Raw genomic sequence first — 144,179 nt, 5'->3', positions numbered from 1 at the left:
ATAAATGACATCGTAACAGAATTTCAACGAGGCCCCAACCAATCTGGGCAAACTAGAAAATGAGAGCAAAACCAATCTACTTGCTGTCTGCCCAATGTTGCTCTCATTTTTCACTGACAACGCATCAGATTGATATTCTGCACACCATTCCATATCAAGGGAGCAAATTAGGCATTCTTAAGATCCACTGGGAATTTCATCCTTGAGCCCTTTCTGGGTCTCAGAGGAACTCTTTCATGACAGCTGGTGTGGAGTTTACTAATGGCTCAAATTACATCCCAATACATTCACTGACTCATTAGGCAATGCTTTAGAGAGAACTAGACCCGTTGGGCTCAAACCTCTCCTGCATTGGTGCAGCACCCTCTCCTTCCCCCTCCCTTCTCTCCCCCCCCTCCTCCCCCCTCCCCTCCTCCCCCCCTCCTCCCCCCCTCCCCTCCTCCCCCCCTCCTCCCCTCCTCCCCCCTCCCTCCTCCCCCCTCCTCCCCCCTCCCCCCCTCCTCCCCCCTCCTCCCCCCCTCCCCCCCTCCTCCCCTCCTCCCCTCACTCCCCCACCTCCTCCCCCCCTCCTCCAGCCCCCTCCCCTCCCACCCTTCCCCTCCCCCCACTCCATCCTCCTCAACCTCCTTATCCTCCACCCTCCTCCCCCACCCTCTCTGCTCCCCCCTCCCCTCCTCCCTCCCCTCCTCCTCCAAGGTGTTGCAGAACTCTCGTCGGAGAGAGGCGGAGAACTTCTACAAAGTAGGTATACCTTGAGGAATTTTGCAGTGGAGAAGACGCAAAGTGTGGGAAGGAACTGCAGATGCTGGTTTACACTGAAGATAAACACAAAATGTTGGTGTAACTCAACAGGACCGGCAGCATCTCTAGAAGGAAGGAATGGGTGAAGTTTCAGGTCGAGAGCCTTCTTCAGACTGAGAGTCAGGGATGAGGAAACGAGATATGGAAGGGAGGATGTGGTTTACTCCCCTATTTCTTCCCTCCCAGTTAAAGATTATGGATTCTGAAAAACAGAAAATCCTGGATGTTGTTTATGGATTTGTTGTTTCATTACAGCTTAATTCCCTTGTATACTTCCAGGGAACAAAAATATTGGTTCATTGCCATGTTGATCAATTGTGAGGGTGGAGGGGAGGGGGGAGTGGGGAGAGGGTGGGGGGAGGGGGGTGGAGGCTCCATTTCACGCTTCATTTTATGTGAACGGTCTGTTTTGGTCCCAAACCCTGTCTATTGCTTACTGGTATTTACATTCTCAATAGGTTAGGGTTACACATTAGGGGTAGTTTACAGAAGCCAATGAACTTGCATGTCTTTGGGATGTGGGAGGAAACTGGAGCATCCGGAGGGAACACATGTGGTCACACGGTGAATGTGCAAACTCATACAGATACAACAATAAATACAATAACGAATGGAAAAGAGCAGAATAGTACAAAGATTGTAGTGCAATCTGAAGAGGTGCAAAAATAAAATAAAATACTGAAGTGCAATAATGGAATAACTGAAAGGTTAAGAGGAGCGACACAGTGGTGCAGCGGTAAGAGTTGCTGCCTTTCAACGGCAGAGACTCGGGTTCGGTCCTGACTATGGGTGCAGTCTGTCTGAAGTTGTACATTCTCCCTGTGACTGCATGTATTTTCTAGGTTGCTCTGGTTTCCTCCCAATGACATGCAGGCGAGAAGGTTAATTGGCTTTGATAAGTTGTCCATCGGTGTAGGATAGTGTATGGTTGATCGCTGGTCGGTGTGGACTCAGTGAGCCAAAAGGCCTATTTCCACCCTGTATCTCTAAACTGAACTAAGTATGGGGCAGCACCTCTGGGAAGGGGGGTGTAAAAGAAGTGATTGGGTCAGAAATCTGATAACTGTGAGGGGGATATTATTCTTATGCCTTGACATCTGCACTTTTAAGCTCTTGAAGTGAGCGAAGGGCGGCAGGCATCCTTAACGATGCATCCAGCCTTCCCAATGCAACACACCATTAAAAAATGGACTGGATGAACAGTGATAAGCCTGTGATGATCTGGGCTGTGATTTTTCGTTACAGATGGAGATTCAGGTGGTCAAGTGCAGAGCAGTTGCCATACGAGGCTGAGATTCAACCTGTCAAAATACTTTTTATAGTGCATCTATAGAAGTTAGAGTAACACCTCATAGACATTTCAAATCTTCACAGATGCTCAATAAAGTAAATATGCTGATGCACTTTCGTAGTTACCACAACAGTGTGAAGGGACCAGGTTAGGTTGCTGGTGATATGGACGCTAAGGAACCTGAAGCTGTTGGCCATCTCTACAGCAGCTCTGTTCATAAAAACAAGGTCGTGTTCAGTGCTCCCCCCCCCCCCCCCCCCCCCCCCCATCCTTAGGCCAACAACCAACTTGATCAGTCTTAGTGTCATTAAGGGTTAGGTTGTTGTGCTGACACCATAATGCGACTTTTCTGATCCCTTTCATGTATTCCATCTCAATAGACAATAGACAATAGGTGCAGGAGTAGGCCATTCGGCCCTTCGAGCCAGCACCGCCATTCAATGTGATCATGGCTGATCATTCTCAATCAGTACCCCGTTCCTGCTTTCTCCCCATACCCCCTGACTCCGCTATCCTTAAGAGCTCTATCTAGCTCTCTCTTGAATGCATTCAGAGAATTAGCCTCCACTGCCCTCTGAGGCAGAGAATTCCACAGATTCACAACTCTCTGACTGAAAAAGTTTTTCCTCATCTCTGTTCTAAATGGCCTACCCCTTATTCTTAAACTGTGGCCCCTGGTTCTGGACTCTCCCAACATTGGGAACATGTTTCCTGCCTCTAATGTGTCCAACCCCTTAATAATCTTATATGTTTCGATAAGATCCCCTCTCATCCTTCTAAATTCCAGTGTATACAAGCCTAGTCGCTCCAGTCTTTCAACATATGACAGTCCCGCCATTCCGGGAATTAACCTAGTAAACCTACGCTGCACGCCCTCAATAGCAAGAATATCCTTCCTCAAATTTGGAGACCAAAACTGCACACAGTACTCCAGGTGCGGTCTCACTAGGGCCCTGTACAACTGCAGAAGGACCTCTTTGCTCCTATACTCAACTCCTCTTGTTATGAAGGCCAACATTCCATTGGCTTTCTTCACTGCCTGCTGTACCTGCATGCTTCCTTTCAGTGACTGATGCACTAGGACACCCAGATCACGTTGTACGTCCCCTTTTCCTAACTTGACACCATTCAGATAATAATCTGCCTTCCTATTCAATCTCAATGTTGTTGATGATCCAGCCAACAAGAGTGATATCATCGATGAACTTAAAGATTGAGTTTGCACTGTACTGGGTCATGTGCTCGTGAGTGTACTAGGAGTAGAGCAGGACATTAAGCACGCAGCCCTGAAGCCACGGATGTTGGGGATCAGGATGGACAAGATGTTATGATAAATTCCACTCAGTATTGTGGTGCTGAAGGCTGAGCTGTAGTCAACGAATGGCTGTTCTCATTGTCAAGGTGATCCAGAGCTGAATGTAATGCAAGGGGGATGCACGCCTCCATAGTTTTTTTTTCTGTACGGAAATTAAAAGGAGTCTAGATTGTCCAGAAGACTGGCACAGCTGTGGTCCATTACCAATCATCTAAAGCACTTCATTACAGTCAATGTTGGAGCAAGTGGGGTGTGGGGGGAGAGGGGGGATAGTCATTAAGACAAGTCACTTTATTTTTTGGGCAAACTAGAGTAATAGAGGTTTCCTTGAAGCAGATGGGGACAGTAGACCGAGGAAGTGAGAGGTTAATGATGTTGCCAGTTGATTAGCACACAATTTCAGAACCTGTCCAGAGACTCCATCCAGACTGGCTGCTTTCTGAGAATTTGCCCTCCAAAAAAGCCATTCTGACTTCTGTCATCAAAACATATGGCACAGTGGCAGCGAGTGATGAGGAACGAGCCTTAATGGTACTTTGTTTACCTGTTCAAAACTGGCATAAAAGGCAGTGAGCTTATCCACTGCTTATCAATAATGATTATTGCTGCCAGAGATGGCCCATGCTTTCAGTTTGTAACCCATGATGGCATTCAGGCCCTGTCATAGTCACCGGATTGAATTGACGCATAGCTCGTTTTGGAATTCTCGCTTGGCATCCCTGTTAGCCTTGTGGAGATTGTACTTAAACTTGTTATACAGTATGGTGTCATCTTTTTTTGAAAGCCTTAGATCTGGACTTTAACAGAGAGTGAATCTCCATGTTTATCAAAGGTTTCTGGGATAGGATAGACCCTAATTGTTTTGTTTGGTATGCAGTTGTCAACGCCTTTCTTGATGGAACAGGTGGTGACCGAGATGTACACATGTAAACATGTTCCCTATCCACCGATTCAAGGCAGTCCTCAACAAAACCCAGAGCCTCCTCAGAGCATTGCTTTATTAATCTCATCATTGGTGCATTGCACTTCAATCTTTGTGAAATAGCGGGAGCAGCATCGACAGATGTTCAAACGAGCCAAAAAGGGATCAATCGATAAGTAAACTACCTGATGGTGTACTAATGGTCTAGAACATCAATGACACACTGATGGTATTTGGGACCTACATTTCTGAAGTTTGCTTGATTAAAATAATCGGGGATGATGAATAGGGCATCAGCATTTGTTGTATGAAGAGAGTTGACAACCGAGTATAATTTGCGGCAATAGGTTGGGATGGTATGTTGATTGTCAACAAGATGGGAGAGATGAACTCCCTCAAAAGATAAAAGGGTTGGCTTAACTGATCAGGTTTTCCACGTCAGTGAAGCAGAATTGACCCAAGACCATCACATCTGTGCACCACAAACTATTGACTAAAAAGCAGATGCCTTTGCCCAATCCATTGATAAATGGAGAAACCCGTAGTTTGTATTGCAGGGTCACTTGTGTCAGGGGAGAACCATTTTCAGAGAAACAAACACAGCAGTTTGAAGAAGGGTCTCGACCCAAAACGCCACCCATTCCTTCTCCTGAAATGCTGCCTGACCCGCTGAGTTACTCCAGCATTTTTTGTCTATCTTCGATTTTAACCGGCATCTGCAGTTTTTTTCCTACTGCAGTCCCTGATCTCCCTTTGAAACAGCAGCATTGCTCTGATTTTCGTTTATTTTCAAGTGAGGTGTTGTATTTTGGGAAGTCTAACATAGGCAGGACCTTCCCAGTGAATGGCAGGGCTCTGGAGAGTGTTGTAGAGCAGAGGGATGTAGGAGTGCAGGTGCATGGTTGCTTGAAGGTCGAGTCCCAGGTAGATAAGGTGGTCAAAAAGGCTTTTGGCACATTGGCCTTCATCAGTCAGAGTACTGAGTATAGATGTTGGGAGGTCATGTTGCAGTTGTATAAGACAATGGTGAGACCGCATTTATTATTGTGTTAAGTTTTGGGCACCATGTTATAGGAAAGATATTGTCAAGTTGGAAAGGATACAGAGAAGATTTACGAGGATGTTGCAGGGACTAGAGGATCTGCGCTATAGGGAGAGGTTGAGTCCGCCGGGACTCTATTCCCTGGAGTGCAGGAGAATGAGGGGTGATCTTATAGAGGAGTATAAAATCATGAGAGGAATAGATCAAGTAGATGCACTGGTCTCTTGCCCAGAATAGGTGAATCGAGGACCATAGGATATAGGTTTAAGGTGAAGGGGAAAATATTTAATAGGGATCTGAGGGGTAACCCAGAGTGCTTAAGGAAGTAGCCTCAGAAATAGTGGATGCATTAGTGATAATTTTTCAAAACTCTTTAGATTCTGGAGTAGTTCCTGAGGATTGGAGGGTAGCTAATGTAACCCCACTTTTTAAAAAGGGAGGGAGAGAGAAAACGGGGAATTATAGACCAGTTAGCCTAACATCGGTAGTGGGGAAAAATGCTAGAGTCAGTTATTAAAGGTGTGATAGCATCACATTTGGAAAGTGGTGAAATCATCGGACAAAGTCAGCATGGATTTATGAAAGGCAAATCATGCCTGACGAATCTTATAGAATTTTCTGAGGATGTAACTAGTAGAGTGGATAAGGGAGAACCAGTCGATGTGTTATATCTGGACTTTCAGAAGGCCTTCGACAAGGTCCCACATAGGAGATTGGGGTACAAACTTAAAGCACACGGTATTGGGGGTTCAGTGTTGAGGTGGATAAAGAATTGGTTGGCGGACAGGAAGCAAAGAGTAGGAATAAACGGGTCCTTTTCGGAATGGCATGGCAAGGCTCAGTGCTGGGACCCCAGTTATTTACAATATATATTAATGATTTGGACGAGGGAATTGAATGCAACATCTCTAAGTTTGCGGATGACACGAAGCTGGGTGGCAGTGTTAGCTGCGAGGAGGATGCTAGGAGGCTGCAGAGTGACTTGGATAGATTAGGAGAGTGGGCAAATGCATGGCAGATGCAATATAATGTGGATAAATGTGAAGTTATCCACTTTGGCGGCAAGAACAGGAAAGCAGAGTATTACCTGAATGGTGGCCAATTAGGAAAAGGGGAGATGCAACATGACCTGGGTGTCATGGTGCACCAGTCATTGAAAGCAAGCGTGCAGGTACAGCAGGCAGTGAAGAAAGCGAATGGTATGTTGGCATTCATAGTAAGAGGATTTGAGTATAGGAGCAGGGAGGTTCTGCTGCAGATGTACAGGGCCTTGGTGAGGCCGCACCTGGAGTATTGTGTACAGTTTTGGTCTCCTAATCTGAGGAAAGACATTCTAGCCTTAGAGGGAGTACAGAGAAGGTTCACCAGATTGATCCCTGGGATGGCAGGACTTTCATATGAAGAAAGACTGGATTATTCCCGATGTTGGGGAAGTCTAGAACCAGGGGTCACAGCTTAAGGATAAGGGGGAAGTCTTTTAGGACCGAGATGAGAAAACATTTCTTCACACAGAGAGTGGTGAGTCTGTGGAATTCTCTGCCACAGAAGGTAGTTGAGGCCAGTTCATTGGCTATATTTAAGAGGGAGTTAGATGTGGTCCTTGTGTCAGGGGCTATGGAGAGAAGGCAGGTACAGGTTACTGAGCTGGATGATCAGCCATGATCATATTGAATGACGGTGCAGGCTCGAAGGGCCAAATGGCCTACTCCTGCACCTATTTTCTATGTTTCTATGTAACATTTTCACACAAAGGGTGGTGGGTGTATTGAATAAGCTGCCAGAGGAGTAGTAGTTAAGGCTGGGATTATCCCAACGTTTAAGAAACTGTTAGATAGGTACATGGATAGGAGAGTTTGGAGGGAAAAAGACCAAACACAAGCAGGTGGAACATGTTGACCGGTGGGGTAAGTTGTGCCGAAGGGCCTGTTTCCACACTGTATCGCACGTCATAGTCATAGAGTGATAGTGTGTAAACAGGCCCTTCGGCACAACTTGCCCACACCGGCCAACATGTCCCAGCTACACTAGTCCCACCTGCCCGCGTTTGGCCCATATCCCTCCAAGCTAGAAATTTTAGCTTGGGATATGGAAGGATTGGAGGGATTTGGTCAGCTCGAAATTTGCTGGAGTTTTTCATGACAGGTTGAATAGTGAAATTGAAATTGTCAATTTTGGCTGAGAAAATGAACAATAACGTGTTAATTAGCTTGGGATATGGAATGACGAGAGATTGGAAAGATTTCAGATGCTGAGGGATCTGGATGAACTCGTTCATGATTTGCAAAAGATTAGTATGCAGGTAGTGTGCAAAAATAAGCTAACACATTGAATACAATAAAGGGAGTTTATGCTTTAGTTATAAAGGATATTGTTGACGACACCACATTGGAGAGCTGCGTACAGTATTAGTTTATTTGGTTAAAGGGTATAGATTGGAAGATAACGTACTGCTGCACTCGAGTTGTAGTTGATTGTTTTCATGTATTATATTATCTGATTTGATTGGATAGCATGCAAAACAAAGCTTCTCACTGCACCTCAGTACACATTGACAATAATAAACCTAACTTAAAGATAAACGATTAACAAACTGGAATGGGATTTCTGACTTACGAAGAAAGGTCAGACAAGTTCAGTTTCTACCTACCACTGTTTAGAAGACAAGAGGGTGATTTGATTGCCTAAAAATAAGACCCACGGCAGGGTGAACATATGGTGGATGTTTGGACGATCTAGAACAATAAATTTCTGTTGCACACAAAAGGACTTTTTAAGACTGCGATGAAGCACCTTTTTTTTTATCGAGGTTCTGTCGGAGGAACCTTCTTCCTCAAAGGACAGTGGAGGAAAAGTGAATACAACGGGGGCAAAAATAGTGAGATTATTGACAAACCAGGCTACTGGTGCTAAACAGCAACAAGGAATTAAGGTTAGTGTCACATCAGCGATTATCGCGTTACACGGTAGAACAGGGACCAAGCGGATTCCGTCTGCCGCTCGTTTGTAGGCGGATGATTGATTTAAAGGAAAGCTGCAAGCTGGTGAAAAAACAAAATAATAGGCTGCTGGGGCACGACTCCGCCTCTTTTGTTCTCCGAAAGCAACGCAGCCACTCGTTCACGCCGACGGTGCACGACTGCCCCTGAGACCAGGCACCGCTGCGAAATGCAGCACCAAGGGGGGCACGTCCTCCCTCCCTCCCTCAGACGCGTTGGCGTCATCGCCATCGCGGCCTCACACGCCCGCCCTGCGGAGCTGACGTGCGGAAATCGCGACAGCGCTGCAAAGTGCGCGGCGGAGTTGGTCCGGCGAGGAGGAGGGGGAGAGGGAGAGGGGGGATGAGCGGTGTGGTGTTGCTCGGCGGCGGCGGGCGGACGTGCGAGGCCGCGCGCTCTGGGTGAGTAACGAACCCTGTGACATCGGGCCGCGCACCCTCCCCATTGTGAGTTCATAAAGACCCCTCCCGGCGCCCATTGTCGCCGCGCAGCGAGTCCCGGGGCCACTGCGTTCCATTCGAACGTGTTGGCTCCGGCCGAGAGTTCCTGTCGAGCGCGGTCTGGAGCTCAGCTCCAAACCCCTTGTATCCGAGCGACGGACAGAGTCAGCAACATTGGAGGCTGCCCTCCACCATCACCATCCCCATCCTCTCTCTCTCCCCCCCTCTCCCTCTCCCCCCTCCTCCCCCTCTCCCTTCTCGATTGGTCGGAAGCCTTTCCCTATCCAATACTTTAGTGTCAGCCTCTGATGTTCACATCGCCCTAGTAGGTCTGGCCGATTCGTATGTAGGAACCATTCTCTTGGCCAATCTTCGACCAAAAGGAACCGAGCACGTTACCCGGCTTCGTAAAAACCTATTGGCCGTGGCCCTCAGTTGAAGTACTGCCAGTGTTCTGTTACGATGTTCTTATAGTTCATTTTCGAGCATTAGTTGTCAATTAAAAGTTCCCCAGCGCCCACAGTTGCCTCGGTTACCCGTCCTCCATTCTGCAATTCTGTAGAGATGTTGTTGTTTTAATACAGAGTCACAGCTACATCTGTTTTGGCGATATCAACTTCCTACCAAGTGGTTCAGATCTTTTTATTTTTCCTCAACATGGTTAACAGTATGTTCTCAACATGGTTAACAGTATATTTTCCTCAACATGGTTAACAGTATGCCTGTTCATAGCGGTACTTCAGTTTTGAATTTTTATCCCCCCCAAAAAAATTGGGTTACATCCAAATCACCGGTGTTACCCATTTGATGAAAGATTATCTGCCGCTTTGTCATTCAGTATAATGGTTCCATCAACACATTTCCCCTGTCCATTCGAACAATCAAATGAAGCTGTTCTGTCCATGACCCTCTAATTTACCTCAGTCAACTCCCTCCCATTCTTATCCATACATAAGAAATGCAGCATTTGCCACCACATAAACAGCCTTTGCAGATAAAACATTTGCAGTGTACCTGTTTTTTTTACATTACCATTCTTTGTCCGCTCACCTTTTTGTTATTAAACTCTTGTGCTTTACATCCTCCAAGTTGCATCTAAGCTCCCTCCTTTAACTGCCTCTGAACTTAAGCAAATTTCTTACATTTCAAAATTTTCCCTGCTCCTGAAACAATACTCTTGTTTGTTTCTCCACAGATGCTGCCTGGTCTGCTGAGTGTTTCCAGCACTTTCTGTTTCTATCTGTTCTCGTACTTTTCAGGTTGGTTTATTTAGCCATTGTTTTCGGGGCGTTGGCGAGAGGGAAAAATGTTTAGACGTTCTCCTTCATTTATGGATTTTTCAAGAGACCACAAAATCCTTACTTAAATCTCTCAGCTCTTTGCCCATTAATTTTTGGGTGCTAGAGCATGAGATTTAGTGAATCTAGAACCTGGACATCTGTCTCTGCATCTCTAATGCACCATCAGCCTCTTGCTCGCACTCAATCTGTAGCTCTTCACTTTGGACTTGAAAGTATTCACAGTTGCTGTTAAAAGATTTGTCATGGAAGAGGTTTTGGAAAAAAGATTTGTGAGTGTTGAGATCTTGCTTGCTTTCTGTCATTTAAAATAACAAAAATAGAAATCTAGTATTTGGATAGGTATTAGGAAATTATTAATTGAAAATAGATTTTTTAAAAGATTTGACCAAAATCAGAGGATGACCAGTTACTTGATTGCTTTTGTATGCCCATTTGAGTTAAATATGGCTGAAGGTTCTGATATTTAAACCTTAATCCAGCCCTATTTCCACCTGTTCTTATCAATCCCAGTAAAGAAACTTTACAATTCAAATTTCGAGGCATAGGTTTTTCCGTATATGCACTTTAAGTAGCAAACCACCCATTTTGCATTCTGTCCTTTCCTCGCCCCATCTTTTCTTCCCCCTACCAGTCTTCGACTCCCTTTGCATTGCCTACACTACCACAGTGATCCAAAGATGCTGCTAATGCCGTTGAACTTCTGGACTGAAGTTTATTTGGGTCTGGTGAGTAGGGAATTGGAGATCAGGGAGGCTCACCAGCATGGAAACAATGTAAGGTATCAGGTCTTTTGGTGTTCACATAAGTGTTTAGAACTTAAGAGTTTTGAGATCTATGCAGTATGGAAATAGACCCTTTGGCCCCATTTATCCATGCCGGCGCTCTTGCCATTCCGGTCTCATACATTTTATATGAATTTGGCCCATATATATCCTTCTAAACCTTTCTTATCTATATCTATGCAAATGTCCTTTGAAAGTCTTAATTGTATCAATGTTTTACATCTATTTCGTCATTCCCCCACCCCAAATGAACGTTTGAAGAGCCCTACTATAAGATTTTGATCAGAGGCCTTCCTCCTTTGCTCTGTTGATCTTTTGAATGCCTGTTATAACTTTTTTGAAGGCTGCCCTATTTTCCCCAAATTGAATCAAGGATTATTAATTTGCAGTAACCTGTTCCTTTTCACCGCACCTCATTTGAAATGTGGGGAACGAGTAGTGAAGCCATGTTGCCTTGTGCTGTAATTTATGCACTTGTTGCTGCAGAAGCAATTACACATTTGGCCATGAGACCTTTACTCTGGAAAATGCGAAAGAGACCCAGATAAAGTCAGAAATCCCAAGCGAGGGCCAAAAAAAATCATTTCATACAGGTGTTTTCAGATTCACATTGGTCAGAATATCAGGCCAGAAGACAAGTTTGTAATTTTTAAACAATTGTGATTGGTTGCAAATGTATATTTATTGGAGTTTGATTTGCGAGGGAAGCTTTACTTTAGTTAAAAGGCTTTTTCAAAGTAATTTGTTATTGAATGTGCCTTACTTGCTGGTCTCAAAGAGTAGAATTTCTTGGACCATGGCTTGAATTTTGTTTAAGTTATTAACACAAAATATGTTTCTAAATGTATATAAACAACATGGATCTTTCAATTTCATAACATTTTTAACAAACAATAGTATTTTCGAATCACAGGACATTATCAAGATTAATAAAAAGTTGTTAGTATATGTTTCAGTTCTTTGTGTAGCACGGCTGAGGCAAAACCCTTACGTAATTTACTGATTTTGTAGCTCTGCTTTGGTTTGCTCATTTTTGTTCAGTTTAATTGTAGCTTGTCCTTCTGAAGAGACATATTTATTGCTTTTACAGTAGAAGAAACATGCATGATGTCAAGTTTAATTGTGAATACATTTGAGTGGAGGGGGAAGGAAGCTGTTTCATTGATTTTTCCTTCCAAATTTGAATCGCCTTTATTTAAATTAAACATGGTGGTCCAGGCACCTTGGAATTGTGACGTGTTAATCGTTAAAGTAGTCACCACACACAGAAGCGTCTTACCCTATTTTCATTCAAATATTCTCATCGCTTCAACTTTTGTCTCAATTGATCTTGCTCTTAATTGTCGACATGCACCCATTTATGTAAACTGTCATTTTTGTAAATTGGCGTTCACTCTCATAGAAACATAGAAACATAGAAAATAGGTGCAGGAGTAGGCCATTCGGCCCTTCGAGCCTGCACCGCCATTCAATATGATCATGGCTGATCATCCAACTCAGTATCCCGTACCTGCCTTCTCTCCATACCCCCTGATCCCTTTAGCCACAAGGGCCACATCTAACTCCCTCTTAAATATAGCCAATGAACTGGCCTCAACTACCTTCTGTGGCAGAGAATTCCACAGATTCACCACTCTCTGTGTGAAAAAAACTGTTCTCATCTCGGTCCTAAAAGACTTCCCCCTTATCCTTAAACTGTGACCCCTTGTTCTGGACTTCCCCAACATCGGGAACAATCTTCCTGCATCTAGTCTGTCCAACCCCTTAAGAATTTTGTAAGTTTCTATAAGATCCCCCCTCAATCTTCTAAATTCCAGCGAATACAAGCCGAATCTATCCAATCTTTCTTCATATGAAAGTCCTGTCATCCCAGGAATCAATCTGGTGAACCTTCTCTGTACCTCCCTCTATGGCAAGAATGTCTTTCCTCAGATTAGGAGACCAAAACTGTACGCAATACTCCAGGTGTGGTCTCACCAATGCCCTGTACAACTGCAGCAGAACCTCCCTGCTCCTATACTAAAATCCTCTCGCTATGAATGCCAACATACCATTCGCTTTCATCACTGCCTGCTGCACCTGCATGCCTACTTTCAATGACTGGTGCACCACGGCACCCAGGTCTCGCTGAATCTCCCCTTCTCCTAATCGGCCACCATTCAGATAATAGTCTGCTTTCCTGTTGCCACCAAAGTGGATAACCTCACATTTATCCACATTATACTGCATCTGCCACGCATTTGCCCACTCACCTAACCTATCCAAGTCACGTTGCAGCATCCTCCTCACAGCTAACACTGCCCCCCAGCTTCGTGTCATCCGCAAACTTGGAGATGTTGCATTCAATTTCCTCGTCCAAATCATTAATATATATTGTAAATAGCTGGGGTCCCAGCACTGAGCCTTGCGGTACCCCACTAGTCACTGCCTGCCATTCTGAAAAGGACCCGTTTATTCCTACTCTTTGCTTCCTGTCTGCCAGCCAGTTCTCTATCCACATCAATACTGAACCCACTGTACCGTGTGCTTTAAGTTTGCATACTAATCTCTTATGTGGGACCTTGTCGAAAGCCTTCTGGAAGTCCAGATATAACACATCCACTGGTTCTCCCTTATCCACTCTACTAGTTACATCCTCGAAAAATTCTATAAGATTCGTTAGACATGATTTACCTTTCATAAATCCATGCTGACTTTGTCCAATGATTTCACCACTTTCCAAATGTGCTGCTATCCCATCCTTAATAACTGAATCTAGCATTTTCCCCACTACCGATGTTAGACTAACTGGTCTGTAATTCCCCGTTTTCTCTCCCTCCCTTTTTGAAAAGTGGGGTTACATTAGCTACCCTCCAATCCTCAGGAACTACTCCAGAATCTAAAGAGTTTTGAAAAATTATCACTAATGCATCCACTATTTCTGGGGCTACCTCCTTAAGCACTCTGGGATGCAGTCTATCTGGCCCTGGGGATTTATCGGCCTTTAATCCATTCAATTTACCTAACACCACTTCCCGACTAACCTGGATTTCACTCAGTTCCTCCATCTCATTTGACCCCCGGTCCCCTGCTATTTCCGGCAGATTATTTATGTCTTCCTTAGTGAAGACAGAACCAAAGTAGTTATTCAATTGGTCTGCCATGTCCGTGTTCCCCATGATCAATTCACCTGTTTCTGACTGCAAGGGACCTACATTTGTTTTAACTAATCTTTTTCTCTTCACATATCTATAAAAGCTTTTGCAGTCAGTTTTAATGTTCCCTGCCAGTTTTCTTTCATAATCTATTTTCCTTTTCCTAATTAAGCCCTTTGTCCTCCTCTGCTGGACTCTGAATTTCTCCCAGTCCTCTGGTAGGCTGCTTTTTCTTGCTAATTTGTACGCTTCATCTTTTGTTTTGATACTATCCCTAATCTCCCTTGTTAGCCACGGATGCACTACCTTCCCTGATTTATTCTTTTGCCAAACTGGGATGAACAATTGTTGTAGTTCATCCACCATGCGATCTTTAAATGCCTTCCATTGCATATCCACCGTCAACCCTTTAAGAATCAATTGCCAGTCTATCTTGCCCAATTCACGCCTCATGCCCTCAAAGTTACCTTTCTTTAAGTTCAGAACCATTGTTTCTGAATTAACTAAGTCACTCTCCATCCTAATGAAGAACTCAACCATATTATGGTCACTCTTGCCCAAGGGGCCACGCACATCAAGACTGCTAACTAACCCTTCCTCATTACTCAATACCCAGTCTAGAATAGCCTGCTCTCTCGTTGGTTCCTCTACGTGTTGGTTTAGAAAACTATCCCGTATACATTCCAAGAAATCATCTTCCTCAGCACCTCTACCAATTTGATTCACCCAATCTATATGTAGATTGAAGTCACCCATTATAACTGTTTTATCTTTGTTGCACGCATTTCTAATTTCCTGTTTGATACCATCCCCAACTCTACTACTACTGTTAGGTGGCCTGTACACAACTCCCACTAGCGTTTTCTGCCCCTTAGTGTTTCGCAGCTCTACCCATATCGATTCCACATCCAAGCTAATGTCCTTCCTTTCTATTGTGTTAATCTCCTCTCTAACCAGCAACGCTACCCCACCTCCTTTTCCTTTCTGTCTATCCCTCCTGAATATCTCCTTATTCCTTAGCAGGTGAATTGCCACCAGTAACTTGTCCTGCACCATTGTTTCCAATATTTTCTTGGCCCCATCTTGTTGTTAGCAACAAAACCTAAAATACCACTTTTCAGAAGTGGGTCGTTCCACCGCCATGTGCCTTTTGAAAGTCTTAATTGTACCTCCATTCTTCCCAATATCAGGGTTGTTAGATGGCTTCAATTGCATACAGTACTGCATGAGTAAAACGTTTTCTTTGAAGCTTGGCTCCTCTCAACTAGAGAGCCCAAGTTGGGCTCCACCGGCAACTGGAGAGTATTCCTGAAGTACTATATACCTCATTGGACACCTTCGGACTATCTTTGATCAGACTGTACTGGCTTTATCTTGCACTAAACGTTATTCACGTTATTCCCTTTAGCATGTATCTACAATGTGGATGGCCCAATTGTAATCATGTATTGTCTTTCCGCTGACCGGTTAGCATGCAACATAAGCTTTTCACTGTACCTTGCTACACGTAACTATAAACTAAACTTAACTCAATTATGTTATATTCACTATCAATATCAGTAAATTTGAGCCTTCTCCCCGTTAACAGACTTATATTTATTTTCTGAGTAGCTGGCATTTTCTCTGCACAAATTCTGAGATCATATAATTTTCAGCATTAACATTGTACAACACCACCCCTTCTTGGTTTACCCAACAAGACTCTTATCCTTGGTTTCAAAACCTAATTTTCTGCCGTTAAACTTTAGTGCTGCAAAATCCTTGCTGCTCTTATCCTAACTTGCATCCAAGTCCCAATTGCAACTTAAGTGTACTAACCGATATTTCTTTGACCATGCTTATTGAGACTGTACTATATCAAAGTTTGTTAGATTAAGCCTTTGTAAAAAGCTTTGCAATGTTAATGCTATAATTGCAACTTGTTGATGATATCTGCTGAAAATTATGGCTGCCTAGTTTCCCATCGCATGTTGTTTTATAATGTCCTTTTCCATGCTCTTCACTAGTTGCCAAATGCCCTCGCTGCCTCAACAGATTTGGGGATTTTTCCCATTGGTTTCGCCCGGATTCCCTAATTTTTAAACATAGTACGGGCAGCATCAACTCCACTTTCATTTCACTTGCATTCCTTCTTTGAACAACAAACATCCAAACTTTGTTTTCTCCCTGTCAATCTACTTTCCATCCTCTGTAATTGTTTTTAACCAGATGTCTGGATTTTCCCCCTCATAATGTTTCAAGAAACACTACCGGAAAATCCACATGTGCCACAGTACTAACTTCCTTGTATTCAGTGGGTCATTTCTCTCAAAGTCCTGTTTCCATGCTGTATCTTTCGATCAATTCAAACTATAGGTTTGCTTCAATAATACTTTGAGTTAGAATTCAGAGTCAGAATGAACTTCATTCAATTAGTAACTTAAGTCTTGTCACTGCGACTTCTTTTGTAAGGTCATAAAGATGCTGCCAGATGTATCATTTTATATTTGTCATAAATTTCTACAGTGCAGAAATGGGATCCTTGGCAGGCCATACCCATGCTGATATTTTGCCCTTCTACACTAATGTCGATTAACTAGACTAGGTCCCTTTGGTAGGGATTTCAAGATATCAACCACTATGGTTGCAAATTCACGGTTTTATAAGGTTTATTGTAGATAATCCCCTTTTTGAAAAGGTTATGATTGTATTTCTTGGAGTTTTCAAGCAATTCTGTTGATTGTTTTAGAATTTGATTATTGTCTTGCACCTGAAGAAAACCTTGCCGTACAGAATCCTCATGAAATTCCAGAGTTTTAAATTTTAGTTGAGTTTAGAGATACAGCCCTGAAACGGGCCCTTCGACCCACCGAGTCTGCACCGACCATCGATCCCGGCACACTAACACTATCCTACACACTAGGGACAATTGAACATTTATACCACGCCAATTAACCTACAAACCTGTAGTCTTTGGATGTGGGAGGGAACCGAAGATCTCGGAGAAAACCCACGCAGGTCAGGTCAAGCACCCATCGTCCGGATCGAACTTGGGTCTCTGGCGCTGTATGGCAGTAGCTCTACCACTTCGCCACCGTGCCATCCATGATAAAAGTTGGATATTAAAATGTACTCTGAAGGAATGTCTCCAATAATGCCATTATTTCACCCTACCCCCAAAATAAAATAACAACTAAAGCTCAAAAGAAGTTGTGAAGTTTTGTACAGGACTGAATTGTGTGTTTCCTAGACTTCAAATAATAACTATTAAAGATCATAGATTCGAGTCCTTGCACAAAACCATTGGAAGGACTGTTATCTTTTGGTATCTTTTTAACCTCTAGCAATGTCATCTGTTTACATGTAAGAAGACTATTTATTTTAAATATAAATGCCGCGAGAGTGTTGAGGCAAACTAGAAGCTCCATATTGACACGTAGAAAATAGGTGCAGGAGGAGGCTATTCGGCCCTTCGAGCCATCACAGCCATTCATTGTGATCATGGCTGATCATTCACAATCAGTAACCTATGCCTAACTTCTCCCCATATCCCTTGATTCCACTAGCCCCCAGAGCACTATCTAACTCTCTCTTAAATTCATCCAGTAATTTGGCCTCCACTGCCCTCTGTGGCAGAGAATTCCACAAATTCACAACTCTCTGGGTGAAAAAGTTCCTTCTCACCTCAGTTTTAAATGGCCTCCCCTTTATTCTAAGACTGGCCCCTGGTTCTAGACACCCAACATTGGGAACATTTTTCCTGCATCTAGCTTGTCCAGTCCTTTTATAATTTCATATGTCTCTATAAGATCCCCTCTCATCCTTCTAAACTCCAGTGAATACAAGCCTTGTCCTTTCAATCTTTCCTCATATCACAGTCCCGCCATCCCGGGGATCAATCTCGTGAACCTACGCTGCACTGCCTCAATTACAAGGATGTCCTTCATCAAATTAGGAGACCAAAGCTGTACACAATACTCCAGATGTGGTCTTACCAGGGCCCTATACAACTGCAGAAGAACCTCTTTACTCCTATACTGAAATCCCCTCGTTATGAAGGCTAACATGCCATTAGCTTTCTTCACTGCCTGCTGTACCTGCACGCCAACTTTCAGTGACTGGTGTGCAAGGACACCCAGGTCTCGCTGCACTTCCCCCTTACCTAACCTGACACCATTGAGATAATAATCTGCCTCCTTGTTTTTGCCGCCAAACTGGATAACCTCACATTTATCTACATTATATACTGCATCTGCCCACTCACTCAACCTGTCTAGGTCACCGGCAACCTCCTAACATTCTCTTCACAGTTCACACTCCCACCCAGCTTTGTGTCATCTGCAAACTTGCTAGTGTTACTTCTAATTCCTTCATCCAAATCATTAATATATATGGTAAATAGTTGCGGCCCCAACACCGAGCCTTGCGGCACTCCACTCGCCACTGCCTGCCATTCTGAAAAGGACCCATTTACTCCTACTCTTTGCTTCCTGTCTGCCAACCAATTCTCTATCCATGTCAACACCCTACCCCCAATACCATGTGCTCTAACTTTGCTCAACAATCTCCCGTGTGGGACCTTATCAAAGGTTTTCTGAAAGCCCAGATACACTACATCCACTGCCTCCCCTTCTTCCATTTTACTTGTCACATCCTCAAAAAATTCCAGAAGATTAGTCAAGCATTATTTCCCTTTCATAAATCCATGCTGACTTGGACTTATCCTTTTACTGCTATCCAAATGCACTGTTATTACCTCTTTAATAACTGACTCCAGAATCTTCCCCACCACTGATGTCAGGCTAACTGGTCTGTAATTTCCTGTTTTCTCTCTCGATCCTTTCTTGAAAAGTATACTTGTATAACTGATTGGAAAAATATAGAATATTAAAAATTTAGCATTTTTGTATCTACATTGCCATAAGTTACAAATGGGAAGCATTTGGGCATTAAATTTAACTTCCCTTGAAACCGTGTAGATTTCAAAATGCTCTTCCGCAACTAAGTTTTCCTGTGATATGAGAAAAAATGTAGAAACTATGAAAGGTTCTTATGTGTAAAAGGTTCCTTTTATTTCTAAATGACTTCCACCAGACTGCATTTTCATGATAACCTCAGAATCCCATTCCAAAATTCATTTATTTCCTGATTTTTATTATTATTGCACTCCTATAAACTGATTTCTCTTGTTGATAGAATTATATCCATCTAAGTGCCTAATTACAGTTCTGCCCTTCTAATTTCTAACACATAGCATTGAAGATTTCATCATAGGTAGTTGCTTGAACCAAATGTTGTTTTATACCTTCAAATGTTCATTGTGAAATGACCTTGATTTCTTTCTGTAGGAAAATAACTGCAGATGCTGGTTCAAAAAGTATCACAAAATGGTGGATTAACTCAGCAGATCAGGCAGCATCTTGGAGAGAAGGACTGGGTGACATTTCGGGTCGAGACCCTTCTTCAGACTGATGTCAGGGGGGGCGGGACAAAGAAAGATAGGTGGAGACAGGAAGACGGAGAACTGGGAAGGGGGAGGGGAAGAGAGGGACAGAGGAACTATCCAAAGTTATAGAAATCAATGTTCATACCCCTGGGCTGTAAGCTGCCCAAGCAAAATATGAGGTGCTGTTCCTCCAATTTCCGGTCGGCCTCACTATGATACTGGAGAAGGCCCATGACAGAAAGGTCAGACTGGGAGACTTTTGTGATACCTTGATCTCTTTCTAATCACACTATTTCCTGGAAGAAATAGAACCAGATTTCTCTAACCCCTTGTGGTCTGTGCGATTTCATTGAGGAAGTTGTTTGTATTGTTTATCTCTTAACAATGTTGCATTACTGATGCAAAGCCTGTGTTCTTATTTTTAGGATGGCTAGCTGTGGGGATGTTGATCATGCATCAAACATGATTCCAGGCGGAAAGAAGTTAAGTGACTCCTGCTCAAGCACGACACCAACCCTGACTGTACCAGAATGTGCTATCTGCCTTCAGACTTGTGTTCATCCTGTTAAATTGCCATGCAAACATATCTTCTGTTTCCTGTGTGTAAAAGGAGCATCCTGGCAAAGCAGACGGTGTGCTCTTTGTCGACAGGAAATCCCTGAAGAGTTCCTGGACAAGCCAGCTTTGTTGTCCCCGGAAGAACTGAAAGCGGCAAGCCGAGGCAATGGGGAATACGCTTGGTATTACGAAGGCACGAATGGCTGGTGGCAGTACGATGAACGTACAAGCACAGAGCTTGAAGATGCTCATATAAAGGGCAAGAAGACAATTGAAATGTTGATAGCTGGATATTTGTACGTTGCAGACTTGGAGAACATGATTCAGTTCAGACGTAATGAGCACGGCCGCCGTAGGAAAATGAAGCGAGACATATCAGATATTCCCAAGAAGGGAGTAGCAGGTCTCCGGTTAGACTGTGACTCCAACTCATTAACTTCGGAAAGAGAAAACTCTGCAGATGGAGCTGATAGCCTAGCTGGTGGTCGATCTGCATCAGCGTCAACACAGTCCTCCGTTTCCATGATGAGGCCCCCAGTTAGACAGGCAACCTCCCTAGCTGATCAGCCAGTAAGTCCACTAACACCTTCCCCAGATGTCAATGTGTTGCTTGTGAACTCCCTCACTCAGTTGCAGCTCAGTAGCCATGGGATGAGAAGGAATCGCAGAGGAGAGGGGGAAGAGCAGAGCGCAGTTGGAGTGTCGTATGATAATACTGAGTCTGCCACTAGCACTGACACGGAGGATGAGAATGCCAGCCCGCTACAGGATTCTTCAGCCAACACCCTCGGTGGGCAAATACTAATTTCTCCAAACGATGAGCGAGAAGATGAGATAGCAGGAGGCGAGCCTTCTCCAGAAGGAGCATCTAGCGGTGGTATCAGAGCCAGAGAGCAGCATCCTGATGGACAGTGCACTGTAACAGAAGTCTAGACCCTGCTGACTTCATTTCTTAAAAAGAACAAAACAAAATCATAAGAGATTAAGGGTGACTGAGGAATGTAGAATTTCTCGACCGGAATTGCACTCAGATTTAAATTTAAACCAGAACTAAAATTTCATTTACATAATTTTGGCATGACTGCCATTTTTCTTTTGCAATTCATAGGTTTCTTTAATGTCAAAATTGCACGTTATTGTGGTAACATTAATTTTACTTTGTGCTTTAATATTGTGTTGAATTTCAAAATGACTCGCTCCATTTGCATGTGGTGTGTTAAATGTGACATCTGAGTTCATTGCAAACACCAGTTGTGCTGGAGGCCTTTCATTCTCCTTTTTAAAATGTAAAATGCCTCTTGTGAATAAAAGTCATTTTCCTGTAAGAGTCCACTGGTTTTATCGGACAAAGGAATTTGGGGTTTTCTCCCATGTAGCCAACCATGAATTTTCATTTTTGTTTTGTTTGCTTAATTTATTAGTGCATTACTGCAATTCCCTTTCAATATTATTGTAGTTGAGGCTGGTAATAGCTGTACAAGTAACACTATGTACATGTTGACATTCGGTGAAGTGTTAGACACGTAGAAATAGTTGAGTTCAAATTTACATTATTCTGACGACAGTAACAGTCAAATAAAGCTCAAGGGTTTCTTTAAACTTGTCTTCACGTGGTTTTCTGCTTTGTACACATTTTAAAACCAAAACAGCAACTTAATTATGAATTAGCAAAGGACATAGTTAACACACTGCTATAATTTGCATTGATGCCATGTTTTCTCTCTAACTGATCTTTGTTATTTGGTTTTGATGTGGAGGTTATAACCGATTTGTTACAGGATTGGTTTATCCAAAATTAATGTTTTTAATGATATTTTCCTCAGGCTGCACCCCAAGGAAAATAAACCAATGTTGCAGATTTACAGATGGCTTAAGCTCTTGATTTGATATCCACGTATTAAAATTGACAGATTCTATTTCCTACAGTCTGGTAATCTTAGCTGAAGCTAATGAGCATGGTTTTCTTCATTGATCAGAACTTTTTTACTGGAGTTAATCAGTGGCTAAACTGAAAAATATGCTGCAAGGCAGAATTAAGCGCAGAACAATGGGTTTGATGTCAGGCCAATCTCTCGATTCAGTAAGTAGTTGGGTCGGTCGGAAAGATAGGAATTGAATGGGATAGATAAGGTGGATTTGTGGAATCAGAATTAATAGCTTGGCAGTTTCAGAAATAAGGTAAATCCCCTGTGTGTCGAAGCCTACTATATCCATGAATGGTCCCTGTCACCTGTCACCAAATTGTAGTTCCTAACTTTTAATGACAACCAGGAAACAAAAAAACACATTAGTTTAGCATTGCAAATAGGAAAGGTGAGAAATCATTAGGAATGCACTGCATGACACCCAAAGAGATAATATCTAATTGGATTTTTAAGTTGGTTGAATCGGGGACTCGTATCAACATTATCATTGAATTGCAAAATGGTGCTGCACAAGATTCTTCCACAAAACGCAACTCTGAGTGGAAACATTGAGGTATATTGACAAGTGGGCTGGGGGAGATATTGGAGAAATAGTTACAGATGAGAGGTCACCAATTTTGTACTGCGGGGGTTGCTGTGAAGACTTGCTCTTATTCTAGGGTATTGGTAGAAAATTTATGGATGACAGAGATCTGAGGATGATGGGTGATCTTGGCCAAGGCAGGCTATAGATCACCCGGCCACACTAGTTCTGTTATCTCACACTCTCACCCATTTCTTGCGCATTAGTGGCAATTTTTTAAATATAGAAGTGAATTAACCTACAAATGCACATGGCTTTGACATGCGGGAGGAACCAGGGAGAGTGCAAACTCCACACAGACAGTACCCAGGGTTGGAATTGAATCCAGATCTCTGGAGCTGCGAGGCTGTAGTGCTGGTAGAGCCATTAGTGATGTGGCCAATGTAATTAAATAGGGCATGTCAGAGATCAGTTGTGGCTTCGACTGCCTTTTAGAGGTTGAGAAGTAGTGACTTACCTAGGGAGCTATGGACCTGGAATAGGCTGTTATCTGCAGTGAATCCACATTTGCTGAAATTTTTCAAGCAAAATGTGAACCTTTTTTCTGACAAGCAAACATTGCTGCTTACAAAAGCGATAACTTCCTGTGCCAGGGGGGGGCTTGATCACTTCCAGGTGTTTTAAACAAATGTTCTACACTTGTGACATTAACAGATTTTCTCCAGAGATGCTACTGATCTGAGTATTTCCAGTAGTTACCTGTTTTTATCTTTTGCCTAATTTCCTCAGAATATATGGAAATTTGTTTTCCCCTCATTCTTTGTAATTAGGAATCATGGAAAACTTAAATTTGAGCTTAACACTTACACCCTGAACCAGTGCACTTTGCCCAATGTACATTATCTGCAATTATCAATACAGCAACGTTCCAAGACTTCAACAGTACTTAGCTGTATAACCTCTACTAATTAGTGATTTAAAAACAGCAGGATTACAGAAGTGTGACCACCTGCAAGCTCCCTCCCTCCAAGTCTTGCAACATTCCAATTAATGTTCAGGATCAAAATGCTGGAACTTTTTATTGTCATCAGAGAGACTGCACTGGTTCAAGGTAGCAGTTTCTTAGCTAGTTTTATTTTGTTAAGGCTGTGGTGGAAAAGGGCAAGAAATGCTGGCTATCTACATCCACCAAATCGGGGGGGAAAAATGGCCGAAAGGTGATAAAGAAAATAAAATAATTTGCTGTTTGATTTAATGCTGATTTTTAGAGCTGCAGCTGGAAAATATAATGGAGTATAGTGGGGTTGACATTTTTGTATGAAAGAGACAAGTGATTCCTTTTTGACTTCTACAAATGGGAACTGGAGTTGTACTTTTTTTCAGATCTTCATGACTGCAGAGGACCTTTGACTGATTAAATTTGTGCGATATGCCAACTCTGAGACCGAATCCATTCCCTTCCTTTCTCCCTTCCCCCCTCCTTATTCTCTTACACATCCCTGTCAACTCCATCCTGATACTCCTACTACCCACTTACACAATATCCATGTGATTTATGCACTTGAGTTGCACTAATTCTCACACGTTCAGACTCGTGCATATAATTATGTAAATCAGGCAGTGTCCTGGGACTTGAAAAATAAAGATGGCACTGGTTTTGTTCCCAACACGAGTGTACTCGATCCTTACTTCTCCGACTAATATGTGCTGAGTTTACCTTTATCGTAAGAGGGCACAAAACAAAATATGGTGTCAGAAAAGGGATTGAAAAGTTGTGAAACAAAATGATTAGCAAAAATGGTTTCAGGAATTAGTGTTTCAACGCTAAACGACTGGACTAGCTGCATGCAGGTATGCAGGACAGAGTGCACACAAGGCTAAGACAGTGTGTAAATCAGTGCTGTGTGGATCCAGGGACAGATGAGAGAAAACACATCTCTCATGTTTTTGAGAGACAGCTATTTTGTCGTATTTGGAACAACCGAAGGCTGTGTTTTCTTTAAAAGCTGCAGAAGCAGTGTTGAATACAGCAAAAGCTGCAGAAGCAGTGTTGAAAGAGCTGTGTATGGAAAACGGTCTTGAGAAGGCTGTTCGAGATAAGCTGTACTGAAAACGACCAAGGAAGACAAACAAGGGACCTTGGAAATCTCAAATTTAATTATTTGAATTCTAACTTGATAAAATATACTGAAGTACGATTGTTTACCATAGAAACTTGAAGGAGACCCCTAAGATCGCGCAAGCTGTGTGTGGAACAGAAAAAATAAGTGTTCTAGTTTTATAATTTGAGTAATAAGATATTAGTGTATATTACACTAATAGAAGATATTAACGAACATGGCGCAGTCGTCAGGCGTATAGCTGAACATTACAAAAGCTATTGAGAGCGACGGGATACGCTGATATCTCAAAATGGCGCAGACGTGGTTCCACCACCCAACCTAAAGTTCAGAGAGAACAGGGTAGAAGAGTGGAGAATGTTTAAACAAATGTATGAAAACGATGCAATGATAACAGAACTAGATAAGAAGGAGACAGGGTATCAAAAAGCAGTATTCCTGCATACTGTTGGACCGCCGGAAGGACTGCAAATCTTCAATACCCTGACGTTCAAAATGGTAGCAGATGGGAGGGATGTGAAAGTCATCATCGACAAGATGTATGAAAGATTCATTTTCAATAAAAGAGACTAGAAACCAGGTGAAAGCATTGAATTGTACATTGCAGAGCTGAAGGAGCTTGCTAAGACATGAAAATTCTGCAATTGCCTGAAAGACAGCTTCATTCGGGATTGCATCATCCTTGATATTGCAGACCAGTAAACTAGGAAGACACTCTTGCAGAAGAGGAATCAGAAACTGCAGGATACTATGGACATATGCAGATCCTCGGAGGTAACAGCGACAAGAATGCAGATCATCGAAGAAGAACCGACAATACACAGGATGGGACGATATAAACCAAAGGAAAAGAGGGTTGACGGATCCAGTCAAGTGCAAGTTCTGTGCGAGGACGCATAAGCGCAGGAAGGAGGAATGTCCCGTGTATGGGAAGGACTGCAAGAGATGCAGATGACAAAACCACTTCGCCTGCTGCTGCAAGCTGAGGAAGGAGAGCACGCAGAAACGGGATCTGCACTAGGTCGTAGACACCTGACACCGTCCATTTCCAATGCAGCGTCTGAGTTGCATTGAGGTCAATGCAACCGGAACCAATTCCTCCTCAGGCCTATTCGCTGAGATGCAGGTCGGCACAGAAGCCATCAAGTTTCAGATTGACTCTGGTGCCAGTGTTAATGTGATTCCCAAAGATCTTGTCCCCAACAAAGAGGACATTAGACGAGCAAAAATCGTCTTAAAGATGTACAACGGATCCAATCTGCTGGCGGAAGGTAGGACGAAAGTCATACTCCGGAGCAAGATGAACAACAAAAAGTACTGTGTTCACTTCATAGTGGTAGAGGAAGGCTGGCTTACACCACTCCTGATTGGCAAAGCTGCACAAAGACACACCGAGAACTTCAAGAGCATGAATGCTATTAGCGAGGCCGACTCATTAGTCAAGAGCTACAAAGATGTCTTTGACGACGAAAGACCTGGGAGATGCCAGGCAAGGTCAAATTGGTAACGCAGAGGATGTGACATCATCAGTGTTCTGCAAAGCCGGTACCTGTAGCCATGAAAGAGAAGTCAAAAATGGTCTCATGAAGTTGGTCGAGCAGGACATCTTGACTCAAGTCGAAGAACCAACTGAGTGGTGTAGCAGGCTGGTCGTTAGAGAAAAAGGACATCACAGAATTGAGGTTCTGCATAGATCCTAGACCCCTCAAAGTCCTGAAAAGGGAGATCCACACTCCCTAAGCTGTCCAAGGCGAAGGTTTTCTCCAAATTCGATCAGAAGTCAGGATACCTCCACTGTGAACTAGAGGAGGAGACCAGTTTCCTAACAACCATGAACATCCCCTTTGGGAGATATCGCTGGAAGAGATTGCCATTCGGACTGAAGGCGAGTGCAGAAATCTTCCAGAAGAAGCTGCAACAAGCCCTAGAAGGATTAGAGGGAGTGGAATGTGTTGCTGACGACATCATCCTATTCGGAGTAGGAGACATCAGAGAAGATGCAGAAAGAAATCCCGATGCAAGACTGGAAAATCTTCTTCAGCAGAGACAAAGGCATCAAACTGAACCGGAAGAAGTAGGTAGTGAAGACTACTTGTATCACATTTCTAGGACGTAGTGACAGATTGTGGCCTGAAACCGGACACGAAGAAGATCCAAGCTCTCCTAAAGATGCCCAACCCAACAAATCCAACAGAGATCCAAAGATTAAACTACTTGGCAAGATTCCTGCCAATGTTGTCGGACACATTCGAGACTTTGAGAAGATTGACCCGCAAGGATGCAGAATGGAAATGGTCAGCAGAACATGACACGGCAATGTCAAAAATCAAGGAGCTGTTGACAGCAGCACCTATCCTGGCGTACTACACACCAGATGAACAGCTGACCATAAAATGGGATGCAAGCAAGACGGGTCTAGGTGCAACATTCATGTAGAAAGGACAACCGCTGTCCTATGTGAGCCGTGCATCGACGCCAACCGAGCAGAGATATGCTTAGATTGCGAAGGAGGCACTAGCAATAGTGTTTGCCCTCGAGCGCTTTAATCAGTACACCAACGGACAGAGTAATCGTGGAGAGTGACCACAAACCATTGGAGGCCATCGTCAAAAAGCCTCTGCATAGAGCACCAAGACGTCTTCAGGGCATGATGATGAGGATGCTACACTATGACATCGAGATAAAATGGATAAAGGGAAAAGATATGCATTTAGCAGACATGCTCTCCTGACCATACATCCCGGACACCACAGGATCGACCAGATTCACTGATGTCAACATAGTTGAGTCCTTGAGCATGGGAGAGGACAAGGTCAAACGCATCCAAGGCCATACCAGGCAAGACGAAACACTACAGACCGTTAAAGACAGTAATCCAAAATGGACGGCCAGATCACAAATCAGAAACCCCAGAGGCAGCACAACCGTACTTCAACGTCAGAGACGAGTTGAGTTTGCAAGATGACTTAGTCTTCAGAGGAGAGTTGTAATCCCTATCACTCTACGCAAAGAGATGAAGGAGACACTCCACACCTCTCACCTAGGAGTGGAAGGAACCCTCAGACTAGCTAGAGTGTGCATTTTCTGGCCCAGAATGAACTCCGATGTGAAACAGTTCATTTCAACCTGTGAAGCTTGCAGGGCATACGAACAACAGAATCAGAAAGAAACTGATGCCACATGACCTCCCAGATCGACCATGGGAGAAAGTGGGAACCGATATGTTTGAACTTGAGGGAAAGAACTACTTAATCACAGTTGTCTGGGAAATAGACTATTTGACTTGACCAGCAGGACAGTCATTGTCGAACTCAAGAACCACTTCGCAAGATAGGGAATTCCCAGCGCTGTGGTAAGCAACAACGGGAACAGTTCTCATCCAAGGAGTTCGCCAAATTTGCCAGGAAATGGGAATTTGACCACTACACAATTTCTCCAAGACATAGCCAAGCTAATGGAAAGGACGAATTGGCAGTCAAGGCAGCTAAGCGAGTACTGATGAAAACCATTCACTCCAAGACAGATGTCTACTTGGCGATACTGGAACTGCGCAACACCCCACCGCAAGGAGTGAACAGTAGTCCAGCCCAAAGACTAAATGGAAGGAGAACAAGAACGACACTTCCGACCACATCAAACCTCCTCGAACCACGCGGTGCGGAGATACTAACAGAAGAGGGAAAAGATTAAGGATTTGCAAGGAAAACAGTCAGATCTACAACCAGCATGCCAAGGATCATGCCAATCCTGGAAGAAGGTGATGTCGTAAGATTCAAACCCTATAAACTAGGAGCTACTAGATGGCAGAGAGCAACAGTGCAGAAACGACTAGATGAGAGATCATACGAAGTCGAGACAGAGTCAGGACTTCTAATCCAATGTAATTGGGTGGATCTGTAGAAGTTTGGAGAACAAACCCCCACACATAACTCCAGAGAAACCACCAGACATGGAAAAGACTGAGAAACATATGCAACCTCAGCTGACACAGGAAAAAACAAACAACAGGCATCACCGGAAAAAGATGCAACTCATGAAACTCATAATGCTGAGAAAACTAAACAGAAACAAAATGACACAGAAAAATAAACTAGAAGTGATGCACAGAATGTATACACTGAAAAGAAAGACACACCTGAAAGAAACACCACCACAAAGACTAGGGCAGGAAGAGTTGTCAGACCACCAGAGAGATATGGCGAGTATGTCAGGAAGTAAGGAGTTTTGTGATGAAGGATTTTCATGCCTATGAGAAGAAAGCATTAGAACATTATCTTGTGTTAGTGAAACATGTCACAAGTATGGCTAGGGTTGAAATTGGGAAATAAGACAGAGCAGTTGTTATATTCAGTTAAGTTAAACCATTTTACTAGTATGTATTATTATGAAAAGTGTTTAAGTTTATTTTATTTTGGATCGTTGGAAAGGTAAACCCAAAATGTCAAAAAGGAAAGGATGTGACAATATCCATGTAATTTATGCATATGAGCTGTACTCATTCTCACACATGCTCAGACTCGTGCATATAATTATGTAAATCAGGCAGTGTCCTGGGACTTGAAAAATAAAGATGGCACTGGTTTTGTTCCCAACACGAGTGTACTCGAGCCTTACTTATCCGTCTAATATGTGCTAAGTTTCCCTTTATCGTAAGAGGGCATAAAACGAAACACAATAGGTAGTTAATAACCATCAGCTTCACTTTGCTTTTACGTTAAGAGCTCATTTACCCAATTTATCTATCAGTGCATCTTTGACATTGAGTACAAGAGTTGGGACGTTTTGTTACAGCTGTACAAAATGTAACTACACTTGCAGTAATTATGTGCTGTTCTGGTTACTACGTAAATAGGAAGGATGTGATTAAGCTACAAAGGATGTCAAAAGAAAATAGCGCAAGCCAATTACTGGAAGGAAGTTAAATTTGAGGGAAAGAAAAGCAAGCAAATAAATTCCCAGTGACCATATCTTTAAATCTTCTGATTTAGAGTAAGTTTCTATTCCTGTCCAATATTTTCATTTTCCATTTTTAAAAAGGAGTAGTATTTATTCAATAATACATTGTTGATAATGACTTGGAATAGTTTAGGATGTGTGACACTGCAATCTATTATATAGTAGAAAAATCTGACTCAAAAGAGATAACAATGTTTCCTAACAAGTGCAATTTATTTGAAAACTTTCAGCAAGAATAGTTGCATAAATAAAAATCAATCTTATTCACCGCAGTTGACTGTCATTGAGTTTGATCAACATAGATACTGTAAATATAACTTATCTAGATTTTTTTTAAATGCCCATGATCGAATAGTGGAAAAAGTTTGAGAATGGAATGTGGAAACGAGCAGCAGAATAGATTGCTAGCTGGCTTCAGGACAGAAAGCAAAGAGTGAACATGAAGGACAGCTTTTCACAGTCGAAGGAGATGGGTAATGGTGTTCCCTGAGATTAATGCTGGAATCACTATTCACAATTTATATTAATGATTCATACTAGAATTTTTTTTAAATCTACATTTGTCGATGTTTCCAAATTGGAGGTGCGGTCAATACCGAGGATGACTGCAGCAAATTGGAGAAGTGCATTAATAAGTGGACAAATTAAGTTCATCATGGAAAAATTAGATATAGGGAGAATACATTACGTGGCTAACGATGTTTAAGGTGAAAACCACATTTCCAAATAAAGTGAATCCAGAAAAATACTATGGAGGATTGTTACCTACACAGGTTAAGTAGACAAAATAATCCTTAATCATAGCTGGGCACAAGTGGGGTAGAGAACAAAGGGATCTCAGAGTTGCGACTAAGATCAAGTGTTCATCAGTTTTGATGAAAGAATTAAAATAATAAAGAAGCCAGGCTAGACCCGTGTTAAAACTTGGTTAGATCTTGCTGCCAGTTCTGTTGTGTTCTATTCAGTTGTGTACAGTTCTGGTTGCCTTAATATTACACGATTAAAATAGGACTGGAGTGAGGTACATAAAATTACAAAGGGGTATAGAAAGCAAAGAATGCCATATCAGAGATAGATAAAACTAGGAAATAGATATAGGATAAGTGGTAGGAGTTAGAGGGAATGCGAGGGGGATTGTTTTCATAGAGTGATGAGTATCTGGAATACACTGTCCGATAAATTGGTTGAAGCCGAGTCGCTGACAGTATTTAAGGAGTATCGAGATGAGGAATTGAATCGCCTAGCTCTAGAAGGCTGTGGACCAATGCTGGAAGATGGGGTTAATGCACATTGGTCCACACTCGTGAGCATGAACATGGTGGGCTGAAAGGCCCATTTCCATGCTGTATGACTAAGATTCTTAAGCCATACTTGAAAAATTGCTGGAAACACTCAGAATGTCAGGAAAAAGCAGTTAATGTTTCAAATCAATGACAAATTAGTAATTCTGCTGAAAGAATTTTGAAAGCAGTGAAGTTATGCTAAACATGTCCCAAATCTTGGTTCGATCACACTTGGAATATTATATAGTTCTGATCATCATATTAAAACAAAATTGCTCTTGAATTCTATATTTTAAGTGGGTATTCTTATATTAACTGCCTTTTTTTTTCCAAACTTCCCCGCAAGTGGAAATATTTTTTCCATATCTACTGTTATCAGATTTTTACAAAACCTCAACATGTTGGCTTTCCTGATAAGCATATCATAATCAATGGTAAGAAAGACTACATGCAAAAGGAGAGAAAAAGGCACAACACAAGAGCCAGCTGGAACTGCTTGATACAACAGTCATAGTCATACGCCAAAACCTCAGCTTTTCTGCAACCATTTTAAATCAGGCATTATCTGCTTCTGATATAATAAAACAGACAAAGAACTTAGTGTCCTTGGAACAGGCATGTAACAAGTTAGGATCCACAAGGATAATCAAGTTAATCTTGTAGCACTCTTGCAAATCACTTTTTGGGTGTTCAAGTGCTCAGTAGAATCACAGGATGATTGGAGCACATGAATGCAGCACAATATCCTTGTCAGCCAAGTAACTTGAAACAATGTGTGGAGATTGATAATATACATACATCCCAGGACTTTGTTATTTGCGTACAATAATCTTTTACCATTATGATGTCAGGTTAGGAGTCACCATAATCTATTATATTCTGTTGCAGCACTTTCTTGTGGTTTATCTGTGCAGCAACCCTCTACCCAGTTCTACCCTCACTTTACATCTTTCCCTTTGTGCTCACCGCCCCACCCCACCCCAAATTTCTCTATCTATCTCATGAGTGGATGTATTCAGTGTTTCAGCACATGTTGCTCTCTGAAGGAGCAAATCAAAAAGATTCACAGCATTCAGTGAATATATTTTACCTCATTTTCAATCTAAGGTGACCAAATCTTTATCCTATGACTTAAAGGTCTAGATTTTCTAAGTAGAGAAAAGGCTAGCAGCATCCAATAAATCAAGCTCTTATAAGAAAGTAAAGACAAAAGAAAAGATACCATGAACCTTAATTAAAATGAGAAAATGCTTAACATATACAGCCAGGTTTAGATAGATAATCTTTCAACAATGGAGGCACTCCCCAAATCTGCTACAACCTTAATTACACCCTGCCAATCTCAAAGCCAGTCGTAAAACATTCTCTGCTCTTCTGGAAATAAAGTTTTTTTCCTGGGATGCGTGTAATTGAATGCAGTTTAGATATGTAGCTATAGTGTCCTTACATTTTAATTTCAGTAGATGAGCTGTGTTCCAAATCCAAGAGCCAGTTACAGTAAATAACATATCGCAAATGATACCAGTACTAATTTTTTTATTGCTAAAACAGAGATATAAAGAGACTAAGTTCACACAATGGCACAATAACTTACCCAGAAGAAATGTACCAAAGTATAAATGTTCTATGACTACTGTACATTTTAGATTCAGGGATTAAATCAATAACCTACATCCATACAGTGCCTTGTACATCCTCAGGAGACTCAAAAGCATTTTATAAGCATTGATTATTTTAAATTGGAGTGATGGTTTACAGCAAATTTGGATGCTGTTTTTTTTAAACCAGAGTGTAAATAAAGTGTAATTAAAAGTTAAAATGTCATTTACTCTCCTAACCTGTATTAAGTTTGGTTCATTCATTATCTAATCCACCTCCTACTTTAAAAAAACAAGACCTACCACATGTTGCCACTCCAGCAGATTCTTTAGTGCGCACCAGAGGTTCTAAGTACCCCTCCTGGATGGCCATATGTTTTATATCTGTTTGTGTGGCTCAAAGTTAAATGTTACTTGATAATAGTCCTCTGAAGCATCCTGGAATGTTTTACAATATTAAGCACTACATAAATGCTTGTTGATGAGAAATATGGTAAATGTTACATCACAGTTGATAATATAAAATAACAATACACTGAAATCTATCCCTTTTTTTTAGTCAACAGGCAGATTGATATGCTAGCAACAGTTTGATCTGCCTACTTATGCTTAGTTCTTTGAGCCAAAGCTTTCAGATTAGCGGGTGAGCCCCACAAAGTACCAAATATGATCTTTTCATTTTTCAGTGACTCTTCTTGTGACAGTTCTCTCCCTGAAACCACCACATTCTTAATGGCTCTGATAACTTGTGAAGATCCCTTAATGTATTGATTCAGCCAATTCTGAGCTTCTTTAATGGAACTTTCCTCATCCGAGGACACTAAAATTTCATCAACCAGCCCAATATCCATCCCCATTGCAGGTTCCACATGCTGGGCACTGCTCAACAGTTTAAGAGCATTCCGATATCCAATCAGTTTAATCAGCCTGGTTGCTCCACCCCATCCTGGTACCAATCCCATGAGCTTGTGAACAAAGCAGATATCACTTCCTGAAGTCATGAGTCTGTTGAAACAAAAGCACACGAGACATGAGTCAATCGGCTTATGGCAGAGCACCGCAACATACAACTGTTTGGTATCGAGAATTAAAGCAGAAAAAGAACATTTAATGCTACTATTACATTCCTAAACTATTTTCCTGCTGATGAGACAAGATGCTTTTCTACATTAAAAAATAGCTGTAACCCATACATATCAGCAGCCTGCACCATGATACAAAAGCAAACTTTGCAATGAAGCTATTTATTTGACAGAAGTATTATTACGTTTAACACAGCTAATCAACCCATCAGTGCTGATAAATGCAGCAAAACAGTAATGCAATAAAGAAAAGTAACTTTTTATGTGATGTTGATTGAAGGTTAAATGTTCATCAGAGAACCAGGAATAGCTCTCCTGTTCTTTAAAATACCATTGGACTTTTTACATTGATGAAAGTCCAGAGGCAAGCCCACGAGTTTCAAGATGCATGTGAAAGAGTGTGCAGTATTCCCTCAGTAGCACATTGAAGTATCAGCCAAGACTTTGTGGCCATGTCTCTGGCTTGAACCCATAACCATGTGACTCAAACCTGCCACAGCATCAAGCAGAGATGAATCTGCAGTATAAAGAAAGGAATTTAGTACAAATTCCCCCAATCTGAAATATTTCATGGATGGTCAGGGTCGGGCAGAGGACAATGTGATGAAAGTACATGGACAGCATGAATGAATCATTCCACAGAGGTTAAGACTTCTCCCTTTATTTAATTCAGGAATATCTGAAATACTTGAGATATTTTATTACATAGGAGAAATATATTGATAAATACAAGCCCTACTCTGAGTTATGAACAAATTGACAATGTTACAATTACATCAAGTCAAGTCTACTTTATTTGTCACATACACATACACGATGTGCAGTGAAATGAAACCGGCAATGCCTGGGGATTGTGCAAAAAAGAAATTACAATTACAGCATATAAATTAAAATTAACACAGAATTAAAAAATTAGTCCCTTGAGTTATAATAGTTAACAGTCCTGATGGCCTGTGGGAAGAAACTCCGTCTCTTCCTCTCCGTTTTTACAGCATGACAGCGGAGGCGTTTGCCTGACCGTAGCAGCTGGAACAGTCCATTGCTGGGGTGGTAGGGGTCCCTCATAATCTTGCTTGCTCTTGATCTGCACGTCCTGATGTATAGGTCCTGCAGGGGGGCGAGTGTAGTTCCCATGGTGCGTTCTGCCGAACGCACTACTCTCTGCAAGGCCTTCCTGTCCTGGGCAGAGCTGTTCCCAAATCTTGTTCTGGAGTCACCCCTTTACAGAAAGCCATACGAGGTGATAGAGATTTATGAAGATATTGTCTGGATAGAATCATTGGTATTGAGGGGGGAGGCTGGACAGTAGATACTTACTTTAGAACAGGGAAGGTTGAGACTAGATTTACTTAAGGTGCATCAAATGACGAGATCCGGTTTCGCAGCGGTATAGTTGCTGCCTTACAGTGCCAGAGATCCGGGATCGATCTTGACCATGTGTGCTTGTCTATACGGAGTTTGTACATTCTCCCCGTATCCTGTATGGGTTTCCCCAGTGATCTCCGGTTTCCTCCCACACTCCAAAGACGTACAGGTTTGTAGGTTAATTGGCTTGGTATAATTGTAAATTGTCCCTAGTGTGTGTACGATCATGTTTGTGTGTGGGGATCGCTGGTCGGTGCGGACCCGGTGGGCCGAAGGGCCTGTTTCCACACTGTATCTCTAAGCTAGCTAACAGTCAGACCCAGAGTCATAGAGCTACACAGCTAGAAACAAGCCCTTCAGCCCACCTTGTCCATGCCATCCAACTTGGCATTCAGGGCTATGACAATTTGCCTCCATTTGGCCCATAGTATTCTAAATTTTCATACCCATATAAATGTTCAGAAATCTTGTAAAAGTCATAATATCCACTTCCTTAGCTTTGTCTGGCAGCTTGTTCCAAATACAGACTAACCACTCTGTGAAAAAGTTGCCCTTGAGGATCCTGTCAATTCTCTCCCCTCCCACTTTAAGCCGATGCCCTCTAGTGTAATAATTCTCTATCCTAGGAAAAAGATGGAACGTTTTGTGGCGTTCAATTTTGCTTTTCAGTAACTGTATTTACTTAACTATGGTACAAGCATAGACATATTCCCTGCTAGATTTAATTTGATATAAATCAATAAGATTTCTATTCAGTAAACTACTCACTGTTTTGCATGTACAACTGTTCATCTTACTGGCGAGCCTTTCCACTGACTGGTGATACACAACGAAAAAGTTACAAACTAGTGAAATCTTTCACTTGGTCAAGTCTGTTCCATTCTCTGTCATCTCCCTGCCACCAAAAAACACAAACTATCTGGATAATCTAAATTAACTGGAAAATGAAAGTATTTAAAATAAATAATTTTACAAATACTTTTATTGAGCAATGTTAAGATGAATTTTCTATCTAATTCTGCCCAAGTATCTCTTTTTTTTTTAACCATAAAAAATCCTCTGAAAGTAATAATTAGTCAGTGAAGGAAAACAAAAGATTATTTTCCAAGATTACAGTCTAAAACTAGAGGTTGTAGACTCAAGGTGAAAGGGGAAATATTTAAAGGAGATCTGATGGGCATGTTTTTCCACACAGAGGGTGGTGGGTATGCAGAGCAAATTGCCAGAGGATGTAGTAGAGGTGGGGACAATCACAATGTTTAAAAAGCATTTGCACAGGAACACAGGAATAGAGGAATTGCGATTAATAAAGATCGGCATCTTGGTTGACATAGATGATTCGGGACAAAGGACCTGACATGCCATATGACTGGATAGAGACATCAACGTGACATTTTTCTTTATATCTCAAAATGTCAAACACTTTATAATCAATTAGTACTTGTTTTTGTCAATGGGATTTTTGATGACCACTTTAGAGATCAGTCAGAGACTTGGTTTAAAATTTCAGCAAAAGATGAGTTCTGGCTCACTGCAGCATATCATCAGTGCTGCATTGGAGCCTCAGTCAAGTTTTACTTCTGCTCAAATTTCAGGGATACAAATTACATCCATATGACACGGGCAAAAAAACGAATCCTCAAACTGGCACAATTGAACAGTCAGTGCTTCCAAATCAATGTGGATGCATTTGATGCAATTTAGAATGAACAAAAGCAAAATCACTGATTTTTTTGCCTAAAGACCATAGAAAAATAGAAAATAGGTGCAGGGGGAGGCCATTTGAGCCAGCACCGCCATTCATTGTGATCATGGCTGATCATCCACAATCAGTAACCTATGCCTGCCTTCTCCCCATATCCCTTGATTCCGCTAGCCCCTAGAGTATCTAACTCTCTTTTAAATTCATCCAGTTGGCTTCTACTGACTTCTGTGGCAGAGAATTCCACAAATTCACAACTCTCGGATGAATTTTTTTTTTCTCATCTCAGTTTTAAATGGCCTCCCCTTTATTCTTAGACTGTGGCCCCTGGTTCTGGACTCCCCCAACATTGGGAACATTTTTCCTGCATCTAGCTTGTTTAGTCCTTTTATAATTTCTATACGTTTCTAAAACGTTTTACTATGCTAAAGCATATTTTCCTTTCGATCACCAAAATTTCCTCTTTTCTCAATTCTTCTTTTCTTCCTATAATTCTTTAATCCAAAATGTTTATCATAAAGATCTACATAGGAGATTTGTACAATTGCCAAGCAAGGCGGCACCACTTTTTATAGAAAATGTCTGATATTTTAAATTCAAAACATTCTTTCAAATTTGCATCCTTTACCAGATCCAAGTATAAAACAGTCACCAAGAATGGTCTAGTTTGCAGCATGTTATCCGCTGCTTTCCATGTGATGAAAACTAGAAGTCAACACAAATATTTTTCACTTTTCTGACAATGAACAAGACTTTTGACAATGATTCAAAAAAATCTTCCTTAAAATCTGCATTTACAGTAGAATATACATTAAAAATTAACTCTAGTTTATGTTATGTTAAACACATTTGAGCAACATTCTGTTCTCCAAAGTTATTAATGTGGTATGCCACCAAGTTTGAAATAGAATTAGGTTGCTTTACATTAGAATTAGGTTTGCTTTACAGTATTTAAAAACAATTTTTGATAATGACCTGAAATCACATGCTGTAGTAACTTCTGCTCCTCCTCCCAACGCCTTCCCTTGGACTAAAGCAACGCTGATCAGAGGTAGTCTGCACTGGGAATGTTAGAAAGGTTAATAAACTTCTGAACCAGTGTCCAAAATTAACTAAACACAATACAAATACACTTTCCATCGTGCAATAATTTCACTTTACATTCTGCTTAAGATAACAGAATAAATTACTACAGAAATATAAACTTGAAAATCAATTTCAAGTTAATTCACAATTATGCTCGAGAGCCCTACTCTCATCTGGAAATAAAAATCAGGAAGTAAACAGAATCGATACTGTGTTGCATGTGGACCACAGGAGATATAGGCATTTAAATTGGTTGAGGAACCTATGAAAGACAAGTGATTCCGGAATTTAAAAAGAAAGGAATTTCACATTTGAGCTCTGCGTGTACGCATGCACAGAAAATATAATCATGTTAAAACACATGAAACTCAGGAATCAGACAATTTAAAATATTTTAGAACTGAAAACAACTTGTCAACTAAAAACAAGAGCCTTTAGCTCAAGTTGACTTCGCTTAATGCATTTGCTGATAAACAGCAACATCTAGTGATACAATTTAAATTAATACCAACTTTATCTACACTACTTGAACCAAAGTAGGATTTAAAGCTGGCTTGTTTGATTAAAAAGCTTGCAGAATTCCAATTCATCCTACAGTATATATTTAAAACAAAATAGCTACAACGATGGAATATAAAACTCGGAATTCAAATATCAACCAGTCTCCATCAATTGTGTTACTTTGTAATTATATATTTGTACCTCAGTAGCCTTGTCAAGGTGTTCTGCATAAACATGCACATCTTCAATCCATCCTGGAAGGAAAATACAAAAGCGAGAATTTCTAATTGATACTGCAATGAGTTTTGTTATGTCTTCTTGATGTTTAATATCTTTGCTTGCGTTTATTTTTATAATTTCACTAAAATGCCATCAAATTAATACAACTAAAGAGTATGAAATGTGCAGCCATATTTTTAAGGTAAACGTAGGTCAGAAATGTATACCAAAAAATATTTAAATCAAATGTAAACTTTAGTCCATATCCTTTCCGATTCCCTGCATTTGCACGATGTTATGAAAGATTACCAGAGTGCAGAGATGTTATTCAGTCATTGCTAAATATAATGGGTGGGGGGAAGCATATTTGTCATAGAATTGTACGATATAAACTGATTTTATGTATGACATTTGGCTAAAAATCATTTGATAAATATCTTGAAACATTACATTCCCCGGAGTCAAGAAAGAGAGACCAGTAAGTATGGATAGGCTGCACACTCATTGCCTTTACTTTCCTCCCACTCCCATGTAAGTAATTGGGAGTGAACTAATAATGAGTCTTTGAAGGGCCATTCATTCACTTACCTCTGGATTTAACATTGCTTTTACTGCTTTTAGATCAGAGCCAGAACAAAACGTATTGTTTGCACCTCGTAAGATGAGACCTTTTCCATCAGTCCAATGCTCCAGCTCTTCTACCTTCTCCCGGAAATCCAACATCATTGTCCCTTGTAAAAGAAAACAGAGCCTTTTAAGAACAAATTAAAATTGTGCCAAAATCATATCCACTGAGCATTAGGATCATGGAGTCATACAGCACAGAAACATGCCCTTTGATGCGTGCTGACCAAGATTCCCATCTAAGTTAGTCCCATTTGCCCATATTTGACTCGTATCCCCCCAAACTGTTCCTATCAATGTACCTTTTCAAATGTCTTTTAAATGTTGTTATCGTACCTGCCTCTACCACTTCCTCTGACAGTTTGTTCCATATATGTCCACCCTGTGTGAAAAGTTGCCACTCAGTTTCCTATTATGTCTTTCCACTCTCACCGTAAACCGATGCCCTTTTATTCCCGATTCTCAAACCCTAGGCAAAAAAGACTACATTCGCCCCATCTGACCCCACATAATTGTATACACCACTGTAAGATCACCCCTCAGTCTCCAATGTTCCAAGAAATAAAGCCTGCTCAATCACTCACTCTAACCCAACCCCTCGTCCTCGTAGACGAATCATGAATCTTTTCTACACGCTTTCCCCCTTAAAGGCATTTTTCCTATGCCAGGGTGACCAAAACTGAACACAATACTTCAAGTCAGGTTTCACCAATGCCTTGAACAACTGTGACATAATGTCCCACCTTCCATACTCATTGCCCTGACTGATGATTGCCAATAAGTCAGGTCTTCCTCACTAGCCTCTTTACCTGTGACTCCACTTTCAGATAATTATGTTCTTGTACTGCTAGGTCCCTATTATATAACACTCTCCAGAGTCCTACAACTCATTGAGTTGTACACTGACTTGAAGTCCTACCTGGTTTTTACTAAACAGAGCTAGATTAATGCATTCAAAATTTCCAGTCAACTCTACTTCTACCATCCTGAAACTGCCCTTACAATAAGATGACCCAGACTATCAGAAGACAACAGTGTACATGTACATGTAATAGGATGGATCAATCAACATCACAGACCTAATGTTTATTCTTTATTCTGCAATTGTGCCCCAGGTCTTAAACTTCAGCTAGAGGAAATAAGCTTCCCTGTCTAGCCTATTAAATCCTTTAAGAACTTTGTAAGGCTTAATGAGATATTCTCTCATTCTAAATTCGAGAGAGCACAGTCCCAGTCTTCTCAATCTTTCGTCATACAGCAAACCTGCCTTCTCAGTCATGAATCAAGTGAATCTCTACCGCTATCCCCTCTTGGTAACTACATCCTATCTTAAGGGAACCAAAACCATACATAAAACTGTGTGCAATATCATTAAGGGCCTTTACAACTGCAATAAGACTGCTATAACTGCATTAAAACCCTCACAAATATGGCCTAATAAAAATTTGCACACTTGATCACCCGTAAGTTGCCCTTCAGTGACTTGTATCCAAGCAAATTCTGATTTGTATGAATTTCAACAATCTTTCATAGTTTGATAAATGCACTGCTTTTCTGTGCGCATGAATTGGAAGATCCCACATTATATATCAACTACCATGCACTCAGATTGTTCATATTTCTTGACGCTTCTTTACACCCTCTTCCACATTCACAATTCCACAAGGCAACTCACACACTTTTCCAAAATTCATGCTGCCTCTGTTGAATGTTGTTATTCTTTTCAAGGTGTTCTGTTATTACATAGATTGACACTTACATACTTCCCTTTCGAGTTCAGCATTTTCCCCACTACTGACCCACGGTGTATATGTCAGTAGTTCTCTTTCTTTCTTCCCTCCTTTCATCGCTCCCTCTCCCCCTCCTCCCATGATTAAATAGTGAGGTTGAATTTGCTAAACTGCAATCCAGGAACAATTCCAGTATGTGTAGAACTTTGGAAGATGATAACCAGAGTATTCAGGATCTCTGAAGCCAATACCTTTAGAATTATTGGGTGGTAGATCATTGGATCCTTCCGATTTATCATGTTTCAACCTCACCAAGTTTTCTAGTATGTGTTTGGTACATCATTGTACCAAAGAATGCCTCTCCAGCTTGTTTAAATGACTACCGACCGGTGGCCCTCACCTCAGTTGTCATGAAATGCTTCGAGAGGCTAATCAAGAAGCACATCTGTGCCCTCCTTCCTCGCAACATGGACCCACTACAGCTCGCATACCGTCCGAACAGGTTCACGGATGATGCGGTCTCCCAGGTTCTGCACACCGCTCTCTCTCATCTGGACAGCCAGGGGGGCTATGTGAGGATGCTGTTCATTGACTTTAGTTCAGCTTTCAACACAATAGTCCCCAGCAGACTGGCCGAGAAGCTGCTGGAACTGGGGCTTAGCACCCCTCTGTGTGCCTGGGTCCTGGACTTTCTCACCGCCAGGCCCCAAGTGATCAGGATGGGGGAACACACATCTAGCTCCCTCACCCTGAACATAGGATCCCCCCAGGGTTGTTGCGTCCTTAGCCCCCTACTGTACTCCCTGTTCACACACGACTGTGTGGCCAGGTTCAGCTCAAACTCCATCATCAAGTTTGCTGATGACACTGTGGTGATGAGCCGGATCTCCGACAACGATGAGAAAGCCTACCGGGAAGAGGTGGCTGATCTGGCACTCTGGTGTCAGGACAATAGCCTCCTCTTGAATGTCACTAAAACGAAGGAGCTGATTGTGGACTTTAGAAGGGCTCAACATCCAAGGACGTACACGCCACTGGAGATAAATGGGTCTACTGTGGATAGGGTGAGCAGTTTTAAATACTTGGGAGTCCACATCACAGAGGATCTGACATGGGCAACGCACATTGCCGCACTGGTGGGTAAGGCAAAGCAGCGCCTTTACCACCTCAGACAGCTGAGGAAATTCAGAGTGTCTCTGAGGATCCTTCATTGCTTCTACTCTGGGGCTGTATAGAGCATCCTGTCCGGCAACATCACAGTCTGGTTTGGGAACAGCTCTGCCCAGGACAGGATGGCCCTGCAGATAGTAGTGCTTGCGGCAGAACGCACCACACTACACTCGTCCCCCTGCAGGACCTATACATCAGGAGGTGCAGATCCAGAGCAAGCAAGATTATGTGGGACCCCTGCCACCCCAGCAACGGACTGTTCCAGATGCTACGATCAGGCAAACGCCTCCGCTGTCACGCTGTGAAAACAGAGAGGATGAGACGGAGTTTCTTCCCACAGGCCATCAGGAGTTAACTTTTATAACTCCAAGGACTAAATTTTGTCTTCTCTATATTAACTTTATTTATATGCTGTAACTGTAATTCTTTTTTGTGCACAATCCGCAGGCATTGCCACTTTCATTTCACTGCACATCGTGTATGTGTATGTGACAAATAAACTTGACTTGACTTAGCTTTTCAGTTACTCAATCCCACCAGTCCCTTGATTCTCTTAATTTATCTGGTAGGTTTTGTGTATCTTCTTCATTGAAGACAGACACAAACTACTCTGCTTTTATTCTCCTTTACAAAGTCTCCCATCTGTCTCCACTTGCCCCAACAACACTTTTTCTTTTTCCATACCTATAGACGTTCTTAGTTTATTTTATCTTGATTTTCTTCTCTTTACTAATTTATTGGCCCTCCCTTGCCGATGTAAAATGTTCCAAAACTTCAGCCCTACTGCAAATTCTGGCAACTTTATAAGCCTCTTTTAAAAAAAACTATTTGTACTTTCTATTGACAACCATAGATGAATTATTTTACCTTTTGAGCCTTAGTGCCATCGTTAAATTTTCTTGTTGCAACGCAGAATTATTTCTTTAAGTGCCAATCAATGCCCATCCACCATACCTTTCAATGTACTCTGTCCTGATCAACTATTGCTGACTCACTCTCAAAGTTTTCTTTATTTAGATGTATGATCCAAACTATGCTTTGAACTACACTTTCACTTTCACACTCAGTGTAAACTTCTGCCATATTATGGACACATTACCACAGAGGCCTCTTCACAAAAGGATTATTAATCCTTTATGGCAGAAAAGGAGATCCAATACAGTCTTTGGTGACCTGAAATTGAGTAATTCAACATTTATATCATTGGGTTGTAAGCTACCCAAGCGGAATACGAGGTTCGGCTCCTATAGTTTGCGTGTGAACTCAGCCTCACTCTGGCAACGGAGGCACTGAAATGGTTAGCCACGGTAGATCCAGTAGACAAGCGGCCACATCAGTTTCACGGAGGAAGGATCTGCAGATGCTGGTTTAAACCGAAGATAGACACAAAAAACTGGAGTAACTTAGCGGGACAAACAGCATCTCTGGAGAGGAACAGATCAATAGGAACCAGTAATTATTTTCTAAGAAAGAGATGAGGAGCATGTGCTCCATTTCAGAAAATAACAGCATCACACCTGAAAATGCATTCATTCGCTCAGGGTTGTTTATGATCATGGTGGCAATCCCATTTTGGTCTTTCTGTAAATCAATACTTCCACCATGGAGCTGCTCGAGTTTTCCCTTGATATCATCTTCATTCACTCTGTACACAGACGTATATGTGGACAAACTTCTCTGTTGTAGTATTCGGTTTCTCAGGCTGCAAAGCACACACTTGTAGACGCAGAGCATAGCCATTTCCACTCAACACTGAAAATAAGTCAATAATAAGGCCAGGTTTTTTTTGTGATAAAATTAACCCTATTTCCCCCCTTTGCTGTTCCCTATTCAACAAATTGCAGTCTGAAAATCCACCCATTTTACTTAGACTAATTTAGTTTATTGTCACCTGTACCAAAATACAGTGAAAACATTTGTTTTGCTTGCTATCCAGTCAAATAAAAAATTACACATGAATACAATCAAGCTGTCCACAGTGTACAGATAATGGATAAAAGGTACAACATTTAGTGTATTGAAGTGTGATAAAGTCTGATGAAAGAAAGTTCAAAGGTCTCCAATAAGGTAGATAGGATGTCAAGACTCTAGCTGATGAAAGGACCATTCAGTTGCCTGATAACAGTTGGGAAGACACTGTTCCTGAATCTGAAAGTATGAAAGTTTTCAAACATTTGTATCTCCTGCCTGTTAATATTTCAAGATGATTTTTTTTTAAATCTCCAATTAGGAACACCGAGTTATCAAATGTGTTTGATGTTGTACATAAGAGGGAGGGGAGCAGTGAACAAATGGAATGTCAGAAATAGGGTAAAACCCAAGAGACTGAATGATACCAGTGGTGGAATACTGAAGGATTGCTAATTGCAGTTGACTTGTTTGGTGGGGATGTAAACACAAGATGTAAATATTAATGAATAAAGACAGAGAGAAAAAATAAACAATCCTGGAACCATGAGATACAAAACACTGAAAATCTGAAGTAAAATGACTATGCATGAAATACAGTGCCCTCCATAATGTTTGGGACAAAGACCCATCATTTATTTATTTGCCTCTGTACTCCACAATTTGAGATTTTTAATAGGGGGAAATAAAAATCACACCATTACCTAACCATGTTCTCCAGAGATGTCACTGACCCATTGAGTTTCTCCATTACTTTGTCTTTTTTGATGAAACGAGTTTCAGACAAGGGCAGGAAGCAGTACCAACAGTCATCGTGTACCCAAGGAAGAATTAATGGGCTCAAGTCGAACTGAACAAATACATACTAATAAAATAAGTTCCCTATATCCCATCAAACACGACAGGGTTGCTTTAACCTACCAGGGTTCCTATAACATATGTCTTTCACTAGATCTTCAACTTAGAGAAAGTGAGTGGTTTGAAAGGATAAGCTGTTCGATATCAGAACAAGTCAAGTTGGAGGGGAAAGCTGACTGCATCGGAAAGGAAGAACATCCTCATGTGGATGGGTATTGTTTGACTTGATTACAATGTCCTCAAACTAATTATTTTTTTTTAAAATTTTAATGTAGGAAATGAAAAGTGACTAAGAAAAAAACCCTTTTATTCAATAAAGTTATTTTAAAGGTTGCATTTACACCACAACTTTGGCACAATTATTATTCATGCAGAGATATCTTTGGAACACATGGCACATGTATTAAATGTTCCCGGGGGTATTTATTTTATCATTGAATATCTGAATATCAATGCTGAAAGGAGAGTTTTTCTTTAACATTTGTATTGTGCGAATATCCAAAATGTAATTGCTGGGAGTGACACTAAACACTTGCATTATTGCGGAACTCTTGCATATTATTAATACACTATTGCATATTCTTGGCATTGTAATCTAGGCGGACGGGATGCAATATCAAATGTTGCTAGGCCTTGGATCACGTAGTAAACACGGGGAGGTGTTTGCGTCCATGTAAATAACAGCTGTCTTTAATGTGCGGTGCAAACTCTTACCGTGTGGTGTTTTTTCTCCACCCTTAATCACAGCAGATGCAGTACAAGGACATTCGAGGATCACACCAGGACACAACCTTCCCTCAGGCACCCGGATCCGACAAGGAGGGTAACACCAGACTGCGTGCAGCTGGGGATTTAAACTCAGCTGTTCAAACACAGCGAAGTTTAAATAGCACCTTCTCTTCGTCAAACGGCCAGATTTTACACAAAGACAATATGCTCCTCCTGCAATCTCCCCATCTGCTGATATTAAAACGTGCTCTCGTTTTGCAAGTGTTTGCGGATGGATGGCTGGTTGCAGTCAGAGCTCGGGGACGGCAGGCGGAAGCCTCCGATCTAATTAGACTTCCGCGCTCCAGACGCTCCCGGGCCACGTTCCATTGTACCACAGCAGTCCCTCTGCTGTCTGGCCTGAACGGTGGAGCCCTTTAAACAGCTGCTAGACCTTAGGGCAAAGCATGGCATTTAAAATAAACGCGTTAAATATCGAGAATAAACACGCCCTTATTAAAGTTGCCCAGACCCAAATTGATTGCTGTGCTCACCCCCTTCACAGGGCAGGTCAGAGCATTATCTTTGGAGGTAATACGGTAGATTGCTTCTCACCAGAAAAACCAGATTTTCCATGCTTGCTATTATTGGATAACATCTCATTCCGCATTTTCTAGCGGCAATATTCGGATTTGACCTCAATGGATATTGGAGGTATTTATTCACAAAATGCTGGAGTAACTCAGCAGGTCAGGCAGCATCTCAGGAGAGAAGGAATGGGTGACGTTTCGGGTCGAGGGTATTGGAGTACATTGTGATAAAATGTTTCAATATTGAACAGTCCATCAGCAGAAAGTGTTCTCTGAAGTTACTGGAAAAATTGCTAAAATAATGTTTATTTGTAATGATTTGGAAACCTGAAAAGATAAAGTTAATTCCTTCTATCCAGAGAAGCTGCCTGTCCACGCTGAGTTACTCCAGTATTTTGTGTCTATCTTGTTAATGGAATAAGTTCACTTATGTACAAGTAAAAAGACACTGTTGACCTCAAGGGCACAATGAAGTGGCATTCAGACCAACATTCATTCCGTGTGCGGAACTAGGAACAGGGACGAAGAAAACCAGCCACAGACACTGAAACAAAAGCAAAACATGGAAATATTCAGGCCAATTGTGGAGAGAACAATGGAACCAATGTTTATCTTCTGATGGAAACAGATGCAGTCTGACCTGTTATCATATCATATCATATCATATATATATACAGCCGGAAACAGGCCTTTTCGGCCCTCCAAGTCCGTGCCGCCCAGTGATCCCCGTACATTAACACTATCCTACACCCACTAGGGACAATTTTTACATTTTACATTTATCCAGCCAATTAACCTACATACCTGTACGTCTTTGCTGTAAAGTTTTGTTTTTGTTTTGGCTTTGCAACATCTGGATTTTTGTTTGTTCCAATGACTGACTAACACTGAAACAACACTTACACTAACTATCCCCCACTCAAGTTGCACCAGCTTCTCTTTCTCACCCAACAAACAGCTAACAATGGCCTGGTTCCTTAATCATCGTTACTTTTTTGCATATCTTTCATTCATTGTTTTCTATCTCTCTACATCATCGTCTATGTCTCTCGTTTCCCCTTCCTGTGACTTTCAGTCTGAAGAAGGGTCTCGACCCAAAACGTCATCCATTCTCTCCAGAGATGTTGGCTGTCCCGCTGAGTTACTCCAGCTGTTTGTATCTATCTTTGATTCATTGACTATGTTGACTTTTAACACCAGTAGTAACTGTTGCCAACTGAATAATACACAAAGAAAACAGAAACCAATGATATTAATACTCTGGTATTAGTTTCCCCATCCACAGCCCAAATGAGAATTTAGTAGCTAGTAGTGCTGCTTTTCCCATTGGGTGCAAACATTAGAAACTATGATGCCTGTTTCATCAAAGCTAAGTTGAACTCCAGATGAAAAGCAGTGAGGCTTATCCAACAATAGCCTTCACGAGTGACTGCCGAACTGTAAAGAGGAGGAATGTGGGAGATTTCAGAAGTAACTATTAATGTACAGCACCAAGAATCAAATAAATGGGAGATAGGTACAGGTAGAGCCGCCTTGTAAAATAAGGTAAGTTCTTTCTTAACTTTCCTCTTCAGTCTTTCGTAGTTAGGATGGCAATTGGGGCAGTTGTATGCTCCTTCTGCTGGATGAGGGAGATCCTCCCATTCCTGCACTGACCTTTCGGTCCTGGGCCTCCTCCATTGTCAGTGAGGGTCAGTGCAAATTGGTGGAACAACACGTCATATTTCACTTGGGCAGCTTACACCCCAGCGGTATGAACACTGACTTCTCTAACTTCAAGTAACCCTTGCTCTCCCTCTCTCGCCATCCCTCCCCTTCCCTGTTCTCCGACCAGTTTTACTGTCTCCAACTACATTTTATCTCTGTTTGCTTTGTTGTTGCGTTCTCCCAGCTAACAATGATCTATTCTACATTTTCCTTGATCTCCATTCCCTTTACCCTGTTTTCACACCGTCACACTTCCTTATCTATATATCTCCCTCCCCTCTCCCCCCCCCCCCCCCCCCACACCCCGGACATCAGTCTGAAGAAAGGTCTTGACCAGAAACGTCACCCATTCCTTCTCTCCAGAGTTGCTGCCCATCCCGCTGAGCTACTCCAGCATTTTGTGTCTATCAAGGCTATATCAGTGTCCTTGGTGTCTATACCTATGGGAAGCATATCTAGCTAAAGCTCCTGACTGACTGCATGAAAATCCAGTTGAACATAGTTGGGAACAACAGTGATGCTGCGGGCATCATAGATAGGGGTTTCAGAGAGGTGGTCATATATAAAGGCAACAGGTAGTTGGGTGTTGACCAGGAGAGGCAGAGGAGATAGACAGTGCAGAAACAGGTTCTTTAGCCCAATTCATCCATGAAACATGCAAAGTAGGATGTCCCATCTAAGCTCGTCCCATTTGCCTATGTTTGGCCTATATCCCCTTCCATGTACTTGTCAGAATGTATTTTAAATGTTGTTATTGTACCTGCATTAACTATTTCCTCCATCAGTTTGTTCACATGCCAACCACCCTCTGTGGAAAAAGTTGCCCCTCAGGTTCTGATTAAATCTTTCACATCTCACCTAACACCTCTGCCCTGTAGTTCTTGATTTCCCTATGGATGTGGTGAGAAAACATAAGGCTGAGGTAATCTGAGTTTTTACATAATTTTTTGTGCCTTTTTACATTTAATTTATCGGTTTAGCAGTGTGAAGCATTGTTGTCTGGGAATGTTACTGGTGCTTTTTTTTTTGCTGTACTAGGAAATATTGTGAAAGCATTTTTTTCTGCAATCCAGAAAATACAGCAAAGGTAAATGTATAAAATTATATTCAATTGATATGAAATATAAACAAAGCTTGTATTTTGATAGAACAAAATATGAACACTAGAGGGAGTAATTCACAAACACAGCTCTGTCGCTGGACAAATTACTAAGTCAATTAACCTACAAACCTAAGATAGACACAAAGCTGGAGTGACTCAGCGGGTCAGACCTACAAACCTGTTCTGTACACCTTTGGAGTTTGGGAGGAAACCGAAGATGTCGGCGAAAACCCACAGGTCATGGAGAGAATGTACAAACCCCATACAGACAGCGCCACCATGCCACCCAAATTTTGTCTGATTTTGTTTCTATAGATTGTGTAGAAATAAAATCAGTATAGATTCCACCTTCTGCAGATTTCCATCTCCACCCCTTTCCACCTTCTACAGATTCCCATCACCACGCCTTTCCGCCTTCCCGAAAGACCACTCCCTCCACTGCCTCTTGGTTCACTCGTCCCTTCCCATCCAAACCATCGCCTTCCCAGGTACTTTCTTTGCAACTGCAGGAGATTCATTACCTGGCCTTATACCTCCTCCTGCGACTCCATCCATGGGAAGAACAGCACCTCGTATTTTGCTTGGGTAGTTTACAACCCATTGTTTAAGTAACTTCTACGTACACTCCTCTCCCCTCCCATTCTTGCTGCCTTCCTCCACCGTAGTTATTTAACCAGTTGCATAGTTCACCACTTGGTATCCCTCTTGAGATCACACCTTCCCTGGCAAAAAGGGGGCTTAACAGGGCAAAGCCCCGCCTGAGGTCATTTGTGGCCAGCCTTGAGTGGTCCAGGTCTTTTCTCGCCTCCAGCTCTTCAACCTCCCCAACCCTCTGTCTTCTGTCTGAAGAAGGGTCCTGACACAAAACGTCACCTATCTTTTTTCTCTAGAGATGCTGCCTGGCCTGCTGAGTTACTCCAGCACTTTGTGTCCATCTTCAGTATAGATTCTTGTAGATTGACAAATTTACACCAAAATTGCTGTTGATCTTTAAATTGATGTCATATTGGATTTGATTTGAACTCCATGGATTCCCCTCCAACTCTGCATCAGGATATTATTTTCTGCCCAACTCTCAAGATTGATTCTGTTGACCCCCCTCTATGTAAGTAACTAAATTAACTTATTAGAACTAAATAAATGATTCTGCCTCAAGCATGCGTGATAGCCTGCAATATCATTTGTGCAAATCACAAGAGGCTGCTGGATGAACTGTAAATCAACCCCTTAGCAAAACAGTAGAAGTAACCCTACGGAATCCACATGGCAACAAACAAGTAATTCACCTGAAACATTTCCCTCTTTGTCCTTGGAGCATCTCCGTTCTTTCAATCTTCATTTGTGTTTTCTGGCTGGCTTCTTTAGAAGTGTGCCACATCTGTTGTGAATATCGAGTGCATTTCCCAACCTAGTCTCCAATATTTTGCCTCAGTGGAAAATGAACATTGTTTAACTCGACATCCTTCTCTCTTATTTTACTGTTGCAATGCTGACATCTCTCTGAGAATTAATGAGGGTGAGAAAGCGTGACGTTCAATGGTAAGATTTTTACACTCCAGCCTGTCTGTTCCAGCTGCCATACTCTTGTTATTCACAGTCTTGTAAATTGTCAACTTGCTAGTTTCCCGCTGTTTGGGCAATTTTCACTCAATACCAATTTGTGCAGTGTTCAAGTTTTTTCGTTCACTGTCTCCCAGCTATTTGAAAATATTTGAGCTTAATCTTGCTCCTGAGTCTGAATGTCTGGGTTCAATAAACATTCCAAAGGTTTAATCACAACATCTAGGCTGACACATCAATGCCACATCAGATGAAAGTGAGGTCCTGTCTTTCCTCTTAATTGGATGTGAAAGGCTGTGTGGCACTACTTCAAAAAGCATAGGCATTCCTCTTGGTTTCCTGGCCAACATTTCCTAAACATATTTGATCATTAACTCATTACATTTTCTCTGTGCTTGTTTGACACAAATCGAGTGTAGTATATTCTGTGCTCTATTCCCTGTACATCAATGACTATGTGGCCAAGTGCAATACCAACTCAATCTTTAAGTTAGTTGATGATGCCACTGTTATTTGCTGTCTACAACAACAATGAGATGGAATACAAGAAACAGATTGGGAAATTTGTAACCTTATGATGTCCAAACAACAACCTATTCCTTAATGTCCACAAGATGAACGAGTTGGTTGTTGATCTGTCGAAGTGGTTGGGGGTCATCAATGAGGCTGTTGTAGAGATGGCCAACAACTTAAATGTCCTTGGCATCTGTACACTAGCAATCTAACCTGGTCACTTCACACTGATGCAGTGATCAAGAATATGCATCAGCATATTTACTATCGCAGGCATCAGATAAGGTTCAGCATGTTCATGACGATCTTGTCCAACCTCTTCAGATATACTATAGAAAATATTCAGATAGGATGCACTTCCGCCTGGTATAGCAACTGCTCTGCTCTTGACTCCCTGAACCTGCTGAGAGCGGTGAACACAGCCCAGTTCATCACAGGCTTGTAACTTCCTTCCATCCAGTCCTTCTTCACGGTGCATTGCATCAGGAAGTCTGTGAGTATCTTCAAGAATGCCTACCATCCTGGTCGTTTCCTTTCCTTTTTTCTACATTCTAAGGAGAAGCTTGAAAGCTTATGAACCGTTTCTTCCCCATGGCCATCAGACTTCTGAACTAATCACCTCTTTCCTCACACCGTTCAAGCTGATGGGCCTGTGATGGACCGGGCTGTGTTCACCAGTCTGCAGTACTTTTATCTCCATCTCACTCAGTTATTCCATTATTGTTCTTTGCTATTTTAGTTTTCCACCACTTCAGATTGCACTAGTCATTGCACTGTTCTGCATTCACCATTGTATTTATTATTGCTGTACACTGCTTAATCTGAGCTTCATGCGAACAAGGAATTTCATTGCGCCCTGGTGTATATAACAACAAATAAATCTGAAATGAAACTTAATGCAAAAAATGAAATGATTATGTGCTGTGTTCAATGCATTTATAATTTAATTTGACGACAGTAGTGTTCCTAGGGCTGGGAAAATGGGAAAACAAGTAAACAGCAGTCAGCTTTCTCTAGTTAATTGTTAAGGGAATCTAAAGCTGAAGAGCTAAATCTTAGATAAACACAAAAACCTGTAGTAACTCAGCGGGACAGGCAGCATCTCTGGAGAGAAGGAATGGGTAAAGTTTTGGGGTCGAGACCTTCTAAATCTTCCCCTTTTGACTGCCCTTAGTTGTACTGAAGTTGGATAATGTCAGTCTGGCTCTGAGTAAACGTATATTAATAAAATATTGCTCTCCTCAAAATTTGCAATAAGTGTGAACTTCGTCCATGAATAAACAATGCTAAAAACAAAGCATAGCGAACCCGTTATTCTAAGGTCTATTTTTACTTGTGTTACTACATCTGTAATTTGTTATTGAATCCAACAGCATCTTTCCAAAAATGTCAGCATTGTTCCCCATAGATGACAACAAAGGACACTTTGTTCCAGGCTTCTTTTTGAAAATGAAGCTGTGCTTGCTTTGAAGTGGATCAATTGCTGCTTTCTTCTAATTATATTAAATGTCATCACTTTCTTCATCTGAAAATAATTGCTGTATAGAATGATTTGACCCTTCAGGGGGGAGACAGTTTTTATGATGTCTACTTTAAACCTTGTGTTCAAGCTTGCAAATTTGTTACATTTCTGTCTTCATCCGGGATCTAAACCATGTGCAGAAAGAACATAAACGAACATGGCTGTTGAATTTTAGCGACAGTAATTTAAAGGCTTGACGATAATGATCTGGTGATGCGGATTCAAATTGCACCAGGACAGATGGGGACATTAATGTGGGTCAAAGGTAATAAAGGTTATTAGCTAGTTTTACCTAGTCTGGTCATGAGTGAGAGCTGACCTATACAAATGCCCCCAAAACCACTCTCTTTAAAGGCAGTGAAGGTGAGCTATCAATTATGTATCCTTCAGTTATACTGAGTATTCTTCTCAGTTATATTCATAAATCAATTTTCGGTTTAAAATTTTAAAGTTCAAAAACAGCACATTGCTCAATGCTTCAATTTCAAAATTACAATTTTTGCACCAAAGACTATTTTAATTTTTAATGGAGTTGGGTTGATTTATTTTTCTACATAATTCACCACTATTATGCACCTTTTATTTCATTCTACACATCAACTGCTGGGCAATTTTGTACAGAATGATTTTAATTATAAAAATCAGTAAGAAATTATACCTTATAAATGTTTCATTCTTGGAAATGTATCTGCAATGATTTCCATAAATTCTCAGAATAATTTCCACAATATTGAGTTTTTGTCTAATGAATTCCATGCTTTTGCTTTCCCTACCATACCCTTGCCTATTTATACTTTTGCTTTTGGTTTTGGTTTGTTATTGTCACATGTACTGAGGTACAATGAAAAGGTCATGTGTGTTATCCAATCAAATCAGATAGTACTATATCATAAGATCATAAATGATTGGAGCAGAATTAGGCCATTTGGTCCATCAAGTCTATTCTACATCTCCCTCCTAACCCCATTCCCATGCCTTTCCCCCATAACCACTGACACCCATACTAATCAAGAATCTATCTATCTCTGCCTTAAATATATCCACTGACGGCCTCCACAGCCTTCTGTGGCAAAGAATTCCACAGATTCATCCCCATTTATGAATACAATCAAGCCGAATACAACTGCAGCAGTTGGAGCGAAGAAAAAAATATGGAGTACAGAATGTAGTACAACAGGTAGTGTAAAGAGAAATGTACCAGCGTGCAAATTATAGTTTTACTGCATTGTAGTATTATAGTTCAAAACATTGTGCAATATCCACAGTGAGGTTGGTTGGAAAATTGGGACTGCTTCCTGTTCAGAAGTCTGATAACGGGGAAAGAAGCTGTTCCTGAGACTGGTGGTATGTGCTTTCAAGCTTTTGTATCTTGTGCTCGGCAGGAATGGGGTGAAGTGTGGATAGCCGGAGTGGAACAGAGCTTTCATTATGTTGGCTGCTTTCCCGAGTTTAGAGCCAGTGGAGCATCTGCAAGCTTAAAAGTGCTTTTTGTGAATTGCAAGATGCAATACAATTGAGTGTGGGTTACATGCACTTACCAAGGCAGACTATTTAATAGAGCTTGGAGAAAGAATCAAAGCCTCACCAACCCTTAATCACGAAACAACACGGTGCTTCCATCATTGTGATATTTTTGATTTAATTTGCTTTCAGCTTGTGAATGCAAACTTCTCGACACCTTCTAAGCATGTCGAACATCTCGTAAACCTTGTATAGAAAGAAGGTTTCTGGATCTCACCATCTCCATCACAGGACCTACCGTTTCTGGATCCCATCATCTCCATCACAGGAGCCTACTGTTTCTGGATCTTACCATCTCCATCACAAGAGACAGACGAGTGACCGACATCTACTACAAACCCACTGACTCCCATGGCTATCTTGATTACACTTCTTCCCACCCTGTTTCCTGTAAAAACTCTATCCCCGACTCTCAATTCCTCCGTCAACGCTGCATCTGTGTCCAGGATGAGGTGTTCCATACTTGGGCATCAGACATGTCCTCATTCTTTAGGAAATGGGTGTTCCCCTCTTCCATTATAGATGAGGCTCTCACTAGGGTCTCCTCAATATCCCGCACCTCCGTTCTTGCTCCCCCTCCCCCATTCGTAACAAGGATACAACAAATTATCCTCCAACATTTCCACCACCTCCAATGGGATCCCACTACTGGCCACATCTTCCTATCTCCACCCCTTTCTGCTTTCCACAGAGACCGTTACCTCCGAAACTCCCTGGTCCACTTGTCCCTTCCCACCCCCTCCCCAGGTACTTTCCCCTGCAACCGCAGGAGATGCAACACCTGTCCCTTTACCCCCCCCCCCCCCCTCGACTCCATCCAAGGACCCAAGCAGCCTTTCCAGGTGAGGCAGAGGTTCACCTGCACCTCCTCCAACCTCATCTATTGTATTTGCTGTTCCAGATGTCAACTTCTCTACATCGGCGAGACCAAGCACAGGCTCGGCGATAGTTTTGCTCAACACCTCCGCTCAGTCCGTCTCAACCTATCTGATCTCCTGGTGGCTCAGCACTTCAACTTCCACTCCCATTCCCAATCTGGCCATTTTGTCCTGGGCCTCCTCCATTGTCAGAGTGAGGCCCAGTGCAAATTGGAGGAACAGCACCTCACATTTCGCTTGGGCAGTTTACATCCCAGCGGTATGAACTTTGACTTCTCTAACTTCAGTTAGTCCCTGCTTCCCCTCTCTATCTCCTCCCCTTCCCAGTTCTCACACTAGTCTTCCGGTCTCCAACTATATCCTATCTTTGTCCCTCCCTCTCCACTGACATCAGTCTGAAGAAGGGTCTCGACCCGAAACGTCACCCATTCCTTCTCTCCCGAGATGTTGCCTGACCCACTGAGTTATTCCACCATTTTGTGTTTGCCATGATCTTGTCAGTGATGTTCATTAAACACTACATTGCTTAATGCTTCAATTTCAAAATTACATAGTGAATTTTTGCAGCAAAAATTTTTTAATTTTGTTTTACTGAAGGTGGGCTCATTTTCTTTTCTACTCAATTTAATACTATTATGCACCTTTTTTATTTCACTCTACTAATCAACTGCTGTGTAATTTTAGTTAGAATGTTTTTAATCTTGGAAATATATCTGTAATTATTTCCATAAATTCTGCAGTGGTTTCTGTAAATTCAATTAAATCGGTACGGCAGTATTGCCCGTAACAAAACCATGCTGTCTATTTTTGATTAATTACTGTCTTTCCATCTGATAAATCCTGTTGCTCAGAGTTTTTTCTAATAATTTCCATACCAATGACATTAAACTCACATGTATGCAATTATCATACTCATCCCTGCCAGAAAAAAAGGTACCAATTTATGTCCTTTGTGTATCATTTGTGGTCAGCAAAAATGTTTAATTCTCTGTCAGGGCCACAGCAGTTTCATTCCCTGCCTGTCAATATAATGGGTACAGCCCCTCAGCATTGTGAACAATTTTGGGCACCATATCTGAGGAAGAATGTGCTGGCTCTGGAGAGGGTCCAGAGGAAGTTTACAAGAATGATCCCAGGAATGAGTAGGTTAACCTATGATGAGCATCTGTCAGCACTGGGCTGTAATCGCTGGAGTTTAGAAGAATGAGTGGGGACCTTATTGAAACATACAGAATAGTGAAAGGCTTGGATAGAGTGGATGTGGAGAGGATGTTTCCACTAGTGTGAGAGTCTAGGACTAGAGGTCCTAGACAGAATTAAAGACGTTCTTTCAGGAAGGAAATGAGGAGGAATTTCTTAGTCAAAGGGTGGCGAATATGCAGAAATCTTTGCTATGGACGGTTGTGGAGGCCAAATTAGTGGATATTTTTTAAGGCAGAGATAGATAGATTCTTGATTAGTACATGTATCAGAGGCTCTGGTGAGAAGGCAGGAGAATGGGGCTTGGAGGGAGAGATAGATTAGCCATGATTGAATGGCAGAGTAGACTTGATGGGCTGAATGGCCTAATTCTACTCCTATTCCTTATGACCTCAGGTCCAAGGCATTTATATGATGAGATCATAGGTCTGAATTGTTGCCAGCAGTTCCGTATGCAAGATGTATTAGTAAGTGGTGCTGCTGGGTCTGGTGTTGTTTGTTATCTACATTAATGATTTGGATGATAAGAGTTAACATTGTTAGTAAATTTGCAGATGACACCGAACACCAACAAGATTTAGATCAGTTCAGAAGGTGGCCAAGGAATACTAAAAGGAAAATAACTCTGATATGAGATGTTGCTCTTTGATATATCAAACCAGAGTAGAACTTGTCCAGTAAACAGTAGAACCCTGGAGAGTGTTGCAGAGCCGAGAGATCTGGGAATACAGGTGCATTATTCCCTAAATATGGTAAGTCAGGTGGAGAGTGTGGTGAAGAATGAGTTTGCTATCTTTACAATGTAGCAAAGTGTATGGTCATACACTTTGGTAGAAGGAATAAAGGTGTAGATTATTTTCTAAATGGGGAGAGGATTCAGAAATCGGACGTGCAGAAGGACTTGGGAGTGTTGGTGCAGGATTCCCAAAAGGTTAATTTGCAAGTTGAGTCAGTGGTAAGGAAGGCAAATGCAATGTTAACATTCATTTCAAGAGGGCTAGAATATAAGGCAAAAATGTAATGCTGAGGCTTTATGAGGTGCTGGTCAGGCCACTGCTGGCGTTGGAGAGGGTCCAGAGGAGGTTTATGAGAACGATCCTGGGCATGATTGGGATAATGTATGATGCTCTGTGCCTGTATTCACTGGAGTTTAGAAGGATGAGAGAGGATCTCATTGAAACCTACCGAGGGGGGGCACTCGAGTTTAGAATCCTCTGCCCTGGGGATAGGTCTATGTTCATTTGTTTGTTTGTTCATTTGTTCTGGTGAAGGCGCTGTGCACATGGCAGCCAGCCAACAGTCGCTTGTCTTTTTCTTTTTGTTTTCACTTTTAATTTCACGTTTTTGTGTACCTTGTGTGTTGTGACTGTCGGCAGACCAATTTCCCTCTGGGGATGAATAAAGTTTTATCGTATCGTATAATGAAAGGCCAAGATAGAGTCAGCGTGGAATGGATATTTCCAGTAATGGGAGCGTCTAGAACCAGAGGACACAGCATCAGAATAAAAGGACATCTCTTCAAAATGGAGATTAAGATGAATTTCTTTAGCCAGAGGGTGGTGAATCTTTTGAATTCATTGCCGCAGATGGCTGTGGATGTCAAGGCATTGGGTATTTTTAAAACAGCGATTGATAGGTTATGGTTTGGGATGGGCATCAAAGGTTATAGGGAGAATGCAGCAGAATGGGGTTGGGAGGGAAAAATGGATCAGCCATATTGGAACGATAAGTGTAGACTCGATGGGCTGAATGGCCTAATTCTTCCCCTATGTCTTATGGCCTTAAAATTGAATGTAATTCCTGTTGCTTTTGCTGCATAGAAGATGTCAGTATAACTGTATGGGAGTGATTGCCACTGTGGTGCTGCTAAGGCTGACCAGGTATTGGCCTTCTGATTTGCACAAAAACGAATGTTGCAGCTGCATGCGTTTCAGTATAATCTGACCCTATATAGCGTCACCACCTCCGCCATCCATCTCCGTAGATCACGATTGTGTGGAAGTGAGACTAGGTGCAATGAACCCTGAGAAGTAATATGACTGTGATTGGTGCCATTGGGATAAATAATTTAAACTACCTTTGCACTTTAACATCTCGAGTTAAATCACTGATTTCTCCCTGTTTTGCAGTCACGTTATTGATGCAACATTCTTGCAATGATACACTCAGCAATAGGTGTCCCAAGCAAATTTCTATCGAGTTTCCCATCAGCTAGAAGAGGAGGGATATCCTTCCTGCTCTCCACTTCCAGCACCAAGGCCTCCTGTGTAACATCAGCCATGTATTCATCGGGTTTATTCCTAGGTATGCAGCCTTTGCAACTGTTCATTAAGAAGCTGCCTTTAGGTAGCATCTTGGATTCCTGATATTGCCCCACCCTCCCTTTAAACACTAAAAGTTGGTGGATACAGCTGGCTACATGTCCAAATTATAATGCTGTAATCAGCAGGCATCACTGCTTGCATTGTAATTGCTCCAAAGATCAAAGGTCACATCCCTGCATGCCCTTTCTCAGCCAGAATCCATTTTATAAGCCAGAGCCTAACTGGTAGTCCTGATAATTATGACAGAACGACACTCACTCCAGGATCCACCCACTGCCAGTAAACAGACGGCAATGCCCGAAGAGCCACATTTCTTGGTCAATAAATTTCCAAAAGGGAAACCAAATCCCATAATTGTTTATAAAGGCTGTGATTTGGCTTTATCACGGAAACATAACTGTTGCGTATAATTGTAGTTAAAATTGTTTATGGTTGAATCAACTAAAGTGTAGCAAAGGACTGATCTAAGCAAAAATACTTCATAACATAAACATTCATTTAATATAATGTAATATGTTACTAGATCCAGTCAAATAAAAAGACATAAAGCAAAGAGAATATATACATCATTAAACATGCAAAAATGTAACGAGCAAAAATAACTCTGTCCTTTAAAGAGTGTGAATGCACGATGGCCTATCCATGTCTCCAGTAAGCAGTCTGGACTACATCATTTTGTTTAGGTTAGTCAGTCTTCCATTCTGGGAAGCTTTGTCCAATGGAAATGCCTTTAAATAGCAATATGGACACAGCAGGGAGAAGGAGGCATTTTGCCAGCCGAGAATACCAGACTTTACAATATGCCAAGAAAGAGGTTGCTTGGTACACTAGGGATTTTCACTTCACCATGACATAGCAGCTTTTGGTTCATTTTGCATTTCAAAATTGACTCTGCGGTATCATTAATAACCAACATACAAAGAATCCATTATAAATATAAAAAGATGAAGTCACCCACATCCCAACAAACAAAATCAGTAAAAAATTAGAAAATAAACCTATCCTAAATAGCTGTTATTTATATGGTAATTTTGTAGTTATTATTAATTATACATTTGTTTATAATGCATCATTATTTATTACAATTTTCATAGTGTTCTTGAGATAAGGAAATGTAGGAAAATATTCCTGCATTTTAATAACATTGCGATTATGGATAAGCTTCTGAGTAGGAATACTCATCATATTTAAACAGTCTTGGATCTATACAAAGAATCATGACTTCCAGGGCTACAGGCTTAGTGCTGAGGGATCGTATTAGGGTGGGTTGCTCTTTTGTGATTGGCATGGACCAAATGGCCTCCCATTGCATGTTTCATATGTCAGCATATATTATGTCAGCATCCAGATATCTTTTTTCTTGATGTGTTTCTTTTCATTATAAAATTGAACGTAAATCCCATCTTAAGCAATTAATCCGTCCTCTCTAATAATCCTTCTATATAAATCCTTTCTTTTATTTTATCATTATTAATCAACTCCACAAAAAGAAATCATATTAGGGTGGGTTGCTCTTTTGTGATTGGCATGGACCAAATGGCCTCCACAAAAAGAGGTCAGTTCCCCTGTCTGAAGAAGGGTCTCGACCTGAAACGTCATCCATTCCTTCTCTCCCGAGATGCTGCCTGACCCGCTGAGTTACCCCAGCATTTTGTGTCTACCTTAGGCCGGAGGATGATCCAGTCAGAATTAGATCGGAAGGAGGTAATGCAGTGGTTAGGAGAAAGCGCACTTGAATCAGATTAGAAGGAAACAATCGATGGACAAAGGTCAGGACTGGGGACAGAGTGCAGAATCATTGAGGGAGGGTCAGAGAATGTGAAGAGTCTGAGTGTAAGGTGGGAGAGCAGAAGTCAGGATTGAGGAAGGGAACAGTGAAGATTGGTGTGTGGAAAGTGCTGACCTGCAGCGGCTGAATTCATTTAAAATTGCCTGGATTCAGGCAAGAGTAATGAAGCACTGGCCCTAAATCAGGCCATTTAGACATGGTTTGCGATTTGCAGCTTATTCCCGCATGTTATCCCTCTTCAGTGTTTACCTTTTGATTTGATGCTTCCAATTTACCTCCTCACTTAAACTGTCTGTTTCAGCTTCTTGGAGATGAAGGAAATGAGGAATAATGTAGGGAGGGTGAATACTCAACCGGCAATGGCAGTGTATTTGACAACACTGTCAATCTCCATACACCAGTGTTTAAAAATACGTCCAGCTAAAGACTTGCAACAGCTGTGTGAAACAAGAAAATACATCAATCTTACCCTCCACTCTGATTTGCAGTCCATGTCTATTATAAACATTATTTGGCAGGGCTGGGAATATTATCCAAACGTGCCAGTGAGGGTAGGAATAGGAAGATAGGACAGATGAATGTGTGGCTGAGGAGTGAGGTGTGACTGAATGATCATCCAGTAAGGCTATATGAGTGGAACTGAGAAATAAAAAGGGGATAATCACTTTGTTGGGATTGTACTATAGGCCCCCAAACAGTTAATGGGAATTAGAGGAACAAATATGCCGGGAGATTGCAGATCTAATAAGGTTGTCATAGTTGAGGATTTTAACTTTCCCAATATAGACTGGGACTGTCAGAGTGCCAAAGGTTTAGATGGGCTGGAATTTGTCAAGCAAGTTCAGAAAAGTTTCCTTAGACAATATTTAGAGGGGCCTACAAAGGAAAGGCAAAGCTTGATCTACTCTTAAGGGAATTGGGCAGGGCAAGTTGCTGAATTCCCATTGGGCAAGCCTTTTGGGAGCAGCAACCAGAGTTCTTTGAGCTTTAAAATAATTATGGATAAAGACAAGGCAGGCCCACAGTTAAAGTGCTAACTTGATGCAAATAGACTAGAACTTGTAAAAGTTGAATGGAATAGGTTGAAATAGGTTGTTTATGGGCAAAGAGATGTCCAGAAAGCTGGATACTTGTATGTGTGATAGTGAGAGTTCAAGATAAGCATGTTCATGTTTGAGTGAAGGGCAAGGCTGGTAAATGTCAGTGCCCTGGAAAATGTGAGAAATTTAGGGCGGCACAGTGGCGCAGCGGCAGAGCTGCTATCTCACAGTGCCTGAGACGCAGGTTCGATCCTGACCTCGGGTGTGTAGAATTTGTACGTTCTCCCTGTGACTGCATGGGTTTTCTTCAGGTGCTCTGGTTTCCTCGTCCATTCCAAGGATGGGCGGGTTTTCTGGGTTAATCGGCTACTGTAAATTGCCCCTAGTGTGTAGGAGGTAAATTATTTTCAACAAAATAATGTATAATTTGCTCATTGAAATAATTAATAAAATAAACTTGTCCAACTCTGCTTGAAATGTGTTAGCTGTAGTTAGTGTGGGAAGTTTAACAAGAATCTTTGCTTGGCTACTTAATTATAAGGGACATGGTTCAGAGATTCAGGTGTTTGTCAGTGTTCCTTGTTTGCGATGCCTCTGGTTACTCACTGTAAAATGCAATGGGATGTAAATCTAGCAAGCTTTCCTCCACATCCAAATCTGAATTCTTGTCCTGGTCGACACAATATACGTTGCAATCAAGGAAGACGACAGCTAGATCTGAGTATACCTAGACCCAAGTGTAGGGACAGCAGCCAAGAAAGAGTCTAGGTTACATGTATGCAACTTACTAAAGGTCATGCATTTCATCACTTATGAGAGTCGTGGGAAACTGTTTTTCAATCTCTTACCTTGCCGGAGATGTGGTTGTTTTCCGGATCATATATCTGGTCACTCTGCGGCCTAACATCATGGAGCTGGAGGCCTGGTCTTTGAGCCCCACCGCGGGGCCATGGACTTACCTTCAAAGCATGCAATCCCTTGCCTGGGATCGACGCTCCAACTGCGGCCTGCGGATTTCAACATTGAGGAGCTCGCAGTCTCGGGTAGAAACCGATGTCGGGAAGCTCCAAGCCGCAGAAGGTTTCGACCAGCCCCGACCCGTGTCCGATTGCCCGTCGTGGGGGAGCTGAGATTCCCCTCCCCCCCCCCCCCCCCCAATGCAGGAGCTTGATAGCTTGATTGTCTATTGGAGGGCCCAAACGCCGCCGGCTACGGGAGTCCAGATCGTCCCATAAGCGGAAGGCTCGAGGCCACCGACCGCGGGAGGACAAAGAAGGGAAGAGATTGAACTTTTTTTTCACCTTCCATCACAGTGAGGAATGTGGAGGAGTCACTGTGGTGGATGTTTATGTTAAAATGTATTTTGTGTATTCTGTAGCTTTTAATTGGTATGACTGTGTGGCAAAACAAATTCCTTGTATGTTGCAAAACCTACTTGGCTAATAAAGTATGATTATGATTATGTATTGTTAAGTAACACGCATCCAATTAATCCTTCAAATCTGCCCCTTGAATCAGTGGAGGTATTGCAATGATTTGTTTTAATTAAAGACATCGGACAGCTGCCTCTCCAAAGTGAGGAATGAAGGAGCCCTACTTGTAAATCTGCTGAGACAAATATTGGGTTTCGTTTGATGAGCCGTTCTTTCCTTCTCACATCACTGGCCATTCATATTTCTGTGACTGATGTTATGTTAGTGTAAGATATTCCAAATAGCCATAAATATCTCTATGCTATTTTTTCTTTGTACTTAATATCATTCTTGCTATTGAGGGCGTGCAGCAGAGGTTTACTAGGTTAATTCCCGGAATGGCGGGATTGTCATATGTTGAAAGACTGGAGCGACTAGGCTTGTATACATTGGAATTTAGAAGGATGAGAGGGGATCTTATGGAAACGGATAAGATTATTAAGGGGTTGGACACATTAGAGGCAGGAAACATGTTCCCAATGTTGGGGGAGTCCAGAACAAGGGGCCACAGTTTAAGAATAAGGGGTAGGCCATTTAGAATGGAGATGATGAAAAACATTTTCAGTCAGAGAGTTGTGAATCTGTGCAATTCTCTGCCTCAGAAGGCAGTGGAGGCCAATTCTCTGAATGCATTCAAGAGAGAGCTAGATAGAGCTCTTAAGGATAGCGGAGTCAGGGGGTATGGGGAGAAGGCAGGAATGGGGTACTGATTGAGAATGATCAGCCATGATCACATTGAATGGCGGTGCTGGCTCGAAGGGCCGAATGGCCTACTCTTGCACCTATTGTCTATTGTCTATAAGTATATTAAGGAAAGAATTTTAGTGTATTTTTTTTAGAAAGCTCTTTATGGAAAATCTAACGACTGTTCAGTAATAAATATTATCTGAGCTCCACATACTACTGGGAGGGCTATTAGAAACTTTAAGTAAAAACAGAAAATATTGTCCAGTCCAACCTCCTTAAAAGTGGAGGAACTCAGCAAGTCAGGCACCATCTCTGGAGAAGAGGAATAGGTGATGTTTCGGGTCGAGACCCTTCCTCAAAAGTCTAAGGAAGGGTCTCGACCTGAAATGTCACCTATTCCTTTTAACCAGAGTTACTTCAGCATTTTGTGTCTATCTTCGGTGTAAACAAGCACCTGCAATTCCTTCCTATACTTCTTTAAAGTGGGCTACATAACATAACCCAGATGATTTTTTACTATGCTGTGTACATTGATGTAACTTTAACTGTGACCTGAGTGAAGATTGATTGACCTTACAATGAAATTTGCAAAAGGATATGAGAAATTTAGACTGGTTCAGGGCAGACTAAGAACCAATCAAAACTTCAGGATAAATTTGAACTCTTACATTCGTTAAAGAATGGAACCGCACCATTTTACAAAATGGTGACTTTCCAAAATGTATTTTCCAATGAAATATAAAGTCTCATAGAAATTAGTCACAAGCAGCGTTAAAATAATATAAAACAAATTGTACCTATCACTGAAAGGTTTTATCTGTATTTTGTAACAGATCTGGTGATATGTTTGATTCTTTCACAGGTGCGTTGATCAACTTCAGGACCACGTTCCAGTAAGTACGAGAGTAAAGGGTGGCAAAGTAAGGGAAATGACTCAAGAGGCTGTACATTTGGTCAAATAGAAAAAAAAGAAATGCATACTAGGTTTTAGAGGACAGAATCAGACAGGGCCTAAAGAATATACAGAAAGGAGGAAAGAACTCAAGCAGGCGAATAGAAGGGCACAAAAGGGGCATTAGCATTATGGTATTAGCAAGTTTCAGTAAAAAAAATCCCAAAGCTTTTTACACCTACATTAAAAGGAAGAGGGTAACCAGATTCACTCAAGGAATAGAATGGGTTAATTAGAGACAGTCAGGATGGGTTTGGACACAGCAGATCGTGTCCGACTGACTTGATCGAGTTTTTTTTGAGGAGGTAATGAAGATGGTCAATGAGGGTAGGGTGGTGGATGTCGTTTTCATAGTTTTTAATAAAACGTTTGATAATGTCTCCCATGGTTAGCTGATTCAGAAGGCATGTTTGCCTTCATAACGAGAGGATTTGAGTATAGGAGTAAAGAGATTCTTCTGCAGTTATATAGAGCCCTGGTGAGACCACATCTGGAGTATTGTGTACAGTTTTGGTCTCCTAATTTGAGGAAGGACATCCTTGTAATTGAGGCAGTGCAGCGTAGGTTCACGAGATTGATCCCCGGGATGGCGGGACTGTCATATGAGGAAAGATTGAAAAGACTAGGCTTGAATTCACTGGAGTTTGTAGCACAGCGGTAGAGTTGCTGCTTTACAGCGAATGCAGCGCTGGAGACTCAGGTTCGATCCTGACTACGGGTGCTGCACTGTAAGGAGTTTGTACGTTCTCCCCGTGACCTGCGTGGGTTTTCTCCGAGATCTTCGGTTTCCTCCCACACTCCAAAGACGTACAGGTATGTAGGTTAATTGGCTGGGTAAATGTAAAAATTGTCCCTAGTGGGTGTAAGATAGTGTTAATGTACGGGGATCACTGGGCGGCACGGACTTGGAGGGCCGAAAAGGCCTGTTTCCGGCTGTATATATATGATGATATATGATATGATATATGATGATATATGATATGATGAGAAGGAATCTTATAGAGACATATAAAATTATAAAAGGACTGGACAAGCTAGATGCAGGAAAAATGTTCCCAATGTCAGGGGAGTCCAGAAACAGGGTCCACAGTCTTAGAATAAAGGGGAGACCATTTAAAACTGAGATGAGAAGGAACTTTTTCATCCAGAGAGTTATGAATTTGTGGAATTCTCTGCCACAGAGGGCAGTGGAGGCCAAATCATTGGATGAATTTAAGAGAGAGTTAGATAGAGCTCTGGGGGGGGGGGGGGGGGGGTAGTGGAATCAAGGGATATAGGTTGGGCACAGGTTACTGATTGTGGATGATCAGCCATGATCACAATGAATGGAGGTGCTGGCTCGAAGGGCCGAATGGCCTCCTCCTGCATCTATTTTCTATGTTTCTATGAGATGCATGGGAGTAATAGTTACTTGGTTATATGGATTCAGAACTGGCTTACTGAGAGAAGACAGAGGGTTGTGGTGGAAGGACAAAATTCAGTCTAAATGTTTATGACCAGTGGACTTCTGCAGGGATTGGTGCTGGGACAGATATATATTCTTTGACAGGTTTTGTCAGGCCACGATCTAAGCAATTTTGGTGTTATCTGCAAACTTTTTAACCAACCAGTCCGTGTTTATGTCCAAATCACATGACTTGCATATGACTCCAATATATGTATGGTTTTGGGAGAGAAAGGCTAGGTTTGGCACATCATCAAGGGTGTTTTTCACCATGGTCAATGGAAAATAACTACATGGCTTATGTTTGTATCCCTTAAGATATGATGAAATAGGTCTTGCTTATCTTATGGCCTGTTTCTTCACATTTGCCGGACATTCATTTAAGAATGAAAATCATGAGGGGTGCATTGCATGGTATCACTATGTAAACCTTTTCATTACATTAAATTTAGTTAGGTGTACAGTATATTTTTCTCTTTAGCAGTTTAGATGAAAGTTACTCATAGAGTAACTATTTTTTTGATTCTCTCTTTCCAAATGATTCTATTTTAGGTCAGGGTTTTTCTGAGATGTTCTGGCAATGTCAGATGTTTCTTTCTGGTAAGCCTTTAACACACCCTTTGAGGCTAACAGTACAATGTTCCAGGCAACAGTCAGCACATCTTTGCCAAATTCTTCCTGAGGCAGTAGATTTTTTTTGCTTAATTGTTCACCTGTCAAATTGAAAAGATAAAGATTAATGATTTGGATTCTCTTTTGCAGATGAAACAATGCACCATTGCATTGTCAACATGATTTAGTGTCCTTCTTTGACACATTGAAGGAAGGTACATTTGATTAAATCATTTGCTTGGCAGTGCTTAGATTACTTCATAAGCAAAATGACCTGTACATTATTTGGACTGAATCTGTTATATCAGTGAGATGGCGCTTATAGCAAAGGTTCAATTCCAGTTATTCTAATGACTGTTAGGAAAAAAAATCATTTCGAGAAATCAAAATTAAAATTTCCAGCATTCCATCGAGGATAATATCTTTCCCAGAGCATAATTGTGAGTAAAATGAGTAAGCGCAACATTATAAGTAGCCTTGCATTAACCTTCAGAGTAACTTGCTAATGGTGATGGCTGAGAATCCGAACCATGGCCCATCTAACAATGTAGATTTGTAAGCTGCATATATTTCAAACTTCTCGTTTAAGATTTCCAACAACTAGTGTTTTGCAACATTGCTTATTTTCCTGTCTCCTCTGCTCCCATTTATTTCCTATTTACATCTACTCCAGACAGATCAGCAGCAATTAATAAGGCATCTCCACCTTCCTGCACCCACCACCACCAGAGAGTCACCCAGTCTCTTGGTCTCCACCCTATAATTGAGACTCCCTTTATTCACACCACCCTTCCACTTGTCTGCAAATTAAAACATGTTTGATTTCTTCAATGATAAGTCATTAATATGATGCGTTAACTCTTTATCTTTTTAGTTGCTATCTGACCCTATGAACATTTCAAGCATTTTCTGTTTTTATTTCAGTCACAGGGAGCTAAATAATAAATCACAGTTGCGAATTTATTCCTCCTCTGTGAAATTATGGTTCTTTTGGAGTCAGAGCTTCTTTGCCATCAGCATCAAATCTAGTTGTTGAGAATGGTTTGACTGTGAAATGCCATAATTGTTCATGATGTATAGTGGGAGCACACCAAAGAACCCCTTAAGCTCTAAGTAGATCATTCAGTACATAGGTCAGATAGTGGGAAGGTTCAGCATGTACAAGGGAATAGCAAAAAATGACCAGAAATTCCTGGTCATAAAATTTACAAGCTCGTATCGCAAATACTCAAGGCCGCACAGCCCGAGTCTATGCTCGGAACAATCCTGTCGCTCTCCATAAACCCATTGACTTTCCTATTACTCATTTCACTAGGAATCATTTACAGCAGCCAATGGACATAATTTGTTATTATTATTATACCAGGCAGCACATCTTGTCGGAGGAAACCAGAGCCCCAGGGAAAACAGGCAAACTGCACAGTCCAGCAATGGAGGTCAGGATCAGTGGAACTGTGAAACTATGCAGTGGTACATTACCTGCTGCACCACTGTGCCATCCCTTGTTTGAACATTGGATTTTGTTATTCATAGTTGCTCAGATAGATTAGTAAAAATAAAAAGAACATGTTGTAACATAATTTCAAGTGGGGGAAGGGAGAATTAATTTTACGCAAACCTATCCTAGTGAGAAACTGACACGACCAGACAAGGCGCCTTCTTAAATGTCACTTGATTTTGCTTTCCCTTGACTTCAATGGTAAATGGTTGCCAGTAAACCTCTGTGCCAAAATTAACTGGGTATGCTAAGCCCGATGTGTCTAAGTACCCTGCCAACTTCATATCCAATGATGCTGACATGTGATAAAGAGGTAGCAGCAGGATAACATGAGTACAAACTTGCGTCACCAGGAGTTTTGGGCATACAAACTACACCACAGATCAACTGTGCAATGCCGGTTATTCTTTAATGTTTTCAGTGTAAAACCATATAATGCGAACATATTGCTCTTTTGATTTTTAAGCAGGTGTTTTGAAAAAAACAATTTAGAGCCATTTAGTTAGTAATTACTATCTTTTCAATGGGAAGCAAGGGAAAGTAAAATGGGCATCCTTTCATTTCACTTTCAGAAGCCATTGGTATTAAAGAATAGCTAGCAGAGGGTCAATATAAAAACTTTTAAATGAAAGACTGAGAAATTACATCCTTTCATTTAAAGCTTAGTCTGTCTTGTTTGGAATGTTTTGTATTATCTGCAGTCAGAACATATAAAGATGGGTTTTTTTTCCATTTCATTTCATTTTATTTTATTTCGAACATGTTAAAAGACATCAATTAAAAAACAAAATAAACAAAAAAACAGAAGAAATACAAGGAATTTCATCCATTACTTCAAAGATATGAAAGAGAGTACCAACATTTTACTGTGGAAAAGTGTATATGAAACCCACTTGGGCCTATTTATATTCAAAAGCTTCAGAAAATCACGGTAAGTTGTAAATCACTCAACACAGATGGAGAGACCATCATGGAGTCGTGCAGCATGGAAAAGGGCCATCTGGCCCAACGTGTCTAAACTGACCAAAATGCCCATTTACACTAGTCCCATACGCTGCATTTTGGCCCATGCCCCTCTGAGGCCTTTCCTATCCATGTACATATTCAAATGTCTTTTAAATGTTGTTATAGTACCTGCCTCAACTACCTCCTCTAGCAGCTCATTCTGTAAACCCATTGCCGTGTGGGAAGAGGTTACATTAAATATTTTCCTCCCACCTTAAACCTATGTCCTCTGGTTCTTAATTCCCCAACTCTAGGTAAAAGAGTCTATGCACTATTCTTCTCACGATCTCTATAAGATCATCCCTCAGCTTTCTGCACTCCAAGCAATAAAGTCCCAGCCTCTCCCTTTAGCTCAAGCTCTCGAGTCTTGCCAACATCCTCGTAAATCTTCGGTACTCTTTCCAGCTAAACAACATCCTTCTATAGCAGGGTGACCAAAACTGCAACACAATACTCAAAATGCAGCCTCACCAACATCTTGTACAACTGTAACACAATATCTCAACTTCTATATTCAATACCCTAACTGATGAACGCCAATGTACCGAAACCCTTCTTGACCACGCTATTTACCTATGACACCACTTTAAGCAACTATGTACCTGTGTTCCAAGATCCCTCTCCTCTACAACACTCTCCAGGGCCCTACCTTCACTGTGAAAGTCCTGCCTTAGTTTACTTTGCAAAATGCAACACCTTGTAGTTATCTGTATTAAGCTCCATTACCATTTCTCAGCTCACTTGCCCAACTGATCAAGATCCTGCTGTAATTTTTGATAACCATCTTTGGTATCTATGATGCCATCCACTTTAGTATCACTTGCAAACTTACTAATTTTGCCTTCCACATTCTCTTCCAAATCATTGCTATAAACTACAAACACCAATGGGCCCGGCCCCGATCCCTGAGGTACACATCACAGCCCAAAGAACAACCTTCCAAAACCACCCTCTGATTCCTTCCATGAAGCCAATTCTCTACCCAGTCTGCTAGCTCTCCCTGGATACCATGCAATCTAACCTTCTAGTGCAGCCTACCATATGGAACGTTCTCAAATGCCTTCCTATCATAATCATACTTTATTAGCCAAGTATGTTTTACAACATACGAGGAATTTGATTTGCCATAGTCATACCAATAAAAAGCAACAAGACACACAAAATCCATCCACCACAGTGACTCCCCCACATTCCTCACTGTGATGGAAGGCAAAAAAAAAGTTCAATCTCTTCCCTTCTTTATCCTCCCATGGTCAGGGGCTCGAGCCTTCCGTTGACGGGACGATCTTGGCTCCCTTAGGCAGCGGTCGGGGCCTCCGCATCAGGGCGATCAAGCTCCCGCATCGGGGGGAGCTCAGTTCTCCCCAGTTGGACCCTGGGTCAGGGCTGGTCAAACCTCCTGTGACTTTGGAGCTTCCCGACATCAGTCTCTACCCAAGACTGCAAGCTCCTCGAACGCGAAATCCGTTGGAGCGTCAATCCTAGGCAAAGGATCGCAGGCTCCGATGGAAAGTCTACTGCCCTGCAGTGGGGCTCAAAGTCTGTCTCGAGCAAGGCAGCCAGCTCCATGATGTTAGGCCACAGAGCGATCGGAGATACGATCCGAAAATCAATCGCATCTCCAGCAAGGTAAGAGATTGAAAATAAAGTTTCACCTGACCCCGTCCTCCATTCCCCACATAAAACAAACCAGAGAACATTAACACATACTTTTTTAAACACACAAAAAATAACAAAAAAGACGAAAAGACAGACAGACCGTTGGCGAAGCTGCCATCGCTGACGGCGCCACGTGGTGGAATGGTTCAGATAGACAATGTCTACAGCTTTGCTCTCATCATCTTCTTTGTTACTTCTTCAAAATATACAATCAGAATTGTAAGACATGATTTCACAGGTACAAATCCATACTAACCATCCCTAATCAGCCCGACAATCCAAATACATATAAATCTTAAGCTTCAGTAACTTGCCGACCATAAATGTTCGGCTCACTGTTCTATAGTTCCCAGGCTATTCCTTGCAGCCCTTCTTAAATAAAGGCACAACATTAGCCATCCTCCAGTCTTCTGGCACCTCACTGTGTCTACTGACGAATCATATATCTCAGCCATAGCACCTGCAATTGCTTCTCTAGCTTCTTACAGAGTTCTTGGATATATCTGCTCAAGATCGTGAGATTTATCTACTCCATTCATATGCCTTAGGATGTCTAGCACCTCCTCAAATGTAATACGGACTGTTAAGTCGTCATATCTTTCTCCAAGGTAAAATAGAGGAGAAATACTCAAGAGGATCTTACCTGTCTCCTGTGTCTCTTTACAGAGATAACCGCTTTGGTTTCTGAGCACTACTATTCTCTCTCCCAGTTATCCATAACTATTTTAAAGCTAATAGAACTGTGGTCGCTGGTTTCAAAAGAGGCTGTGAAGAGTTCATGACAAACAGTGAGGATGTTTCCTTAATCCCAAGCATTGAAAAGGAGGCTGGTAGATGTTAGGAGTTAAACAATGTTTTAGGATAAAGATATAATAAAATGCAAAATTATATATATATATATATAAAAGAAACGTATATACCAGAACTAGTCAGCTTTATTTTTAATATTGTACATTTACTTTCTTTTTACAGACTGAACTAAGAGCAACATTTTATTCCTAAAAGTGCCTTGAGTAATAATAACACTTTAAAAATTAAATAATGAGACTGTCTTCTTGCTTTATTTTATACTTCCACATATTATAATGGAAAAAAAAGACCCTGCTTTCTGGAATTAAACCGCAGCTCACCTTGAACATATACTATGGAAGCCAACTGCCCCCTAAATGCCCACAGACAAAGCTTCAACTACTCATGCATGAACAAACACAATAGCATGCAAATAACTGAGCTTTCTGCTCGTCATAGAATACAGCCGATATACAAGTTTGCAACAAAATACAGAATGTTATAAACATTTTAAAATAACACTGAATTATTTAATAAGTTGGAAAATAATTAAACATTGGAAACATTAATTTGTTATAACTCAATTTATAATTATGTAGTTTAGATTATGACATTTAATTTAATTACTGGAGACTACCAATCATAATTTCAACAATCTTTTCCTTTTAAAGCCATATTGAAGGATACATATACTGTAAAATGTTTTATAGGAATGAAATGTAGGATTATTTAAGAAAGCCATTAAGATACCTGTTAATCTGTAAGGGGCAATGTAACACATTATACCATTGAAGTTTTTATATCAAGTCGGAAAGCTTGATTGTGCTTCTGTAAACATCGCTTAAGTGAATCTGGTGCAGATGGTGAACCTGTTGCCCATCGTGATGGTAAACGGCGGTTCTGTGGTGTAGCAGGACGTGAAAAACTCATCCCATTTAATCTTCCCGTCACAGACAGCAAAGTCTAAGGTTAACAGGAACGTTGTTAGTTAGCAGAAAGTAAAGATTACTGTAATTCTGCAATATCTAATATATAATCTGATGTGCTAGCTAACATTATAGCAATGGATTATAATCCATGATGCAGTGTACTATGATTTTTTTTTACATCGGTCAAATCATTGTTTCTCGAGTAATACAGCTCAGAAACAGGCCCTTTGGCTCAATTTGTTCATATCGGCCAAGATGCCCCATGGCCCACATTTGGCCCATAGCCCTCTACACCTTTCCTACCCATTAACCTGTCAAAATGTATTTTTAATGTTGTGACAGTACCTGCCCCAACGACTTCTTCTGGCAGTTTGGTACATAGACCCACTATTATTGCTGTAAAAAAAAAAAAGTGCCCCCTCAGGTCCCTATTACATTTTCCCTTCGCATCTTAAACCTATTCCCACTGGTTCTTGATTTCCCGAACTCTGGGTCAAAGATTGTGCATTCACCCTATCTATTTCCCTCAAGACTTTATACTTTATACTTTATACTTTATAGGATCGCCTCTCAGCCTCCTGCGCTCCAAGGAATAAGGTCGTAGCCTGCTAAACTTCTCACTACAGCTCAGGTCCTTGAGTCCTAGCAACATCTTCATCAATCTTCTCTGCACCATTTCCAGCTTAATGACATCCTTTCATAGCAGAGTGACCAAAACTGAAGATAATACTCCAAATGCAGCCTCACCAACGTGTTGTACAACTATAATATAACATCCCAACTTCCATATCTGATGCTAATGAGAGCAGCCTTGCATAGAACTGCCTGTATTTCCCATGTTCTACCATATCATATCATATCATATCATATATATACAGCCGGAAACAGGCCTTTTCGGCCCTCCAAGTCCGTGCCGCCCAGTGATCCCCGTACATTAACACTATCCTACACCCACTAGGGACAATTTTTTTTTAAACATTTACCCAGCCAATTAACCTACATACCTGTACGTCTTTGGAGTGTGGGAGGAAACCGAAGATCTCGGAGAAAACCCACGCAGGTCACGGGGAGAACGTACAAACTCCTTACAGTGCAGCACCCGTAGTCAGGATCGAACCTGAGTCTCCGGCGCTGCATTCGCTGTAAAGCAGCAACTCTACCGCTGCGCTACCGTGCCGCCCATGTTCATAACTATTTAAAAATTAATTTTAGAATGACTTTTTCTTGAGTTAAACATTTTGGGGGGGAGGGGGTGATAAATGTCTATAAATTTATAATGTCACTATCCACTTTGTTGCTGTAACACTGTAAATTTCCCCAGTGTGGGACGAATAAAGGAATATATATATATATATAAAGATCAAACCTAGGTCACAGCAACTATATGTCAGCAGGACTTTGTGGTGCACTCTCGGCACTAACCATTGTAAAAAGCAATCAACCATGTGGAACATCAAATTTTTCCTTACCACAGGCAGTGAAAGTTGTTGTCCTGAGACCCTCTGGTGGGATTGCCTTGAAGTTTTCTCCATTTCCTTTTCTTGATTCAGGTGCACAAGTTGAAAAAAGTCAGTGTTCCCCTTTGAGTTCTCTTGCATTCCATCAGAACAGGATGTGTGTTGCTTGGTTCTATTATCAGCAAAACTGGCAGTGCTATTCTTCATTTGAAAGGAAGAATTTGATGATATTTCATTGCGTCTCAATGTTGTCCAACCATTGTCAAAATTTGATTTTGCTTCCCACACATGTGTTGGATTGGAAAAACTATTTGGAATCTTGTCAACTTTGGAAAACCTGTGCCTTTTATCATTATCCACCATCTGGCCAGGAAATCTATGGCGATGCTTCCGTTCGGCCATTTTTGTGTTAGTGATGTACAGTGGCTTACGGGATCCACATGCATTATCCACATGCTTTGATGGAAATTGTCTGGTAGCATGGATATTTCCTGCAGAATGGATCGCAAAGCTAGATTCTTGGCCAGGATTTGTTGCACTTTGCACCACAGATTTTCCACGCACAATGGGGTCACAACTTTCAAAGCTCATGGTAGTTTTTCCGAAGCTAACTGCTTTTGCTGCAGGTGCATCGATTGAAGAATGCAGATACACACCACTGGTACTGAAAATTCCTGTTGCCTTTGAAGGGCTTGGAAAGTTATTCTCTGCTACATTAATTTTTGGAGATAGAGACTTTCTTGGCCTGGACATTTTTCCCAGACTCTGCTCTTGCATTGGTAGCAAATGACCTTTATCTGAAAACAAGTTTACTTTTGGACCAATATATTTGTTTTCAGTTCCTAAGTCAATGTTAGTTGTATCACATGACCACCAGCTAGAATTATTCATACTTGATTTAGGACCTGTATCATACTTAATTAGAGGTGCTGAAGCCTTAAAGTCCCATGCATTTTTAAGAACGTACTCTTCATTTTCCTGCAGCATGGCTTCATTAGGGCCACTGTAACTTGTTCCCATGATGTGATTATATGTTTCACAGTTACTGCTATCCTCTTTCAGAGAATCCTCATGATCCTGTGGAAATACCAAGAATGAACTTGCAAGCAACAAAGAGGATGTCCTTGGAGGAATTGGTGGAGCTTTTCCATTTGTAGGAGAAATGACATTTATACCATTTCCTCCTGAAAGCCCAGCAGAAAATACATATTTATCCTGGGTGGAGTGATTCCCGTTTTCTTCATGATGTATATCTTCAGAACTTATTTGATATTGTGAAAGTGTCGGGTGAAATGCTTTAAATACATCATTTAACATGAAGTTTTTCTCATCTGAGGAGGTATCATTTCTTAATAATGTTCTTTCCTGACGTTTCTCTTCATGTGCTTGCAGGTATGGATAGGATGTGGTTCTGGTTTAAAAAAAAGACCAAAGTTTGGTAGCTTTTTAACATATTGCATGATGTTTTAATCATTCAGTTTAATAATTATACTTTGTACAAATGAGGGTACCTGCGTTCAAAATCAATTTTCAGCTATTATCCAAACTGGACTAGTTTCCACTGGGAAAAACTTGGTCAGTTTATAGCTGGACTGCATCAAAGTAAGATTCCAAAAGTAAAAACAACTGGTCAGAGTTTTTGGATGTCATAAAATGAAAATAGTTATGCTATGCTATTGTAGATATCAATGTCCAAATAGTAACTTTTCTTTTGATGATGGAAATCTTTTGATAATGTCTCATTAAAGGTAAACAGAACATACCTGTTTCAATTCCACTGTGTTCCTATTTGTTGAGATCTAAACCTGTACGTTTGAAGGCATCTATTTAAGGCTGGCAGGGTACAACTATGAAGCCAATGCATTCCAAAGCATTATACAATGCATTCAATGTAATAGAATGTCCCAATATGTTTCATGGGAAAGTCGGTAAATAAAATTTAACACCACACTATGGTGTTGTTAAGATGTTCAAGTCATAGGGTTACATCACAGAAACAAACCCTTTGGCCTAATTCATCCATGCTGACCAAAATGCACCATCCAAGCTAGTTCTATTCACCCCGTGCTCGGCCCATATCCTTCTAAACCTTTCCTGTCCATGTACCTGTCTAAATACCTATTAAATGTTGTTACTGTACTAGCTCAATGTACTGGCAACTCATTCCCTATACCCATCACCCACTGTGTGAAAAAGTTGATCCCTATGTCCCTATTAAATCGTTCCCGTTAAACCTATGCCTCTAGCTCTTGATTTCCCTACAACGGGTAAAAGATTCTGTGCATTCACCTTATTTATTCCACTCTTAATCTTATACACCACCATAAGATCATCCTTCAGGCTCTTGTGCTCCAAGGACTAAAGTCATAGACTACCCAATCTCTTCTGATAGCACAGACCCTCCAGTCCTGGCAACTTTCTCATTAATCTTCTCTGCACTCTTTCCAGCTTAATGGCATGTTTTCTGTGATAGAGTGACCAAAACTGACCTCAGTACACAGTGCACATAACCAACATTTTGTACAACAGTAACATAATGTTCCAACTTCTATAATCCTATAATCATTTCCTTGCCTGATGAAAGTCAGCAGCCAAAAGCCTTTTTCAACACCAATCAACCATTGATGCCACTTTCAGGGAACTATGTACCTGCACTCATGAATCGCTCTGCTCTACAACGCTGCGCAGGGCTCTGCCATTCACTATGAAGGTTCCCAAAATGCAATTCCTCACACCATCTGATTTAAACTCCATTAATATTACTCAGCCCACTTGCCCAGCTGATCGAGACCCTATTGTAAGTTTTTATAACCCACGATATACAGTACCTATTTTAGTGTCATCTGCAATCTTACTCATTATGGCGTGAACATTCTCATCCAAATTGTTGATACAGATGATAAACAGAAATGGGGCCAGCACTGCATCCTGGGGCATACCACTAGTCACAGGCCACTAGTAAAAAAAAAAGTAACCTTCCATCAACAACCTCTGTGAAGTCAATTATGTATCCAATTAGCTGGCACTCTTTGGGTCCCATGCGATCTAACCTTCCAGAGCAACCTACCATGTGGAACCTTATCAAAGGCCTTGCTGCAGTCCTATTAGACTATGCCCATGGCCCTGCCTTCATCAACCTCCTTAGTTACTACTTCAAACAACTCAAATCAAATTTGTGAGACACAATCACGCACTCACAAAACTATGCTGACTATCCCTAATCAACTAGTCTTTCAGCATTTTTGGCAAATGATCAGAAACTTGGCCAATGAGGTCTAATTTAAGTTGCTTCTTAAAGGAGGAAAGAAATAGAGAGGTCAGAGTGTTAGTGTGGAAACAGGCCTTTGTCCCAACTAGACCATGTCAATCAATACGTCCCGACACTAGTCCCACCTGCCTGCATTTGGCCCATATCCCTCCAAACTTATCCTAGCCATTTACCACTCTAAATGTTTCTTAAACATTGTGATAATACCTGCCTCAACTACCTCCTTCAACAGCTCATTCCATATACCTAGCACCCTTTGCATAAAAATAGTTGCCCCTCAGGTTCCTATTAAATTCTTCCTCCCTCACCTTTAACTTATGTCTAGGTAAAAGACTGTGCATTTACCCAATCTATTTCCCTCACAATCTTGTACACCTCTATAAGATCACTCCTCATCCTCCTGCGCTCTAAGGAATAAAGTTCTAGATGCCCAACCTTTCCCTATAGCTCCGGCTCTCAAGTCTTGGCAACATCCTCGTAGATCTTTTCTGCACCCTTTCCAACGACAACATTTTTCCGATAACAAGGTGACCAAAACTGAACACAATACTCTAACATTCTTTTTCTCCAGAGATGCTGCCCGAACCGCTGACATACTTTTGTAAATCATCATTGTAGAAGTGTGAATTGAGACGCCGGGGAAGGAATACGGGTGGAAGCAGTAGGGGAGTGGGAGGAGAGAAATGGGAACACATCCAGGTGGGGCACAGGAAAGAGGTGAGGTTTGGTGGTAAGTTACCACCAAAATTGGAGAATTCAATGTTCATACAGTTAGATTGTAAGCTACCCAAGTGGAGGTGCTGTTCCTCCAGTTTGAATGTGTGCTCACTCTGGCAATGGAAGAGAACCAAGACAGAAAGGTCAGCCTGGGATTGGGAGTTAAAATGGTTAGAAACTGGGAGATCCAGCAGGCCTTGGCAGAGTATTGGTCCCATTTACATGATTTCTGAATGCTGTTAATACTGCTTCTGTTGAGGGAAGGGTATAATTTATTTTCCCCAGTCAAAGCTAATGATATTTCAATATTACATGTTGATTCACTGGTCCCCTAAAGTGAATCTTTTCAAAGTCTATGTTATCCCCGGTTAAATTTACATAGTTCAACTGCCCCCCTCTCTCAAACGCAATGCACTTATTCAACAAGTCCTTCATTTTAACTTGAGTACCATAAAGAAATAGAAACTGCAATTTGTAATGTTTCTGACATATTGGTGATACCTTACGGTGCCTATTTTATTCTGGACTTCCTTCTGGTAACTGCATAATTCTTCACTTACTTTTGCTATTTCTTGTAAAGCCTGCGGAAATAAAAATTACAAGATGTAAGGGAGCCCAAATGTCAACTACACACCGCTAGACATAATATAATTTAAAGAAGGTTACTTACTGCATTCAATACACTGGAGCATTTGTTTTTACCATTCTCTGGACTGCCCACATTTTGACTGTGACCACCCTCTTCAAAACTTTCAAGTGATAGTTCTTCAATGGACAATGAGTCATTTGTGTTCTTTTCCATGTCTTGGTCTGTATGAGCCTTTAGGGGACAGTGATTATACTTTGATAATAAGTTCCGTAAAAATTGGGAGCAATTTAGTTCAATCTGAAAACAACAGCATACAAACTTAAGCAGAATAAAGCAAACTAAAAAAAGCATGAGATGAGTTGGCTGTAGTAGATTGTGAAATTATATTAAAAGTTAGGACAGTGAACAAACAACAGCTAACATTTAAGGAATTCATACAAAGTTTATATATGCCTTTTGAAATAAAGAAAACAAGAATAAGGGAAATTACAGTTAAATTAAATAAAAGGAAAAATGCATATCATGTTGCCATAAAATATAGCATCTGCAAATTGGGAAACATTCATAATTCTACAAAGAATATCGGAGCATTAATTTGGGGTTTAGGTTTATTATTGCCACGTGCACCAAGGTACAGTGGGAAGCTTTGTTTAGCATGCTATCCAATCAAATCAGATAATACTATACATAAGTACATAGAACCAAACCATATTCAAGTACAACAGGTAGAGCAAAGAGAAAGACACAGAGTGCAGAATATAGTTCTCAGCATTGTAGTGCAGCAGTTCCATAGATAATGTCTGCAATTGAGTAGAGGCAAATTGGACAGTATTACAGCTTATGGAAGAGTAATTCAGAAGCCAGACAGAAGGGAAGAAGGGTTCCTGAAGCTGGTGTTATGCACTTGCAAGGTTCTATACCTTCTGCCTGAGGGTAGTGGGGATATCAGAATATGAAAATAAGTTTGCAAGAAATATGAAATTTAAAAAGTTTCTGTAGAGTGATAAAAAGGAAAGGATTAGTTAGATCCATGCGAATTTTAGCTGAAACAAAAATAATAATATTGGGAATAAGAAAATGGAAGAGAAATTAAATGTATGTCTTGTGGTCCTCTTCATGTAAGACATAGAAAGCATCTTTGAAATCACTGATCTCTAAAGGTCTTTTATTATACAGTGAACAAGGAGCTCAAAGAAATTAGCATTGGGTTAAAAAAAGTAAAGGAGAAATTAATATTACTGAGAGGTAATAAACCTACTGGACCCACCAACCTGCATGCTTTTTAAGGAAGTGGCTGTGGAGATAATGGGTGTGCAGTTTATCACCTTCCAAATGTCAGTTCCCACAGATGGAATGTACCAAATATATAACTTTAAAAAGGGGGAAGAGCAAAAACAGGAAACTATAGTCTGGCCAACACGAATTTAGTAGCAGAAAAAATGCTGGAATCCATTGTTAAGGAACTGACAACAGTAATCAGTGAACTATGCACTTGAACCATCCTACCCACAAGTTAGCGAGCAGTCCCGAGTTACTATCTACCTCATTGGAGACCCTTGGGCCATCTATAATCGGACTTTACTTGGATTAAACATTATTTATGCAATTCCCTTTATCATGTATCTGTACATTGTGGATGGCTCAATTGTAATCATGTATTGTCTTTCCACTGACTGGTTAGCACGCAAGAAAAGCTGGCTAGTCACAATACCAATGGGAAGAAATGTTTTCACCCAGAAGGTAGCAAATTATTGGAATTTAGTTTCAAAGCTCTTTATGAAGGCCCAGTATATTCAAGACAGAGACTGTTAATTTTTAGATATTAAATGGAACTATGCAAGTTGGTGTACACAGTGGCATTTAGGCAAAAGATCAGCAATAATCTTACTGAACAGCATGAAGAGTTGATTAGGTTCTAGTTTTTATGTTCATCTAAATTCACAACATCAATCCTAACTGCATGCACACCTACACTATGCACATGATGCTGGTCTCTTGTATCACTCGATTCATAGCATCTGAGACAGGAAGCATATAAATCAACTCTTGCGTTTTTTCTTTGTCCTTGTTCATTTCTTTGTCCATTCAATTTACATTCTTGTCTTGAATTTACGTCCCAGTAAATCTATGCAGATTGAAAAATATGTGTTCACATGACATGAATTATTTCACAAAATAGATAAGTTTTGTGATTCTACAATTCTCAAGTTATCTATGATTGTCACAAATACTTAGGCACTCTTGCCCATTCAGTTGATCATTGCATTACAGATACCTGCTCTATCTTCCTCTGCATATCCATTAATTGACTTTCCCATTCCTTTCTTTCATTATCAAAGCACTTAAGTAACTCCATCTTCTCCATGTTCCAATTTCTCTCGGTGTTTTCCAACTGCTTTTTCAGATCCATGGTTGCCAGCAAACACTGCTGTTCCTTCACAAGCGAATCCCTTGTTTTGCGAGGTGTTATTTCCATGCACTGTTTGCTTTTCTTTGCTTTTAGCTTTCATTCATTTGGGGAGAAAAAAAGGACTTTGATGAGTGCTTCACGTTTTTCATCTGGACTCTGAATCTTATGCTAATCATCAGTAAATTAAATGCATAAACTCAATCATGTAATAAGGAACTGCTGACCTTGAATAAAAAGGCAAGAGCAACTATTTTTTCTTCTTTCTTTATTTTACATTATCTCAACCTTTTAATTAATTATCACACAATAAAGATCTTTAGTCATTTCTTTTCATTATTTAAATGCCTTTTCTGTCCAAAAGCCACATCGAATCTAGTTGTCATGGCCTGGAAGTTTAAACTCAAACTACAGATACCATGAATGTTATTTCTCTAAATTAGATATGCAAGTAATTTACTCAGTTTTGAATAAGCAAACCTTTTGATCATTGTCACAATATGGTTGAATAAATATAGATAGATAACCAACATTGAATTCAACCTTATATTTTTTTTAAACAAAATAATTATTTGCTCTAAATATTAGTCCTGCTATTCATTGACATTTGCAACATTCATTTCAACTGGAAAAACACGCAGTGGGCATTCAGCCTATTAAATCTGGACTTCAATGGAGACAATTAAAAATATGAGGAAAAAATGTTCTCACTATATTAGTTGTGGCAAATCTATAAATACATTAATAATGAATGATTTATGATTTTATTATGCACACTGAATGGCCTAATTCTGCTCCTATATCTTATGATCTACCCAGAGGGAATCATCTTTAATATGCTTCCTTAAAATGAATAAAAGTTACCTAGTGTACAAAACCCAAGGATAAGTACTCATTTTACCATTCTTAAATTAAATTCCATGCTTAATAAATGGTGGGATCCTGATGGAGGTGACGGAAATTTCGGAGGATTGTGTATTGGCTGCTTCACAAAAAGCTGGAATAACTCAGGCAGCATCTCTGGAGAGAAGGAATGGGTGATGATAACGATGATAAAGGAAACAGGCCCATTGTAAGCTGTTTGTGGGGCTAAAATAAGATGCTAGTGCGACCTGGGTGGGGGAGGGATAGAGAGAGAGGGAATGCAGGGGCAATCTGGTGAGCAAAATCAATGCCCGAGCGAAATATGGGATGTTGTTCCTCCAATTTGTGTTTAGCCTCACTCTGACAATGGAGGAGACTGAGGGCAGAAAGTTCTGTGTAAGAATGGGAAGGAGAATTAAAGTGTCCAGCAATCGGGAGATCAGGTTGGTTCATGCGGGCTGAGCGAAGGTGTTCCGCGAAACGATCGCTCAGTCTGCGTTTGGACTTGCCAATGTATAGGAATCCACATCTTGAATAACGGATACAATAGATGAGGTTGGAGGAGGTCCAAGTGAACCTCTGCCTAACCTGAAAGGACTGTGGGGTCCCTGGACAAAGTCAAGGGAGGAGGTATAGTGACAGGTGTTGCATTTTCTGCGGTTGCTGGGGAAGGTACCTGGGGAGGGGGTGGTTTGAGTAGGAACGGATGAGTTAACTAGGGAGCTGCGGAGGGAATGGTCTCTGCGGAAGGCGGAAAGGGGTGGAGATGGGAAAATGTGATTAGTGGTGAGATGCCATTGGAAGTGGTGGAAATTTCAGAGGATTGTGTGTGTTGTCTGCAACGGCTGATGGGGTGGAAGGTAAGGACTAGGGGGACTCTGTCTCTGTTGCGACTGTGGGGAGGGGGAGCAAGGGCAGAGCTGCAGGGTACCAAGGAGACATGAGTGAGGGCCTCATCTATGATGGGAGAGGGGAACCACTGTTCCCAAAAGAATGAGGACATCTCGGATGTCCTAGTATGGAGCACCTCATCTTGGGCGCAGATGCGGCATAGATGGAGGAATTGGGAGTAGGGGATAGAGTCTTTGCAGGAAGCAGGTTGGGAAGAAGTGTAGTCAAGCTAGTTGTGGGAGTCAGTGGGTTTGTAATTGACATCAGTTAATAGTCTATTTCTTGTGATGGAGACTGTGAGATCAAGAAAGTGGAGGGTGGTGTCCGAGATGGTCCAAGTAAATTTGAGAGCGGGATGAAAATTGGTGATGAAGTCGAAGAGTTCTGCATGGGTGCAGGAGGTAGCACCGATGCAGTCATCAATGTAATGGAGATAGGTTTCTGGGATAGGGCCAGTGTACGCCTGGTGCAGGGATAGTTCAACGTACCCTACAAAGTGACAGGCAAAGCTGGGGCCCATGCAGGTGCCCATAGCTACGCCTTGGACTTGTAGGAAGTGGGAGGAATCAAAGGAGAAGTTGTTGAGGGTGAGGACCAGCTCCGCAAGACGGAGCAGAGTGTTATTGGAGGGACATTGGATGGTTCTGTGGTCGAGGAAGAAACAGAGGGCTTTAAGGCCTTCCTGGTGGGAGATGGAGGTGTAGAGTGACTGAATGTCCATAGTAAAAATGAGGGAGTGTAGGCTCGGAAAGCGGAAGTCATTAAAGAGATGAAGGACATGTGAGGTATCTTGGACATAGGTCGGAAGAGATTGGACTAGGGAGGATAGGATAGTGTCAAGGTATGTGGAAATCATTTCCATGGGACAGGAGCAGGCAGAAACAATGGGTCTGTGGAATGTGGGTTGCTTATTGCAGAAATAAACGAATGAATGTCAGCATATTGATCTGCAGTAAAGTACACCATTTTGTCATTAACTACCTTTTACATTGAAGAGTCCAGCACAGAATTAGGCACTTTGGCCCACAAGGTCTGTGCTGACCATGATATCAACGTAAACTACTCCTAGCTGCCTGCACATGGTCGATATCTATCCATCCCCTACATATTCAAGTGCCTGCCCAAATGTCCCTCTACCATGTCTGCTTCCACCTCCTCTTGACAATGCAGTCCAGGCAAATACTACTTTCTGTCTAAACACAAACTTGTCTTGAAGAACTCCTTCGATCTTTCCCCCTCTCACCTATTCAACAATTCCATGCTGGGAAAAAGACTCTACTCTAATTATGCCTCTCATAATTTTATAAACATATCAGGTCTCCCCTCAGCCTCCAACACTCTACAAAAAGCAATCTAAGTTTGCCCAACCTCTCTTTTTAGCTACTAATCCAGACAACAATGAACTGTTTCAAATCCTCCCCAAAGCCCCAACATCCTTCTTGTCATGCAGTGACCAGAACTGCACACAATACTCCAAATGTGGCCTATCTACAGTTTTATCCAACTGCAACATGACTTACTGAATTTTGCACTTGATGCCCCTACCAATGAACACCAGCATAGCACATGCCTTTTTCAACATCCATTCAGTTTACATTGCTACCTCAGGGAGCTATGGACCTGTACACCAAGATCCCTCTTCACATCATACTTCTAAGAATCCTTCCATTTCCTGTATACCTCCCCTTTACATTTGACTTCCCAAAGTGCAACACCTCACACTGGAGTGGATTAAACTCCAACTGCCTAGTCTGGATTAAACTTCATCTGCCAAGTCAAAATTAATCCCATTTCTCTAAATCTTTTGGATCAGTCTATCATGTGTGACCAGGTCAAATACCATACCAAAGTCCATGTCGACAACATTTCCTGCCTTATCCTCATCAATTATCTTCATCATATCCTCAAAAAATTCAGTCACGTTAGTAAGTCATGATCTGCCCTGCACAAACCCATGCTGACTGACTCTAATAAAAGGCCATGTTTTTCCAAATGTTGGGTAAATCTTATTCCTAAGAATCCTCTCCCAATAGCCTCCCCACCAAGATGAAAGGTTCTTAGCCTGTAATTTGATGGATTATCCTTAATGCCCTTCTTAAATAATGGAATTACAATGGCTATTCTTCAGTCCTCTGGGACCTCACTTGTGGCCACGAATGATGCAAAGATCTCTGTTAAAGCCCCAGCTTGATTTCTTGCCTCAATAACCTTGGATAGATCCCATCCTGAGGATATATCCCACCTAATTGCCCATTTGTCCCTTTTTACCACTGTTATTTATACAAACTAAAATCACAGAGCAGGGCAACTACAAATATAGTTGAAATCTGATAAACAAAAAGAAATGTAAATATAAAGTTTATACTTCACATCTGAATTTCATCTGGGGATTATCAGTGTTTAATTAGTAGAAATGAAGAGCTGCAGATGCTGGCAAGTACACAAAAGGACACAAAGGATATTCTTGCTATTGAGGGCGTGCAGCGTAGGTTTACTAGGTTAATTCCCGGAATGGCGGGACTATCATATGTTGAAAGACTGGAGCGACTAGGCTTGTATACACTGGAATTTAGAAGGATGAGAGGAGATCTTATCGAAACGTATAAGATTATTAAGGGGTTGGACACGTTAGAGGCAGGAAACATGTTCCCAATGTTGGGGGAGTCCAGAACAAGGGGCCACAGTTTAAGAATAAGGGGTAGGCCATTTAGAACTGAGATGAGGAAAAACTATTTCAGTCAGAGAGTTGTGAATCTGTGGAATTCTCTGCCTCAGAAGGCAGTGGAGGCCAATTCTCTGAATGCATTCAAGAGAGAGCTAGATAGAGCTCTTAAGGACAGCGGAGTCAGGGGGTATGGGGAGAAGGCAGGAACGGGGTACTGATTGAGAATGATCAGCTGTGATCACATTGAATGGCGGTGCTGGCTCGAAGGGCCGAATGGCCTCCTCCTGCACTTATTGTCTATTGTCTAAAATGCCGGAGTAACTCAGCAGGTCAGGCAGAATCTCTGGAGAACATGAATAGATGACATTTCAAGTTGAGACCCTTCTTCACACTCTTGGTTTGGAACTGAACCTGGAATCCAGGTGAGTCGACGGCCCCGGCCTGCTGGTGGCCGGGGGAGAGGTGAAAATCAGCAGTTATTGGTCGCAGGCTGGACAGCAGGTAAGGGTTGGCGATGGCGGCACAGGCGTGGCCTGGAAGTGGCCGAGGCAACTATGCGAGTCAGGGTGGCATCGACAGCCTGGCCTGCCGGTAAAAGTCGGCAGGTCCGTCTGCTACAACCAAAATCTGTTACCACGAGGGTTTACTGAATTTCAATTGTACTCCAAGTTGAAGCTTTCTCCAGTAGGCGAAATGTGGGTCAGAAGGATAGTATTGGTTTGTGGGGGTTGGGAAGTTAAGTTACTTCAAGTTGTTCTTTTAATTGTGACAGTTAAATTTCTGATTAGTGGCTGGATTGCTTTACAGAGTGGGCTTTAGCTTAGTTTAGTTTAATGTCACGTGTGCTGTGAAAAGCTTTTGTTTTTGTTGCATGCTAACCAGTCAGCAAAACATGATTAATGAAAGCTTAAAGCTTATGTTAAAGCTTATTCCTATTCCCTCTCTCCTAGATGCTGCCTGACCTGCTGAGTTGCTCCAGCATTTTGTGGTACCTTTGATTTGTACCAGCATCTGCAGTTATTTTCCTATGTTTTAAAGCTTATGATAATTACTCCTATAAGATTTGGTCTTGAACTGATTTCTCTATTTCAGGTATAGTGCAAACACCACTCTTTCTGACTGAAATTGCCTCACATTGTCAGTAACATTTAATTCCATCATCTATTTAATTTCATAATATATAGCACAGATATTCAACTACTGAGTAGTACAAGGTAAAATACAAATAGGTTGTGCAAATGCAATAATGATCAACACATTGCCAGTGACACGCCATCCTTCAAGGAAGGAAGTCTGCTATCATTATTCCGATTAGCTGCTAACCAGACCAACTCATGCCATTGACTCTTAAAAACGCTTGGAAATGGCCTAGTAAATCCAGATTCCCAAAACAAATAAATGAAAGCAGAGTAGTGATGGAAGTTCAAACCCTTCCTTTGCCCAGCACTTATATCTGCTCCATGAGCGTACAATCTATGCTCACATTCCAATATATTCTGTTAAAAAATGTGGCATGATTTCTATCACACAATCACTTAAAAGATCTAGACACTATGTGAAGCAAATAAGTTTTTATGAGATCCTGTCCAAGCATTTAGCTCTTAACTAATAGCATTAAAATAGATTGATTAGTCATTTATCCCATTATGCTTGTATCTATTGCTGTACACAATTTAGCTTCCATATTTCCTACATTACAAAAGTATCAATACTTTAAAAATATTGAAGTGGTTGTGAAATATTTTAGCATGTTAGGGTATTTGCTATACAAATGAAAGTTCCTTGTGGTCTTAATGACAACATATTTAAAATTTATGGAGATATAATTGCAACTGTTACTGATGGCATAGGTCATGCACTGTACATAATAATTCTCATGGTTAATTGTGGTGAAAGAGCCAGTTACCCAGCAGTTCATTGACCACCATGTTCTAATGTCTGACACTTTACAGAGAATGCCTGGGCTGACAGGGGAGCAGCAATGAAGGGGCACCTGGGCCGATGTTGGGTCAACAGAATATTTAATTAACCGGCATCCATCAAGTATAGCACGTGCCGGAAAACAGAGCTCTCTTTGTACAGAGGAATAATTTTACATGAGCTATTCAAAATGATCAAACAAAATATGCCTTGTCAATATTTATTACATTACAATATTTAATTACATTTTATCTTAGAAGTTAAAGGCTTGACTTTACTCAACCACCCACAGCACCAATTTAAAATATCATGATATTTATGGGAGAGATGAATGAGAGTATTTGGTAAATTGAAGGATGCAATGATTGAAAGCTAAAAAAACATTAAGGAGCATTTGGATTACATGCACAGAGAAAAATTGGCACTTTGGCAGCAACTTTTAAAGTCCCTTAACTGCATGTAAAGTATTTCAAGTGTTTTAAAAAGGTAAAATAAATCAAGCTATCTCTATCAAAGGAAAGTAACAACTTATATAATTGTAAATTCAAAATAAATAAGCTGCAAAATATATTTGTCTCCATATCCACCTTTATCAAACTATAGCACAGGTTTTGGTTTAAAAAGATTGCCTGTAAATTTAGTATAATGCATTACATAATGTAATATATAACATAAGAAATTTAAGTAAAGAAATAAATGATAGCTTCTCTGAATAGTCACAACCGTTACATTCAGATATAGTGAACAATAAATGAAGCCTACTGCATTTTATTTACTTGGATTCCAGCAACTTTCTTCAGCATCATTTCCTTTTCTCTCATCCACACTTCTTTCTCTTGTCGGTAGCGTTTTTTGACTTCCCTGAACTTTCTCTTCAGTTGAAAGAGCTGCTCCAGGAGCTCATGTGCATCAGGATGAGCTTTGCAAATATTAATTGGCATGCTCTCCACATTTACGGGATCCTCAAAGCCGGCTGAATACGACATGATTGTGAGAGAACTCTGGCTCCTCTCCCTGCTTCTGCCTTTCTCTCAAGACTTCAACATGCACTGCCAGCCCTGCACTCCACTCTCAGTGCCCCCACCATACGCAGCCTCTGCACTAGGTCCAACGACATTCCACATCTTGGGCAGAAGGCGAGTATACTTCCTTTTACCCCTTGTCCCTTGATGGAAAGAAGTGGAGTGATGCTTTATCTAAAATTTGCCTTGGTTTCTTGGAGTCTCACCTCCCTGCGTTGGCCTGGTTCAGGGGCAACAGCTTCATCTGGTGCCGCTGCAGACAAGGTCAAATCAAGCTCGACGCAATGCCAGAATTTAGGTGCAGGAAATCACATCATATTGACGTGCAGATTCTTTTCACTTATTCTTAGCACAATTTACTTAATGACTCTGTTGATCTAAAGCGTAATGGTCCAATATAAGTTAACTCTTTGTAGGCATGGACTGATTCTCTCAATTTCTTCAGCAGTTTTTTAAAGTTATACTTTAAAATAAAATCAATGTATCTACAGCTTCAACATACAGGTTTCTATATAAAGCTGCCGATGCAAGTTGATTATGTTCACAGTAGATTATTTTCATCTCCGTGAAAGCTGAGTGCAGTCTCCTCTCCAGCTGTTCCACCCTTCAAAGCTTTTATCGCTTTAGACGTAAAAGTTCGTTGTGCCACATACTGTTAAACTCTCTGACCTAGTTAAAGGAATAGTGCTTATATAATAACGGCTACTAAACTGGGTGCTTTCTAGACACTAATGCAAGGCGCACAAGCTCTTGTTAAATTGCATTAGTGAGTAACAATATAAGAGGGAGCAGAGAAGTGACTGGAAGAACATCTCCAGTGATTGATATACTAATATGTTACTAACAGGCTGCGTTTGATTTGTATATAATATTTCCCAATTAAATTACATTGAGGAAAACAAGCAGCAATATCCCTAAAGTTAGATTTTGTATCAGAAAGGCAACCCGCTAAAAGCAAACAGCTACCCCAATTTTCTTACCTGCCTTCCCCTTTGTGTTTACTTCGAGCCTTGCCCTTTTCTGAGCAGATGACAGTGTCCGTAAACAGTGGAGTGGGACAGGAAGTTCAGAGGAGTGACGCACGTATGAAGACTCTGTACAGCCCCTTCCAAATAAAGAAAGAAAAAGGGAAGTTAAGAACAAAACCATTATTCAACACCCCAAATCAAAAACAACTAACTTGCAAAAGCTGGCATGTGACGTAAAGTTAGGGCACCTTCAAACGTATTTGTACTAGCCACGGTACATAGTATGAAATCTGACCTCCCCTCCTCCATTCCCATTTCACCAACCATAACCCCCCCCCCCCACCACACACCTCCTCTTCCCCCCTTCCCTCCCAAGCAGTGAACACTTTTAAACACTTTTATATCCCAGGCCACTTTTAGGTTTGTGCTGAGCACACAGTCAGATTAACACATGCAAGAAATCAAAGAAATGTACCAAATGTTAAAAGCAATTCTAAAGTCATTCAGTTAGGCTGTTAATCCTTGGCTCACATACATAACCCCAGAATCTCCATGTTTCAGATATCAACTGCAGCCATCATGTAAAGTATATATTCTTACCAAGCACCAGAATTCAGTTATTAAGGCCTTTGGCAAAAAAATAAAATTTATTCAAACTGCTAGTCAATTATCTTCAAGTCTTGTCTATTCAAAAAGGCCAATGTTGTCAAAATACTCGTCACTTCTTTTGCTTGATACACGACAAAAATCTATGCCCAACCTTCATTTGTGATTGCTTTTGCTGTATGCGCATGTAACATGCACATACGCCAATGTTTACAAGTGAAATCAGTTGCAAATGCCACAACCAGTTAAGTATAGTTTAACAGAAGTTATATTAAGATGCCCAAGAGTCCCAATTTACAGATGATGCTGGTTTATTTATATCTGACTTTGTGTTTACTCATCAGGGAACCAGTTTATGATGAACACAATTGTTGGGCGTGATCAAATTATAATATCTGTGACAATTTATGGAGCAAAATAATATATTTAATCATAAAGGTAAACCTACACTATGTTATTCCTGATGCCAGGTCATCCTTTTTGTTTTTAAATAACTCTTTAATTATTATAAGTCAAACTTTTCTGTAAACCAATAGAACCAGCAGGATTCTCCCTTACTATGTGTCAATACCATAAAATTAAATACTGGCAGCACTCAGCAAGTCGGGCAACTGAATCTGTGGATATAGAACCAAACATCATGCTGGAATTGGTGACCCGACAAAAGCTACCAGGCATCAGGAATGGTAATAGAACAAAATGCAGAAATAGAAGTTCCAAAGTGTACATTAAATTAAATACATAATATGAAAGTAATAAAAACTGCAGGTGCTGGAAAAATAATAAAGGTGGAAGATGCTGGAAGTATAAATGGCTACAGCAGAATTATGGAGAGTAGGAGAATACCCAGAAAATCTAGCAAACTGGAAGCTCACACATCTAAATGTCAAGCTGGTTCATGAAAGGTTGCATGCTATTAATAAGCAGAATAAAATATTGTAATAAATATTTTCACCAACGACATTAATATTATTTACACTGACCACACCATTGTTGTACTTATTAAATTGACAGTTCTTCAGATACACATTCCCTTGCCTCCTCCCTTAAAAATCAGGCAGATCTTGGATCAGGTAAAAGAGTAATTAAACACTCCAGACAATGAGTAAGGTTCTGTTAATCCAGGTGCAGCAATTTGCATTCCATCATCAGAATACAATGGCATTTTCATTTCCAGTCAGGGATCGGGAGCTACTGTGAGTCTGGTTAAAGGACTGAGACTTTCCATTGATACTAATTGATATTGATATGGATTAACTCCCCTTGCTTTAGGCTTTTTGGCATGACAGGGGGTAATCCGTTACAAAATCGACATTAGTTTGATTGAAACAGATCTTAAATGAAAATATAGTAGTTTAACACAATCCCATTAACCACACAGCCAATTAATAAAGCCATGGAGAGAGAAACATGGGAGATCATGGGTCTTTCTAAAAGAAAATTAAGAATATCAATTCTTTGTTGGGAATATAAAAATTGTTGCATGAAGCAAAACAGTAAATGCAGTTCTGAACCCAATTGTGTAAAATAAAAACACAGCCATATTACATGACTCCTACTGTCTGGAGTGTTTAATTACTCCTGAGGTTACTCTGGATAATTTGAGTACATACCTCATAGTTAATGTAAACTTACAGGATAGCTAAATGTCTCAATGAGAAGGATTTATGTCTTGTAAATCAAACTAGACATAAACATAGAAGATAGAAAATAGGTGCAGGAGGCAGCCATTTGGCCCTTCCAGCCAGCACCACCATTCATTGTGATCATGGCTGATCATCCACAATCAGTAATCCATATCCCTTGATTGTGCTAGCCCCTAGAGCTCTATCTAACTCTTTTAAATTCATCCAGTGAATTGGCCTCTACTGCCTTCTGTGGCAGAGAATTCCACAAATACACAACTCTCTGGTGAAAACGTTTTCTCTCACTAATAACCATATAACTATATAACAACTACAGCACGGAAACAGGCCCGTTTGGCCCTACCAGTCCACGCCGACCACTCTCTCTGACCTAGTCTCATCTACCTGCTCTCAGACCATAACCCTCCAATCCCCTCTCATCCATATACCTATCCAATTTACTCTTAAATAATAAAATCGAGCCTGCCTCCACCACTTCCACCGGAAGCCCATTCCATACAGCCACCACCCTCTGAGTAAAGAAATTACCCCTCATGTTACCCCTAAACATTTGTCCCTCAATTCTAAAGTTATGTCCCCTTGTTGGAATCTTCCCCACTCTCAAGGGGAAAAGCCTACCCACGTCAACTCTGTCCGTCCCTCTTAAAAATTTTAAAACCTCTATCGTCCTCCCTCAACCTTCTACGCTCCAAAGAATAAAGACCCAACCTGTTCAACCTCTCTCTGTAGCTTAAGTGCTGAAACCCAGGCAACATTCTAGTAAATCTCCTCTGTACTCTCTCCATTTTGTCGACATCCTTCCTATAATTTGGCGACCAGAACTGCACACCATACTCCAGATTCGGCCTCACCAATGCCCTGTACAATTTTAACATTACATCCCAACTTCTATATTCGATGCTCTGATTTATAAAGGCAAGCATACCAAACGCCTTCTTCACCACCCTATCCACATGAGATTCCACCTTCAGGGAACAATGCACAGTTATTCCCAGATCCCTCTGTTCCACTGCATTCCTCAATTCCCTACCATTTACCCTGTACGTCCTATTTTGATTTGTCCTACCAAAATGCAGCACCTCACACTTATCAGCATTAAACTCCATCTGCCATCTTTCAGCCCACCCTTCCAAAAGGCCCAAGTCTCTCTGTAGACTTTGAAACTCTACTTCATTATTAACTACACCACCTATCTTAGCATCATCTGCATATTTACTAATCCAATTTGCCACACCATCATCCAGATCATTAATGCAAATGACAAACAACAGTGGACCCAACACAGATCCTTGGGGTACTCCACTAGACACTGGCCTCCAACCTGACATACAGTTGTCAACCATTACCCTCTGGTATCTCCCATTCAGCCATTGTTGAATCCATCTTGCAACCTCACTATTAATACCCAACGATTTAACCTTCTTAATCAACCTACCATGTGGAACCTTGTCAAATGCCTTACTGAAGTCCATATAGACAACATCCACAGCCTTGCCCTTATCAATTTCCCTGGTAACCTCTTCAAAAAATTCAAGAAGATTAGTCAAACATTACCTTCCAGGCACAAATCCATGTTGACTGTTTCTAATCAGGCCTTGTTTATCCATATAATTATATATATTGTCCCTAAGTATCTTTTCCATTAATTTTCCCACCACAGACGTCAAACTAACAGGTCTATAATTGCTAGGTTTACTTTTAGAACCTTTTTTAAACAAAGGCACAACATGCGCAATGCGCCAATCTTCCGGCACCATCCCCGTTTCTAATAACGTTTGAAATATTTCCGTCATAGCCCCTGCTATTTCTGCACTAACTTCCCTCAATGTCCTAGGGAATATCCTATCAGGACCTGGCGACTTATCCACTTTTATATTTTTCAAAAGTGTCCGTACCTCCTCTTCTTTAATCCTCATAATTTCCATCACTACTCTACTTGTTTCGCTTACCTTACATAATTCAATATCTTTCTCCTCGGTGAATACCGAAGAAAAGAAATTGTTTAATATCTCCCCCATTTCTTCCGGCTCAGCACATAGCTGTCCACTCTGACTCTCTAATGGACCAATTTTATCCCTCGCTATCCTTTTGCTATTGACATATCTGTAGAACCCCTTGGGGTTTACTTTTACATTACTTGCCAAAGCAACCTCATATCTTTTTTTCGCTTTTCTAATTTCTTCTCAGTTTTAAATGGCCTCCCCTTTATTCTTGGGCTGTGGCCCCTGGTTCTGGACTCCCCCAACATTGGGAACATTTTACCTGCATCTAGCTTGTCCAGTCCTTTCATAATTTTATACGTTTCTATAAGTTCGCATACAGAGCAAATAGATCCACAGAGGACGCCATCTCTCTGGCTCTTCATACTGTCCTGACTCACCTGGAGAGTCAGGGCACATACGTGAAGATGCTATTTATAGAATATAGGTCTGCCTTCAATACTGTCATCCCCACTAAGCTCACCTCCAAACTCCACCACCTAGGCCTCAGCTCGTCTATAAGCAACTGGATCCTGAATTTCCTGACGGAACGCCCTCAGGCAGTGAAAATGGGCCTCCACCTGTCCTCCACTATGACTCTAAGTACTGACAGGGTTGTGTATTGAGCCCCATCCTCTACTCCCTCTTCACACATGACTGTGTCCCTGCATTCGCCACCAACACCATCGTCAAATTTGCGGATGACACAACGGTGATCGGGCTGATCTCCAACGGCGGTGAATCAGCCTACAGAGCAGAGGTGCAGAATCTGGCGAGCTGGTGCTCAGAGAACAACCTGTCCCTAAACACATCAAAAACCAAGGAGCTAATTATCAACTTCAGAAGGTCACAGAATGCGGAATACGCTCCAGTCCTCATCAACGGGGACAAAGTGGTGAGAGTGTCCAGCTTCAGGTTTCTGGGCACACACATCTGAGAGGACCTCACATGGTCCACCAACACCGCTGTGCTAGTCAAGAAAGCACAGCAATGGCTGATTTTCCTGAGAACGCTAAAAAAGGTCGGTTTGCTCCAACAGTTACTGATGACCTTCTACCGCTGCACCACAGAGAGCATACTGACATACGGTATCTATGTGTGGTATCTCAGCTGCACGGCAGCGGATAGGAGAGCTCTTCAGCGGGTCGTCTGCAGAGCGCAGAGGATTATTGGGATACAGCTACCAGCCCTGGAGGACATCTACAATGCACGCTGCCTCAGGAAAGCCACCAGCATCTACAAGGCCTCCACACACCCATGCCACCATCTGTTTGAACTACTTCCATCTGGCAGACGTTACAAGGCTTTCTATGCCCGCACCCCCAGACTAAGAAACAGCTTTATCCCTAGAGCTATAGCTGCTCTGAATCGGACCTGCTGAGAGCCCGCCATGATCTGTCTCTGCCCCCAGGGTCAGCTGGCATGACTGACCCCTGCACGAACCTTTTTTGCACTTTACCTTGTTCCCTTCCCCCCCCACTTTGTTGTTTTCGTTCTTGCCGTGATTTATTTATATATTTTATAGCATCGGTAGGGAAGTGGCATTCTAAATCTCGTTGTACTTTTACAATGACAATAAAGATATTGTATTGTACTGTAAGATCCCCTCTCAGCCTTCTAAATTCCAGTAAATACAAACCCAGTCTTTCCATTCTTTCCTCATATGACAGTCCCGCCATCCCAGGGATTAACAGTGGAGCTCCCCTACCTCCAATGGTGCTGTCAAGCAACTAGTACTTTAACTAAATTGAATACTTTAAAATATCAGGCTAAAATTCTCATTTACAGAGCATCCAAACTTTTTTATATTATAAATGCCAAAGTAGACATTGAAACAAGTAGAGAATATTGGAATGAATGATTTAAAAAAAATTACGAATGAAACTCCTGACATATTTCCTCACTTATAAATAAGAAAACCCAAGCTTCACGAATTATCAAATATACACGGGCCAACACCTATGCTGTAATTTTGTCTGCCAACAATGTCTCCAACATTTATTGTAATAAGCTAAAGGAAACTGAATATCTGGGAGAAGGTCATCTCACCCTAAAATATGGTACATAAAAATTAGCACAATTTTTTTTAAGCATACCGGCTTCCTGGGAATGTCTGTTTTTTTAAATATGATAAGTACAGTGCTCATTACGCTAACTGCAATTATTCCATTTTGCAATAAAATGGGTGTTTTAATTTAGAATTTAAAATAAATGTAGTCATTCTAAAATCATAGATGTAATTTCTCAAAAGTAAATGTATCGGGGCAATTTTGAACTGGAGTACACACTGAGGAGAATAATAATGCAAAGTCTTCTGTAGCTGAAGCAAACAACCTGAACCATAATCATGATGGTCTCATTTAAATAGTCTGGAATAGTTATCAGTGTTCAGTATGTACATTCAGGAGAGGGTGGGGAATTGAATAGATTCCCTATTGAGATAAGTTACACCCAAAGAGGTGGGAAACAACTATAAATGGGTTTCAGTCATCAGATATTTGACAACAAGCCTGGACATTCTTGTGGGGTTGGAAGATTTTGGTTGACTGAATTCATAAGTTTGTTCTAAGATCTATTTTGAGAAAACAAGTAATTTTTCTTATTTTGAATCAAGCAGGCTTCTAAAATTACATTTACTGCATTTTACTATTTAAGTTTTATTCATTGCTCTTAATCATAAAACCCAAGTTTTCAGTCTAGCTAACATACAGAACAAGTTAATCTTTCACAATGAAAACATTTTTGTACCAATTTAACATTTTGTTATGATAACAAAGTGCTGGAGTAACTCCGCAGTTCAGGCGGCATCTCTGGAGAACGTGGATAGGTGACATTTAGGATCGGGATCCTTCGTCAGATATCAATGAAATGAAGATGCTGAACAGTTTTCTTCTAAGTAAGCACAATAGTCCAAAGAGATGAATGATCTATTCCTTTTCCTGTGGCAAAACAAATCAGGTGCACTCCCCAAACCCTTTGACATCAGATTTCTACCCAAAATCCAAACCCTTATCAGGATGCAGAGAGTAACCAGCTCTGCAAGCTTTTAGAGTTATAGAGCTAGACTGCATGAGCACAGGCAGTTTAGCCCTCCAGGTTAGCAAATTGGGCTCATCCCATTTGCCTGCATTTGGCCCATAGCCCAGGAAATCCTTCTTATCCATAATATATATATATATATATACACAATATACACAAATGTCTTTTAAAAGTCATAGTATCTTCTTCTGGCTCATTCTAGATACGAACTAGCCTCTGAGAAAAAGTTGCCTCTGAGGACTCTCTTAAATCTCTCCCTTCTCACCTTAGGCCTATGTCCACTAATTTTAGTGTCCTCTACCCTTGGAAAAACTGTGGACGATCACTTCATCCAAGCCTCTCATGATCTTGTATGTCTCAATAAGATCATCCCTCAGCCTCCTACTCTCCACACTGCCCACCTGACTTGCCACCTTCTTGGAAACCATGCATCTCTACTCCAAAATCCCAGTTCTGGACACTCACCAGGGTTCTACTCTTTGCTGTACAAGAGTTCTGGTTTGACATTCCAAAGTGCAACATTTCACACTTGAGAGAGTTAAATTTCATTTGCCAACCTTGGCCCATTTTCCAACTGATCTCAATCTTGATGCAAACTTAAATATCTTTCCACACTGTCTATTTTAGTGTCATCTGCAATTTTACTGACAATATCATCCAAATCGTTAATGTATACAACAAACAGCAGTTGAACAGGACTGACCCCTGCAACACATCCACGGTCACTGGACCCCAATCAGAAAAGCAACCCTCCAAGTCTATCTAGGAGATCTGGGAGTGCAGTTACATAGTGGTCAAAAAGGCTTTTGGCACATTGGCCTTCATCATTCTTGAGTATAGATGTTGGGAGGTCTTGTCACAGTTATAAAAGATGTTGATGAGGCCACATTTACAGTATTGTGTTCTGTTCTGGGCACCACGTTATAGGAAAGATGTAGTAAAGTTGGAAGGGGTACAGAGAAGATTTACGAGATTGTTGCTAAGACTCGAGAGCCTGAGCTTTTGAGAAAGATTGAGCAGGATGGGACTCTATTCCTTGGAGTGCAGGTGGATGAGGGGTGATTTTATAGAGGTGTATAAATCATGAGAGGTATAGACTGGGTAGATGTCTCTTGCCCAGAGTAGGGTAATCGAGAACCAGAGGACATAGGCTAAAGGTGAAGGAGGAAAGATTTAATAGCAATCTGAGCGATATCATTTTCACACACAGAGTGATGGGTGTACGGAACAAGCTGCCAGATGAGGTATTTGAGGCAGGGACAATCTCAAAGTTTAAGAAAGAATTAGAAAGGTACATGGATAGGAGATGTATAGAGAGAGGGATATGGACCAAATGCAGCCAGGTGGGACTAGTGTAGATGGGACAAGTTGGTCAATGTAGGCAAGCTGGGCCGAAGGGCCTGCTTCCACGCTGGATAACTCTATGACTCCTCTGAACATTCCTCCAAGCCAATTTTGAATACAATTTGATACATGATCACCATGGATCACGTAATCTAATCTTCCAGATAAACCTACCATGTGGGATCTTGTCAAAGGCCTTGCTAAAGTCCATATAGACAATGTCCACTGCCCTGCTATCAGCAATCCCATTTGTGACCAGTTCACAAAACTATTTGAATTGCGAGATGATTTCCTATCCACAAGGCCATGCTGGCTATCCTAATCAGTCCACAGGCCTATCCATGCAGGTAGATTCTGTCCCAAAGAATGCTCTCCAACAACATACCCACCACCGATGTCAGGCTCGTGTGTAGGAAGGAACTGCAGGTGCTGGTTTAAACCGAACATAGACACAAAATGATGGAGTAACTCAGCGGGAGAGGCAGCATCTCTGGAGAGAAGGAATGGGTGACATTTCGGATCGAGTCCCTTCTTCAGACTAATGTCAGGCTCGCTGGCCTGCAGTTCCCTGGCTTGTCCTTGCTGTCCATCTTAAATAACGGTGCCATGTTAGCCACACTCCAGTCTACCAGAGCGTCACCTGTGGATTTTGTCTTAGTTTATTTCAAAGAGGTGTCAGGGATAATTGGCAGATCAATCTGTAATCTGTACTGATAGCTGTCTACAAAGTATTGATGGTCTTTCTCGTGCGATTTGCCCACATTGAGAATTTGTAGAGTCAAGCTGACTTCACCAATCAAAGTTTGGCACTGCAAGGCAAGTATGTGATACAAATGGCTGCACAGGAAGGATCTAAATAAGCAAGATTCGATCGACTGAGAAAAGATTTTATACCTTGAGTCACAAATCTTGGTTTAAACTGATATCAAAAACATCAAAGAATTAGTTTTGAAATTCAAGAATTCATTTTAATATTTTGACTAACTTGAATGATGACTAAAAAGTGTTAACATTAATACTTAAAACATTTAAACTCACTCTCTTTATACGTGCACACACAAATTAAAATATATTAATGATTACCTCAGACACCTGCAGAGATCCGAGCAGATTCCCCATAAATAAGCGATGAAGAACTGGCACAATTTCACACTTCTTTGCTGGAGAGGTTTATGCTGCAACAGAGACCTTTGTAGAAGAACAATTGGCTGCAAATTCTGGAATTTGGCTTTCAAATGGAGACCTCAAAATTGCAGACAATCACAAAAGATGCAAAGTCCAGTCTTGTCTGCAACACATTCCCCAAATGAAAGTCTGCAATGCAGGAGAACCCAGTTTGTACAAGTTTGCTTTCTCCAATCCGCTCCTGCAAAAGACAGAGACAGGCAATTTTTTTTTTCCAGAGTTGCCACCTCCGCTAAGTTGAATTGTAGAGTTATGATCTCACTCATGTGGCATTGTATCCCAGTAATTAAATGAATCACAAAAGCCTCCATTACCGAGCACAGTTAGAATGACAAACAAGATTTCTTGCATGCAAATTCTCAACGTGCTGGGAGCTGTCATGATGCTTTCATACTTTCTCAGCCCTGTGCGCCTGCTCAATTTCAACAGGGGAAAGTTGCTCTTGAGTCATACATAGTTATACAAAGAAGGAAAAGTTTCCACTTATTAGTGACAGATCAGATGCCAAGTGTATTAATGGTCAATTGAGCAGCTTTTGATCACTCCAAGAGATTTATCTACTTTGCAGCTTAATTAACATCTGAAAACAGATAACTAAAGACTCCACTCAGTAACTCTAGAACGAACTGGCAGATTTGCCTTAATACTCATGAACGAAGAACTATGCTCAGGCTTTCTCCAGGCTCCTCTCCAGCAAAACAGAACACAACCATTGATTGACCTATGATGAAAAATTGAATGTACTGTATTAGGCCTGTGACACTGCAGTTGAGAATAAACAAAATCTCATAAAAATCTTGAAGGGCTTGCCACGGTTGCCATTGAAAAGTGACTGTCCTTGGCTGGGCAGTGTAGAATTGCGTATGTGTTCGGGTGGTGGCGGCGGTTGGGGGGTTACTTGTAGACAAAGGTTACAAAGTTGACCTTTCCGGACTGCCAATAAGAGGATTTCTTTCACAGTAATCTATGGACTTTTCCAAACTAGAGGTCAGTTACTGAATATATTCAAAACGGAAAATGATAGTTTTTGTTTTAAATACAGATACCACAGAGATGCTGATCAGAGGATGGGGGCATTTACCATTCGAACAGAGAAAATATTCATCTGGCAGCTCATTCGAGATACAGACTACATTCTGAGAAAAAGTTGCCTGTGAGGACTCTCCTAAATCTCTGCCCAGAACAAGGGGCCACAGTTTAAGAATAAGGGGTAGGCCATTTAGAACTGAGATGAGGAAAAACTTTTTCAGTCAGAGAGTTGTGAATCTGTGGAATTCTCTGCCTCAGAAGGCAGTGGAGGTCAATTCTCTGAATGCATTCAAGAGAGAGCTAGATAGAGCTCTTAAGGATAGTGGAGTCAGGGGGTATGGGGAGAAGGCAGGAACGGGATACTGATTGAGAATGATTAGCCATGATCACATTGAATGGCGGTGCTGGCTCGAAGGGCCGAATGGCCTCCTCCTGCACCTATTGTCTATTGTCTATTGTCTCACCTTAGACATTTGAACAGATATACAATTAGAAAAGGGTTTAAAGGGCTGTGGGACAAATGCTGGGAAATGGGACTAGCCAGTATGTCAATTTAGTCAACATGGACACGGTGGACTGGAGGGCCTGATTCCATTTTGTTTAGGCCTTTGTCTCTAAAACAGTATTGGAAATACTTAACCGGTTAGGCATCATCTGCACAGAAATTAACAGAGTTAAATTTCAGAGCACTGACCTACCATTTGATTTAGGAAACACTGAAAAATGAATATTCTTTAGGTTGCAGAACAGAAAATGGGTTGGGGCAGTGTGAATTGATAGATTGAGGTGGTATCTGGTGATCACTGAAGAAAGCAGACATTTTCTCCATTTAATTCCATTTTAATTTCGAATTCCAAATGTCATTTTGCCTGTTTTGCCTGTTATATGTGTTTTCTTATTTTCCAATATATTTCAGCTTTTTATGGTTGCACAGCCTTGCATAAGATTGCCTGCAGGGAGGACAATTTACCTCTCATGTTGAAATTTGCGATGAGGCTTAAACAGTTTAAGAAAATCCTGTCCTCTGTAGACAGGATTGATGACTGATACTAACAGAGCATGTAATTGAATTACATTCAATACAGAATTGTCAGTGTTTGAAATTAATCAATTCATAACTTTGCAGTAGAGACTTTCCATATTGCTTGCTGAAGCTCGTGTAAATCATGCCAAGACCAGTTGTAATGCTTATATGGTCAAAAATTCTGGTTCCCATACAAACAATAACAGAGTCAAAACATTTTCACGGACTGAGTGCTGGCAAAACACCAAGAACACTGTGTGGAAGAAGGAACTGCAGATGTTGGTTTAAACCGAAAATAGACACCAAAAGCTGGAGTAACTCAGCGGGACAGGCAGCATCTCTGGAGAGAAGGACTGGGTGATGTTTCGGGTCGAGACCCTTCTTCAGACCAAGAACGCTGCACTAAGAATCTCTGAGGCTGTAGGGAATTTCTGTCAAATGTTCAGCAGAAATCTGATGGAAACGGAGCAGATTGGACAAGAGAGGTCCCAAACCAAATTGGTTAGTACGAGAGTCTATCTCTAACCCGCATCTGATTTTAACAGAGGGTAACAATTACCAGGAACAACAAATCTTTACAATGAGATTTCCAGCTTTAACAGCTAATAATGGCTCCTGGTATAGATGTTCAGTCAGTTGAGATATACTAATATTGAGAATGTCATAAGCAAGTCTCAATAAAAGTGGGTAACCCAGTTAAGAGTCTAATTAAAAAATGGTATTTTCCTTTTAGTTTTCTAGGATCAGTAAAAGACCCCATTATCCACCACCTTCTCGCAATCTCTAAACTGTATACAAGTATGGGTAGGGCAAGAACATGGTATACACCTATGTGGTGGGGTCAGTCACAGCACCATATTATTAAGATGTACTTCCACTGATCTAGGATCATTGATGTATAGCACAAGTGGCCAATATCACTGTGGGATCATCGCATGCTATTTGTTCACTCTAGAAATCTGAGGAAAGAAACCAGGTACACAGTCATCTATCACAGGACTAAGTACTATTTTCAACAGTGAATTACGATCATTTGAAGACCTAATTACAAATAATAGGGGAACACAGGCATTCGATTTATCAGTTTCTTACTTGGCTCAGACACTTACATTCTGTTCTTATCAAGCTCTGCAGAAAATTTAATTTTGATTTGAGAGATTAGAACCAGATTACCAAAAAATGAAATTGAAGGTCTCCATTGCTCCAGATTTGTCTTGAGATAAAACAAAATTACAAAAACAAAAATAGATAACATACAATAGAGTGATTTTAATGACTTTATGTACTGTAGTACTTTAGACCCAGCAAATAGAGTTAATCTTAGAGTGTTGAACTTTGCAGGATCCAGATTTCCCATGTACATAATAACTACAATTTGGTAAATGTCCTTGTTTAGACAACAGCACTTTTAAATAAATGCTAGATGGTAACTAGCATATTTCACAAAAAATTGTTCTCAAGAGAAGTTAATCTTATTGGTAAATCTAGAACTCCATTTTCAAAATAAAATCTCCCAGCACAATTCAATGGTGCTCTGTTTGTCTCATGTGAAATATGTGCATATTTTTACATATTTACACATGTAGGTGCTCGATGTTTTGGCACCATTTCCAGAGTCCAAAGCACAATTACTAATTTCCTAAAGTATTGATGTACTGCAGAATTCATGTACTAACATTCTCAATATAAAATATTCTGTACATGTAAAGCTGAAAACATTTACTCTTCAGGGTATAGGCTCCAGCTGCAACAACCTTGAGATCATAATTTATCTAGCACTTTATTAAGGACCGGAGGCTAGCTCAGAGGGATTGTACAGTAAGCAACATCACATCTGTGGATCTAAGAGAGTTCAAACAGCAGAAAAACGTTTTTTCCTTTCTTTGTTCCTGATACTTTGATTTAACTGGTCTCTATGCATGTTACTAATAGCCACATTAGGAAGCAACTCTGCATTATTACACAGTTTTTTTTTTGGTGCTATGTAAGCAAAGTGGAATGCAAATCAAATGAGTTTGCATCAAATTGCACCAGTGTAAAAATTCATCCATGTGCTTCCATTCACAACACACGCTAATGTCCTGTTTAGAAACATAGAAAATAGGTGCAGGAGGAGGCCATTCGGCCCTTCAAGCCAGCACCACCATTCATTGTGATCATGGCTGAACATCCATAATTAGTAACCTGTGCCCAACTTCTCCCCATATCCCTTGATTCCACTAGCCCCCAGAGCTCTATCTAACTCTCTCTTAAATTCATCCAGAGATTTGGCCTCCACTGCCCTCTGTGGCAGAGAATTCCACATGTTTCTGCATGAAACATGAATGTAATGTGATTTTCTAATAATTGCTCCTTTAAAGCATCAAAGGGAGAAATGAGTCTATGCGATTGCCAAGTAGACCTATCTTCAGCTCGCTCAAACCAAATATGGGATTTATGTCTGCAGCTAAGCAATTTAAAAGGAGCCTCCTTGAGCAGGTCTCAGCCTGGAGCAAGAATCATAGTCAGGCAGGTTTCCCACAATCTACTTATGTAGTTGTTTGCCATCACCCTTGGTAATGAAGCCACCCACACCCCTCATGCTCACAAACCTCAGCCTTCAACCACCACCCATCAGCTTCTCAAGCATATAACGTCATCGATCAAACTCTACCCATCAATCTACTGCCCCATCTCACAAGACAATGATCACTTAACTTGATCCCCAACTCCAAGCCCCCCAGTAAACATTGACGTTCCCCATACTCAGGAACTCCCACCCAGTTACTCACAATTCACTGTCAAGTTCCCTGAATGAAGAGTATCGTAACTCAGCAACCAAACCCCGTCACCATCAGTGATTTCATTCTCACAACTCTAAGCCCAATATCTCACCAATAACTCTAGACTGACTACACGTCTTCCCACCCTGCTTCCTGCAAATACTTCATCCCCTACTCCAAATTCCTCCATCAACACCACATCTGCGCCCAAGATGAGGTGTTCCATACCAGGACACCAGAGATGTCCTCATTCTTTAGGGAATGGGGGTTCCCCTCTTCCATCATAGATGAGGCCCTTACTAGTGTCTCCTCGATATCCCGCAGCTCTGCACTTGCTCCCCCTCCCCCCAGTCGTAACAGGAACAGAGCCCCCCTAGTCATCACCTTCCACCCCATCAGCCATCGCAGACAGCACATAATCATCTGACATTTTCACCACCTCCAACGGGATTCCACCATTAGCCACATCTTCCCATCTCCAACTCTTTCTGTTTTCTGCAGAGTCTGTTCCCTCGGCAACTCCCTGTCAACTTGTCCCTTCCCACCCAAAACACTCTCCCCAGGTACTGATCAGCTGAATGATCAGCCATGATCATATTGAATGGCGGTGCAGGCTCGAAGGGCCAAATGGCCTACTCCTGCATCTATTTTCTATGTTTCTATGTTTCTATGTACTTTCCGCTACAACCGCAGGAGATGCAACACCTGTCTCTATATCTCCCCCCTTGATTCCGTCCAAGGACCCCGACAATCTTTTCAGGTAAGACACAGGTTCACGTACCTCCTCCAACCTCATCTAATGTATCCGCTGTTCTCGGTGTGGACTCCTATATATCAGCGAGACCAATTGCAGACTGGGCGATCGTTTCGCTGAACACCTCCGCTCAGGCTGCCTAAACCTACCTGATCTCCCGGTTGCTAAACACTTTAACTCCCCTCCCATTCCCACACTGTCCTGGGGCTCCTCCATTGTCAGAGTGAGGCCCGGCGCAAATTGGAGGGACAGCAGCTTTTATCCCAGTGGTATGAACATTGACTTCTCCAACTTCAAGTAACCATTGCTTTTCCATTCTCTCCATCCCTCCTCCTTCCCAGTTCTCCGACCAGTCTTACTGTCTCCGACTATATTTTATCTGTTTGCTTTGTTGTTGTTGTCATCTTCTCCCAGCTAACAATGATCTATTCTACATTTTCCTTAATCTCCATTCCCTTTGTCCTATTTTCACACCTTACACGTCCTTATCTATGTATCTCCCTCTTCTCTGACATCAGTCTGCAGAAGAGTCTCGACCCGAAGTGTCACCCATTCCTCCTCTCCAGAGATGCTGCCTGTCCCGCTGAGTTACTGCAGCATTTTGTGTCTACCCTGGACTGTAGTTCCATCTATGACTGTAGATCTACTGTTCTGCATCAATTAAGCCTTTCCTTACACATGCCTCTCCCCTGCACCTTCCAATAACCAACTCTTCCCCTCTCCACTCAGGATTTCCACTGCATCCAGACCCCAAACTTACTGATTTTCTTTCGGCATTCTGCAATGGCAGAACTTGCAAAGATGAGGCATGAGCTCATGTAAGGTATTATCGACAGCACTCAGCACCTTGGGTCTGAGGCTTTATTGAATTTTTAAGCAAAGGGTCCATGACCAAAATGGTGAATGTGCCAGTGGACTAATGCGAGTCCTTGGCTGCTAATGATTTTTTTAGGTCAATGCTTCACATTTACTTGGGAATAGAACAAGGTTGCTTACCTCTTCTCCAGTTTCCTACATTTTCTGAATGAAAATTAGTATGCTGCCTACTCAAAAGCAACCTGTGCACCATTCATTAACTTGGATGTCTTTTTTATCTCTGAAAGACAAAAAAAAGGAAATTAAATACAAGATGTCACTCATTTTTAAAAAAAGCCAGTATTAGTAACACGAGAAAATTGGTTGGCAGACAGAAAGCAAAGAGAGGGGTTAAATGGGTCCCTTTCAGAATGGCAGGCAGTGCCTAGTGTGGTACCGCAAGGCTTGGTGCTGGGACCGCAGCTATTTACAATATACATTAATGACTTGGATGAAGGGATTAAAAGTAACATTAGCAAATTTGCAGATGACACAAAGCTGGGTGGCAGTGTGAACTGTGAGGAAGATGCTATGCGGTTGCAGGGTGACTTGGACAGGTTGTGTGAGTGGGCAGATGCATGGCAGATGCAGTTTAATGTGGATAAGTGTGAGGTTATCCACTTTGGTGGTAAGAATAGGAAGGCAGATTATTATCTGAATGGTGTCAAGTTAGGAAAAGGGGACATACAACGAGATCTGGGTGTCCTAGTGCATCAGTCACTGAAAGGAAGCATGCAGGTACAGCAGGCAGTGAAGAAAGCCAATGGAATGTTGGCCTTCATAACAAGAGGAGTTGAGTATAGGAGCAAAGAGGTCCTTCTGCAGTTGTACAGGGCCCTAGTGACACCGCACCTGGGGTACTGTGTGCAGTTTTGGTCTCCAAATTTGAGGAAGGATATTCTTGCTATTGAGGGCGTGCAGCGTAGGTTTACTAGGTTAATTCCTGGAATGGTGGGACTGTCGTATGTTGAAAGACTGGAGCGACTAGGCTTGTATACACTGGAATTTAGAAGGATGAGAGGGGATCTTATTGAAACATATAAGATTATTAAGGGGTTGGACACGTTAAGTGAAAGGAAACATGTTACCAATGTTGGGGGAGTCCAGAACCAGGGGCCACAGTTTAAGAATAAGGGATAGGCCATTTAGAACGGAGACGAGGAAAAACTTTTTCAGTCAGAGAGTTGTAAATCTGTGGAATTCTCTGCCTCAGAAGGCAGTGGAGGCCAATTCTCTGAATGCTTTCAAGAGAGCGCTAGATAGAGCTCAAGGATAGCGGAGTCAGGGCGTATGGGGAGAAGGCAGGAACGGGGTACTGATTGAGAATGATCAGCCATGATCACATTGAATGGTGGTGCTGGCTCGAAGGGCCGAATGGCCTACTCCTGCACCTATTGTCTATTGTCTAACACATTACACAAAACTATTGCATGCATTATCCACCCTGAGACATAATAAAATCCTGCCCAAGAATTATATTGGAGGTATTGGAATCTAAAACATTCGCACAAATATCACTGAAAAACTGAGCAGCAATAACAGGCAGCAGAGATGACCTTCAATAACTTTCGATGTCATTTGTTAATGTTCAGCAACATAATCAAACAATGCAAACATTCTGAAAAGTTATTAAACAATCACAAGTGTAGTATTTCTCATGGGTGGAGGAACTCAATAAACATATTTATGAAAGGATTTTAACCTTGAAAATATCAATGTCATTTGTCTCTCAAGAAAGCTCATTAAAATCAACAAAACAAAAATGCTATTTGCTCAATAAAGAGTGAACACTAATTGCATTAAAGATGTGACTGACTTGGATTAGTTGAAAAGCAACAGTAGGTTGGCAAAGCACGGCTCAGAGTGCTTAATATTTGACGGTATACTGATGACTATTAACCAATTCAAAGTGGGTAAATGAAAGTCCTCCCATTGCATGTCCAGCTGAACCTATGGACTGGACACTAGCTAATATTTGTCCTTTCTCTAAGAAGGGAAGTAGGGAGACTCCAGGGAATTAGAGACTGGTGAGCCTGATGTCAGTGATTGGGAAGTTTTTGGAAAGGATTCTTCGGGATAGGATTTACTTCCATTTAGAAGAGAATGGATTAATTAGAGACATTAGGCTTGATTTTATACGTGGCAGATTGAGCGTTACCAACTTGAATAAGTGTTTGAGGAGGTGATGAAGGTGATCGATGAGGTTTGGGCAGTGGATGTTGTCTCCAAGATATTTGATAAAGTCCCACATGATAGGCTGTTTCAGAATGTTAAAATGCATGGGATTACTGTGAATGAATAAAATATTCCTGGAAAGCTGAACCCAGCACGCAAGAGTTAAATAACTCAAACTACTGTAATTATAGAGATAGACAGAAAGTGCTTGAGTAACTTAGCAGGCCAGGCAATATGTCTGGTGAAAAAGGATGGGCGATGTTTTGTGTGTTCTGCTTTCTAAGCACCACTCCTCTTGTGAAGCTGGAATCAGCTCGTAAACAATTAGGGCGGCACGGTGGCGCAGCGGTAGAGTTGCTGCCTTACAGTGAATGCAGTGCTGGAGACCCAGGTTCGATCCTGACTACGGGTGCTGTGTGTACAGAGTTTGTACATTCTCCCCATGACCTGCGTGGGTTTTCTCCAAGATCGTCGGTTTTCTTCCACACTCCAAAAACGTACAGGTATGTAGGTTAATTGGGTTGGTATTGTAAAAATTGTCCCTAGTGGGTATAGGATAGTGTTAAGGTATCACAAAAAGCTGGAGTAACTCAGTGGGTCAGGCAGCATCTCAGGAGAGAAGGAATGGGTGACGTTTCGGGTCGAGACCCTTCTTCAGGATAGTGTTAATGTGCGGGGATCACTGGTCGGCTGATAAGGCTAAAGCTATCAATTATTTCACACCCTAATTCCACATGAGAAGTTGATGATGAGCTAGCTCCTTGAATATCATTGGGAAATTAATATGAGAGAATAGGATTGGCAAAATATGAATGAGAAAAGGATTGGAAAAAATAAATTAAGCATATTGAAATGAACACAATTTTATTTGTTAATCATACAGATTTAACAGGCCTTATAAAAGAATGAAAAGCATACTTGCCACACTTTTCAGACACATTTCCTGATACAAATGGGGAATTTAAATTCTCAGATGGTGATTTTGAATGAGTTCCAAACACAAATTCTGACACTCTCTTACATGCCTGTTTTAACCCAGGAATAATATTACCACTGCTTGATGCAAGGGGCTGGGATCTAAATTACAATGTTACTGTTGTCATGGTGCCCTTAGTTTAGTTTATTAGTCTAGTTTATTATTGTTACATGTACTGAGGTAAAAAGCTTTTGTTTGCATCTTATCAAGTCAAAGAAAAGCCTATACATGATTACAATCAAGCGTCCACAGATTTAAAAAAAAGGGTACAACATTTAGTGTAAGAAAATGTCCGATTAAAGATAATTCAAAGCTCTCCAATGAGGTAGATGGGAGGTCAGCACTGCACTGATGAGAGGACTGTTCAGTTGCCTGAGATTAGCTGGGAAGAAACTCTCCCTAAATCTGGACTGTTTCTGAGTGTTATATATCACATCAATATTTTAGTATTATAGAAGACAGACTTTGGAAGTTGGATAAACAGATTTTAAGAGATCACACTCCAATATCAAGCTTAGCCAAAGAGAAAGGAGTTAGAAAATAACTCACCTAATGGCTTCATATAAAAAATCCATGCTGAAAATTGGTAGTCTCCAGTATTTAACAAAGGTTCGCATATTTGTTTCCGTAATATCTTGACTGCTAAGTGTGTTACTTTGTATTTGCTGATTTCTTGATGAGATATTAAAATAAATGAACAAACAAAAAAAGGTTGTGTACTGAAGGAGATGGGGATTCTACAGAACAAAAAAAAGTGTGAAAAGAAAAACCAATTTAAATATGGTAGCGTAGGACAATGATGAAAATAATACAAGGATGAGAATAAGTAAAATAATTGGTTGAAACATCTGGACAGGCAAATACAAAAAGCAAGAATTACTATTAAATATCATTAAAGAGCATTCATATCATAACAATTTTGAGTTTTGAAAATAATGATAAAATATCACAATATATAGTGTCTACAACATATTAATTACTTAGATTATAAAATTTATACAAGACTTTTGTTACAACTGCTACAAAACATTATATGTATATATTGGTAATGTACATTACTATAATGTATATACTTTGTATATACATTGTATATATATACACATGTGTATATATACATTACATTATACATTATATACATCGTAGATAACGTAGATATTGGTAATGTACATTACTATAATGTATATACTTTGTATATACTTTGTATATACTTTGTATACTATAATGTATATACTTTGAAATTAAAAATAAAATTTAAATAAAAGCTGGAACATTAAATAAATTAATGCATTTAAGTCATATAATTATGGAAAATGTACACAGTATATGCACATACAAATTTGTCCTGAAGTGGCAGTGTTAAATACACACAATTATGGCAGCTGTATGAGGAAAAAAGTGATCATGGATCAAAACCTCAAACCTACCACAATGCACAAGTGCTACTGGGCAACAGTCAGAGTCATAGAGTTACACAGCACAAAAACAGGCCCTTCGGCCCGACTTAATTCTGCCAACCAAGTTGCCTACCTGAGCTTGCCTCATTTGTTTGCATTTGGGCCCATATCCCTCTAAATCATTCCCATCCATGTACCTGTTTAAATGTCTTTTAAATGTTGGAATTGTACCAACCTCTACAATTTCCTCTGGCAGCTGGTTCCACAGAACCAACACCCTCTGTGTGAAAGGTTGCCCTTCATGACCTCCTTAAATCTTTCTCCTCTCACCTTAAATCTATGCAATCTAGTTTGAGACTCCCTTACCCCGGGAAGAAAAGGACTGTGGCCATTCACCTTAACTCTGTCCCTTCATGATTTTATAAACCTCTATAATGAATCAGTTATGCTCTCAGAGATCCTTGGAAAAAGTGCAACATTTCCATTGATTTGATGAAACCCCTTTGCCCATAACCGTGCAAAATGAAGAAACATTGAAGGTGGCACTGATAACCCTGAGTTCATTGTTTGAGAGCCCATCATACACAGTGGAAGAGCTCAGTGTCCTGCAAACAACCCACCCACCTGCCCCACAGCAGTAGCTCATACATCCTCTAGTGGCTTCATCAACCACTATGATCCCACGGAACTGGAGTGGAAGCAAATTATCCTCAATCCAGAGGATGCCTAAAGTGGAAGAAAACTGTAACATCTGTATTTTGTACCCCACTTTCAAAATCATGTTTCTGTTATGCAGAATTCCACTAAAATCAGTGGAAAAATATTTTGGAAGCAGGGCAAAATGCACAACCTCTATTAAATTACTTGTTCAATGTAAACAACTAGCAAAGGGTTCCTTAAATCTCTCCATTGTAACATAGTATTTTTCACAAGGGAATACTAAAAACAAACTACCCTGTTGTGTTAAATATACTATTAAAGTGCCATAAATAATAGCAAATTGTAAGAAATCTTACAAAATCTATATAATTGAATGAAGTTATCAGCATTTAACTAAATTGAAAATGCTGATATTTTCATCGTGCAACCCATGTGAACTTTGCTTACCTGACTAACGGACAAAGGTTCCTCTGCGTTTTTTTCATCTGTTGTTTTCGGTACCTCTAGTCTGTCTATGAAAGTTTGCAGCTCCTTCTGAAATGCTTTCATCTGAGCATTGATCCTGTAGAGAAGTTCATGCTCCCTGATCCTACTGCTTTCATCTTCTTCCTCAATTCTGCCAAACAGATCACCATTTGCTACATAAATTCTTGCTTCAGTTATTATTGTGTTTGTGTCTGTGATCAATCGATCTATAGTTCTGCTCAGTCGCTCTGCCTCCAGCCGTATGTCTGACATCTGTTGTCGGTCCTTGAGATTTTTTTGAAGCAATCTACCATCTGTAGAAAATAAGGACCTTGGTGGAGTCTGTAAACACCTGATGTTGCGAACTTCTTCCGAGTCACTTTCTCCACCAATGGGCCCTTCCCTTTTACGGTGAGGAGGCCGAGAATCATCATCACTTTCTTTTTTTCCTGCGTCACTTTCTGCATCACTATCTCTGGGACTTCCACGGATACCCAAATGGGATGCTAGGTCATAGCGTTGCATATTGGACATCAGTACACGATTTTCATATTGCAACTGCATGACTTTGCCACTGAGTTCATTGATTTGCATTCTAGCTGACTTTAGTTCTTCTTGTAGCACTTCTGTAACTTTGGAATTCTCACTATTCCTGGAAGCATCTTGAGCAGCTCCTGTTTTGTACTTGTACTTATTGACTTCAGCAGAAAGTCGTTTATTTTGGTCTTCTAAGTCAGCCAGGTTTCGTCTCAGTAACTCAGCTTCATCCTCAACCAGCTGTAAGTTCTGTCTTAATTCTGACACGGCTTCACTTTGATCCCGAAAAGCAGAAGCACCGACACCCATATAATCTTCACCAACTATTCCTCCTTTTTCATAGTGGGCCCTTATATCATCCAACTCAGCCTTTAATCCTCTATTTTCAACCTCAAGTTCGACAATTTTTCTCCCCAGGATATTAGCTTCTTCTTCTACCAGTCGTAGACGTAGTTTGAGTTCAGCTTCCCTGGTTGTAGGAGGTCCTCCTGCTTCACCTTTTGGCAAAGGACTTTCTAGATCCCCATAAAATGACCTGTACTTTTGCAATTCACGCTCCATTCTGTCCTTCTCTTTGTCGATCTTTGCCATTTTCTTACGCATTAAAACTGCCTCTTCTTTGATGAACAGTAGTTGGCATTTTATATCGTCATTGTCCTCCTTGGGGATAATTAGCAAAACAGTCCTACTATTAGCATCCTTGAATCAATAAAGATGACTTTATAGAGTTGACAATCAATTAAAGAGCAACACTGCTTCAGTATTAATTTGTAATTCAGCAGATTTTACAAGCCAATTTGAATGAATAATTTCAGCCATCAATATGTGAGAAGTACCGCTAAGGACCACTATTAAGATTGCAAAAATGGACTAATGACGAGCATTAATTTACCAATGCTACCAATCCTCGGTCTCCAGAAATACTAGGGGACTGAGGAACTGAAGGAATTCCACATTAGTCAGGAAATGACAACTAGGTAAACTGTTGGGACCGAAGACAGATAAATCCTCAGGGCCTGATGGTCTGCATCCCAGAGTATTCAAGGAGATGGTTCTAGAAATCGTGGATGCATTGGTGATCATTTTCCAATGTTCTATAGACTCTGGATCAGTTCCTGTGGACTGGAGGGCAGCTAAAGTAACCCCACTTTTTAAGAAAGGAGGGAGAGAGAAAACGGGAAAGTATAGAGCAGTTAGCGTTACATCGGTAGTGGGGAAGATGCTTGAGTCGATTATTAAAGATGTAATAGCAGCTCATGTGGGAAGCAGTGACTGGATCAGTTAAAGTCTGGATGGATTTATGAAGGGGAAATCATACTTGATTAATCTTCTGGAATTTTTTGACGATGTAACAAGTAGAATGGATAAAGGAGAGCTAGTGGATGTGGTGTATCTGGACTTTCAAAAAGCCTCTGACAAGATCCCACACAAGAGATTAGTGTGCAAAATTAGAGCACATGGTATCAGGGGTAGGGTATTGACATGGGTAGAGAACTGGTTGGCAGACAGGAAGCAAAGAATAGGAATTAACAGGTCCTTTTCAGAATGGCAGGCAGTGAGTAGTGGGGTGCTGCAGGGCTCAGTGCTGGAACCCCAATTATTTACAATACATATTAATGATTTAGACAAGGGGATTAAATGTAACATCACCCATTTTTTGGATGACACAAAGCCGAGTGGCAGTGTGGTCTGTGAGGAGGATGCTATGAGGCTGCAGGGTGACTTAGATAGGTTGGGTGAGTGGGCAGATGCTTGCAGATGCAGTATAATGCAGGATAAATGTGAGGTTATCCACTTTAGTGGCAAGAACAAGAAGGCAGACTATTATCTGAATAGTGTCAGATTAGGAAAAGGGGAGGTGCAACGACACCTGGGTGTTCTTGTACATCACTGAAAGTCAGCAGGCAGGCACAGCAAGCAATAAAGAAAGCAAATGGCATGTTGGCCTTTATAGCAAGAGGGTTTGAGGAGAGGAGCAAAGAGGTCCGACTGCAGTTGTGCAGGCCCTGGTGAGACCACACCTGGGGTATTGTGTGCCGTTTTGGTCTCCTAATTTGAGGAAGGATTCATCTTGCTATTGAGGGAGTGCAGCGTAGGTTCACCAGATTAATTCCCGGGATGGCAGGACTGACATATGATGAAAGAATGGGTCAACTGGGCTTGTATTCACTGGAATTTAGAAGGATGAGAGGGGATCTTATAGAAACATATAAAATTCTTAAGGGATTGGACAGGCTAGATGTAGGAAAAATGTTCCCCATGTTGGGGGAGTCCAGAACCGAGGTCACAGTTTAAGAATAAGGGATAGGCCATTTAGGACTGAGATGAGGAAAAACATTTTCACCCAGAGAGTTGTGAATCTGCACAATTCTCTGCCAAGAAGGCAGCGGAAGCTAATTCACTGGATGTTTTCAAGAGAGAGTTCGATTTAGCTCTTAAGGCTAACGGAATCAAGGGATATGTGGAAAAAGCAGGAACGGGGTACTGATTTTGGATGATCAGCCATAATTTTGAATGGCGGTGCTGGCTCGATGGGCCGATTGGCCTACTCCTGTACCTATTTTCTATGTTTCTATGTAATACCACATTTCCTTTAGCATATTAATTTGTTGAAGACCATGTCATTTTACAGAGTTTTTCATGGAAAAGATCACCTACTTAGTTGAAGATGACCAAGTTACATTTCTATGCTGGCATATTTGATGACCTTTCTGCTTGTATAACATTTGTGTTGAAAATTCATTCCAGAGGAATTGATCCTCTGCTATTGGGACAATCATATGTGATATAACTTCCCACACAATGTATTCCACCTCCAAAAACCAGCTGCATTAAAATGGAATTCAGAAGAGGCAAAACAAAATGGCAATGGCTATCAGACGCCAACAATCGATCCATCATGTTAATCTTTACCATCCCAGCCAAAAGTCCTCATTGAGGAAAGATGCAATGTGTATTGGAGCCTAGAATTCCAAAAGAGCAGGAATTTAAGTATGTGGGAAGTTCCTAAAAACATAGCACAACCTGCCCATATCTGGCTGTGGCAAAGAAAAGGGCAAACACTAAATCTATTAACAGTTAGTGAACAGTTCTGGTTGCCCCATTACAAGTGAGATGTGGAGGCTTTGGAGAGGGTGCAGATGAGGTTTACTGGAATGCTGCCTGTATTAAAAAGTATGAACTATAAGGACAGGTTGAGCAAACTTGGGATTATTTTCTCTGGAGCTTCAGAGACTAAGGGGAGACATGATGGAGGCATGGATGGAGTAAACATCAGAATCTTTTCTCCAAAGTGGAAATGTCAATACCAGAGAATTCAGCTTGGGGAGGGGGTGGGGGGGGGAGGACTGGATAGTGTGGGGAATGTTAAAAGATAATACTTAAGGTGATTTTTTTTAAATTCAAAGAGGGGTAGGTACCTGGAACGACCTGCCAGGGGTGGCGTTTAAGAGGCATTTAGATAGTCACATGAACATGTAGGAAATGGAGAGATAGGGATCGTACACAGGACAATTTTGCATCATACCTGGCACAGACATAATGGGAAGAGGGTCTGTTCCTGCACTGCACTGTTCTATGCTCTAAATGGGCATTAAATGTGTTAATGAGGCTTCGAGTTTCAAATGTGACCTTTATTTAGTTATTTATTCTAGGCTGATTAGTTTTACTTGACATCAGAAAAAAATAACAACCCAAGTAAGGTGAAAATAACTTCAGAAAGGAGATAACGCCTTCTTGAGCCTGGAAGACAAGATGTGTTTCCTGCCTGGCCCCTAAATTAATCTGTTTTTTACCATCAGGTACCTGTTGCAAAAAAGGACTTCATAGTCATAACTGGTATCAGACACCTGCAACTCAGAGTTGGTTGCAAACAACCCAGGGTTGAATACTACCACTCTAATTCTAAATGGCTGTTAGGCTGGACTCTGTGTGAATTTTGACAGTGGTGTATAATGACAGTCTCTGTTTTAGTAAGTCTCTGTTCTTTGAAAGTAACCAGTTTTATCAATATTATTGAAATTGCTAAGCTACACCTTATCACCATTCATGCAAATCAATCACTCTGCAACAATAATTCTTCTTAGGCCCCCTCGGTCATGGCTGACCATGGGCGATGCATCCTAGTTGGCTGCTTGCTCCACACCTCGGCTGGAGCAGCGTCGCTTGTGGCTGAAGAGACCAATGCAGGAGTGACAGTCTCTGTCGCAAAGGTCAACAATAATTAGGTCATGTAAAATTACCTGGATTTAAGATAGATAATATTTCTTATAAAATCATTCATGTAAATATATTACTCGGTTGCAAAGTTACTTACTATGTTAAAAAAAATCACATTACCTCTTGATTTTGTTGAGATTTCTTTTCAGATTTTTGCAGATCTTTACTTCCACGTCGCTTCAATGAAGACTAAAGGAAAATGAAATGAGATATCCTGATGGTAATTCATTAATTTAACCAATTATGTATGCAAAAATATTAATTACATCTTAAATAATCAGCCATTTATGCAAAATCAATTGCAGCTTCTCTGCCATCAGGATTACAAATGTTCAGGTTCAACTTGTTGCATTATATTCAAAACCCGAATATCAAAATTGCTGTTTGAAAACTGTACTGTTTCACGATCAAATAAAAATAAAAATTTACTAAACTGTCATTTTTTTCTGATTAAAAATTGCCTCTTTAAAATTTCTATGTGGATTGTATTTTATCCACAGCAAAAATTCATATCCTTTTATAATTATGTTCCACCTAATTTGTCCGGTTCAATGCCAACATAATTTAATTTACAAGCTCCATGAGCAGCTTCACTTCAGTAAGTTTATGATTTGATCAAGCATATTTCAGTTATACTTCATAAAATAGCATCTTATATACAATAGCAATTTATTCAACATCACATTCAATGCGTGCAACGTGCATTTCATTGAAACGTTGCATTTTTAATACCTGTTCGTGTGTACTTGGTGATAGACCCAAAATGCTGGAGTAACTCAACAGGACAGGCAGCATCCCAAGAGAGAAGGAATCGGTGACATTTCAGGTTGAGGCCTTCTTCAGACTGAAGAAGGGTTTTGAGCCGAAATGTCACCCATTCCTTCTCTCTAGAGATGCTGCCTGTCCCGCTGAGTTACGTCAGCTTTTTGTGTCTATCTTCGGTTTAAATCAGCAGTTCCTTCCTACACAGTGCATAATTGGTGCTGTGATACAGTGCCCTCCATAATGTTTGGGACAAAGACCAATCATTTATTTATTTGCTTCTGTACTCCACAATTTGAGATTTGTAATAGAAAAAAATCGCATGTGGTTAAAGTGCACATTGTCAGCTTTTAATAAAGGCCATTTTTATACATTTTGGTTTCACCTTGTAGAAATTACAGCAGTGTTTATACATAGTCTCCCCATTTCAGGGCACCACAATGTTTGGGACACAGCAATTTCATGTAAATGAAAGTAGTGATGTTTAGTATTTTGTTGCATATCCTTTGCATGCAACGATACAAATTTGTGGGTTAAGTTTATGATATTTTTAAAAAGTTGACTTCAAACCACATTGGGGAATGTTGAACTAAAAGATGGGAAGATTATGACTCAGACATTAGTCCGAGCAAATTGGTCTCAAGGGCAGCTAAGGTTTGTAACTGAGCTGGCAATATTATTGGCTGCACTACCCTCAGCTTCAATTAAAACATTCTGCTGTCATCTTTGGTGATGCCAGGCCTGTATTGCAGCCATCTTTAGCTTATGCTTGTTTGGGGGGCTAGTCCCCTTCAGCTTTCTCTTCAGCATATAAAAGGCATGCTTAATTGGGTTCAGATCGGGTGATTGACTTGGCCACTCAAGAATTGACCATTTTTTAGCTATGAAAAACCTTTGTTGCTTTAGCAGTATGTTTGGGATCATTTTCTTGTTGTAGAATGAGCCGCCGGCCAATGAGTTTTGAGGCATTTGTTTGAACTTTAGCAGATAGGATGTATCTATACACTTCAGAATTCATTATGCTTCTACCATCAGCAGTTGTATCATCAATGAAGATAAGTGATCCATTTCCTTGATCCATTACCTTCAGCAGCCATACATGCCCAGGCCATAACACCCCTACCATCGTGTTTCACAGATGAGGTGGTATGCTTTGGATCTTGGGCAGTCCCTTCTCTCCTCCATACTTTGATCTTGTCATCACTCTGATATAAGTTAATCTTCGTCTTATCTGTTCACAAGACCTTTTTCCAGAACTGTGGTTGCTCTTTTAAGTACTTCTTGGCAAACTGTAACCTGGCCATCCTATTTTTGCAGCTAACCAGTGGTTTGCATCTCACAGTGTAGCCTCTGTATTTCTGTTCATTAAGTCTTCTGTGGACAGTGGTCATTGGCAAATCCTCACCTGACTCCTGAAGAGTGTTTCTGACCTGTCAGACAGGTGTTTGGGGATTTTTCTTTATTTTAGAGAGAATTCTTCAGTCATCAGCTGTGGAGGTCTTCCTTGGCCTCCCAATCCCTTTGCAATTAGTAAGCTCACCAGTGCTCTCTTTCTTACTGATGTTCCAAACAGTTGATTTTGGTAAGCCATAAGGTTTGGCTGATGTCTCTAACAGTTTTATTCTTGTTTCTCACTCTCATAATGGCTTCTTTGACTTTCATTGCCACAACTTTGATCCTCATGTTGATAAGTAGCAATAAAAGTTTCCAAAGGCGATGGAAAGACTGGAGGAATGACCCAATGCTGAGGCCAGGTTACAGTTTGCCAAGAAGTACTTAAAAGAGCAACCACATTAGGAGGCAATTAACCACACCTGAGCAATTACAAACACATGTGAAGCCATGTGTCCCAAACATTATGGTGCCCTGAAATGGGGGGACTATGGAAAAACACAGCTGTAATTTCTATATGGTGAAACCAAAATGTATAAAAATGGCCTTTAATAAAATCTGACAATGTGCACTTTAACCACATGCGATTTTTTCTATAACAAATCTCAAATTGAGAAGTACAGAGGCAAATAAATAAATGATGGGTCTTTGGCCCAAACATTATGGAGTACATATTTTCAGTATAGGCAGTTCTGCTATAATACATGTCTCGGCATCGTAAATTGGATATAAGGAGAGTGACGAATTAAGAAACACTTTTTTTTATAATGTGGGGCCTAATTGGTCACAACTCAATTTCGAATTAGTTAGGAATAGAGTATCTGTCTAAAACTTAGCATGCAACCTTTTACTATAAAAATATTTACCATCCCTGTCCCACCGCTCTGTAGTGTGAGTCATTTACTAGATGACGTGCAGCAACTTGCTAAGGGACCTTTCAAACTTATAAGACACAAAATTCTAGAGTAACTCAGCGGGCCAGGCAGCATTTCTGTATAGAAGGAATGGGTGACGTTTCGGGTCGAGACTCTTCTTCAGACTGATAGTCTGGGGAAAGGGAGATGCAGAGATAAGGAAGTGTATGGTGTGAAAATGATACAGTGGATGGAGATCAAGGAAAATGTAGAATAGATCATTGTTAGCTAAGAGAATGTAACAACAAGCACATGAATACACAATTACTGTCCAAGAAAAGAACCATCCTCAGAAATATGTCATAATTCTCTCGTAGTCTCTGTTTAAAATTTTGCAATCACTATGCAAAAACATAATAGAAGGACCTTCAACATAAAGACTCGAACAGTTCAAAATGACCTTGACCTTCTCATGAGTGATTAGGGGTGGGCAATAAATATTGGACTTGCCTGTGATGACAATTTTTTTTTTAATGAAGTGGAGGCCGGAGAATGGGGTTAGGAGGGAGAGGTAGATCAGCCATGATTGAATCGCGGAGTAGACTTGATGTGCTGAATGGCCTAATTCTACTATCGCTTATGACCATATGAGACAAGCCAAACCTCAGGACATTTTGCCTACTGTCAGCTGTTGTTTTGCATTTAAGCATTTAATTGTAAATGTTTGGATTATGAAATACTCTTAAATTGAGAATACATAATGTCTTATTGTACATCTTAGTATAATTGAAGAGTATATGCTCTTATAATTTATGATGTATATAATGTTTAATAAAGAATAATTGCAGTTTAGTTTTGTTTGTGCTAAGCTACAGGACAAGAAATTCCTCCAACTGAATATTTACAACCAAAAATAGTATTTCACAGAGAATTGTTTTTAAATCAATATTTTTTTCTAATCATCAGCAAAATACACAATCAACATGTCTTAAATAGCTGTTCCAGTTTTCATCTGTTCTTTTACTTTATCTATGGCTTCAACATAAGGAAAGCACATTTGTCATACATTTATACATATACATCAGTTGCTTAAAATAAAAGTGCTGATATTTTTATAGTTTCATTTAAGCATTTTTGTGCAAATCAACAAATTCTTCACAGGCTAACCAGACATGTGTTTTGAAACCTCACAGAAACATACAAAGATGCAGAAGTAAGCCATTCGGCTCTTCGAGCATGGCTGATCATCTAAAATCAGTACCCCATTCCTACTTTTTCCCCATATCCCTTGATTCCTTTAGCCTTAAGAGCTAAATCTAACTCTCTCTGGAAAACATCCAGTGAATTGGCCTCCACTGCCTTCCGTGGCAAATAATTCCACAGATTCAAAACTCTCTGGGTAAATAAAGTTTTCCTCATCTCATTCCTAAATGGTCTACCCCTTATTCTTAAACTGTGACCCCTGGTTCTGGACTCCCCCAACATTGGGAACATTTTTCCTGCATCTAGCCTGTCCAATCCTTTAAGAATTTTATATGTTTCTATAAGATCCCCTCATCCTTCTAAATTCCAGTGGATACAAGCCCAGTCGACCCATTCTTTTATCATATGTCAGTCCCATCATCCTAGGAATTAACCTGGTGAACCTACTGTGCACTCCCTCAATAGCAATAATGTCCTTCCACAAATTAGGAGACGAAAATTGCACACAATACCCCAGGTGCGGTCTCACCAGGGCCCTGTACAACTGCATTAGTATCTCCTTGCTCCTTAACTCAAATCCTCTCGCAATGAAGGCCAACATGCCCTTAGCTTTCTTCACTGCCTGCTGTACCTGCATGCTTAGTTTCAGTGACTGAAATACAAGCACACCCAGGTCTGGTTGCACCTCCCCTTTTCACAATCTGACACTCAGCTCTTTGTGATATGCTATACTATTAACAAGCAGGAGAAATCTACAAACTGAACAGTCCCACACTTTACAGATAGGACTAAAAGCTGTCAAGAGTTCTGGAATTAAAATATTTAGTCCAGTTCTCAGCTGCTTGATACAGAAGCTTTGATGAAAGTGTGAATAAGGGGGAAAAGAAAACATACTTCATCTTTAAATTTTAAAACAAATTTGTTGAACCTTTAAATTTATAAATTACAACATTTAGTAGAGAGCAAAATTTAAAAAAACAATCCTGAAGTTACTAAATCTGTAAACCTGTCCCAACATACCACCTTGTGACCAGAGCAAAGAACTACAGAACTACTAATCCAAATTCAAAATATAGTAAATAAATCCTTGTTAATACATCAGGCTCAGTAATTGGACAGCGTTAGATGAGCAGAGTTTCCAGTTTATTGGACGTTGCTTTATTAATACAGGAGCTCCAAAGGTGGTGCAAGGCCTGATTTATGGAAAATTTACTTTACACAATTTCGCACAAATGTGTAAAGCAATTTAAGGAAGGAAAATTATTTACAGAAATGCAATTTTTTTTGTAATTATGTAATAGGGAGAGCAGCCTGTTAATTCAAAGTACAACCGGTTTTTAAAAAATGAGCTGTTTACATCTAACCTCCCTCCATCCTATCCCCCCTGGTCAAATCCCTCCCCACCTATGTCCAAGACACCTCACATGCTCTCCGTCACCTCAATAACTTGCGGTTTCCAGGCCCCCACTCCCTCATCTTTACCATGGATGTCCAGTCACTCTACACCTCCATCCCCCACAAAGATGGTCTTGAAGCCCTCCGTTTCTTCCTCGACCGCAGAACCAGCCAGTCTCCATCTACTGACACTCTTCTCCGCCTAGCAGAGCTGATTCTTACCCTCAACAACTTCTGCTTTGACTCCTCCCACTTCCTCCAAGCCCAAGGCGTAGCTATGGGCATTCGCATGGGCCCTAGCTATGCCTTTCTCTTTGACGGGTACGTCGAACAATTCCTGTTCCAGACGTACACTGGCCCTATCCCCGAACTCTACCTCCGCTAAATCGACGACAGCATTGGTGCTACCTCTTGTACCCATTCAGAACTCACTGACTTCATACATTTCACCACTAATTTCCATCCAGCTCTTAAATACACTTGGACCATCTCCGACATCTCCCGACCATTTCTGGATCTCACCATCTCCATCACAGGAGACAGACTAGTGACTGACATCTACTACAAACCCACTGACTCCCACAGCTATCTGGACTACACTTCTTCCCACCCTGTCTCCTGCAAAAAGTCTATCCCCTACTCCCAATTCCTCCGTCTACGCCGCATCTGTGCCCAGGATGAGATGTTTCACACTAGGGCATCAGAGATGTCCATATTCTTTAGGAAACGGGGTTTCCCCTCTTCCATTATAGATGAGGCTCTCACTAGGGCCTCCTCTATCCCACAGCTCCGCTCTTGCTCCCCCTCCCCCCATTCGTAACAAGGATAGAGTCCCCCTTGTCCTCACCTTCCACCCCATCAGCCAGCGTATACAACAAATTATCCACCAACATTTCCGTCACCTCCAACGGGATCCCACTACTGGCCACATCTTCCCATCTCCTCCCCTTTCTGCTTTCTGCAGAGACCGTTCCCTCCGTAACTCCCTGGTCCACTCGTCCCTTCCTACCCAAACCACCCCCTCTCCAGGCACTTTCCCCTGCAACCGCAGGAGATGCAACACCTGTCCCTTTACCTCTCCCTTCGACTCCACCCAAGGACCCAAACAGTCTTTCCAGGTGAGGCAGAGGTTCACCTGCACCTCCTCCAACCTCATCTATTGTATCCGCTGTTCCAGATGTCAACTTCTCTAAATTGGCAAGATCAAACGCAGGCTCGGCGATCGTTTCGCTCAACAACTTCGCTCAGTCCACCTTAACCAACCTGATCTCCTGGTAGCTGAGCACTTCAACTCCCCCTCCCACTCCCAGTCTGACCTTTCTGTCATGGGCCTCCTCCAGTGTCATAGTGAGGCCCACTGCAAATTGGAGGAACAGCACCTCATATTTCACTTGGGCAGCTTACAGCCCAGCGGTATGAACATTGACTTCTCTAACTTTAGATAGCTCCTCTGTCCCTCTGTTCCCCTCCCCCTTCCCAGTTCTCCCACTGTCTTCCTGTCTCCACCTATATCCTTTCTTTGTCCCGCCCCCCCAACATCAGTCTGAAGAAGGGTCTCGACCCGAAACGTTACCCATTCCTTCTCTTCAGAGATGCTGCCTGACCTGCTGAGTGACTCCAGCATTTTGTGATACCTTCTAACCTCCCTCTTGTATTCACACAGGCAGCATTGTCTTTGAGAATGTAGATGCCAGTTCAGAGGTCCCAAAGAAACTTTTTTGGGAAACTGACACAAAAATATATTTTATTGGCACATAAAATATGTTATCAAACAAAGTAACACCAATTAATACTTTAGGGGTATCTAAGGTAGCCATTGGAAATGGGACAGTCTGATCCTGTAGTATTGTAACTACATGAGGGAAAATAATAAATAGATGTCCATGTTAATCAGCCCAAAATGAAATTGTTCATTTCTGAAAAGTTAGTTTACAAATAATTCTCAAGAATGGAACTCCTACATAACTGAGGAACTCTAGCCTGTACTCAAGCATTAATTCACTTTTGTTAAAAGTAACCTTTCAGCAAACCTAGTAGGTTTAAACAGAATGCAGGAACAAGGTGCTCCAGCAAATGTACAGGTAACGCAGCAAACGTCACTGATGAGCCAGATGCCGGACTATGGTCAGATAGTGAATTATCAGAGTTTACATAGCAGTTGTCAGTAAACATGGAACCATACAAATAAAATTAGGCAGTGAGACCTCGACTGCCAGCAATATATGTGTAGAAGTGTAGCAGTTCCTGGATAGTACATTTAGTTCCGATGGCTACAACGGAAGCAGCCACAACAATATTTTGCATATGTGGAAGTGACAATACAGCTACCCCCTTCCCCATGACACACTGGTCGACCTGAGGAGTACCTTCAGCAACAGACTGGTTTCAGCAAGATACAGGACAGAACGCCACAAGTGATCCTTTTTCCCTGTGGCTATCGAACCGTATAACTCCTCCCCCTTCTGTCATGGGTTAGACTGGCCCCCCTCCCTCCCATCCTGCCTCCCCAATCTTTGCACATTCCCAATCCCTGCCACTCGTCACTTTAATTTCATGTTTCATGTATCTTGTGTTTTATGACTGTTGGCAGATCAATTTCCCTCCTGGGATAAATAAAGTTCTATTGTATATAGCACTAATGATCAAGGGTAAATTTCTACACAATGACTTTAAATTTCCTTGGATGATTCTCAAGAGTCACAACTAGGGTAATTTTGCCCCAATAACTATACTTGAGAGAAAATGTAGCTATTTATGTCTTGAAGATCTTAGAGCACATGGTATTGGGGGTAGGGTACTGACATGGATAGAAAATTGGTTGGCAGACAGAAAGCAAAGAGTGGGGATAAATGGGTCCCTTTCAGAATGGCAGGCAGTAACTAGTGGGGTACCGCAAGGCTCGGTGCTGGGACCGCAGCTATTTACAAAATACATGAATAACTTGGATGAAGGGATTAAAAGTAACATTAGCAAATTTGCAGATGACACAAAGCTGGCTGGCAGTGTGAACTGTGAGGAAGATGCTATGAGGTTGCAGGGTGACTTGGACAGGTTGTGTGAGTGGGCGGATGCATGGCAGATGCAGTTTAATGTGGATAAGTGTGAGGTTATCCACTTTGGTGGTAAGAATAGGAAGGCAGAGTATTATCTGAATGGTGTCAAATCAGGAAAAGGGAACGTACAACAAGATCTGGGTGTCCTAGTGCATCAGTCACTGAAAGGAAGCATGCAGGTACAGCAGGCAGTGAAGAAAGCCAATGGAATGTTGGCCTTCATAACAAGAGGAGTTGAGTTTAGGAGCAAAGCGGTCCTTCTGCAGTTGTACAGGGCCCTAGTGAGACCGCACCTGGAGTACTGTGTGCAGTTTTGGTCTCCAAATTTGAGGAAGGATATTCTTGCTATTGAGGGCGTGCAGCGTAAGTTCACTAGGTTAATTCCCTAGGTTAATTCCCGGAATGACGGGACTGTCGTATGTTGAAAGACTGAGCGACTAGGCTTGTATACACTGGAATTTAGAAGGATGGGAGGGAATCTTATTGAAACATACAAGATTATTAAGGGGTTGGATACATTAGAGGCAGGAAACATGTTCCCAATGTTGGGGGAGTCCAGAACCAGGGGCCACAGTTTAAGAATAAGGGGTAGGCCATTTAGAACGGAGATGAGAAAAAACCTTTTCAGTCAGAGAGATGGAAATCTGTGGAATTCTCTGCCTCAGAAGGCAGTGGAGGCCAATTCTCTGGATGCTTTCAAGAGAGAGCTAGATAGAATTCTTAAGAATAGCGGAGTCAGGGGGTATGGGGAGAAGGCAGGAACAGGGTACTGATTGAGAATGATCAGCCATGATCACATTGAATGGTGGTGCTGGCTCGAAGGGCCGAATGGCCTACTCCTGCACCTATTGTCTATTGTCTAAGATGCTTTTGTACACCAGAAGCAATGTTGTATTGGCCTGCTGCTGAACTGAACATCCTAGAATACAGAAAATGCATTTATATTGGATATTTTAAAAAATCAGCTCATTCTAAAGTAATTTAAATATTATTACTGTTGGAAATCCGTCAGCCAACTCGTGTAAAGCGCGGACCCCAAACAACAATGAAATGACCAGATAATCAGCTTTAATGATAATGTTTCTGACAGATCAGTGTTTTTAAATAGTAAACAAATTAAGGGATAAGGAGCTGGTTCAACAAAGCTGCACTGAGATTGCAGCTTATTAAATGGTGAAGCAAGCTTGAGTGGCTGAATAGTCTGTGTTTATTTTTATTATTATGTTTGATTATGAATGTTGATCAGAATACTGGGGACAAATCGCCTCCTTCAACATTGTGACATGGCTTTTCTGAAAGCCATCTGAGGATCTTCAAGATCTAGGATTAATGCCTTATCTCCTGACCATTGTCGCATCCTACATTCTCTGCTCAAGCCTCTGCAGTGACAATTAAATGCATTACCTTCTGACTCAACAGTAACAGAATCGCAGCTGACTAAATAGAAGAGAGGATGAATTGTTTAACCACATTAGGGAAGTACAGTACAAGAAAGCATTTGAATTTAAAAGTTCAAATTAGATTTACATAAATTGCAGATTTTTAAGCTAATTTGGAGTCCTGAACTGGCGATGTACAGAATCTTTGCAGTTGTCATTAACAAATCCTTTGAACAACGGTGCTCCACTCAATGATCTTCTGCCCACAGAACAGCTTGAGATGGCCTGACAGAAAGCTAAAGCCTTCATGAACAGCAAAAGCGTAATGGGGAAACAGTAATCTATCAGAATGTAGTTCTGTACACATGGGAGAAACTGTGGCCACTCCCCAAAGCTTCAACTGTTCTCTCAACACTCCAAAATAAGTTAAAAAGGCAATAGCAGCAAATATGCCAAAATGTTAATTAACCTAAGCATTTCTTTTTTGAGCAGCTCTGCTATTATAAATAGAGGCTATCTGCAGTTAAATTTCCATGATTAATAATAGATAGTTGGGTAAATATTTAACAGGTAATTTTCATCATCGCAAATGAACTGTAATTCATGTGAAGTTTTGTTTCCTGACCAGATGAATATTTTCAACAGACCCTGATCTTATTTCACAGTTCCAGCCACAACAGTGAATTTCCTGTAAAACATTATTAATTACCCTTGCAGTGTTGAAGTCACACGTCAGTTCCAGTATTCCAAGCCCAGTCATCCTCAAAAATAATATATGCTTCAAGCAACAAGAGATCACGGGGGGGGGGGGGGGGGGGGACTGCAATTTTATTGGATGGAAATAAATCAAACATTATATGATTTAACTTGTGACAACATGAATATCATGGAAGAAGTGTGATAATGTCACTGCCAATGATAAGCAAGAACACAGCAATTGCATAGTAAATTGTTAATTAGCAAATCTGTTATCCATTATTTTCGATTAGCATTGTTAGAAAATTGCATCCTGCATCATTAAGGTCTTTTGGGGGAAGGAAATCTGCCACCGTTACAAAATCTAAACATTATGCATTATTCCTTTCATTGTTCTGTGATGTGGTCAAACAAGCAATTCGGTTATGCAGATCAGCTACCTTCATCAGTCAGCAGCTGTTTGAGAAGGCAGCTCATCCTCATTTTCAAAGAGAGGTTGGTAATAGACGTCGGCCTTGCCTGTAATTCTCACATCTGGCAAATTAATAAATTTATTCTCAAATTACAACTCAAACTAACTGCAAAATACATGCCTGTTTGAATCAATGTAGAACAATTCTGTTCTACTTTGGTATTTCCTCCCTTGTGATTTAACAATAGATTTAAAACTCATAGGTAAAATATCTGCTTTTTATTTCTCTTGGCTATTAATCTCTTAGGAAAGCAATACATAATGCATTTTTCAACATAAAACATTGTCTCACAGCTACGGATCTAGCCATATGCTATTAATAATGGTATTTAGGGAGCTGTGTAAAGCAGCGGGGTTGACTTTAACTATAATTCTCACATTAAGATTGAAATCACTACCCTGCGTGTGCGAATGAAAGACTTCATTATCTGTACATTGTAGAATTTAATTCAGGATGAACTCGGGCACTTCTTGTATACATGGGTCAACAGCAAGAATTATGATATATTTGGCGCCAGTTGGCAATGTTATTCCTTCAGACCAAATGGTAGCCAGTGGAGGAAATAAAAATGTAAATTGGCATATTGGTGCAAGGTACAAAATTAAGACAGATGGAAAACGTTATTTGTTATTTTCCTGCAAGGAGGGGAGGGGGTACTTGAAGGAAGATATTGGACTCTGGCAGGCAAATGGAAAACTTAAACTTCCCAGCAAAATTGACTTCAGATTAATAATGCCACAATCACATTTAAAATGTGAAGTCCTTCTATTCCTAAATCAACTTGAATCATGAATCTGAGCTCAATTTTATATAAAAAGTATGAATTTAATAATTTGTTCTTCTTTGCAGTTAATATGGAAAATAATAAATAATTACCAGTCCCTTGATTTGAAATTAAATATGATTATTTGCACATTTTTTTCTCAAAATACCGTGATAGTTAACATATTTTAAGTAACCGATCCAGTATCACTGGTTTGCACCACCCACACACAAAATCTGAACCTTGTTTCTTTAGACAATTTCAAATTATGTTGATGACATAAACATGAAAAGATCAATAAAACTTAAATAAATCATGACAAGGTATGTAGCAGTACAGATTGTGATAAAGCAATTAATGTTAATAACCAAAGTTTTTAATTATCCAATAGTTGTAGCCACGATACAAGACAGAAGGAACAAATGTGGACAATATAATCAATTGGTCTTTATAGAGTAGCTGCACATGCAAGGCAGTGATTAACAGATCAAACATAATGTTAGGTTTCTTTACCAAAAATACAAAGGCTGCAGCATAATTCAGCATAGGGTGAGGTAGTAGCTTCAAATGTAATTATATTTTTAGAAGCTCACTGATTTGATGGTGAAAACTGTGGCAAGAGTGATTTCTAAAAAGCAATTGGATGTGGCTTGAACACCTGCTCAGACAGCCAATATGTGAGATGGAGGCTGTGGGATGGGCACAAAATAGCCAAGATTAATGAAGTGATAGGAGTAACAGCTAAAGGATGTCAAATAAACTTTAGAACTGCAAATCATTAAAAAAATATATCATTAGGATTTATATTATGGATAGAAGATGATGAAAACTGGAGAGAGTTCTGGAGTGAAAAGTTAAAAAAAGGAACAAGAGCATAAACTGATTATCTCATTAAGTGGGGTTTTTACATGGTGCAGTGTGTGCAAAATATTTCCAATGCAGAAATACTGTAATAGTTCCAGCTTCTTCGATTTGAGGATGATAATTTAAATTACAATATTTCTCATTTCTCCCTCCAAGTTGTGGACAATACTTATGAAGCTACCAACTGCTCACTAACTACACGGTGGTGGTAAATGCTACTCCTGAGGTATTGTTATATAAAATTCCTTGCCAAGACAGGGTATTTAAGAGTTAATGTGGAATTTGAAAGTCACAATGTTCTTATCTTTTAAAAGGGCAGAAATTGCAAAACTGAGAAAAGTTGAATTATGGCAGTGAGCTAGAGCAGGCGACCTAATGTATATTCGGACAACGCTGGTAACACACTGCAGTGCCAAGTTTCTTTTTTTAAAAAACATGTAGTTATTTCTACTGCCTGTGTCATGATAATTTCCAACCTGTGTTAGTTTTAATAAATTCATCAATGCTCATTTATGAATGTATTAACATTCTGATTTTGGCTTCAAAACAATGTGCTCAGTGTGCAAATGTACAAATTAGTTATAGATGATGAATGAGTTGCAGGATAAACACTACACAAACGAGTTCACTTTTACTCGTCAGAAAATTTGATGTTCATTTATGTTACTGTCCTAAAATGCTGATTGTAATTTTTCCTCTTTTTGCCCCGTAGGTCTAAGCTAGAATCCTGTAGATCTTATGGCTTAATGTTCAATCACTGTGCTAGCATTGGCATATAAATATCAAATCCACAATACCAATGCAGAGATCAGCACCCAGATTTTAGATTTTAGCAATAGCTGACATGGTAATTTTTATCTCAGCTATCTTAAGTGCCAACTACAGGACTCTCTATCATGCATCTGAAAGGCCATTAATTAGCTGTTCATGCTGTTGTACAGGCTCACCACCTGCCAACTCCAATTAAGAAGCAGAGGGAAATGAAAACTGCAGCAGAAGCAACAAAAAAGAAAAAGGTAATGAAATAGCTGTGAATAAAGATCGAGTGAGAGAGATAACAGATAAAATTGGAAGAACAAAAATAAACTACATTGAGATTTAGAAATGAATTTTGAATAATACAAGAAGCATGAAATTAAAAAACGAAATGGAGAACATGAAGAAAGGCACAATAGTGAAGGAGACTGAAAGAAACCTTTTGCCAACTTACCACCACCAATATTTTCAACTAGAGGTATAAAAGGCTGACTGGTTTCTTTTACTGCACTTTGGACATAAAATGGCTCAGAACTGCTAAATAGTTTTTATTTTAACATTATCAAGAATTGTATTTGGCCTTGATGAAATATGTATGTAAAATTAAAAGTATTTAGAATATTATCTGTCTCAAGAGTTTATGCATTTAACCTCTACATAATCACCCTCATATCTGAATTTAAAACATAGATAATTTTCTTTACTTCTCCAGCAAAGAATACTTCCTGTAAAGTTTTGTATTTTAAAATAATCAGAGCTGTGAAAGGCAAGATAATAAGAACAGGCAATCCCAAAACACTGTTACTTTTTCTCATCTGCTTACTTTTCTAAAAGGTAGACATCAAATATTTATTTTTCATATTTAAATTAGCAATGTACCCAAGAATCAGCACAGACTTGCGAATCCAGTAAAATTAATAACACATTTAAGTTTGAAACAGTTCCTCAGTCTAAGTAATATTTTTGAGGCATAGATGATACAAAATTGTGCATTCAAATACTGAAATCCTAATTATGCATCAGGTTATATTTTCCAACTTGACTGGAGTGGAAAAGGGTTTACAAATCTGGACAAAATATTATTCCACCAGTAAAGCAGGTGGATGCTCTTATAATCACAGCAGAGATATATAACATAAGAATTTAAAAATTATAAATTTATTCAATGAAACCCAGACGATAAAGCAAAAGAACTCAAAAGTTAAGGGCTTAATACATCTGTAAAGCGAGGATAGATTTAAGATCCACATGAAAGTTAAAATGCCGCAATTATGACAAACCTATAACTAAAAATAATCATTAATTCAGGAAATTCTTATATTTTTCGACAGTACATATAAGGTCTTTCTAATAATGCATTTCATATCACTTACAGAAAATGAAAGGGTAGTTTCCTGACTTTGCCCACTCACTCATTTTGCTCAAATGGGAAGAATTGATCACATGAATTCTCAACACTTCTTGAAATTAAGCAGATTTAACCCTTTTCTTCTTGCAAACTATCAACAGCACCAACTTAACGCTGCTTACTGCTAGTAAGAGAACTTTTGTAGTTCTAAGTAGTGTGATGAAAGTAAACATTTATTTTGTTACACTCCATCATTCACACTTCTAAACCCTTTGTTCATCAAGTTATCTTTTCCCACACCATCCTATTCTTTAATTATATCTGTTCCTGTCATTCAGCACTGGCTCCCATTTCTTTCATTTCAGACTATGCTCTGCAGACCCTCTCTTTCAGTTCAACATCTCATCACCTCAGGATGATCAGCTTCTGTGGCTCTGCTCTTTTATACATTCTCTATACCTTCCTTCAGCATTAACATGCAGGCCATTCAACATCAAATCTCAATACTCAAATTTTACTCCCATTTCATCTCCTCCACCTTAATTCTCCTGAATGCTCTTTCAGTAAATCATCCCTCTCCTTTGGCATCCATTTCTGTCTATTGAAGTCACTTTAAACGTAATTTTATGTATTAAAGACAAAATATAAACTAAAATTGTTACTGTTCGTCGATGTGTTGTAAAGCACAAATCTAGATGTAAACAGCTGTGGGAATGCATCAGAAGGAAATTAATCTAAAGATGGCTTAGAATTAAGTTACAATGTGGAGCTGGTTTTGACATGGATGGTATGATCAGAACTTTTTTCTCTTGCTCTGAAATTTGTGTAATCCTGTGATATGGAAAATACAAGCAAAACAAAGAGATGCACATGTTGGAAAATGTGGCAAGGGAATTAAAGAACAACAAGAGTCAAAGGGGTACAGTGCAAAAACTAGTTTGGACTTGAAATGAAATCAGTAAGTAAAAGGAGAAAGGATGATAGCAAAGAAAAATAGATGAAAAGGAAAAAAGGCTTGGAAAGACATATTGCCCGCAATGTGCAAAAGCATGGTAAAAACAGCGTTTAAAGAATGCCCAGAGATGACAGAAAGCAAGACAAATAATGAGACATACATGTAGAGAGAAGAATACAAAACATCTTTAAGGAAGACCTTCTTAGACCTGGCTTTTCCATGTCTCTCAGTCCCACAGTAATATGAGTGATTCTTGTGAGCTCAGAATTAGACTAGCAAGCTACACACATAATAAAATCACTATATAAGAAAGGCACACTTAGTCCAGTCATCGCTGAAAATTCCTGACTCTGGAGATAAAATTGGGATAGTCCTCTTCTACCACTAATCAACAGACAGCTTGACACCATCATGCTACAGAATCATTCCTTTCATCCAAAATCCCAGTCCTTTCAGCATTCTTCCTATGTCTTGCTCAAATGACAGTGTAATTCCACCAATGGCACAGTCAAACACAATAAGAATCCCATAAATTAGCCTGGCATCACGTAAAGCAATCGATGGAAATCCCCCTGATGATTACCACCATCCATTCTCCTTCAGCTGATGTATCACTACTAAATGTTCAAAAGAAACCACAAGGAAAGCAAGGGCATTGAATGTATCAAATGTGTAAATTGGTCAGTAGTCTCAATCCCGTGACTGAACTGGCTAAGACCCAAAGGATATAACTGCCAGACTGCTTTTATGGCAGGTAGTAAGAGAATTATCATGAGAGAAAAAATCTATTTGACATCATCCTCACAAATCTTCCTATTGCTAATGCATCTGTCCATGAAAACGGTCCTTCTGCAGTTGTACAGGGCCCGAGTGAGACCACACCTGGAGTATTGTATGCAGTTTTGGTCTTCAAATTTGAGGAAGGACATTCTTGCTATTGAGGGAGTGCAGCATAGGTTCACAAGGTTAATTCCTGGGATGGCGGGATTGTCATATGTTGAAAGAATGGAGCGACTGGGCTTGTATACACTGGAATTTAGAAGGATTAGAGGGGATATTTTGAAACATATAAGATTATTAAGGAATTGGACACGCTAGAGGCAGGAAACATGTTCCCGATGTTAGGGGAGTACAGAACCAGGGGCCACAGTTTAAGAATAAGGGGTAGGCCATTTAGAATGGAGATGAGGAAAAACTTTTTCACCCAGAGAGTTGTGAATCTGTGGAATTCTCTGCCTCAGAAGGCAGGGGAGGCCAATTCTCTGGATGCTTTCAAGAGAGAGTTAGATGGAGCTCTTAAAGATAGCGGAGTCAAGGGATTTGGGGAGAAGGCAGGAACAGGATACTGATTGTGGGTGATCAGCCATGATCACAGTGAATGGCGGTGCTGGCTCAAAGGATCGAATGGCCTACACCTGCATCTATTGTCTATTGTCTATTGAAAGTATTGGAATAATTGGGAGGTCTTTAGAGTTTTAAATGTTTCAACTGTATTCAAAAAGTAGGAAAATTAAAAAAATTAAGAGCTCCCTAGATAACCAAAAAGTTAGAAAATAAAATAGAATTTGAATATAGCAGCATATGACAGATGCCAAACTGATAATACAAATGAAAACCAGGCTATATGTAGAGGGCCTTCCAAACCTTCCAAATATCTAAAGATTCAGGGTGCTGCCTGGGGATTGGAAAATTGCAGATACAATGCTTGTTCAAAAATGGGTAGGGGATATACCTGGTAACCACAGACCATAAATCAGTTATAAAATTGATGGTGGAGGAAGTTCTTGAAACAATAACCAAGGACAGAATTAGCGGTTATTTGAAATGCGTGGATTGATCAGAAAGTGTGACCATCACCAAGAAAAGGTCATTGTAGCTCATTAACTACATAAAGTTTTCTGCCGACACTTTGTGAATCGAGATACAATATCCACCAGTAATATTACGGTTTTCAATTGGCCATGAGTAGTCCCATTCTCTCCTCATTCTCTTCAGATTCATACACAAAACCTTATTCTATTTTTTTCCTTCTATAACCATTCCAATAATCTTAGTCTCAATTATGCTTCCTGCTCAAGAGATTTGATAATTGAACTGATTTTCTTGCAGCATTTTACAGAAGAAAAAATCAAATAAGTATCGTTTTAATTATAACTATTTGATAATAAATAAATTGTAGGAAATGTTTATACCATACTCAATTTGTTTACAATTAATTTTCATATGATTTTTTGTATTTCATCCCAGCAATAAAAGTTAAACACACTTCATGCTTCAGAAATGAATCAGTCTAAAGGACAATACTGGCTTGCAGCAGAATAAAATAAAAACATAATTATTGCAAATATTCAGCAGGTCAGGTCTCATCTGTGGGAAGAGAAACAGAGCTAAGTCAAAGGTTTTTAGATTTCCAGCAACTGCAGTTTTTGTTTTGATTTTCACTTTGTGGCAGGATCACCATGAATAAGTGAATTCTGAGTAAACCTGGTCAATGAGTTTTCCCTGAACCATGAAATGGAGTTAGCATTTTATCCTCCACATACCCTGTCCTCCACATAGTAATATTTATCCATAAATTGTCTACATTAATAACATTAATGTTAACGTTGTTAACATTAATAACATTACCATTATCAGATAGTTTTCTTCCCACAGGGCAGCAACTAGTTAATTTCAGTCAGTACTGATCTTAAACAATTTTGATCAATTAATATGAATATTAACATTACCTCAGAACCAGACTATTGTCAAAATGCCAGTACTCCCTCGGGTCATTATGGTGTGTAAGAGCATGATGTCATCCAGTACATACACCAATAAACATCAGGCATTTTGCTCAATTTTGTCAATTTGTTAATGTTAATTATTCATACTTTGTTTACAGATAAGCCTATATTTACTTTTTTTGGAGGGTTCCAGGCAAACTACAGTTTATGTTTTTATGGGTTTTACTTCTGGATGTATCTAGTTTAAAAAAACATAGAAATCAAATCAAAAGGAAACAAAAAAATAACATCAACTTGAATCGAATAAGGAATTTGGGCACAAAATGCATTGTGTGACAATTTAAATTATTTTTATTGAAGTATTTTCCTGAATTATTCCCTATCACAAACAATGATATTCAATTTTTTCCCCTAATTATTGCTATTTTTATCTGATAACCTTTGCTCAATGTGGCTCCTGAATTGGTGTAGGTTCCCAATTTAGCATATAATAGTTCTTCCAGATTTAGAGCACCTATTCAAGACTACTGACATTTTCTATTTGTACTTGCACGAGTTCCTGTCTGTCTGCCTTTTAGATGGGCAAAACTGCTGCCAGAGTACATTTCACTGATTAGTTTGGCACCCATTTCTGTGCAGATTAGATCCACTACTAAATTTGGCACCAGCATCAAACTGGCATAGATTAGTCTAGGGGTTAATTAGTCCCCTGACTTGTCAACTCCTTTCATGTACAAGACTAATCTCTTGAGAAAATCTGAAAAAAATATAATCCTTAAAAATTTAAGTAGGATTCTTTGGATCTCATAAAACACTTGCAAAAATCATTTGGTATTTGACATAAATTTCAATCTGACAATTAAGCCTTGGAAACTGATTGGGAAAAAATGCGTAAACATTTAACACAACTTTAACCTTAAAAATGGTTGTCCCTATGTCAAAAACCCATCACATCTTTCTAAACTTATGTTTACCTTTCCATTTCTTTAAATTCGCAGGTTCTATTGCCATCTAAAATAATCCAAAGCAAGAGGTGAATCTGCTATGTACCTTCCTCGCCACCAACATCACCAAAGTTAACTCCTGAGCATTTGAAACACATCTGGTTTCTTACATTTTTGAACCATTTCAAAGGGTATAGTGATCACAATTACTCGCCTCTTTGATTTTGTCCATTTCATTCTGCAGAGCTTGTTTGGTAATTTCAGCCTCTATCAAATGCTGCCGCAAGGTTTCATTCTCTTCCTCTGTTTTGGTGCGTTTTTCCTCCACATTTTCCAATTCGTGGTGCAGCCGGACAGACACGTCTTTGGCAACCTGTGATGGATGACAACAGTCAATAGGATAGTTTTGATATTAAAAAATGCACATGACTGATTGGTATTAAAATAGATGCGAATTGGTTAGATCGAGGTCAGTTCCTTCAAAGATGCCAAAGTGTATTTGCATTTCATAACTTTAGCGACCTAGTGACACGTGACAGATTGAAAGTGAGCTGACCTTAAGGTCTTGTTCCAGACTTCTCAGGAGCTCGTTGTCCATCTCGCCGGTCTCGGCGAACCTCATCCTTTTCCTCTCGGTCTTGCGCAGGCGATATTGCAGGATCCGGCAGTTCTTGTTGGCCCGCTCCAGCTCTCGCCGGATGTCTTGCAGCTGGCACGCATCCTCCTCGTAGAAACTGTCCCTCATTTCGTCCATTTCGTTTCGCATCTCCTCGATCTCGCCCTGACAAAGGCAAAGCTTTCTTTTTTTTTTAAGGGAAAAAAATGATCGAGTTCAAGAATAAAATCAAAGCAAAGCAAAAGGGAAGTTAGCCCAAAAGAGAGAGAAGAAAAAAAACAAAACCCTCCTTGCAATCTGCGACAGGCGTTTCCCGAACACAATGGCCATATTGGCTGGGTTTATAAATTGTCAACATCATCTTCCATTGCAGCTTGGGGCCCAGGGGAATGAAGGTTCCTTGGCCCCAGATGTTAAGGTCTTGTTATAGTGTTGTTGCATTAATACACATTAATGACTCTTTCCCCCCACCCCTCCCTTGATGTGACCACATCACCCCCCCCCCCCCCCACCCCACCCTCGCCAATGTCTGCAACACACCGGGACAAAAGCAAGCTCCTTCCTACCTTAAGGCCCAGGTTTTCCGAGCGCAGCTTCTCGACCTCATTTTGCAGGGTTTGTTCTTGCTCCATCACCACCGGCTCCTTGGCTGAGTCTCCGACTGCTGCCGCTGTTGCCGCTGCTGTTGCTGCTGCCGCCCTCTCCTCTGGCTCGGCCGCACCTTTGGTGTGCATGGCGGGGACGGTGCCGATGGACAGTGCCTTGCCCACGTTGGGCGGCGCCGATCCCACGCCGGCACGTCCCGGCCGCTCCTCTCCGTCTGCACGCAGCTCCCCGCCCCCGCCCCTGCCCTTGGCCGCTGCTGCTGCTACCGCCGCTGGCACCTCGGCAATGCCCGGAGCGCGGCCACTGTTAGCAAGGTTTGCCTCAGACGTCTTATTATCTCCCTCCTCGCTGCTGCCACTGCGTGGAGGAGCCGCAGCCACAGCCGCAGCCGCCGCCCTTTCAGCACCAAGGGGGCGGACAGTTCCCGCCTGTCTGCTGGACCTCTCCTTGCAGCTTGCAGCCGCGGGGCTGGAGATCCGGCCGGGGTGGTAACCCTGCTTTAACGCATTGGCTTTGCCAGCCAGCGAGGTCTTGGTGGAGGCTCTCGAGTTAATATCCCGGAATCTGGCCGGCGAAGAAGTCCGTTGCTGTTTTCTACCGTGAGAGTGTTGTCGGTTTTCAGCAGCGCCACTGGCTGGGTTCATGGTGTTACTGACATCTACTCGCAATGCTCACTCAGGCAGCTAGCTCCATGCATACCACGTCAAATTAGGACAAAACAGACCCCCTGCAATTACAGAACGATAATACAAAGCTTACTATGCCACGTGTGAAAGTATTCTTTGCAAGTTGTATCAAAAAAGGAGACGGTTTTATTTCAGGTGGCGATCACGCTGTTGGCCACAGCAGATCGATTTGTCACCATGTTTAATGTGCGGAACATCGAGAATCATTCGGCCACGATTACGAGGCAATATACATCCATCTTCCTGCTTCACAGGCACACCACAGCTAGGTGGAAACCCTGGTCTGTATCGTCATATTGTATTTAGAAGGCCCCTTTAACAAAATGGTACTCGTATATGTCAATAAATTAGATTTATGCAAATAACATGTAAAACCCATGATCTTTATTGGGCAAAAACGCTTAAAATTATAGACAAAACGCTTCGTTTATGAAAGTTTGTCAAAAGACTCCACTGATTTTAATCTTTGAATTGGATCCTATTTTCTGTAATCAAAATTAAATTGATGTATTACAATAGCTAATTCTTCCGACCGGAATTGTTGACTAAGTGAACTGGTGCTTTACCATGACTTAAAAAAAATATTTCCGTACACAAAATTGGTGAATTACAACTTGGATTTCAAGGTGGAGTTCCCGGACCTAAAAATGAAATCCGATTTCTTCCGGCCACCATCACAGTTGTAACATTCCTGCCTCTGCACAATATTAATAATAACATGATTCTCTTTCGAATGATTTACATTGTCTTTGGGATATTAGATTGCAGGAGAGAGGACTATATCAATGTTTGCATGAAATAATTTAAATTCTAGCTCTTCATTGAGAGGATACTGGTCCTATCAGAGATCATTTACATGTTTGTAGAAGAATATTTTTATTAGTTTGCCACATTTAGAATTGAAGATAGACACAAAATGCTGGAGTATTTCAGCGGGTCAAGCAGCATCACTGGAGAAAAGGAATAGGTGACTTCTCAGGTTATTGTTGACTATTCAGGTTGTTGATTTTCCAAGGTGGCTCAGTTTAAAACTATTAGGAAATCATTGTATTGACCTTTAACAGGCAATCATGAACTTTATCCCAAAACTTGTCAACCAATTTTTTCCTTGACTAATAATAAGTGATCTGATTTAAGCATGGGTTGGTTTGTGTACTCAAAATCACAAGTTCTCAATATAACTTGCATTACTCAAACCATAACATGAAATTTAAGCCCGATAAAATCGGACATTTTCTCACTTAATGAAAATTCAATATGGTTTTAACCCCCTCACATACAAAACATTAATTCAGTTGCATTTTTGATATGATATGGAAGCCTAAGGATGTCTAGCAATTTTCTGTTGGTGTAGCAGAATGATTGAATAATGGGTAGGTTTTAATTGTATGTGTTGATGGTGGATGCCATCTGACCATTGTTATTGCTTATTCCTCCTGAAGGTAAAGATGGTATTATCTTGCTATATGCTAAAATACTTAAATCACGGAATTAAAATGTATGACAACATTTTTCAACGTGACAATCAAGCGCTTGAGTTGTCAAACTTTTTAGTTCAGTACATTTGCTTACATGTAAGTGGGCTTATATTTTCTTGGAATCATCTGCAAGGGATGTACAGTTTTTTTCTGATCCTACATATCCACCAATGTCATTTCATGGGTCAACACTTTATTTGTTTATCCTGTCAAAATATATTACTGATGGGTATCCTATCTGTCACCTTCCTTTCCATCCTGCTAATCTGACAATATCCTTTTGCAGAGGCTTGTACTCTTCTGCGTGGTTTGTTAAACCATTTGCTTTTATGTCATCATCAAATATTAAGAAAATTTTCCCTCTGCCAAATCCATGTAAATTATAAACAAGTAGAGCTACCGTTTAATCCATACAGTACCTTCTACATCCTGTTTGTCAATCTACTTACTTTTAAGTGCTCATATCCTCATGCCCTTTAAATGTGAACAGATCTTGTAACATGCCATTCTATATTCTGAGGATCTGTACATATTATATATCTGTATCACATTATACATACAATATATAACTAATCGGTTGGTCAAATGCATCCTTTCTAACCTTGATCTGAAACAAACCTGAACCATATAGATTCTTTGACTTCACACAAATAATATTAATTTAATTAGTCTGAGGTTACATGATCCATTATTCTCTCCCATGTTGGGAGATACAATATGGCATTCACCCTCTCAGTCTCCAGTAAAATTTGCCTAATGAGATGTGCCAGGGAAAAGAATAAAAAACAGTGTACAAATCTTCAGCTATCTCTTGTGAAATATCCTCAATAAGGAATGGTTCCCAAAGGCTCAGTGACTTAGGGTCAATAAAGAGCATATGCCATTGCTCCTGTGACACAAGTCACCCTATCACATCTGTTTTTGGCTCCTAGTGTATATAATTTTAAAACCAACACCTTTCACCTGTATCAATTCACCCTAATGCATCCATATTTTCACTTGTAATCACAATATGTAAAAACTGGAAACCATTTAGTATTTCTGCCATTTCTGCACCTTCTACAACTAGATTAATCTTTAAACACAAAACTATTTTTTACATAGCTTCTGGGATTACAAATATTTCACAAATCCAACTAAGAATGATGTCATCTCCAGAGAGATTTCCGAATTCATCAACTTTTTTACCCCCAGAGGCAAAAATAGTCTCCTTACATGCATGTTATTTAATGTTTTTTTTGTTGTTTTCAGCTGAATATATTAAAATTTCCCCTTTTAAGTGGCCTAATGCTGATATATCAATGTGCCAGGGCAGAGAACTAAAAAGTATCGTCCAAGTCAGAATTATCCTGTCCTTCATGTAATGAATTAACAGTCTTTCCTGAGTTATGCTTGAAAGTGCCTATAATTGCATGAGATATTCTCACATATTCATGATCTGATGACAAAACAACTAATCATTCCATCACAAGATAGACTAGTTTACTACTGTGTATCGTTCATGAATGTCTGGATTAGGATATTTGCAATTTCAGTCATCTGAAGATGCAAGATCCTTAGATTTTTAAAAAAAGCGTGTCAGGGGGCAAAGGCAGTAAATTGGGTTTGAGAGGGAAAGATAGATCGGCCATGATTGAATGGCAGAGTAGACTTGATGGGTCAAATGGCCTAATTCTGCTCCAACAACTTCTGAACTTATGAAATAAATCATTAAATGTTCATTATTTTTGAATTTGTGTATAAAACAGAAAAACCTATTTGTATGTCAATTTAATATTTAAATTATGTCGTCTATCCTGGTCATAGAGAAAGAAAAAGTAACTAGATATCTACTTTTGTTACCTCAATTAGACACAAAAAGCTGCATCTCTGGGAAAAAAAGGAATGGGCGACGTTTCGGGTTGAGACCCTTCTTCAGACTAGTTAGGGAAAAGGGGAAATACCTCAAACATACCTGAAACACTGAAGTACAATAGTTTGGAAGAGCAACCAGTTTGATATCAAGTCCAATGTCAGGTCTGCCACAGGTGGTTAACTTGGGTCATTTACCATGTGCTTTGAAGATATCTCAATGCCTTCACCCTCTCATACCTCCCAAAAAAGAATGGCTATATTTAGTTCACCCCAGAGACAAATGGTCATTTGCCAATGATAGACATTATTTTCTTCTCATTAAGAAGAGAGCAAATACAAGGATTTTGTTCTGGGCATAATTTGTTATAAAATATTCATGTTTTTTTCCCATTATTTTGCATACTTGTAAATGGTAGTTCTGTAACTTATAGCTTCAGTAATATCTAATCATATCTCTGCAGTGCAAACATGGATAGATGTAACTTTGGATTTGTACTTCCCTTACTGACCTTCAGGTAGACTGCAGTATTCCAGGGTACTAATGTCAGTTCAGTTAACTGATGGAAATTGGAGGGTTGTCTGTTCCAGAACATTGTAAGCAAATCTCCAATGAACAATCTGGGCAGCAATAACCACACCAATGGGTGCATCCTGGTTTTAGCTGATAGTACTTGATCACATGAAATTCCACACGTACATGTTTCTCTGTTAAGTATTTGGATAATAACATGATAGATGTCCACACTTTCCTGAAACTAAACTATAAATACATTTATGTCCCCATCCCCAGTAATATTCCGTGCTCCTCATTGGTAAATTGCAGTTTTTCTTCATTCAGCATTAGGTAAGTCATCGCTAAATACCAGGATGTATTTATGTTCATTGCCCCCTCTCAATGTGCAATCTTCACCTATTCATAACCCCAACGCCCTAAATGAGATCCATTCTATTCCACGTTAAACCATTGTGATACAATCTGTGATCGGGTATCACAACATATCCAGTCAGAATGTAGCTCTTTGGCTGCAAATATTAGTCATACCGACATTACTAAACACGTGTAGCTGGTGATCCATTTATTTATTATTGGTCGGTGGGGATTGGAAAAAAAAATATGCAAATTAATCAAGTATGGCTGGTAACCATGATATTCGGAAGGGAGAGAATATTTTTGCTTTTGCAGTTTAGTGGCATGAGATTAACGTGTTTTTTTTTAAGGAAGGAGTCACATATTTTCGCTGGACTCGTTTGCATAAAGTGTGGGTGTTCTGCGTTCAGACAACAAAATGCCACATGAGGTAACCATCTTGCCTTGCGCCGCTAAAAAGAGATGGATGGAGAGACAGGGCAAATATTCAATTATAAAAGGCAAACCTAAAATTCGTGAATATTTCACTTCCTCTTGTTGATGCCACGTTAACGATATATAATTTTTTTTAATGACTCGATGCAACTATTTCCAAATTGCTGCATTGTTTGGAGCAGCGGCAACGACTCTGACTGTGCGGCGTCCCTGCAGCAGCTATTGTGCAAAGCGTTGGGGCTGCCAGATTTCAACACAAGGGCAAGCCCGCAAAAGGCAAGATCATCAGATCCCGTTTTTTTTTTAAAGCCAGTGAATAAACGAAGTATTTGGATGAGGAGTTCGATATCGGGGGGGAAAAAAATAACAGACAATCCTTGGTGGAGCAAATGCAAGAAATCTAAAAGAACAGTCAAAGGGAGGTAGAAGTTTTATTGGCACAGAGTAAAGATGCTTCCTCCCTTTGCGAAGATGCACCCTCAAGCCTAGTAAATGAGCCTCCTGGTTTGGCAAGCGGGAGGTCTGAGGAAGAAGGGACTCACCGTTTGGTTTGTGCTGCTGTTACACGCTTCCATGGCTGAGCTCAGCGTGCTGGTTTATTTGCATCTCCCCATGCTAAAGCATTGCTCTCTCTGTCTGATGAGTAGAGACACACGACCAGGGAGGAGCTTCCCAGTGACTTCAAGGAGCGAACACCATCTGAGGCAGTACGTCAGCTGACACTTGCTGCGACCTTGCGGGAGGGAACTGGCTGGCGTTATGTCGTGCAGCAACGCCTCTTTTGTTTCTCCACCCACTACATTTTCGCTTCTCTGAGACAATGCATTCGATTATCTCAAAGGTTTAAAGGGCCAGTTTAGTATAAACCAATTTTACACTGAAACAAAAACACTCAGCAGATCAGGCAGCAAATGTGGTAAGGGAAAAAGGGGTTAGGTGTTGAGTTCTTCGTCGGAAATGAGAAAGGGAAAACAAGTTAGTTTAAAATTGCGACAAATAAACACGAGCAGGAACAAATAGGGAAAATATAATATTTCTCACCGGTTGAAACCAGGATTGCCGTGGGGACAAATTGTACACATCGTGCCGTGGATTAATGGGGGCGTGTAGAGAGAGAGAAACGATTCCTTTTCGTAATGACTAAGGAAACCGATTGACACTATGCACCCTGACATTGAAGTGTGACATTGTGTCACCGCCAATTGCCACGTGACAAAACCGATAATGTTACACATTCCAGCTACAAATTTGCCTTTGGGTTCAGTCGTTTGCAAATCTCTGAGGCGCAGTCGTATTATGGGCTGCCGGCAGCAGAACTATATACAGCCATAATATCCAAGGACATAAGAAAAACAATTCAATTAGATTGTGTGAATTTACACATAAACCCCTCGTTCTCTGTCTATCCAAATCCTTTCATGTTTTACCCCCTGAGAATATACAGAAAGAAGATTGCCAATCTCCTAACCTGGTGCCAAGACCAGGTTAGATTGGCAAAGAGGTCCTACTGCAGTTGTCCAGGGCCCTGGTGAGACCGCACCTGGAGTATTGTGTGCAGTTTTGGTCTCCAAATTTGAGGAAGGACATTCTTGCTATTAAGGGCGTGCAGCGTAGGTTTACTAGGTTAATTCCTGGAATGGCGGGTCGGTCGTATGTTGAAAGACTGGAATCTAGAAGGATGGGAGGGGATCTTATTGAAACATAAGATTATTAAGGGGTTGGACACGTTAGAGGCAGGAAACATGTTCCCAATATTGGGGGAGTCCAGAACCAGGGGCCACAGTTTAAGAATAAGGGGCAGAGAGTTGTAAATCTGTGGAATTCTCTGCCTCAGAAGGCGGTGGAAGCCAATTCTCTGAGTTCTTTCAAGAGAGCTAGATAGAGCTCTTAAGGATAGCGGAGTCAGGGGGTATGGGGAGAAGGCAGGAACGGGGTACTGATTGGGAATGATCAGCCATGATCACATTGAATGGTGGTGCTGGTTCGAAGGGCCGAATGGCCTACTCCTGCACCCATTGTCTATTGTCTATAAGACAACAGTGTCAGTGAGACAAAATAAATTGTGATTAACTTAAGGTAGCCAAGCAGTACACACACCCATACATTGATGGCACCAAAGTAGAGATGCTCAAAAGCTTCAAGTTATTAGGAATAAATATCACCAACAATTTCTCCTGCACCAACCATATCAAAGCTATGGCTAAGAAAGCACTCCAACACCTCTACACCCTTAGAAGGCTGAGGAAGTTTGGCATGTCCCCAACAACCCTCACCAAATTTTATAGATTTGCTGCAGAAAGCATATTATTGGGATGCATCACAGCATGGTCTGGGAACAGCTCCAGCTGAAATAAATTGCAGAGAGTTGTGGACGAAGCACAAACCATCACACAGACCAACCTCCCTTCCATGGAATCCTTCTACACTTCACGCTGCCTCAGCAAGGCACCAGCATAATCAAGGACCAGTCTCACCCCAGTCACTTCCTCTTCTCCCCTC

At 40.7% G+C, this 144,179-nt stretch overlaps 4 protein-coding genes across 8 annotated transcripts; 1 reads left to right on the top strand and 3 right to left on the bottom strand.

Moving 5' to 3' along the window:
* The first annotated feature begins 8,685 nt into the window (after positions 1-8,685).
* On the top strand, positions 8,686-21,869 carry rnf146 (ring finger protein 146). The gene is made up of 3 exons (XM_078400166.1): positions 8,686-8,768; positions 10,003-10,066; positions 19,875-21,869. The coding sequence occupies exon 3, from the start codon at positions 19,876-19,878 to the stop codon at positions 20,938-20,940; it is 1,065 nt and encodes a 354-aa protein (XP_078256292.1). The 5' UTR covers positions 8,686-8,768; positions 10,003-10,066; position 19,875; the 3' UTR covers positions 20,941-21,869.
* A 7,934-nt stretch (positions 21,870-29,803) lies between these two features.
* echdc1 (enoyl CoA hydratase domain containing 1) lies at positions 29,804-45,865 on the bottom strand. Of its 3 annotated transcripts, none has more exons than XM_078399553.1 (6): positions 45,372-45,865; positions 43,409-43,643; positions 38,956-39,098; positions 38,350-38,402; positions 37,537-37,617; positions 29,804-33,417 (listed from the first exon to the last, which is right to left on the bottom strand). In XM_078399553.1, the coding sequence occupies exons 2-6, from the start codon at positions 43,629-43,631 to the stop codon at positions 33,012-33,014; spliced, it is 906 nt and encodes a 301-aa protein (XP_078255679.1). In that variant the 5' UTR covers positions 43,632-43,643; positions 45,372-45,865; the 3' UTR covers positions 29,804-33,011. The 3 variants fall into 3 exon arrangements, with proteins under 3 accessions (XP_078255679.1, XP_078255681.1, XP_078255680.1); XM_078399554.1 differs by lacking the exon at positions 29,804-33,417 and adding an exon at positions 34,052-34,713; XM_078399555.1 differs by lacking the exon at positions 43,409-43,643.
* A 22,688-nt stretch (positions 45,866-68,553) lies between these two features.
* Positions 68,554-88,433, bottom strand: LOC144593920 (uncharacterized protein KIAA0408-like). The gene is made up of 7 exons (XM_078400053.1): positions 87,713-88,433; positions 80,465-80,692; positions 80,162-80,314; positions 78,271-78,420; positions 78,102-78,181; positions 73,628-75,026; positions 68,554-72,192 (listed from the first exon to the last, which is right to left on the bottom strand). Exons 1-7 carry the CDS (start codon positions 87,920-87,922, stop codon positions 72,010-72,012), a joined length of 2,403 nt encoding a protein of 800 aa, XP_078256179.1. The 5' UTR covers positions 87,923-88,433; the 3' UTR covers positions 68,554-72,009.
* On the bottom strand, positions 80,670-142,345 carry mtcl3 (MTCL family member 3). Of its 3 annotated transcripts, XR_013547276.1 has the most exons (11): positions 142,223-142,345; positions 136,320-137,086; positions 135,694-135,918; positions 135,352-135,510; positions 115,695-115,763; positions 110,802-112,016; positions 108,850-109,037; positions 105,291-105,390; positions 98,624-98,906; positions 88,939-89,063; positions 80,670-80,692 (listed from the first exon to the last, which is right to left on the bottom strand). XR_013547276.1 is itself a non-coding variant. In XM_078399552.1 (7 exons), exons 2-7 carry the CDS (start codon positions 137,001-137,003, stop codon positions 109,038-109,040), a joined length of 2,463 nt encoding a protein of 820 aa, XP_078255678.1. In that variant the 5' UTR covers positions 137,004-137,086; positions 142,223-142,344; the 3' UTR covers positions 108,902-109,037. The 3 variants fall into 3 exon arrangements, 1 of the variants encoding a protein (XP_078255678.1); XR_013547277.1 differs by lacking the exons at positions 80,670-80,692; positions 88,939-89,063; positions 98,624-98,906 and adding an exon at positions 101,675-101,737; XM_078399552.1 differs by lacking the exons at positions 80,670-80,692; positions 88,939-89,063; positions 98,624-98,906; positions 105,291-105,390 and having other exon boundaries at positions 108,902-109,148; positions 142,223-142,344.
* Between the last annotated feature and the right edge of the window lie 1,834 nt (positions 142,346-144,179).

This window comes from Rhinoraja longicauda, chromosome 5 (genome assembly GCF_053455715.1).
Source record: "Rhinoraja longicauda isolate Sanriku21f chromosome 5, sRhiLon1.1, whole genome shotgun sequence".
NCBI classification, from domain to species: Eukaryota; Metazoa; Chordata; class Chondrichthyes; order Rajiformes; family Arhynchobatidae; genus Rhinoraja; species Rhinoraja longicauda.
The sequence above is the reverse complement of the archived record's forward strand: the minus strand, read 5'-3'. Positions and strand labels throughout refer to the sequence as shown.

Bases quoted from the DNA above. Each gene is read 5' to 3' on its own strand.
- mtcl3 (XM_078399552.1), bottom strand. From the start codon at position 137,003: ATGAACCCAGCCAGTGGCGCTGCTGAAAACCGACAACACTCTCACGGT. The intron at 135,919-136,319 runs GTAGGAAGGAGC...TGCCTTTGTCAG, and splicing joins CGGAAAACCTGGGCCTTAAG to GGCGAGATCGAGGAGATGCG. The intron at 135,511-135,693 runs GTCAGCTCACTT...CATCCATCACAG, and splicing joins GTCTGGAACAAGACCTTAAG to GTTGCCAAAGACGTGTCTGT.
- rnf146 (XM_078400166.1), top strand. From the start codon at position 19,876: ATGGCTAGCTGTGGGGATGTTGATCATGCATCAAACATGATTCCAGGC.
- echdc1 (XM_078399553.1), bottom strand. From the start codon at position 43,631: ATGGCTATGCTCTGCGTCTACAAGTGTGTGCTTTGCAGCCTGAGAAAC. The intron at 38,403-38,955 runs GTAAGTGAATGA...TTTTCCTTCCAG, and splicing joins AAGCAATGTTAAATCCAGAG to GATGGATTGAAGATGTGCAT. The intron at 37,618-38,349 runs GTACAAATATAT...TTCCCAGTGCAG, and splicing joins ACCTTGACAAGGCTACTGAG to ACTACCTCTGATCAGCGTTG.
- LOC144593920 (XM_078400053.1), bottom strand. From the start codon at position 87,922: ATGTCGTATTCAGCCGGCTTTGAGGATCCCGTAAATGTGGAGAGCATG. The intron at 80,315-80,464 runs GTATCTGTAATG...CAATCTGCATAG, and splicing joins TGCAGAGGAAGATAGAGCAG to ATTTACTGGGACGTAAATTC. The intron at 72,193-73,627 runs GTAAGGAAAAAT...TGTTAACCTTAG, and splicing joins AACAACTTTCACTGCCTGTG to ACTTTGCTGTCTGTGACGGG.